This window comes from Anas platyrhynchos, chromosome 3, assembly GCF_047663525.1.
Source record: "Anas platyrhynchos isolate ZD024472 breed Pekin duck chromosome 3, IASCAAS_PekinDuck_T2T, whole genome shotgun sequence".
In the NCBI taxonomy this organism is placed as follows: domain Eukaryota; kingdom Metazoa; phylum Chordata; class Aves; order Anseriformes; family Anatidae; genus Anas; species Anas platyrhynchos.
Window position 1 is genome coordinate 100,162,843 of NC_092589.1, and position 144,179 is coordinate 100,307,021.

The window sequence follows — 144,179 nt, forward strand, 5'->3', positions numbered from 1 at the left end:
AATTATGATTTTGCCTTTATTCAGCTGAAATTTCAAAAGATATCTCTTAAATATTAGTCAGGTATAACAGTAGCTACTCGTCCTTGGTGATTTTTCATACAGACCTCAGAAAAATTTGTAGACACAGCATTCCATCTTGCTCTTAGTACACTTAAGTGGAGTATTCACCTTGAGGTAACATAGGATGCAATATTAGTGCTAAAATAAGGTAACAATATGAGCAGTACTTCAGGTAGTGTGTGCAACCACTGCAAGCATCTTGTCCCATCGTAGCTTTGGTTAGTTAGGTTAATAGGAAGTGAAGTCTCATGGGAACTCTTTAAGAGGCAGAAATCATCTGGGTCTTTTCATGAGCAACAAGTCAGAAAAACAAGTTGATATTTAAATAGCCAACCAATACAATTTTCACTTCTTTGGAGTGATTTACAATCATATTATCATATCCACTTACATTACACAGACTAAGACAATTTTATATTACTTTATAAGACAATAAAAAGAAGGTCCTGTGCTGACTTTACAACAATATTCATACAATTATCTAAAGATGCTGTAAATCCATAAAGTTACACAAGTGAGGTAAGATCTTTTGCCCCAATAACACTTTATTAAAATAATCTTTGTCTTTTTTTAATCTCTATTTTTCTTCTTACATTTATACTTACCTTCATTAATTATCTATACAATAATCATTTGCATATTTATATTTCATATGCACATTCATAATTATATTCAGTGCATATTCTATGCCATAACTATATTGCATCCTTGTTTATTTTTTCATTGTAACACTTTAAAAATGTGAGATACATTTATATTTATGCATTACCTGCTAGAAAAAAGCAATTTAGGGCACATCTTGATTTTTTTTTGCATCCTGAGTTATATGTAACATAACAACAAATAAGACAGAATGAAAGAACAAGGATATTTTTTTAATAATTCATTTTTTAATATTTTTTTTTTTAAAAAAAGATAGATTGTTTAGTAAGTAAAGGGCTGAGTGGTTCTGGGGATGAGAAGAAGTCTCCACCTATACTCAAGTGGACTGGCTGTTGTCAGAGAACTAGAGAACTACACATGCCAGGGTGACTACTGCAAATGCCTGGTGGTCTTTTCAGATCACTCTCCAGGATTTTGGAGTCAATGACGACACAGTTGAGAGCCTCTGGGTGAAGATTATGGGAAAAGCAAATAAAGTAGATACCATAGTGGAGTTCTACAATAGACCACCCAGCCAGGTCGATGCCACCCATAAATTATTCTATAAGAAACTAAGAGATACCTCTAGATCAAGTGTCTTTATCCTTATGGGTGATTTCAACTTTGCCAGACATGAGCAGGGAATACCACACAGCTGATACAAATATGTCCAGGAGATTCCTAAAACACCTCAGTGATAATGTCTTGTTACTGGTACTAAGGGAGCTGACTAGGAATAAGGTCCTCTGAGATTTGTTGCTTGCAAACCAAGAGGGTGTTGGGGATCACACCTGATTTTTGTACTGTTAAAGCAAACGCTAACTTATTTTCTCCCGTGACATCCCCATCACACCTCAGCAAGACCTTTTAGAAACACCCTCACACTTGTCCTCAGATGTTGCTCCTCAGATGCCTCGTGAGTGTTCTTCCAGGAACAAACCAGTGTCAGCAGTGCATTGTCAGTGTTAACAGCAGCTGCAGTGCTGAGAAGTAAAGTGCTGAGTGGTGTCCCCTTGTCTGCTTACCTGCTTTTCTCTTCCCCTCCGGGTAGCCTCAGAGCTTATTGGTTCAGACTGGATTTTGTCCTGTATTTATGGAGCGCACAGACCAGCTGAGTCTTGTGACTTGGTTCTTAGGCATAATCACTGTAACAATCACAAATGGTGTTAATAACAATAGAGTGTGCCAATGAATGACAGACAGCATGAGAGCCATCGAGTAGGGTCACATTTTTTGTACAGTCTTATAGTGCTGATGTTTACAGTAAATCCACGGCTATGTGAGCAGCATTGATTTCCTCTGGTACACCTGATGCCTGCTTCCAGTGGTTTGTTGTGTTGTCTTTTTTCAATTTAATACCGAAATAATACAAGAACTATATTAAATTGCTCTAATTTTGTCCATCTAGACCCAAACTTAGCAGAACCAACCCAAAGGATTTGCTTCAGCAGTGCCAAATAAGCACAATCAGAGATAACTGAATTACCAGTGAGGGATGAAGAAGAAAGGCTAAAATAGAGCTAAACTTGTGCCATCCCAGTACACTGAACAGAACACTTAAGTAGTCAAGAGAGTATGACTTTGGGTATGATTTAATGTACCATACAGAAAGTTGCCAGATGTCCTGTCCATAAGAATAAATCCTCAGAATCGGGTGTTTTTCCTGCTGCAAGGCAGAGCTATTTGTCTAGTGCTATTTGTAGCAGCAACAGCAACACCTGCCTGGGTTTGCTGGTGGAGCAGGTTTCTGTTTTACAGCCTCTCTTCAGCAACCACAAACCACGTGAGACTTTTTTGTTGCTTTTCTTTCTTACTTTAGATGTAATCTCTTTTCACTTTCCATTTTAAACAGAACTTCTTTATTCCATCTTTAGTGGAGACTTTTTTCCACTTGGGAGGATTTTTAATGTTTGCAAATAGTTTTCATTTCTGGAAGGAAAAAGTGCCACTTGACTAATGCCTTTCATGCTACAATCACTCCCTTTTGGGAGTTCAGGGAAACGGTAGATGTCACTAAGTGTGGATTATACCACTGTATCGCACAGTTTACTGTAACACAAAGTAAAGGCAGATGATCAAAAATACCACCCGCCATACCTACCTTTGAAAACCTTCTCCATAGGCCTGCTGTTTGTCAAAGGCAGCCTTTAAACCAAAATTCTTGGTATGACAAGGAGATCTCAGAAAATACACAGATGCAGTTCCACAGAGAATGTAATTAAGCTAGGATAGCATAGCATGCTTTTTAAAAAAATAAATAAATAAAGACATAAATAAAAGTGCTACCACAAAAGACCAGGGATTAGCTGTTGAATAAAGGAAATGTTGAGAACACACATGGAAAACATATGAATAATGAACATGCATGTTTAAACAAAGTCCTTAAAATGCCAAACAATGAAAGGCTTTAAAACTTTAATTGGCATTTTAAATAATTCAAATGTTCCTCCCCCTGTTTTATGTATTTATTTTTTTAGAGAATACAAGGAAACAACATTTGCACAGCCACACAAGTAACACGACCATGTTACATTCTCATAAACAGCAATGCAATTACCTATGCTGATAATATTTTAGAATGGTCTAACATAATTTTGGCCAAGATCAACAAGAAATATTCCAAATCATTTTCAGGAATGACTGACAGGCTGCTGGCAACAAACAGCTTGCATGCACTTAGAGTGTTTCAGAGAGAGCAGAAAGTACAGGCACGAGCTGCTCCATGCTGGGTGACTTCAGCGCCAAAGAGTGGTCCCAACATGTGTAATTCAGTGACGTGGAGACAGTGTAGAAAGCTTTATTGATCACATAATAAGACTAACAGTTAAAATTGACAAAGAGTACTTTGGTTACTGAGATGTTTCCTATATTGAGTTATATCTGAAGTGTTGTTTCAGAAATAAAAAAGGTGAAAAAAAATGCTGCATTATAATGGTGATGAGTATCAGCTGACCACAGCCTTGAAGAGAGTGTAAAACTCACCTGAACTGGCTTTGCATGGTAAAAACAGGCCATGTCTCACGTACACCACCCCATAATAGCTGGGGGGCTCTTATGGTTCAGGGCACCTCTGAGAAGAAAAAGAAAGATCAGTGTGTGAGGTGTGAACAGGCTGCAGTGGGAAAGTAATTTCATACAGGAAAAGAGAGATTGTCAGATGCACTTAACACCGGCTTAACTTTGTCCCCATAAAGCAGCAGGATTTTTCCCTCTCAGATGAGAAGCTGCTGGACCGAGCCCCATGTCACCTCCAGAAGGAGATGCAAACCACCTGGGAGGTCTGACAGCTCAGGAGCAAACCCAGTTGTCCCGCCACTTCAGCGCTCAAGCAGCTTGTTATGCTCCAACTCCCATAATTTTCAATATGCAATTATTTCACCACTGCTATGGAAGTTCTAATATATATGTGTATATATACATATGTATGTATATAATATTTTTGCAAACTGTAAGTTTCCATCTAGTAGGAATACATCGCATCTCCAGAGTGAGAATACAAATCTGGTATAAAACGCCTCGGTTTGTGTTTAAATCAGCCGTGGTATTTAGTGACATCTAGGGACTATTTTCGAGTAGTGCATTTTCTGGAAACCACGCATCTCCGTGTGTCTCCAACTAGCAATCCGAGGTTTGAACTCTCAACCATGGTTTTCAGCCGCGGTGGTAAACACTGAAGTCTGCAGATAGACATTTTCATATTTGCAGTGACTGAGAAATGTAATAGGTCATGGTCTGTGGACGTAAATAAATTCTGAGGCATTACTTTATATTTGAAATGAAACATTCTGAGTTACTGAGATAATGCAGTTTATGACTGGAATAGAAAAAAAAAAAATCTGTAACTGCTTACACCATTTTTCTCCCATGAAACTGCATGCTATGCAGCATTTGTGGTTTATTTTGTAAAAAGTGCCATGATAACATTAGGATATTATGACAAAAGATGCACTGAATTTATTTATTTATTTATTTATTCGGTTTAAAAATAAACCACCACTCATAAAACATTAGTTCTGTGGCTGACAAATTACCTTCTTCTAAAACTAACACAGTTAACAGAAGAATTTGGGGCTGCATGTGCATGCTGCTGCGCTAAGATTTCATGTTCAAATATTTGCTTATAGTGCATGCCTACAGATAACCACTATCCCAAATGCCTTACTTTTACATGGAAATTCTATTTACAGTTATTCCTGTAGTAATAATAATTGCTATTCTTCAATATGAATTAGATGTTAGAAACTAGGAAAACATTGCTATATAGCCACTGGTGGTACAATGTTGTAAGGATTAACGAGAATTCAATCTATATTAAGCCTATACAGTGCTTATTTAAAAAAAAAAAAAAAAAAAAAAAAAAGTTTTTTTCAGAGTAGCAATCTCTTTTTGTGGACATAATAAAGACCACTAACCCTTGGATTTAACCTCAGCACCACCAGTGATTTTGCTGTATGTCTATATTAAACATTTTTATCTAATGCTGCTCTTATTTACCTTGGTGTCAGTAAACCAGAGCCAGCCTAGTGCAGTGCGGAGCAGAACAAGACCTCCATCTGTTTTGGTCCAGCAGCTCTGCTGACTGCAAACGGCAAGTGGGCATGGACAGCCCCTGGGCACATGTCAGTAGTGGCACCTGATCTGACCCTTGCTTTTAATTTAATTCACCCTTCCTGCCACAACTCTTAGAAAGTATGCGTTGGCTGATCTGCTGTGACCTGGCACCACTGCTTTCCTGCCTTTGATACTTCTAGACATCAGGCATTTGGGATGCAGCTGCTTAACTTGAGGACCAAGTTTTCAATGGTGTGTTCTTCACAAGGTATGTTCAAGCTAAAACACTTATACCAAAATTTCCTCTTATCTTCCCCTCTACCCATCCACATGAGATTACAGAAATGAATGCAAAAACAAACAAAAAACAGAGAGACTTTGGTCAAACTCTGCACAAAAAATACTCTGGAGATTTAGTTCTTATAACAGGGTTCTTCCAAAATTAGGATTAATTTGTAAAGAAGTCAGCCGTGCTGTAAATGCAAATGTGCCTATGCTCAGAGGTAGGTCCTATCTCCTGTTGGGAAAGGAGGAAGATAAGGGGGGTTGTGCAATGAGCAAAAAAAGAAGCATAAGAAGTTACATCTGAGTATGAGAGGGCACTTTACTGTAAAGGTGACAGAGCAGTGGCACATGTTACCCAGAGAGGTTGTAGAGTCTCCTTCTGTGGAGATACTCAAAACCTTCCTGGATGCCATCCTGCAAAAGGTGCGGTAGGTGATCCTGCTTGGTAGGGAGGTTGGAGTAGGTGATCTTCACAGCCTTCCAACCTTGGCCATTCTGTGAATAAATAGCAGCATGATCTGTGATGACATGGTGGGACCTTGCACTGTCAGAGTAATTGTATTGCCAGCACCTACAATCCCAGTAATAATGCAAGAACCTGCTCCTGCTAGGAAGTTTACTATTTAAATAGAAAAAAGGATGAGAAGAGTCATGAAAAGACCTTTCAATCTAAGCAGTAGAGCCTGTCTAACCCTTTTCCCAAATTTAGTGATAAGTTTCAGAGCATTTCAGTGGTCCTCAGCTGTGGAATAGTCTTCTCCAGAACATGATTTGAATGTTTGGGGTGCAGCCTTTATTCTATTGAGGGAGCTCAGGTGAGGTGGGAAAAAAAAAAAAAAAAAAAAAAAAAAAAAAAAAGGCATGAATTTTGAATTTTGTCCTATGTTGCAGGTTTGGCAATTTCAAGAACTAGTTCTCCAGCCAGTTCATTTCTCAGGAAGATATCTGTGCTGGGGAGTGGTGGAGGGCAATGCTCTTACTTGTTTATTTGCTTTATTTTTAAACTCAGACATGTTTTCTGAATGTTGCCTGTAGCACTATGCTGCTGGGAGAGAACTGAGTGCCTTTCATTCCATGAGATTTCCAGGTCCACAGTTTCTCTGCTGGTCTCTGGAGAGCAGTTACTGCAAGTGCTTATAATATGAGAGCCATTTGTACTAAAAACATTTTGCTGATAGAATAACAGTGTTTCATTTTAAATTTCGTATCACACATCTTCATAGGGTTTCTCCACCTTTCAGTTGTCGCTTTCCTCAGCTGCTTGCCTAAGTAGCACTTATACCATGGGTCCAGGTCATTGTGCACACCTTCCTGAGCAGCTGCTGCTCCACCCACAGCCCCACTGAGAGTGGCTACATCATGCTTCTGCTCCACACAACTCTTGTCTTCTACCTTCATTGGTGAAGCAGCTTGTGCCTGATTGACCTTGGATGGAGATGGAGAGGGCATGAGGCTGCCTGCCCTGATCCATGTGCCCTTGTCTTGTTGTTTGGCAGACACTTGAGGTTCCAGCTCTTTTGCCTCCTACCATCTACTTTATACGGGCTTGTCTTAAGTTAATTGCTAACCTACTTACTTGCTTATGAATAGGATAAATTATGTTTCTCCCTGGAGAAATTAAGTGCACCCAGCCTGACGTTCCTTCAGAGAGAAACCTGTGCCCTGGCTCAACAGAAATAATTGCCTTTGCCCCTATGCAATGACAAAGAGATGAGCAATCTCTGTAGCCTGGCTGTGCAGTGACTTTCTTCTCTTCCTAATGGTAGGATTAGAGACTTTGTGCTCCCAAGCTCTGGAATAGTTTTCATCTCTCAGAGAATACAAATAATTGCTAAGAACAAACCATGCTATCACAGTTGTCATATATTTCTTGGTTGAGTAATCAGCAATAGCTTATATCTATTATCCAGGGTTTATAGTTTTGGCACCTTTGGGAAACATACATGAAGCACAATGAATATAAATCATGTTGTATTCTGACAGTATCTTAAGACTTATGGAGAAACCAAAGAGAAAACAGAATCATTTTATATGTGGAAAGGATAGGAAAATTATTGATTCAAAAATGCTGAGACTGGTCTCTGTCTGGGAAAATAATACGAACATAATTTTAACTTCAGATCTAGGGCATAATGCCAGTAGCCTGAAAAAAATAAAGTTTTTTTAAGTGGTTTCACTGAAATCAGTAATGGTGGTACAGAATATTTTTGATTTCCAAAGTCACAATTAGAGTAACAAAGAATGGTTTTGAAAATTGTGCCTGCAATTCATACTGTTCAGGGTATGTTAATAGTCATGACAAAGACTTTTCAATTTGTTTATCAAGGAAAAATGTTTGGTTTCAGATCAGAGAGAACAGCTAAAATACAGGGAAGCCTAATTACACCCATGGATCTATTTGACGCAGAGACCCCAGAGCTATAACAGCACTGCCAAATATTAGATTTTTAGTCTCTCTGGTACAGACTCTTTGTATTTCCTCCTAGGTCCTGTAATATGCTGCTAACCATTAAGGTAATTCCCAGAGCATGGAAGTGAGTGATCTAATTCCTTATACACTGTGTTCAACCCACTTGAGTCCTAGGTAAGGTCTTCAGCTTCAAATCAGATGGAAAATATCTTGTGGCAGAAGAAGCTGCTTCTGTTGCTCCAACACGAGGACAAGCCAGCTATCGCTCCTGCCCTTGGCTGCCCAATCAGCTAACAGCATTGGTCTCATGACATCTGTCTCAGATGGCAGCACAAATATGCATTTTTAAAGCAAAATATTATCTTTATAGTGTTGCTCTAGTAAGATGGCATCTAGAATACCAAGTTGGTGCTCTTTGATGAATTCAGATTTGACTCCAACTAAAAATGCAATCATAATAAAACCTGGATAATTTGAAATAAATTAAATCACTTTGGGTTGGATTCATGCTTAGTTTGAGCAAAAGCAGTTTTTAAAAATTATGCCAACATTTATACCTCTGAATTAATAATCACTTTAGGCTTGCCATAAACTTTCATCATCCCATATTTCAGAGGTCAGCTACTGAACCAAGTTTTGAATTATGCACATAGACATAATTCTTATATTCCAAAATAGTGACAATGTAATTAGAATTTAAATAAAGAAGCAAATTGAAGAGGGCTTGATTATGAAATTTTTAGAGAAAAAGTAAATCAGAACAAATGTCTTAACTAGGTAATTATAACAGAAACACATAAATAAAAATGACAAGTGCAAGCAAGGATACAACTAGAGAAAAAAAAAATCTGTATTTACAAGATCAAGTCCTGGGAAAAAGTTTCTCTAAAGGCTTTCATGCTACACGAAACAAGCAGTTTGGAAACACAGGACTTCATTTGAAAAGAGGTGATGACCAGTTTTTACATATAATGTAACACATGACCAGATCTTTGAAAATCAAATACAGAAGGTGCAAAATTTTTCATTGTTTATTACATCTTTCTTATAATTCAAGAGGTCTCTTCAACATGTACCACTAAAATGTACAGGCCTTTGTTGTGTGGTACTTTGCAAACCTCTATGCAAGTGAGACAAGCAAGCTTGGAATGACTACCCCTTCTTGGGGTCTGAATTAGAAACAGCAAATTTGAAGTTAAGATACTTAACAGACAGAAAACAAAAAGCTAAGAAAAAAAAAAAAAAAAAAAAAAAAAAAAAAAAAAAAACCAACTGCTCTGAGTTAATTATTTTAATGAATTACACAATTTGAGAGAAAGAAGTAAAGAGTTAGAGATTTTAGAAGAGAATAGGTAATAAGGTTGTTAGTCCCAGAAGAGTGAAATGAAAGAAAAAGTTTAACATAATTGGAAGAGAAAGCTTAGTAGGAGCAAGCTTTTCTATTGCCTATAACACAAGAGAGCAAACCCAAGTATTTCCAGATACAACCACTAACTTTTGTTCATTCTGCCTAACATAGGCACAGCAAAATGTGTTTCCATCTACATTTAGACTTTTTTAGCTTTTAGCATAGTTACACCAAACCATGGGAGCTTTCTGGCTTGCTTTGCAGCTTGAAGTGCAGTTATAGGACTTTCTCCACATGTATCATTTGTACTGTTGTCAACAGAAGCAGCACAACTGGGAAACTTGCTTTAAGAGGCTGCTGCACTGGTGGTCATTAAAGCTCAGAAAGATACTTTAGGGGTGGTCCAGTGAGGAAAAACTGGTTATTGCCCTGTGCTGACCTTCTGAATAATGTCTGTGTTGTTTAGATCAGAGTGGTGGCCTTGTCTACTAGATTTCTTCTATAATTTTTAAGTAGTTGAAGTCTTTATTTACCTATACCTTCACTAAGCAGACTTTTGAGTCTTTTCCACACCTTTAAGCTGTGTGTAATTTACTTTAGGCCATCAACTGAACTAAGAAGTTCAACTGATGTCTTGAGATGCTGTGAGGCTACCAGTGTGATCCCCTAGAGATGTCCATTTCCTTGTGTGGCCATGGAAGGGAAACAGATGCCTCACAAGTCCAAGCAAAGCTAAATGACTCTACCTTAGTGTTGAAGTTAGATGAGAAGAGAGCATAGGGGTTGGGTACTTTTTCCCTCTTCTACAACATGACTTTTTCTTCAAGACTCTTGATTAACTTTGTAGTTAGTAGCAGACAACATTTTCCTTCCACAGGGAATTGAAGTAATCAATTTAATGAGGCTGTGGCAGTCCAACAGATACACAACTATTTGTTTTTCTTTTACTACCTTTCTAAAACTTGGACTCCCAAACCCTTCTGGAAAGGAACAGAGAATGGGGAGGAAGAGTTGAAATTTAAGTGGAATGGGGTTTCTTAAGGCCTTTTATGTTCATTGTAATTTGAATCTCTCCAGATTAAATAAGAGTGCTAGTAAGGCTGCAATCTACCATTGAATGTGTCTGCATACCAATCTGCAAACTTGCAGCGTTCATTCAGGCTATGAATCAGATTGCGAAAGCTGGTGTTCACATAACTCAACATTCTCCAAGCCAAATGCCATCTGTGGCTGCTGCTGCCTGCCCCAGCTTGCTCTGCTGGAAGGGATATTCATAGCGCTGACCCCAGGAAGGACTCTGAGGGAAGACACTCCCTGTTACTGAGCAATAGCACTCAGAGAACTTTATAGCCTGAAATGCAGTGTTGATGCCTTAGACCCCTGAAAGGAGGGAATAATCGGGAATTTCTGGAATATTGGTCCATTACCTTCTTTCTCCATGTTCTGTATTTCTCCCCATTTGTGGAAATGGTATGAAAATGGAACAGCAGTAGCTTACCTTCTGGGATGGGGAGATTTAGGTCTCCTTGCCCAGTACTTCACACTCTGTGTGAAGCAGTGCCTACAGTACCCTCTGCACTCAGGAACCACTGGCAAAGGTTCACCAGGAATATGTGGGATTCAGGCATGTAATGCAATCTCTGATACATAGTCCTGATGTTTTGGTGCTTCTCTGTTTCTGCTGTTCCTGCCTACTCCTACATGTTATGAAGCTCTTTGCTCACACTCCTTCCTTCAGTGAGGGGACAGGATGCTGGAAGTCACAGTACAGCTAAATAACTGAACTATGCCTTAAACTGCAGCCACTTGAGTTGAAACTAGGTAAACAAACTATCCGAGTCTGCTAATATATCTTTTAAATGTTTGTTTATTTACTGCATTCCGGTGGCGTGGCTTACACGCTATCAAATCTAGTTTTGTCAAATGCAGGAAGAAAAGAAAAACCTTTTCGTTTGTGTTGAGAGTCTGGAAGCCAAGTTTCTGCCTGGAATGATCTGAGGGGCTGATTTACAGACATTCAGAAATGCAGGTTTGTACAGGAAAGGCAGAGTGTCTCAACACCGTTCATACAAGTGGGGATTGCTACGCTGCCTTAAAAAAAGCAGAGATATAAAAAACCTTCAGTCTTCTAGAGGATGTTAAGAATTAGTTTTTAGCCTGTTGTTTGGGAAGTAGTTCTTTTTCTTATGTGGAAAGGTGTGAGGGGGATCTCATTATTTTACTATGTATAAAGATTACGGAAAGCTATTTTCATAAAACTTGTGGTAGGGTTTATATATACTTACACTTGTAATTATTTTTCTCTCAAAAGAGCAGTCTTTGGGTAGTGATCTCATAATTTACATGGAGTACACGAACTTAAATTCAAAATTTGATTTTCCCTTCTTGAGATACTTCTACAATAAAGTGGTTTACCAGTCTTCAATGGAAAGACTGTATAGATATAAAATAGGGAGAGCTGATTTATGGATGTGAACATTATTGTGTATAAGACAGCTGACAGTGTTAATTAGCTTACCACTGTTCATCTGGAGCAATCAGATGATCCCAGAACAGTTAGAGAACTGGTTCATGGAGCTTGAAGTCTAGTAGAAACTTATAAATACATCCATCACACTGATTGTGGTAGCTTTTGACTAGAGAATAATAAACTTACTAACTATATTTAATGAAAGAAAAACACAAACCTGGCATCAACCAATTCATTTGTCAGTATTCATGATTTTAGAACCATTTTGAAGAAAAACACAAGTAAACATGTGGAAGAAGTGCAACGAGATTTACCAAATATGGATTATGCAAGGCTTATCTGGCCGCTTTTTTTGATAAGCTATTCCTGGGAAAGGGTGATGAACCAAAAGCAATCTATCTAGACTTGTCTAAAACACTTGATGTAACCTTTGATCATTTCCTACATGAGAGCTAAACTGAGATAGAGAAGATGAAGAAAATAGAAAGTGATGATCAGGAAGGAAATACCTAATAGGGAAAAAGTGATGTGTTGCTTTGAGCAGGTATCTATGGAGATAATTATTTTTTTTGTTGTTGTTTTTTTGGCAGATATTTTTTTTGACAGATAGTTGTCATAAGATGTCTGATTTAATATTTTTATTGGTGACCTTAGCACATAAAATGGGTATTTATGAACTTTGTTAAAAAGGCAGAACATTAAGAAACATAACAAGCAGAAAGAGGGTTCAAGATCTGGATGATCTTGAGACTTGAATTTATAGAAATAGGGTGGGAGTTAACAGCATAGAGTGGAAGTTGGAGCACAAGAAGACTATGAATTGGTTTCAGAAGTAATGTATTTTAAAGCTTAACCAGTAGAAGGTCCCTGGTGTTCTGACTATAAAGTAAAAAGTGACTTTAAAAAGTCCAAATGCACATTTTCTTTCTTGCCAAACTGTTCTTAGAAATGTGTTTTTGCTAAATAAACTTGGGTTTCATTGTATATTTACCTGCTATTCTGCTTTCCTTCTTTCAGTAGCATTTTTTTTTTCCTGTTTCTGAGCTTCTGGTTGTTTTGAAGCTATTCTCATGACAATGGGAAGGAAAATGAAAACCATAAAGAAATAAGAGTGAGAGCTTTTGTGTTTCAAGATAGCAGCAAAAATGAGTGCCTTTTTCTTTCCTTTTCCTTTTGGTCGGATTATGCAAAAGGCAGAAAAAAAGGATTTTTTTAAAAGGCAGACATTTGCTACAAAAGGTAGCTCTTATGCAGGATTTCAGACAGGTAGGGCCATGCCCTTTTACTGATGTCCAAAAAGCTCAACATCTACCAGTAACAGAGTTACTGAAGGATTAGAGTTTCAACAAGTGCTGCTGCATATATTCAGATCGCAGCTGGGATTAAGCAACAGCTTGTGTAGGGTAAGATCGGGAAGGGGAATGACCTTGTCACATTGTCCAGGTCTCAGGCAACACAGTTCCTGGACCTCACTTGTGGGAAAACTAGTCTTTTGGGGTATCCACAGACAGTGGGGAGGCTTGCACTAATCAACACAGGTGCAGGGGACAAGGTCTGAGTGGTTTATTGAAGAACATGCTCAGGAAGAGTCAAGGGAGGGTGTTTTCTTCTGGTGGGGATTCTTTTGAGGGCAGCCTGCCAAGCATTTCAACAGCTAATTATATCAGGAGTTTATTTTTTGAAGTGTTTATAAGTGATCCAAAAACAGGGAGGTTTGATTCTTCCACTTGACATGTGCCAAGTATAATTGGAATGATCACACACTGGTCAATCTGTGAACAAATTGGATTTGCAATTTTGGCAATCACACGGCTTTTGAAAGGCCCTCTGGAAATGGGGATGGTTTGTCTCATGTAATGCTGACAGTCTGTGCACACACACACACACAAAAAAAGAATAGAAAAACAAGCTCCTTCTTGCTAGACAAATAAGATCTAGGATGAAATCTTACGCTTTTGAAGTTCATGGCAAAATTCCCATTGGCCATGATTTCACCCCAAATCTTTCAGCAATGCTGAACACCTAGCAGTTCCTAGGAGATCTGCAGAAAAAAAAAATCTATGAAAAGTAACCTGATAAAGTTATCTCTCCTCCTAGCAAATATTTCCATAAACTCTGTGTATGATCAAGTTGAAAATGTTCTACCTGTAAAAAAAACTTAATTTATAAAAATTAATGTGAGGGTAGTCAGTACTTTCTTTAGGTTTATACCACAGTGGCAGGAAAATAAATAAATAAATAAATAAATAAATAAATAAATAAGTCTTAAGGGACTTAAAATAAAGGCTGATGACTTTCTTGGTCTTATCTTCAGTATTTTTTCCAGTTCAACATTCTTGTCCATCTGGTCCCTTAAATTTATCAAGATGTTATTCTGAAGAACCAGTACAAGTCCACTGTTTTTGGTAATTTATTTGCTTTTTGCTTGCAAACCTTATGCACTCTTCTGAATTGTTTTCATCCTTCTTGTATTCAAAATCTACGGTGCCTACCTTTTAAAAGCTAAAGGGAGAAATTGAAAACAGGCAGTGATTTCTTGTTCTAAATTTTGCCATTTTTCTGTTTCTCTTTTAATTATTTTGTGTGTGTGTATTTTTCCCATATTGCAATTAGAACTGAAAAAATATCAAGACTAGGAAAGAGTCTTTTTTTCTTTATAAAACTACTTTGCTTAGGCCCTGGTTCATCAAAGAAACTGAAGTACCCAATAAAATAAAATATTTGTTGAATTCCACTGTAACTTAAGCACACATTAAATATATTTCTAATGATAAATATTATATATCTATGCATCTTTCACCTATACAGAATGAGATTGTGTGTTTTCAGCTGACACTGTCAGTGTCTAGCAACCTTCACTCTACTATCAACCTTGCTTTTTTGACTCCAGTGTCAACAAGACACACTTCTTTAGTTACTTCTCCCTGTTTCAGATGCTAGGTGTTAGCACTCAGGACATAATCTTAAGATCAAGAGAGTTCACTGTCTTGTAAACCTCTCTCTTTGATACGTATTTACCTTTGTGATAAAAAGCAAAAACTTAACAATTAATTAATTGTCCTAAAACATTTCATGTTTTGAACATGGTATGTTCAAAAATAAAGAAATATTACAAACGTTTGTTCAAAGAGAATGAAAGGAATCCAAAACAAAACACCCTATTTTAAATTCAATGTATGAATACAAACATGAAGATGCAACATTCTTTTCTAATTCAAACTTTCAATGATGGCAAGTATTGTCAATTTAAAAGGGAATAAAAAAATCATTTCAAAACTGTTTATTAATCCAACTGGCTAACGAGAAGCTCCATCTATCAAAAGACAAGTTAGCTATTGCTCTGCTGGCTGCCACTGATCACAAAGTTTAGACTGTCTGAGAACAAGGCTCCCACTGAAATGAACTGAGCCATCAGAATTCTGCATTTTTGAATGGCAGCCAAACTATACTCAAAATATGTTTCTTTTATGAAGACTTTATCCCTTCTGCACATTATTTCATTTGTAAATTTTATTCCACATTGTAAAGACCAGATACTCAGCTAATGATGTGATAAAAAAAATTAAAAGCATATTAAAATGTCTGAAACTTACACCAACATCATCATTGTGACATCACATAAATTTACACACATGTATTTAAATATTTGTATCAATTTTCTGTATCTTAAGAATCATCTGAGATTGTGAGATAGTCTTTGTGTTTTTCCTTAAAACAAACAAACAAGCAAGCAAACAAAAAACTAATTATCTGGGTATGTTTCCTGTAATCATAGCTGTCCTGTGCTGCAGAAGTATCTAAGAAGAAAAGTGACAATAAATGTATCTTTCTGTCTCTTGCCTATGTGATGAATTTTGTATTGAGCTTAAAGCCCGTTTTTCTTTGATTGTGCAAGGAAGAAACCTGGTGTACCAAAAGCAAGGGGAAAAAAAATCCAAATCCAGGACAGCAAACATGAATAAATATTTTTTTTATTTAGTTCAGATGAAGTCTGGAAATCACACACATTAGGGATATATGTGTGAAGGTCAAAAGGAGAACTGATTCATTGAGATTTGTACAGCCCATTGCTTGCATGTTTGCTCACACCCGAATGCTGTCTATTTATTGTTCATCCTGATATCATAGCAGGCTCACTATAACCAGCAATTGAGGCAGCCACTAATAATCTGTGGGAGGGAAAGTTTTGCTATCAAAAATTACAAACAGACACATGTGAGCTGTCATTTTTCTTGACAGGGCTTCCAAGTTTTAACCATTTTGTCTTCATGGATTTCTGTGTAGTCCTTGCATGGAGGCAATGTTAATCTCTGTATTGTACCAAATTTAGTGTATATGCTTTTGGCTTTATGGGAAGGTGATGAGGAGTTTAATATCACTAGAACCAAAATGTTTAATATCACTAGAAACTCCATAAAACAGGCTTACAGTTTATCTTTCATTTATGGAAGGAAATAGACTTTTCAGTTCTTTTGTTGTTCTTCCTCCTAGATCTGAAAGACAACTCCCAAAATAAAATGAGTCTGACACAACAACTGCAAAACATTGGGACACATTTTTGGTGTAAATCTTCTGATACAATCTTTTTTTTTTTTTTTTTTTTTTTTTTTTTCCCCTCTCTATTCTACAGTTGCTTCCCAAGTTCAGCTCCTCATTTCCTCACAAGTCCCAGTGACGTTTGACAGTAATACAGCAGCTCCTTGGCAGCAGACCAGACTGAAGCAAACCAGTAAAACTGTGTTAGCTACTTAGATACTATTTATCTTCTCTGTTTGTCTGGAATTACAGGAACTTCTTCCAGTAGAGCCATATTCCTTACCCCTTTCCCATTGTCCCACACAGCTTTGGCTTTGCCTCCTCCTGCCTAATGTGCATGAGGAAACTAGCACTTTGGGAAGTAGCATCTTGTATGTCTTGCAAAAATATCTCAAGAAGCTTTTATCAGCTTCCCACACTGTACCAATGATATTGATTTAATTTAGAACATTTACATAATTAAGCAAACAAACATCAAAACAAACAAAGAAGCAAAGAAACAAACAACAAAAAAAAAAAAAACACCACACCACCAACAGCAGAAGATAAGTGGATGGTACAACCTATGCTCTTGAGCTAACAGAGTCCACCACTGTTCTTGCTGACATTGATGGTATCTTTTCATCTGTGATTTGCCTGGGGCTGTGACTGTTCTAACTCTATGGATGTTAACACATTAGCCAACAGCTCTGTAAATTAAATGCCCTTTACTTTACCCCAAACTCTTCAAATAAGTTCAGTGAGGCAGCTCATTTCTTAAAAGAAAAAATGTCCTTAGGCATTCAATATAAAGTTAATGAAAAGATTCCTAGTGATTTCAAGAGCAATTGTATCAAACCTTTTCAGTGTATGAACTATTCTAGTTTCCTTTTTTTTTTTTTTTTTTTTTCAGTATTCACTAAAAGACTTCTAAGGACCACAATGGAAAAGGAATAAAAGTGAGCTGAGTGAGCTGTTTTTTTGATGTTGCTGTTTTTTTTTTTGTTTTGTTTTGTTTTGTTTTATTTTTTTTTGTGAAGAGAACCTCCAGTCTAGATTTCACATTCATGTAATACTTGATTCATGTAATAATCTGCTTTCCACCGATATTTCAGGTTAGGTCTCTCTAAGCTCAAAGATAGGATGCTTTTGTGTAACAACAATAAGATTTTTTGCCTCCAGCAAACAGTCAGCACCCAAGCTTGCTGAAGTATAAGGTGTATTTGCGTGGTTTGGCCTTCTGTTGGCCTTGGACTCAGTAATCACTAAATTATGGTCATTTTTGGAGTCTCTAAGAAAGACCTATTTTTGTAGCTCCTGTTGTCTTTCACATAAGCCAGGTGATGGTGCCTTTCATAACAAAATCATCATGTACATGACACAATTTTACACAGCGCTCACTGCTGCTGTGGACGAGATCTATTGCCTTCACTACTATTCCCCTACCATGTTCCCACAGTTCCAATGCTTATTTTAAACTTATTTTTCCTTTCCCATGTTCTTACTTCTTTTTTATAACATTCATATAATTATGAAAATATAAAGGGGCCAAAGGGTTGCTTTGGGAGTGATGGACAGCTGGGGTTTACCCAAGATGGCAAGTCTTCTCTAGGATAGAATATCAATTATTCTGTGGGTGCATAGTAAGATAACAACTTCTGTAACTTTGAAATTAACTTCCTGTGAAACTTAGGTCTGCTCAGTTAGTGCAGCAGTAAGAGCAGTACTCCTGTACCACTTTTGGTAGATGTCCTTTAAGTTTTGAAGTTCAGTGTCAAAGTTACTTCCATAACCTGATTGCACAGAACAACTTAGAATAGACTCATTTGTTTCTACTTTTGTAAATGGCATGGAGACTACAAGGAGATCATCATGTTACTGCCCTGTGCCCTAAAGAAGTTACTAGCACAGAACCACCTGTAAAAGCATTGCACTTAAGTATTAAGTTGACCATTACTGCCAGGTTACTAACACAGTGAATGTAGAAGAGTGTCAACACAAGAGTGTTGTAGAAATAGATTTCTGTATTTTAAATATGCCTATATTCAATATCTTTCATGTATTAGTCCTTGAAGTGTTTGAAAAACAGCATGTTCCTAACATTGTTTTTGGAGAAGACAGAGTAACAAGGTTGGCTGAAACAAGGGATTGTATCTAACAAATGGCAGATTCATGAACTGGACACAAATTTCCAGACTTTTCTCTCTCCCTGATGCTTTGCCATTTTCTCAGTCTTGGCTTTCTGGTTCTTGATCACTTCTGTTTATGAAAAAGGTGTCATTAGAACTTGAAGAGATTACACTTAATCTCGTACCACTATCTTCAATGTGAATGCTGCATATAAAACCTGAATTCGGTAGATGAAAAGGACAGGTTGGTAATCTTTGAGAACAACTTACTTACCATTTGCCCACGGAAGATACAAGTTTAACAGGGTTTACATCTTTCTGTGTTGATCTTACCAAATCACTGTTCTTAAGGGACAATTCTTCTGTACCAATTCAGTCTTTGGCTTTCTTGCTGTGTACAGTAACCTGGAAGTTTGTTTCAGTTATGGGCATATACAGTGTTTTATAATTGAAAGCAATATTGTTTTGGTTCTATTTTGGATTTGTGGGGTAACATCAGTGAAGGAATTACACCCAGGCACTCAAATTAAAATCAGGCCTAAATCATATCTGCACCCTGTGTTATATTTGGCAATGTGCAAGTATTTTGAAAGTCATGGGAAATGAACAGATTGAAAAAATATGGATATTCCAAATGTTGATATCATTGCTGTAAACTTTTTCATTGCTCTGGTATTTGGAGTACTCTACACTGTTTAATTTGGGCTATTAACATTCCAAATGAAACTAGCAAGAACTCCACCATGAGTTTATCTTTCTTTGACTAATCTTAACATGCACCCAAGTCTCTGTGAAGAACCCCATGGCATGGTTATATTTCACAAGTACATTATCTACCTTGTCTTCTTTAGCCATTTTACTAACACTATCTAAGTGGCCCTCCCTGGAAGCACTTACCCATCTCCAGTGACTATATAGGGATGTTGGTCTTCTAATTTTTCCCTTTAGAATCAAAGCAAAATTAGATCTTACAGCAGACAAAACCAAATGATGCCAAGATGTCCAACAGCATCAAGTTAGAGCTTTGATCCTTTAGATATTATTCATGCAAGTAAATCATGCTTGTGGAGTGCAAGAGAAGAGAAGCTATGTTATTAAAGGTCACAGGACCTGAGTTTCACAATGTCTATGGCTTTCGATTCTCTCAGCCTTAGAATTCCCATGCTCAGCCCCTTCCCTCTTCTGTTGTATTTCAGCCAATTTCTAAGTACTATTCCCAGCACAACATAACCCTGAACTTCAAAGCAGGCTCTTTATTTTATTTTATAATTTATGTATTTATTTATTTATTACAGATTTAGTGAAAGAACAGTTATGAAAATAAACCTCAGCTAATAATATAATAATGATATAAATGGCAAGACTCGATATAATCCAATGAAAGAGGTTCAGTCCAGCATTACCTCCTCAACACTTATTACATATAGATGCACACACACACAGAGGCACTAATAAAAACTGCTACATAGAATATACCCTTAGCTTGTCCAGTCCTTCCACTTTATTACCTCCTTATGCAGTAAAGCCTTCTGGCACTAATTTAATAAAGTCAAATAATATTTATAATAAAGATACTGAGGAACGGAATTTGAAAGAAAATCTTATTTCTTAGCAATCACAGTTTCAGCTTATTTCAGTGTATTAACATGCAAGACAGATACATCAGCACAATAATGCATAGGAGATAGAATTTTCTTGACTATAAACAATTACTGGGCTTTTGAACTGTACTGAAATAATAATAATGCCAGGTGAACAAAAAAAAAAGTGAAAGGTCTATAATTATAAAGAGCATGTTTACAGATTTCATGACATACACATTCTGCTGCAGGGATTTCAATCCTTTTTTATACCACTATTTATGCTTCTTTGCTCTGAATGTCCATGAAATGCATAAACACAAATCTAAAAGCAATATGTAAGAGAATCACTGAATGAATAGGAAAACAGAGTTAATTCACAGATGGGAAGTTAAGCTATAAAATGTCGTTGAATTGGGAACAGTAGAAGCAGTCTCAGGGAGCTGGAACATTTGATATACACTTGAAGAATCGTAGAATCATAGAATGATTCATAGAATCATAGAATCACTGAATGGTTTGGGTTGGAAGGGACCTTAAAAATCACCTAGTTCCAACCCCCTGCCACTAGACCAGGTTGCTCAAAGCCCCATCCAACCTGGCCTTGAACACCTCCAGGGATGGGGCATCCACAGCTTCCCTGGGCAGCCTGTGCCAGTGCCTCACCACCCTCAGATTAAAGAAAAATTTATTTTCCCCCATTTTTACTGAAATTATCCTTCAACCTTTTTTTCACATTAAAAAAAAAAAAAAAAAAAAGTAACTCTAAACACATTCTATTTTAATTAGTTTTAAAAATGGGAAATTCTTGTGAAAGGGAGTGGTTAATGGAACATTTCAATCTGTTGAAAACGTTTGTAAAAACCAAAAATGACAGATCTTAATCAAAGAATCAGAAAAGAACACACACCAAGAAATGGGCATATTCCCCTTTCAGGACACAGAAAGTGAGACACTGGCCCCTAAACACTTCTTGGTATTTATGCAAGGATGAGCCCCTTGCTTCCATCATTTTATCTAATTAGGTCTGCCCATTGTATGCACATAGCTGTAAGTTTGGGATAGAGCTCAAATAAAAATGTGATGTAAGGAAAAAAATCTGTGGATGGTTAATATAAGTACTTGTAGTATGCTGAATTTATAATTGTATAGCCTTTAAACTGAAAACCACAAGCTGGAAAAACTAGATATGAATAAACATTAATTAATATATGCACCTTTCCCACATTAATAGGGGAATTTTATAGGCATTTCACTAACATATATTCACTTGTTTCACAAAGCATAGATACCATTGCAGTCCTCCAATGTCCACTGCAATGTGTGCAATACTTCCTTAAGGCCTTGTTGTTCTGGTACGAAGCCTTGCAATAGATTCTTCTCAGTTAAGTTTGGCCATTATTTGAGTGATACTTGGGAAGGTTTCATCTCACTTCACTAAAGGCTGTTTGTTTGTTTTTGTACCTACTCAAACTTGTATGGGATACCTACAGGTTCCTTGCCCTCGAAGTGTGTGTTGATGTGATCTGCTGAACTAAAGATCCATTTAAAATATATTGGCATTAGAACTGAAGTTAAATGTGACACAAAAAGAAAAATATGCAATAAATGTCACTGTACTGTCATAGGCATCTCTAATTTATTGATTTCATTTGGGCTTGGCCATTGAATTCCTTTCAGCAATAGAATGTACTGGGCTGTCCAAACAATTATTTTACACAGTTATACAAATTGGAAGATTCTGTAGCAAGAAAAAAACAGTGGCACTATATAAGATAACCTGCTATAGACAACTTAAGACAAAAGTACCAGTGCTCAATTTAAATAAGAAAATGCTGTTTCAGGATGCCAGCTATGTTACACAGGTATTTTTCCAAGACAGAAACACAAGGGTCAAAAGGACCATATAAAATATTTTGAGGAAAGAAAGGTGAAGTGGATATCTTGTGGTTGTTTGAGATGAAATGGGGAACATATTGAAAGAGAAGGGTGGGGAAGGAAAAAGAAAAGAGGTATGTAGGCAATCTGACAAGCAAAAAAAACCAATGCTACACAGAATTTGCAGAACATACAAATAAAGAATAAAGAGAGATGAATAAAGTTTTTTTGTTGTTGTTGTTTTTTGTTTTTTAAAACTTTTTCTGCATTTATCTCTAAATGAATAAGAGACTTTGAAGAAAGCTAATTGTGCATCACTGGTCATAGGTTCACAGATGAAGGGATATTTTTTGCAGTGTCAAATAGAGCTTAGTTAGATGTCTTTCCATCTGGAAACAAAGTGCAACCATGGGAGCAGTTTAAGATTAAAAGAACTGTGACGATATTCCCAGTGACAAAAGTATGAGAGAGCAGATTTACCCTGGAGCCCTGACAAATGTTTTCCACTATTTTCATTATTACATTAAAATGTATATCGGTTCCTTAGATTTTAAGGTTCAAGATCACACTCTAGAGGAAGAATTCCCGTTCTTCCTCAGTCAAAAGTTACTACGGAACATAATATCAATTCATGAGTCAACGCATCAGGAGGAATGAGCCACATTTTTCATGTTTTCAGTTGATAAGACTCTAATTGTCTTTCATTGCACTGTGTAAGCAAGCATAAATACAGGTTAAAAAGGATTACTTTCTCATGGAATGTCAAATCTATATTCAGTTCTTTAGGCATAAGGAAAATACCTGCATAGGAAGAACACGCCTTTGCAGTTTACTAGAGCATGAAGTTCTCTTGTTTTTGAGCACTGCACAGGACAGTTGCAGAAGGGAGATATACACACTTGACAATCCATTTCCAGGAGGAAATCTGAAAAAGCTCTTGAAGAGAACCTATAAATTTTATTTACTTTTGGGAAGTCAATTGGAAATCTTTAACAACTTCAGAAATAAACTTTGTTGTGTTCCACTGTTCAAAGCCATGTTTCCATGGAAGTCAATGTCAATGGTCCTGTATACTTCAGAGGATAAAAAACAAGATGTGACTGTTAATACAGAAGATAGCGCTATATAAACAATGTTGTTATTAGAGACAACACACCAGATTTGTAAAGATGTTTGAATTACTCAGCTGCCATTGAACTAAGCAGAGGCGGGCACTGTAATAATATTCCTTTGAAAAATCTGAATCAGATTAGAGGACTTAAAGCTGTTCTAAAAATCCCTATGATCAACTAATACTTTAGATCACTTAAACTGATACTGTTCATATTTTTAATTCAAAGAGTAGGCTCAAAAATATAGTGATTTTTTTTCATCCAAGGGTATAGGTTTCTTATTTATCATTACCTATTTTCATTCTTAAACTTTTGCTACCTGAAGTAGACTTCAAAAAATAAACACAGCAAGTCTATGTAATTTATGCATTTATTTAAATGTATCAGAATTTTAAGACTTACTCCTCTATTTCTATTAACCTTTACTTATCTCCTAGTCTACATTGTTCTGACATCTACTGTTTTTTCACAGCAGCTTAGAAAATACTTTTAGTAAAATCCAGAAAGGAACTCTTCATCTATCATGGAGGGGCATGACTTTAGTTAAAAACAACAGCCTAGGCTTTACTAGGGAAGAATGACTTTTTATCTTTGTGACAGAAATCCTAGTTGACAGCCCTGTTTATGCTGCAGAAAGTAATGACTGCTGACAGTCTCAAGGACCACCCAGTGGGTTATTTACATTTGAAACATTTGAAATCAACTCTGTTTAGATAATGCTTCAGTTTTGCATCTGGCTTGCCTGCACATGTTGCTAGTACACTGTATTAAAGTTAGTACATCTCATTGGAACTGTAATCAATAATGTCCAAGTTTCATACTGTCAGCCAGGATCTATTAATGTGAAACTGCTGAGTTTCATGTTAAACATTTTGTTCATTTGGATTTTAGAGCCCAATTGTTAACAGAAGACTCTTCATGTTTAAAAAACTGGCATTTTAAAAATGCAAGTGAATACCATTCTGGCTTTTTATTCTGACATCACCCTCAGGAGAGAAATATAAATATAGCTTTTTAATATTATAACATGTAAAAGAAAGATATTCCAGGCTACCTGAGTTCCTTAGGCTTAGTATGCACATTGTTGTTAGATATCTTCAAAACATTGTTAAATTCAGAGACCTAGACTAAGATGATCCATTTAACAACCTATGATTTGAACAGTTTTAAGATATAACTTCTTTTCATGATATTTTTTATTTCTTCAGTTCATGTAGTTCACTTTTCAGCTCACTATTTTCTATTTCTTAGGTTTACCAATGATATTTCTAAACTATCAGAAGACTAACCTGAAGGGTATTAATCTAAACAAAGGGTTTGGACACAATTCTCTGAATAGGGAAAGACATCAGTTAGTTATATATTTTTATCCAACACTTGTCTTAGTACCAAAAAAGGCAATGATGAACTAAGCAGATAGCTTATAACTGTCAAAAACAGCAACAAAGATTAATATCCCATATTAATTCATATTTCTGAAGTAGATATGAACTGATGTTGCTGTTAATTATATCTTTCCCTTTCTTAGATTTTCCATTCTTCATTCACAGTGGCAATGATCCACAGTTTCAGTTCACATTCCAGTTTGGAAGCTCTAGCTAATAGGATTTGAAATTGTATCTCCTTGCTTAATTTAGTAGGCCATGGAGAAAAAATCATACTTACTACTGAAATGTAAGACAAGAATTTTCATGGATGGAGATTATCCTGAAGACTTGTCAGCAAAATGACATAAGGATTACAGTTTTGAGGAACAAGTCAATCTGCTCTACTACAGACTCCAGAAAGCACTCTAGAAGACATTTCATGTAACCTACGTCTCTTGACTGACTGCTTTGAAAAACAAAAATCTAACTAGGAAAGTCTTCTAAACCTACAGGTACCTGAAAATAGTTGGTAAAAGTATATGTTCATTTTCCAAAATAAAAACGCTCTATGCATGATCTGTTGGTTTGTGCTGAATATCTTTCCTCTACACATTTCTTTGTAACATTTATCAGCAATGAGGCGATGAGCACTTCTCCACAGAAAGGGACCTCTTTGTATTGGTAGAAAAAGCCTTGTTGTAAAAGGAAAATTCTTGACATTATGACGGACTCTAAGTTAAGCTAAGGTAACATTACAAGCAAGGTAGCGTTACAAGCATTGCAATTACGATTACATTGCAATGAGAAGGCAAAACAAGGAAATTACTCTAGAATTCTACTTTTTATTTAGAAAATTATTCTGACACTCCCTAAAGAGCAATTGCAATTAGAAATCTCTATAAAGAGAGTCTGCCTCCCTTAGCTGTCATATTCATTACCATACTACTATACCTATCTATTTATCTATATATCTATATATCTATTTATCTATAAGTAAAGATGCCAAAAACCTGCAGAGGAATCTGCAAAGGTTAGGGCTGCTTCAGAGTTTCAGTTGTAATTGGTTTCAAACCTGTGAGAAGTATGGTATGGCTTTTCAAATGACAGAATTAACTAACCAGAAGAAGACAGAGATGGTAACATAAAAAATAATTAGCATGGACTGACGCAAAATAGGCATCCTATTTGAGCTAATGGAAAGCTAAATTAAGACATAGGCTTGAGGGTGTGATGGAGATGGAGAAAATATTGGTTGGATGGTTCTCAGAAGCATATAAATACATCAATAATCTCCATATTACACTGCAATTTGAGCAGCAGCTTGGCTCCCAGTAAAGCCAGTGGAGTAACATAGGTTTTCAGTAGATGTACCATCATTTAACGTTTAAAGACTAGTTCAAAGCTACCAAAAGAAACCCACTTATTTCAAATCAGCTGGAACAGGTTCAAGTATTTTCATAATTGCCACAAGGAAACAAGGGGTTAGCCTGAAAAGCATGAAATCAGATATGCCAAAGAAGTGATCCAAAACACATCAAATACAATTTAGGCTGTGAAATCTTAAAGCAGCTTGTCCTGGTTCACATTTGTAAGAATCTGATGGCTGACAAGAAACAAATTAGAAAAAGCAACTGGTGTTTTGAATTTCTGGCTTAGCTGTGGCCTTAATTTTGACATCAAGTATGAAAGAAGGAAATTGGGAACATGAAAGTACAAGAGACACACTAAAGGGCTGAGAGCAAGTAATAGCCTGAGACAGGTTTTAAAAGGTAATGGGCAGATCTAGTTTCCATAAAATAATGACTACCACGGAATGTATACCTCAGATTAAAGCCAGTATTTTAACAGACATCACAGCTGTTCATTGTGGCCCAAATTTCTGCATTTAGTAAAATCTTACAGAATGGCACCTAGTTATGTGATTTGATACTTAATCAAAAATGTCTCCCAAAGAGCTGGAACTGTCAATTTGTGAGAACAGCTTTGCATCCAGGTACTTTATATATTTCCCTCAATAGCATCATCTAAATTTATTGTGAGACATAAATTACATAATTAAATAAAAAATAGAGTCTGAAATTATTAAAAACCATTCAAGAAAATTATTTGACTAGCATTTGCATTTGGAAAATAAAATAAAAATGAATGGAAGCAGAAGTCACTTCAAATATTGTGAAAACAGCATATTCAGGAACTCAGAATTCTAATAACACTTGCGTTAATGCAATAGCGTTACTGATGTTTACAGAGAATCCACATGAAGTCTAGGCTTAATTGTCCTGGACATTGTCAAACATAAGTCCTCTAGTATTCAGCAAATCAGGTGTTAAAAGGCCATGAATAGCACAGGAATAGTACAAAACTGCAGAAGGATAAACAGGTGGAAAAGAAAAAGTGAGGAGAAACAACTCTTCAAAATTTTATAAAAAATTTTATAAACAGTAAGATTACAGAATCACAGAATCACAGAATTGTCTGGGTTGGAAGAGACCTCCAAGATCACATAGTCCAACCTCTAACCTAACATTAACCAGTCCTCCACTAAATCATATTACTAAGCTCTACATCTAAACGTCTTTAAAAGACCTCCAGGGATGGTGACTCAACCACTTGCCTGGGCAGCCCATTCCAATGCCTAACAACCCTTTCGGTAAAGCAGTTTTTCCTAATATCCAACCTAAAACTAAGATTATTTTAACTATGACTATGACCTTTGTGAATGGAACTAACTGTATTTGGTATTTGGTGTATATATTTATATATTTACAATTTTGGTATTGTATTGTGTTTGTTAATTTTATATATACTTAAATTGACCTTCACACATTAAAATTACAGACAATGTCCTCCTTTCATTCAACAATCAAACAATTGGTTCTTTGGGTATGTAAATCTTCCATGCGGTAGACAGTTATGTTTAGCACATCTAGGCACTTGCCTGGCATTCTTTCTATACCTTTCATATGGACTTTTATATAAAACTATTTCTCAATCAGAAAGCTAGAAACATGCATAAGCGTGCAAGGAGTCTTTTCCATAAGGTAAGATGGAAGGTGAATTTTGCCAGGTAAAAGATTCAAAAATCATTGAAGAGAAAAGCAAAGCCAGTACTAACTGTAAATCTGTATACAGGTAGATCACAAGACTCAGATTAGTGAGGCAGATGGCAGAATTCCTCTGAAGTCTGCATTTAGAGGAATTTTTATTTCTACTGTAAAAATTATTCCTAGGTAAAGAATTACAAGACAGATTGTATATACAGAAAAGCTCTCAGATATGAATTCAGTATTATAGTTAATATGCACTAGTTCATACACTCCTCACATTTAGGGAAGTATTCATCCTTTGGATGAAATGAACTGAAACCTTTTCCAAAGACTGCAGCTTGCTGTTTCTTTATATGTATTTTCTTACAGTAGTTGTGGCATGGGAAAAGACCAAGAAGTTTTCTTTGCAGTATTTCTAATTCAATTAAGGGCAAGAACCAATTAAAAACTTACAAATGGTTTCACATGAACTTTTAGACTGTAATGTTAGATAAATTTAGTTTCTTGAAACAACCAAAATTGATTTCAAAATGTTCTGAGCAAGTTTTCTTTTTTTTTTTTTTTTTTTTTTTTTGAAATAGATGCTAATAGGCAGGCTGTTGAGTCTATATCTAGCAAACACAGAAGAAAGGTCTACATTTCAAAAGTTTTTTGCATCCAAGTGCCTGCAATAAATCAATGTAAGAAGCTGTACTTCAGCTCCCTTTAGATCCGACAATACTTTTACAGATCTACTGCAGAGGCTACATATGTATGATCATTTTTTCTCCTCTTTATGATCTCATAGACATAAGCAGTTTATAGAATTGGTAGAAATGTATGCAGTATGTTTCTAAGACCTCTTCTAAGAGCTTGACACAATTTCTAAAAATCTGGTTTCAAAAGTTTTACAAGCACAATTAGAACTATTGCAGGAAATTATTGAGCTTTTAAAGGATAAACTGTTATTAATCAATGAGATGCCTGTGTTTTCCTGAAGAAGCTGGCAGCCCATGGCTTGGACACGTACACTCTCTGATGGGTTAAAAATTGTCTAGACGGCCCGACCAAGACAGTGGTGTTAAACAGAGTGAAATCCAGCTGGCAACTGGTCACCAGTGGTGTTCCCCAGGGGTTGGTGCTGGGGCCCATGCTCTTTAATATCTTTACTGATCACATGGATGAGGGAATTGAGTGCACCCTCAGTAAGTTTGCAGTCGACACCAAGTTGGGGGGAAAGTATAGATCTGCTGGAGGGTAGGAAGGCTCTGCAGAGGGACCTGGACAGGATGAGGTTCAACATGGCTAAGTGCTGGGTCCTGCACTTTGGCCACAACAACTCCATGCAGTGCTACAGGCTTGGGGCAGAGTAGCTGGAAAGCTGTGCAGAGGAAAAGGATCTGGGGGTGCTGATTGATGCTCGCCTGAACACCAGACAGCAGTGTGCCCAGGTGGCCAAGAAGGCCAACGGCATCCTGACTTGTGTCAGGAATAGTGTAGCCAACAGTACAAGGGAAGCGATCATCCCCCTGTATTCAGCTCTGGTGAGGCTGCACCTTGAGTACTGTGTTCAGCTTTGGGCTCCTCACTACAAGGAGGACATTGAGGCTCTGGAACACGTCCAGAGAAGGACTACAAAGCTGGTGAAGGGCCTGGAACACAAGTCTTGTGAGGAGCAGCTGAGAAAGCTGGGGTTGTTTAGTCTGGAGAAGAGGAGGCTCAGGCTACCTGAACGGAAGGTGTGGGGAGCTGGGGGTCGGCCTTTTCTCACAGATAACCAGTGACAGGACTAGAGGGAATGGCCTCAAGTTGTGCCAGGGGAGGTTCAGGTTGGAAATTAGGAGAATTTTTTTCTCAGAAATAGGAGTTAGGCATTGGATGGTGTTGCCCAGGGAGGTGGTGGAGTCACCATCCCTAGGAGTATTTAAGAGAAAGGTTGGACCTGGTGCTTAGGGACATGGTTTAGTGGATGACATTGGTGGTAGGGGGATGGTTGGACCAGATGATCTTGAAGGTCTTTTCCAACCTTAATGTTTCTATCATTTTATACTCAATCCTGAGGACCTCCCTCAGGATTCCTGATGGCAGGAATACCTACCATCTGACTCCCACTGCATTAAGGAAAATAGAATAGAAAATCACTAAGGAAGACATTCAATTGAACTGAACTGTTCCTTATCCAAAGTATTCACCCAGTGCACATGCACGTGTGTATATACATGTAGAGAAAAAGTGGAACAGAAGAGTTAATTAGGAAAGACATGTCTGAGATGTTTTTGTGGAACGTTTAATAAACTGGAATGTTTGGTCTGATGTGAAAACTGAGAGTGGGATTACGTATTTATATATTGCTGAAGAACTGGAGATTTCAACTACCGTGGAAATTTACACTCAGACCTAGCAAAAATATCTTTTGGTCAGAAAATAAAAGGGAAAAAAGAAAGGAGGAAAATGTCAGATCAAAAGTTTGCAGTTATACTTATTGCCTAAGTTAGTTTTTAATAGACAAGTTAAAATTTAATTACCAGTAAATTAACAGATTTTTGCAAATGGGTATTGTAAAGAGTAAGGTTTGAACATATTGTAATTATGTTTTTTGTCGTGCACTTGAAATTATTGCAAATGAACATAAATGGACAAAATCATGTAAGCTGTTGGAGATGTGTTAGGAATAAATGAATAAGGTTTACAAAACATATTTTTAAATTCATGAAAGCAAAAACACCATTTTAAATACTCAATTAAAGGGGATGCCTTAATTAAAATAGAAATGGAAGAAAAGATCTCTTGATAACAGTTACTTGCAGTTTCTGTCTTAACAGCAAGCTGATTAAAAGCCTGCAAGAATGAAAAAAAATAATAATAAAGAAGGAAACCATAAATGTATTTTTCAGTTTTCCCCCTGATTTGTCTTTGGATTGTATCAGGATGAAATGAGTACTTTGTTTTCTATGCTAATCTTAATGGCTTAAAGATAACATTTAAAATTATCCTGTCCCATTACTAATGGGACAAATACTTTTTGTCTTTACATCATTTATTGACAGACAGGTTGCTTAAATACTTTGAATACTGAACATTATGGATGCATGAAACAGTCAGATATTCTTATTTCACCATTACAAACACTGTATAAAACTTTGCAAATATTTTTTCGTTGAGTGTGTGTGGGGGAAGTGCAATAGATTCTCTTTGCAAAACTAACATACTTCAGAGTCTGCTAACGTAAATCTTGCTAAATACTGATATTAAAACAGGTGTCAAACCTTTTGAAATTTTATTTCCTGGAAAGGATGGATTTGAAGAAACTAGCTTTTTGTATGAATTGCAACCACATAAAAAAAAAAAAAAAAAGGAGAAAGAAAAGGGGTCTTAAGGCTAAAGCTGATGAAGAGATTGTATTCGCTAGGATCTTCCTGTGAGTTGAACTCTTGCTGGATAGACTCAGCATAGTCTTGTTACCACCAATATATGTTCTTCAGCATGCTTTTATTGGGTAAAATAAAATGAAATTAGCATGGAATTCGTATTGGACTGTAAAAGGTCTCAAGAGAAAAACTTGTATGCACACACTGAAAAAACCCAGAACAATGGAGAAGCCACATTATCTTAATGTGCCTAGGGCTCTGGAAGAGCCTTCCAGCAGTGATAGAGGGAGCTTGGGAACTAATTCAAAGTTAGGTTTGAAAATATGGGTAGGGTGAAATATTGCTTAGTGGAACTATGGAAACTATTAAAAGAGGAGCGATTGACTTCTCTTTGTCTTTCTCCAGTTGTGAGCAGTAAAACCTCACAAATGGATATAGATGGTAAGGCTTTCATAGTCTCAGATTTAATTCAAAAAAGTTGTTTAATCTTCTGAAGTATTATGAGAAACATCTTTGAGTACTCTGGAAACCAAGCAAACCCAAACTCATGCTGAGGGTGAGAAAATAACAGTGAGTTTTCATTCTTTTTGTCCTTCAAGCTGTGACATTTATGCAAGCATCTCAGTCTCTGAAAGGGTAAACCTTAGGCCACAGATAGAAGGAAGATGAATTCAAATGCTCCTAGCAGATAAATCATTTGATATTTTAATAAAGGCCACAGCAGGTGAAAACTTTCTTGAAAAGCTGCCAGAAATATTTGTACATGCATTAGTGAAAATACAGCAGCTAGGCAATTCAGAAGGAAGATTCTTTGTAGCACACCTGTAATACTGTCCCACCAGACTAGTGACCTAGTGACTAGCAATAATATCCAGGGAAAAACTCCTAAAGGTGCTGAGACACACGACCAAGAGTGACATGAAATCAGGCTGCCATACATAGAACGCAGACCTAAAATAAACATGGAAGGTATCTGTGTTATATATAGAGAAATTACTGTTGTATGATTAACTGCTTGAGCAATAAGAATCGTTGCTTTATAAGCTGAAGAGAACTAATTAAATAAGCAAGATGTTGAGTTGGACCTGCCCAACACCACAACAGAAGTATGTTGCCTGTAATCTCTGTACCTTTTATTAAGTATCTCCTTGAGAAAACCCCATGGTTCCACAACATTTTTTTCCTCTTCTAGTACAATATACTTACTGATTTGGGGCCACAGACATCTACCCTTCCAACCCCTCACTAAAAGACCAGATGCCAGGCACCTCATAAGTGGTCTACAAACACTTCTAATACTCTGTGGTAGAGGCACCATCTCCTCCACTGTTTTCTTTCTTCTGGATCTGGGTCAGGCTTTCTTTAGCAAAGGAACTCATACATGAGCCTTCTTTCATGGAAAACCTTTATTACCAAATACAGAGAAACCTCTGCATCCCTCTATATATCCCTTTCTTTAATATTTTTTTTGTAGACCTCCTGAAGAAAACCTGCTATATAGCTACCTGCCCTTTACAGATCTCTTAGTTTACAAAATTGCGCACGCTGCCTTTTCCCATAAAGCCTGTAACTAAAAACACTTTTGGAATTAAGTCTTAGTCCACTGACGTAGGTTGATCTGGCTTGTGTCAAAGGCATATAGAATCAGGCAGTGTAGTTTTGTACCGCTTCAAGAAGTCTTGTTTTTGAAAATTAATGTTATTTCTTGCATTAGATTAACCCACTGAATTTTCTTTCCTATATTATATTTAGAGGACGAAAGAATTTTTCCAGGTATGAGATAACAATTTCCATTTAAAATTTCCCTTTCACCTTGGATTTAGGATTAATCAGTACTATACTGCAGAGTCTACAGACTGTCATGAACAGTTAGATTAGACAACCCGCATTTTTCCCTAGGCTAAAGCAATCCAAGAAACTGAATTTACATAAACAATAAAAAGATTTTACTGTGCAAGTCCATAAATTCTGTCAGTTTCATGGGAGCAAGCACTTGAGATGAGTTAAGCAGCTTTAACAACCCTACACAAAGGCAAGTATACTGGCTGAAATAGCAGCCAGCATTCCGGAAATGACTAATGAAGTACTATAGCACAATTCTGCTAGTGGATGCTTCAGCTTGTACTGCATAACTGAAGTGCAGCAACAGGGTATAATAAATGCAAGAGCGATTCTTTGCAAGTATGGGGAATATCTAGTTTCTCGGTCTATGATATTATTAATTCTATTCAATCAGTCTGGATACTGGATGGCTCAGTGTTTCTTTGCTTAGTAAGCAATATATGCAGTCTGTGAAAATAGACAAACACAGAATTAGTTTTTTGGTTTACCTGAGATTGGTAGATGCTACAATAATCCTTCAGAAAATGTATACTAAGACTATACTACAGTTACACTTACATATCACTTTTCAGCTGGTTGGAAAACACCTTTTTACAAAAATACCGTAAAGCATACGGGTATTCAGTGGTGGTGTTTGTGTAAAGATGGATCATACACATTTACCTCATCTGTCAGGCAAAGTATAGGGAATACTTTCATTGTAATGTATTAAACACACTTAATTTTGGTCTTGCTTCTGTCTCGTTTTTGGTTTTGTTTGTTAAAAATGTGTGACTCAGTCTGAAAGAAGTCCAGAAATTTTTGTCAATGGTTGGAACTGAATGATTTTCTAATGATAAGTCTACTGCTATACTAGGCTTAGCCTTGCCCTTCAGGTGGAATGCCTTTAAGCTAAATAGCACCTGATAGATTGGTAGATCATAACAGCAGATCACTGCTGTCAGCTGCACTGATCTGTACTGGAGACCAGACCTAAAGTAGTTACTAAGAAAAACTGCAATGACTAAAGTGACTTTTAAAACCAAGTGAAGGTAATTTCTTCTGCCATACCTGAATAAATAACCGTGTGTTTAGTAAAAAACTCCAACTCAAATAGTTTGATGCAAATTTGACAGTATTTTTATTGAGACCATAAATCATAATTTAAAAGAAGCTAGTATTTTTCAGCATGTCTAGTTTTAAATTACTTCTAAGTTTTCCCTCATTTAAAAAATACATGTATATAGCATTACAGAATTGAAACTAGATGCAAAGTAGAGTACTTTTCATATAGCAACTTGACCCAAAAGTAAAATTTAATCATAAATTGACCATCACCTAATGGTTATTTAAGAAATGAGTTTAAGGGAAAGCTAAGGCCATTACATGCATTTGAATTTTGTGTTGAATTTGTCTTAAGAATCGCCTTTTGATAAATTCTGAGAAGTTAAAATATATTTTTTAGTCTAAATATATTTAGCGTCAACGTTTTATTCTATACAAATTTAGTCATTACTCAAGGCAACATAATTGGCTGGAAAGATGCCAGTTTTTTCTCCTGTTCTTCCTTCCCACCAATCAAACTGTGAATTTGTTTTGGTTGTGACCTTGATTTTCTCTCCTGCTTTGAAAGTCAGGTCACCTGGCTGTTGTCCTTCAAATGAATAAAGTGCTGTCACTTCTACGGAATTGCTTGAAGAGCTACCTGAAGTGAAAGAAATTAAAGAAAAATTACTAAATTGCACATACATTAAGTCCTTGAATAAAATATTCTTAAGTAACAGTAGAAAACAGTAACAAAGATATCAGACAAATTTATCTGAGTGTATCAACTGCAGATGAAAAAGCCCTTGCTTTCCACTACATTCTTAGTACAGGACATTTGGAATCTAGCCTACCAACATAACTGAGTTCATAAAGTAGCACTCTGTCCAAAATAAAGATCAGCAGTTTTCTTTGTATGATTCGTATTGTTCCATGAAGACAGTAGGAACAAAAGTGGTGTGCTGAGCTGAAGAAAGTGCCAGTACACTGAAAGGTTGCTCAACAGAACAACTTTTGGGTTTTGGATTTGGACTTTGTTCCCTGTGAGTTTCTTGACACAACATGTGAAACTTACAGCAGCAATTTTGCTTTATTATTTTTTTTTAATCAGTACTTGAGATATAAAATGCAAAATATTCATAGCACATTCCTTCTCTCTTCTCTTTCTTCTCACTGGGCTTATAGTGTCTAGGATTTCAGTGTATCTTGCATGTTGTTTCACTTTGATTTAGTAAACAGTTAAATCTCTTGCATGAACACATCCAAAAGTGAAAAAAAACACCTATGAGGTGCAATGGAAGACTAGTTAAGAGGAAATAATTAAGGCTTTTATGCAGCTAATTCAGATAATTCAGGATGTATTGGCTATATGGTCATGGTGGCTGCACATATGTTCAAACAAAGGTTGAAGGTTTCCAGCATTGACTGCATCTCCAAGTCATGTTTGCTGCCAGAATTCTGCTGCAAAAGCAGAAGCCAAGATCCTCTTGGCTTACATATTTCAAGTTCAGATCAAGAAAGGATGTAGAGAGAAGCACCACTACAACTTTTTTTGTCAGTTTGTCCTCAACAAATGATACCCACAGAATTTTTCTTTTAGTTGCTTTTATCAATTCAAATGACAGAAGAAAAACCTTTTTGTGCCCTCCCCAGCCCAAATACAAACTTCTCTCAACAAATAATGAACAGAGAGGACAATGACAATGACTAATACATGCATAAAAAGCATAGCTATTTTTTGCAATGTGTCAATATATATGTTCATTCCATTGACTAGTTTCTTTCCTGTCACGACAACAATTTGTAACAATCACTAAAGACTAATACAATTTTTTTTTGGCCATGGGCTAGGAGAATGTTGACTGAAACGAAGTCAAATGCTGTCTTTCTTCATCACACAATCTTTCTCTCTCTGTCTATATTCATAATTTGAAGTCACACATCACTATTTCTTTTGGTGTGAAAATGAAACCAGACAAGAATGCCTGTGTTTATTAGGTCCCTACCTCCACCAGTTACTTCTACCAAAAAAGGCAGCTTTTCTAAACATCCTTTTTACTTTCTCAGTCTAAACCCTTACAGACGAAGTATTCAGGAATTCATAATCTTACACCAAGAATTCAAGCATGATGGAGTCAGGATGATATGATGTGTTCACATGGAAAGTATGGTTTGAAACCAGATATTGTGATGGAGGAAATCATAGGGAAAAAACACAAGATGCTTTGACTTTTACTCCCTACCTGAAGAACACTGAGAAGATACTGGGGATCAGTATCTTCTCATGCCCTAGCACCTAAAGAGGTGCTAAAAATCATGATTCATTTGCATGTATAAAGGAAGATGAGTTGTGGTTTACCCTCATGCCACAATCAGGCAGCAGGTATGGCTATAAGTGCCAAGTTACAATGAAGGCCACAAATTCTTATATTACATATTAACTACAAGCGTTTCCCATTGTCTTAATGTCCAAATGGACAATTACTCAAGGAGAATTAGAGTCACTATTTATTTATTACTGCATAATGTTAATACACTTAGAAAAATAAGATAATGGATAGCATGAAAAAGAAAAAGACTGAAAGTGGCAATAAGGGAAGTTGACAGCAAGAGCCTCTTTTAATTACATTTAACAGAAGAACTGTCACCATCACTTGAGTCACCATCACTTCCAACATTGCTATGTTGGACTCATAGCAACGATGGAAGTAGTAGTAGTTACCTTCAGGAATAAACTTGAATTAAGACTATCATTCCTCTTATACAAACTATTGACTATATTGAGATTGGCTCAACAGAAGTATGAAGAAAAATGAAGGGAACCTAGACAGAAAGCACAAAAATATGGAACAAAAGAAGCGCGTGTGAAATGTGCTTTGATGTATAGGAGAGTATTTGATGCACCACAATCATATCTTCAGTTATTGCTTGCTCTATCATATGAACAGGATTGTTTTACACATTTTGCTTCCCACTTGTTGCTCCCTTGCATGTATATCTTTCCAAACATGCAGAAACCTCAAAGTGCTACAACTGATTATGAACGACAACTTCCAAATACTTGCCCCATCTGATACATGCTATCATTTAAAAGCATTTTAAATTATATTTTAAATTAATGAATTTTAAATTTAAGCATTACCATCAGGTGTTTTACAACATTTCCAACTTTATTTTCCACAGCAGCTATTTCCCTACTATAGTTTAATTTTATTTCTCACCAATATTCTAATCTCTGTGCATTAATTCTGTATCCTAGTGGTATAAACCACATAAAATACATATTTATTGCCTTCAGATTGCAGCATTCCATACCTTATATGGAGCATTCTAACAAAGAGGCATCTTGTGGCATCATGAAAACTGCCATATGTATTATAAGGAGGAGATGTTTCATGTTGTTGTTTCCTCATTTCAGTTTTACATAAACTCAGGTGGATATACCTTATACTGTATTATGATAGATGTGATATTATGCAGATGAGAAAGTGAAACTTTTTCAAATTGCACTGTAATAATTTTTTAGAACGTATTGTTAAAATTTAAATAGTTTTAAATGAAACTGTAGTAGGTACACATGAAGATTGCTGAATGCATGTATTGGAAGCACATCTGCAGCTCACACAAGATGGTGCTACAGTGCTACATACAGCATATGATACTGAAATCATCGAGATTTATGAGTAAGCATACTGGAATAAAAACAAATTACATTGTGGAACGTCCTTAATAATGGTATCTGAATACACAGAGCACAGTTCTACAAACACACTGGTCAAAACAGAAATATAGAAATTCTGGTCGGAGACCTACTATTGCAGGAACCAGCATTCATGTGTATTGTCCTAACATACACAGACATGGTACGTACAATATCATTTTCATTCATCTTTACATTCTATAATGACACAAACTTTTTGCTAAGGACTTCTGACCACTGGTGTGGATTAAGGACTTGAGACAGGAGGTTCACTCTAGTTTATACCTCATCATGTGTACTCTGCAGTACCAGCCCCATAGCAAATGAGAGAGAAAACTATCCTAAATTACAATACGCTTAGGGCAGAATGAAAGTGTTCTCAAGAAAATTGTTATAGGAAAGGTATACTTGCTACATTTACACTAATTAGTTAAAGAAGCCCTATAACTCAGCTGTCACCTCAGTCAAGTCAACTGATCAAGGGTACTGATGACTGAGATTGCAATCACATTATTGATTGTTCATCTATTATGCACATTTCCTTAAATCTCTGCTTTGAAAAATGGGCTGTGGGTCTGGTTTCTTTTGAAGTTGAAAGGCTGTAAAATTGTTTCCATTGCCATGCCACATACTGTATGAAAATACAATAGTCTAGCTAGGTTTATTTTTCCTTGACACTGAAGAGCCTGTCTACCTTACTCAAAGTTCTTGTACAACCTTTAAAACATATGTCTTAAGTTTTTGTCACTTACAAATCAATCTGAATGAGTAGTATGTTCAATGTATTGAATTCTATTTTCTCTATATTTTGTAAAGAAATAGGGAGAAGTGACTGGAACTGCCACACAAAATGGTAGAGTTAGATGAATCTCCAGCATTAGACATGACAGAAGTTGTATACTACTGACATAAAAGCTCCACCAAAAAGTATCAGCTTACAGAAAAGCTCCAACAGAATTCTCATTGGTTAAATGGAGACCTAGAAAACTAAGCAACCACATGAACCCTGTTTGTGCAGCAGAAGTAAGAGAAAATCAACAAACAGACAAAACGATGGAAAACAATTAGGGGATTGAGATGGATACAAACATCTATGCTCTGAAAAACAAATATATCAAGTATCACAAAGTTTTATTATCACTAGTATATAGTGTTAACAGGGACTGAAAGCCTCAGTTACTGCTCATGAGTTTAGGATGAGTGCTGTATCTAACAGTGAACAGACAGAAATTTTAGTTGTTTACCTGTCATAGGACACTGCACTTTTATTTGGAAAGGATTAGTATTGAGTTTAAAGTTCAAGAAGAAACGTAAAATAGGCTGAAGAACTAAGTTGCTTGGTCCTGCAACTGGTGCCAGCAACAGTGAAGAGTTTATAGGTTTTAATGGCCAACTTTAGCAAATGGTTTGGACAAAACCACCAGCAAAGATACAATTGTACGTATGAATACTATATGTGTGCATAGATTAAATACACTAAACTGTCTGAAGGATGTTAACACCAAACTACCGTGTTGAAAAGGAAGACTATCGTCAGTTCCCAACAGGACATGTTAAAGAGTATTCAACAGCATTTGCTCAATGGAACAGTAACAGATAATCCTCAAGAAGACTTTTGAAACTAAGTCACTTTAATAAGAAGTATAAAAGCAGCATGAAAACTTGCAGTTGTGGGGAGAGAGTCTGGACTGGAAACAGCAGTAGTCAAAACCCGACTTGATACCATTACAAGTTACCCTCCTGGAATTGCCTATGCCCATGCCAGGCAGAGCAACCTCCCCACCAGGCACTGTGACCAATCTGCACCTATCTACAGGAGTGACAACGTGGGGTGTAAGCAGTAAAGACATCTCTTCATGCACATGTGGCTTTGTGGTGGGGCTTTCTTGCCAGCTTATGGATCATTGGGTTGTGAGAGCACACAGAGCTGGAGTACCCACATCTCCAACAAGAGGTGTGTGCAAGTGGAACAACACGCACTGCCAGAACAGATGGTGTGTGTTTGTGTTTACAGCTTACACTGCCTGTGAGGCTGGATGTGCATGAATGGAAAACCGCACATTTGATACACATGCATGCCTGTAAGTGCCATTACAATTACACATAACATGAAGTGTATGCATGCCTATAAGTGCAATTAAAAATGTGGAGGATTAGTTATAAAGAGCACTCAGAAAGTTGAGGTGTTTATTAACATTTTGCAGTTACCTAATATTTTGGTTTACTTGCTGTAACACTGATATTGATCACATACTACCAGCACATTATCTGTAACTAGTGAATTAACAAACAACTTTGATCCTGGTTAGGTTTCAGCTAAGTGAACTAAGCAGTCTTTCTCTGTAACAATTCTTGCACAAGTGTCCACTCTCACAGTGAAGATTAGTGTTCAAACTATTCATGGCTATTGATGAGTTTTAATTAATAATTTTTATTAAAGATCTTAATTAACTGCTGATCTGGTAAGAGGACAAGTATGTACTGTGGTGATAATGCTAGGCTGAGAACAGGAATTCCAAATGCAATGCTAAAACCACTAGCAGCCCCACAAGAAGCTAGGATGGTTACTCTTTCTTCAGAAGTAAATCAGTTTACCCTAGGTCTGAGAGGGAGACTGAGCTACTGCTAACGTTAAGATTGGGATCAGAGTTCAGTAAAGTAAGGGGAAAAGAGAAAGATTAATTGGTGGACAAGCAATATCGAGAATGAGATGAGGCATTATATTTCTGGATTTAATGCACTTAACAATGAATAGAGATAGATCTGGATCGTTGCAAGACAAGCAAAGGATAGAGTAATACCAGCAAATGAATTACGGTTCGTTCTGAATTAAATACGAGTTACTACATTACAGGCAAAACTTTAAAGGTGGAATTAGAATTTGATTACAGGATCCAGTTAGCAACAGTTCCTATTTCCACATGTACCAATGAATGTGCACAGTTAACTAGATTATGGTTTATAAAAGCCCCAAAAAAATAATGATCAGCCAAATCCTAAAGTAAATGTAGAGTTTGATCAAGTGAAATTAAAACAATACATTTTGAACTTCTCTAGTCAAAAGCGTGCTGCTGCGTTGCCCTGCAAGGAGAAACAATGTGAAGGTGGTGGTAGGGGAGTTGGGTTTGTTTGTTTTAGCTTTTGAAACTGCAGCAAGAAAAACTTGATGTCATTAAAATAAGTACAATAACATACTGGAGACTCTTCAGTTCTTACTAGGCTAATACTGTTTTTGTGGAACTGCTAGTAAGTGGTACTTTGTTCCATTCTTATAATTGTGGTATGGGTGCCTGACAGACCTCAAGAAGCATTTGGACAATGCTCTCAGACATATGGCTTGATTTTTAGGTGGTCCTGTGCTGAGCTAGGAGTTGGACTTGAAGATCCTTGTAAGTTAATTCCAACTTGGGATATTCTTTGATTCATTGTTAATAGGGCTTTAAATACGTTCATTTCTTATAGTAATGACTGCTGCTGCTGCTCCTTCGTGTTTTGATAAAGCTATATTTTGAATAGAATTTGGGTAGGAACTTCAAGTATTGAAGGGATGCATTTTCTACTGGATCCAGCACATTGTTTTAGAATGTGGAACACAGGGTGTGTGCAAAGAAATATCCCATAGTAAATTCTGAGGATGTCAGGGTCACTGCTAATGACAAGAACACTTTTTGAATTAGGGTTAGAACTCAGGACAAACAACCACAGACCTAACATTTTTACTTAAGGAATGCAGCAGCGTTGGGCTATGATTAGGTTTGAATGTAGGCAGAGAAATGGCTTAAGCTTGAAGTAGTAGGCAAACCACTAAGTTCAATCTGTAAAATTCACAAGAACAGGATGAAAGCTGGATCTGACAGGGAGATCTTATGGTTCTGTTTGAACTACAAGACACACAACTTAAAAAAGAACTTAAGCAGTCAAAGAGACAGGGCAATACATTAACTTTCAAGTAAGAACCGAATCTAGGTGAGAGTAGAGGAATATTGAATTTGCAAAGGTCAGAGAAGGATGTTCCAACAACTGAATAGTAACTGGACAAAAAGCAGGGATTGAAAGAAAAGGCTGCATCTGAAACAGTATCCAGAGAACAATATGTTCTCTCACATTGCTTAGAAGGTGACAATTTCTAAAAAAAAAAATTCAACTTGAAAATCACACATGCTCTGTAGTGATCAGCAACAAGCAGTTTCATATCCTATTTCATCATTTTTAGCTTGAATTAATAATTAGTTAATGAAGGAGTAGCAGAATAAAGCAAAGAGAGATGGATCTTGAACAAAGGTAGTTACGAGGTGTTTGCAGAAAATTGTTTCTAGCAAATGAAAAAGGACAAAGGGTAGCTGGCTGGGAAATCCTAACCGAAAAATGAAGGGGTGATAAAGAGATGTTTGCAGTGACACACAAAAACTGTAGACATAAAGGCAGTTATAGACTTAGCCAAGCAATGGAATTTAGGGAGCATGAATGTTACAAGGAAAGTGTATGATCACCATTTATCAGGTTAAGGGAGGAGAGAATACAATATCTAATACATGATTACAAAGAGGTCACCAGAGACTTGGAACTACCAGTTATATTTACATCAGTGAATGGAGCTGTACCAAGGCCAAATGTCAGAGTATGACCCTGTTCATGTTATTGCACTGTCTTGAAACCAAGGTAGATTCATTCAGATCGCCTACTGGGGACAGCTGCTGGCACATGGAACTTCCAAAACTAGTACGGAATCATTTGACACCCACTGCCTTTCCCAGATCAAAATCATGCCAGGGACCTGCTGAAAATTCAGTAGAAAAAGTGATAAGTTTTCAGTACTCAAGTACATTTCCCTACAACATTTAATTTAGAAGCATAGCTGAAGCTTATGGTTTCAGCTGGATGCAAGAGATACTGCTTTAAAGAGGGTCAAATACAATACTAAGGAACTGCAAACAGAAACATAAAAGAAGATAACAATATGGTTAACTATAGGCTTTATTAGATGAAAGACAACCTTTATATAGATGAGGTCAGGAGCATGGAACTAAACGAAGCACATTCTCTGATACTTCGGTTAGTGTGTTGGCAGACATTAAACCAACTTTCTGGCCACTCTTTTTGCCCCCATTAGCCATTTGGAGAGGCTATTTCAGAGTCCTGCTCCCCCAGTGGCTAAGACAACTTTCTTAATGTTCAGCTTCAAGTAATTCACTACTAGTTTACATCTGCTTTTTTTGTTTGTTTATCAACATTAGCCTTTGGCTGAAACCTTCCTTTCTTGGCATTTACCTTCCTTATGCTTTTACAGTCGATCATTTTTCAAATCTTCAGGCTATTGCATTAGAAATAACTTAGTTACCTCGTATCAGTGACTTCTTGCTCCAGTCACCATACTTATTCTTCTCTGCACCTGTTCAATTTTCCCTAATTCTTCTTCAAAATGTAGAAACAGAATATTACCATTCCACGTAAGGTGAAATCCAAATGTAAACGTCATCACCCTAACTCCACAGAAAGATACCCATAGGTAACTGACTGTTACACCAGTAAGAGCAGAGCTCTTTATGCAGAAGAGTGACAGAACTTAATGAACCCAGAGTACATTCTGTGGAGACTATGGATTTATTTTCGAATGTGAAAGGATAAAAATAAAGTGAGATGAACCAGCACAGAGGACTGCCACAACAGATCTTTTGATGAGGAGATAAAGTCATGAATGAAGAAATCAGCAGACAAAAAAAAATGAAGGGGATGGACAGCAGAGAACACTGGAGAAACTGGAAGCCACAGAAAGCTGAGATAGAAGAATGAGAGAAGTATTAGTGACACAGCAGTGAACCAAGGCTGCAGAATAAATGATAAACAACACAAAGCTAATGGATCAAGACCTCTAAGATCATCTGGTCCAACTTTAATCCCATACTGACAAGTCCACTACTACACTATTTTATTAAATTCAACATCTACATGTTTCTTTAAAGACTTCCTTGGATGGTGACTCAACCACTTCCCTGGGCAGCCTGTTGCAAAGATATCTTTGCAATTAGGGCCTTTATTTCTTCCCTGACCTCAAGAAGAAATACCAGCACATGTATTAAATAGGGCAGCTATTTCAAAGAGTAAGGAAACAGGCCTAAAACTTACCTGATATTACATTAGAAGGCAGCATTAACCAGGTTTAAGTGAAAGCACTAAATTGTGTGCTAGATCAGCAATATGGACAGAGTAGTTGGACTGCCTGCTGTCTGATATAATGCTCTTTTCTCTGAAGAGTTATAAAGCTGAAAATGTCTCAGTGGTAAGGCACCTTTTTCAAGAATATGAGGAAAATCTGAGGCTTTGGTTATATATGATCAGGCATACTCAGAAATATCTACCTTTTACTAGATCTAAACTTACCATCTCTGTTGCCATTATATTTGAGTCCTGAACTATTATGTAAAACAGCACCTATAAAAATAATCTATGAACACAAAGTTATGCCCTGCAGTGATTTGAATTCTTAGGTGAATTGTGTCAGAGGTAGTCCAAGAAACAGTGTAAAGGGTGCACGTGTAACAAAGAGGTAAGGCTTTGCTGGATTTTGAGGGAACCGTTATTTATTCCTACATACCAGTTTCCTGCAAGCTGTTCAGTCCTCTAGTTTTATGTACCACATAACCTACCTCATTACTAAATTCTTAAAAATTCGAGATATGTGGACTAGCAGTGGTTTTGATCATAAAAAAATCTAGATGTTCTAAATGGCAATCTTAGAAAAGTTCAGTTGCCTCAAAGAACACATGTATGCCTCTAGATACGTCTCCCTAGAAACAAAACAATGGAAACTATTTAATTTATGTTATGACAACAATAAAAAATGCATAGAATACTTCTGAAAACACAGAAGATACTTTGGAATGTAAAAAAACAAAGTTATAGAAGTATGTAGTCTTATGTTTATTACTAACTATGAGCACACACAAAACAAAGTCCTTTGTTACAGCTAAATTTTCCACTCAAGAGTTTAAGAAAATCAAAATTATGAAAACTAGAACAGAAAACAATATTATTTTATGTAGTAGAGAATGTATGGTTCGCTTTTGATGTGACTATCATTTTGAGTATTCCCTCAAAAAAAAAAGTAATCTTGCATATACTCTATGACTCATTTAATAAAAAAAAAAAACAAACAAACAAAAAAAAACAACAACAACAAAAAAAACACTCACTTGGTTGCTAGAATGTAAACAAAAATGTATTTTCACAGTGAGGTTATAGAATACTGAAAAAGTACCGCCTCAAAAATACCTATTTATGATCATATGCAATAATAAAAACCTAATTGATACTGTTTCTTACTTCACATGACTTCTGGCAAAGCGGCATCTTGGAGATTAAGAACTTCTGAGGTTTAATTGACTGTATGTGTATACTTCATCATGTTTTATGGATGTAGAAGTTTAATAAAGATAATGGCCCATTCTTTGATGTTATTAAGTCCAAGGCTTTGCTATTCATAACAGCTATTGTTTAGGTAATACCAACTTTGGCCCAAACCCACGTAGTTGATGTTGGTTTCACAGATACGCTGCCCAAAATTTAAGTCAGCTTCCTGCATTATCTAGGTTACAACATCACAATGAGAAGAAATAAAATACCTTATAACATTAAAGCTCACTACTGGGCATTTATTGGGCAATGTCCATTTTCTGGTTTTATCACCACGCATAGTGAAAGATAGGCATCCTTAGAATCCCCAAATTCCTCTGTTTTTAAAGACAAGATGGAGTTGAAGTAAGGAATATGTGAAAAGGGGTAAAAGATACAAATTGTTGAGCAGAGAAGAAGAGGACCTTTAGGGCTGTAAACTAATGTCATGTCTTTCTTCTCACAAGACAAAATGAAACATCAGATGATGGTGGTGCAAGCAAGAGTAAAGCAAAAGCGTATTGTGCTATGTTACACACTAGAACTTTCTGAAGAAATTAACTTTTCAGGCCCTGTATGGCAATAAAGTATTCCAGGTGTTAATGCCTACTTACAAAAAAGCCTGTGTGAAACTCTCATTCACACAGAAAAACAGCAGCTCAACTGTATCATAGAATCATAGAATATCCTGAGTTGGAAGGGACCCTTAAGGATCATCAAGTCCAACTCTTGACACCGCACAGGTCTACCCAAAAGTTCCTAAATATCCTAAATACTAAGTTATGAAAGTAATTCTTTCAGTTCTTGAAACACACCAGAACACCGATCAGTTCCTTTTTCAACCTACTGCAATTCTTTTTCCACGTTCTTATATTCTTATACCACCTCTCTCAGCCTTTTAACATGAGAAGAAAGGGTTTTAAGCTGAGTCTCTAGAGCAGAGCAGACATATAGATACTTAAAAATTTCAGTTTAGTTGTTTCTGGAGAAATTCTGAACCATTTGTTTGGAAGATGGATCTGAGCTAAATGTTCCATGTCAGGAATCTTACAACTGAACTCTCAAATGTCTTACAGATATTAAACTGCTAATTTTCTTAAAAGCACTTTTTATTTATTTTTTAGATGTAGAGTCACCTCAAAAACCCTCAGCATGCACAAAACAAGAATCAGGTCTCACTGAACAGATGGTTGAGAAGGTCTAAGACATTTTATATCTACAGGTACTAAGCTGCTATAATCAGATATAAGCATAGGTCTTTCTGTGCAGATACTTGAAGTATGTCATATGCCACCATTGATCCAATTAATCCCTAATAATGCTCATCTGATCAAAGGTCAGGAGACATGATATTCAGCAAATCACTCTCAGAACAAATATTCCCTTGCCTTAGCTGTTCTTTTTACTTAAAGGAGACCATAGCTTGAGGTAACAAAAATACTTGTCTTTCTCTACTTTTTGATAAAAATCTTCTTGCACCCCAGAAGACCAACTGTACCCTGGGCTGCATCAACAGGGGCATGACCAACAGGTTGAGGGAGGTGATTGTCTCCCTCTACTCTGCCCTTGTGAGGCCCTCACTTTGGGTATCCAGGTCTGGTCCCCAGCACAAGAAGGATGTGGACCTGTTAGAGTGGGTCCATAGGAGAGCCATGAGGATCAGAGGGCTGGAGCACCTCTCCTGTGAAGAAAGGCTGAGAGTGCTGGGGATGTTCAGCCTGGAGAAGAGAAGGCTCTAGGGTGACCTCATTGCAGAGTTTCAGTACCTAAAGGGGGCTTACAAAAAGAGATGGAGGATTTTTTATTTTTTTATTTTTTATTTTTTACATGGGCAGACAGTATCAGAACAAAGGGAATGGTTTAAATATAAAAGAATGGAAATGTAGGTTATATGCTCAGAGGAAATTCTTCACGCAGAGGGTAGTAAGGCACTGGAACAGGTCGGCTAAAGAAGGTGGGGATTTTTTGTTTTAAGAGCAGCTGTATATTTAAGAGTATATTTAATGCAATTTCATGAAGTTTTTTCAAGGTAGCTTGGATAATATCAAGAAAGTTGTGTATCATTCCAGGAATTACACTCTCTAGTAAGTCTCAGTACTAAATGTACACCCCAGTCTTGGAAAAGCAAGTAAAACCAAGTGTTGAGTCCTCTTCTACTTTCATGGGACTTGTCTGAGCAAACCCTATTTTCTGAATTACTTGCAGAATTAGATACTGCATAGTAGTTCAAGTAGGTACGTCATCCAGATTTTCAGTGCTCTTTCTGGTTACAAAGCTTTCAGGTTGATTTTGGGAATAACCAATGTTCTACATTAACAAAGAAAATGGTGACTGGAAAAATTCATCCAGGTTTAATATTAGATGTTAAAGAGAGCACAAAGCAATGCTAGGCACAGATGTAGCCTGCAAGGTGTACTATCCACGGGTGCTACAGAGACTGAACAGATAGAAATTCAGCAACAGATGAAAAAAATAAATGGAGATTATATGTGTCTTTATGTGTATATGTACATATATAAATGTATTTATACATTTCACACAACAAAACAGAATGAGGCTCAAGTATTTTTGAATTTTTCCACATATGCTGGAAACAGACCACTTTAAGGAAGCTTTCATGCCAACAGCTTGCATCACACCTCACAGACAAAACCAATGGTTTTATTGGTAGTTGAAGCAGACCTGACTATATTTAAAGTTTAAGTTACTGTGCAAATTAAGCTCATTCAATAGGAACACATTTCACTGTTTTTGAGTTTTGAGTTCCATGAGGAACATGCTGGCTCATCATCTTCATCTGCTGATGGAACGCTTTCTATCTTTGTTTCAGCACACTCAGCTTTTGCATTAAAGAGTGCCTTTTTTGTCAAGCATCTGTGGATGTATTTGATATTTAGGATATAAAAAAAAACACCTCCTGCTTGTAAGAGTCAATTCCATAACTGTACTTTTGCTGATTACTTTTAAGATATTTTTTCTGCCTTTTCAAAAAACATTTAAATTTTCATTCAAACTGAAATGGTCAAATAAACTATATCAATGTCAAGGGTTTTATTATGCTCAAGATAACATTAATGCAAATAATGGTTTGGATGAAGTCATGCTGGAAAATATGAGATGCAATGCAAAGCATAGCATTCATATTCTGAAAAATGCAGTACAGTAAAGAGAACTGAACAATGTTTTATTCAGGTCAGCTTGACTGTTTAGGAATGATTTTCAGATCTTTTATTATGTTTACAAGATGTTCCACATTTCCACTACACATGCTGAGTTAACATCTCAACCTGAGTACAATGTCTCTTTATTTTGCTTCTTAAATCTCTACTGTCAGATTCAGAAGTTCTGCTACTGTGTTACTGAAACATGCACTGGTTTACCTAATAGCAAGTTTAGCCTTTACCTTACTCTGAAAAACAATTTACAGCCTGAAAACAAACAAAACCAACAGCAAGCCCAATTTCATTCTAGGTAATTTCCACACAGAATCTACACTAACATTTCGTAAATATTGACCAATTAATTTTTTTTTTTTTTCCAGCCTGGCATAGACAAAAACTTCTCTGGACTGTTTAGAAAAAAAGTTAATGAGAAAAAGAGATCTTATATGGAAACATAGAAAATAATATTATTGTACAAGGCATTGTTTGAAGTCCTGTTGACAATTCCCATCACCAATTTTCAAAACTGGATGAGGAACAGGATGACGAAGGATAGAAAGTTTGTTTCCAAGGGAGAAAAAAAAATAGCTTTAAAGAATAAAACTCAGATGAAAGAATCTGAGAATCTGAGATGAAAGAATCTATTAGCAAAGGAATAAAACAGAAAAGATATTTTAGCTAAAGAGCAGGAAAGCATGGGACAAAACTGATTTAATCTTTCCACAAATAAAGTTAGACGAAAAGCACAAAAAGATTTCAAGTCATTAGTAAAGAAAGATTCACAAACTGCTTTCCGCAGAGAAAGCCAGGGAATATCTGACTATTTTAATGTGAAGTCTACCACTTTCATAACAATATGCAGATACTTACAACGTTCAGAAACCCCTTGTTTAGTTTAGTTGGGTCAATAGGTTTAGGGGCTGCTGAAATCTATGCTAGGGCTTATTCTTGACCCAACAAGTATGTTCTCATTGCTATTATGTTACTCTACTACCATTCAGGTAAGAAGCTTCTTGAAATTATCTCTTTTTTTGTAAAAGTGAGAAGTATTTTTTTATATCATTCATAGAACAGTTATTTGCCATACTAAGTTAGTCTATATTGGTGTTTGATTTAATTTTGCAAGGCCTTCTGTTTCCTTTTCAGGAACTGAGTATTTTTCCCAAAACACCTTCTTTGTTCAATCTGACTGATCAACATGATGCAATGCTGAAAAAGCACAGCAAAGGTAGATGCAAGACCCCAGGTCCCTTGGATGGTCCTTCTAGGATAGCGAACATCACTTTTGGGGGAAATACTATTTTTGCCCTATTCACTTTGCTGCTTGTGGAAAAGTATGAAGTGCTTTTTTGAATCACAGGAAATCCTAATTAATTCCCAAAGAAATTATTCCCAGTATTTATTACCAGAGCCTTCCTTTAACACTAGTGTGAATTTTATGTTCAGTATCCTTCCAGGAAATACTATGTAGCATTTCCTCCCATGTCTTACTGGCCTCCCATCAGATGGGAACTGTGTGGTAGACAGGATGTTCTCAAAAACGCAGTCTTCAGACGTAGAAAAAATTTCTAGTTCTTGCCATCAAGATAGATTAAAAGCTTCATCCTATCCACCCAAGAACAACTATAAAATGATTTTCATCTCTTAGATGAGTATCAGCCTTTATCACAAGTCAATCAAGCACTGTGCAATATCCTACAGTCTGGATAGAAATCTTGTGTACCTATCACTTCCTGCAGGTACTTAAGTCCTACTTGGCTTCCATTAGTATTAATGGAGCAGAAATTCCCATAATCCCAATGGCTTTTTTTTTAAATAGATAAATAGATAGGAAAGCAATCTGAATTTGTCTTTGTCCTACTACTACAGCAGAACAAAAATACTATTTAATGCTTTGAAATAAATTTTTAAGCATATATTTCATAAATATGCTAAAACATCAAGCTGTGGGCTTTAAAAGGGCCTCAGACAAAGGCTTTAGCTGACACTAACATATATGTTCACATGAACAACTTCAAATTTTAACTACTGTGAATCAGAATTATCTTTATGCTGCTTAAAAAGAAGCATATACCACACTATCATAGTTAGAGCCTACAAATTGGCTCTAACTTCCTAATTTTTATTCCAAGCCATTAAAAAAAATCCAAGAAAAAAAAAAAAACAAACAAAAAAACCCCCACTGCACTTCACTTAGGTCATATTTAGCATTACACTTCTCCACCAACACATGCACATATCAGGAAGACCCCAATATCATCCTAACACATTTGACCTCAATTTCTCATGCCTCATGCTTTGTTGTATTTTGAGTTAGCTGATTATACGCAGCAAGTTATTTATTTCAGTATGACTAGAAGAATTCCTGCATGCTATGTTTTCCTCTCAGCTTGCCACAACATAAGCCATAAGCAGCTTGATTATCTGATTTATAACATTCACAAGAGTAATAGTATGATCCTAGAAAAGTGATTCAGAGATAAAAATAGTCTCAAAAATAATTTCCTGGGATTTCCTGGGTTTGGTTAGTATTAAGAAAGAGCTCATAAAAGCAAGAAAGTTAATACCGTGGGGACCACCAGATGGATGTTGTATTATTCCAGTAACTAAATACAAACATGTCAGAAGACTTGCTCTTAAAAAAAAAAAAAGAAAAAAAAAAGAAAAAAAAAGAGAGAAACAAAACAAAACCCACAAAAATATACCAAGTCCAGCTAAAACTCAAAAGAAAAAAAAAGTTACTTTAGGTACTTTACATGGGGTTAAGCATTCATGACATTGTCTATCAACTAACTTAGTAAACATGAAAAACCTTAGACTTCATATATCACACTCCATAATTCCATAATTTTTATTTTTTTTCAAAAACAAATATGTATTAGTCTAACCTTCCTATTCATTTTAGGGTCAGCAATCTATTACTGTTCCTCTTCATATAAAATAGAAGGAAGAGATTACACAGTCTGATGAGGGTTCTTGCTTCCAATGTGAAATAGTTCTACTTGATTCAACAGCAAATTTCTGGCTTTTTTGGAAAAGGAGTAATTCACGTACTGAAAAATGAGAAGCTTTTTCTTCCCCACTTCCAACTACACAGCACACATCCACAGTGCCTGAAGGAATATGGACATAATCCAATTTTATCCAAGTGCATTACTTTATTTTACCCACTTTTTTTTTTTTTTAATCATTATCTTTCATTCAAGTCTACTCCACATCAACATGAAGAGACAATGTGAAAACAACTTCATTAACCAGTTAACTTTCTTACCTAACAAGAAGCTAGAATTGTAACATCACAGAGATCATGGAAAAATATGGGAAGTTTGACTGAAAGAATTACTTCCTTTATCAGCACTTCATCAGGTGGAATATATTATTCTGTTTATCTCAAAGCTCTCATACACCCATTATTGAATAGATTTAAAGTATACAAGCTAATACATATGAAAATGACTCTGGGCAAACGTTTCTAAAATATAAGCCAGTCTCAGTGACAGAAATAAGTCACGTTCCCATGGACTATTTCATTTTCAGATCAAAAAAAAAAGGCAAAAAACCACAAAGGTGCCTCATCAAGAGAGGATTTAGGCCCACTTGCATTTCTTTTGTAGTGCAGTTGTCAGATGTTATTTACTTAATCAGTGGATTTCTAAATGTGGAACTGCATAGCTGATATAAATAGCTATATGCCAGATTTCCAGTTAAATTTGAGTTGTTCTAAGCTAATACTAGTTTTGTTAAATCTAAGAGAAGCTTATAGAAAAACAAACGAAAAAAAAAACAATGAATGCTTCAATACACACTTCGTAAAGCAAGCCTATTGTGAAGTTGCAAACACATTCACAGTGATGCCCTCTTTCAGAAGCTCTAAAAGCTTCATTGTTTCACTACACCATGTTAACCGAGCTCAGCAGTACATGTAGTTTGAGGTACTAGTGCAGAGAAATCTAGAATGGTGTCACAGTGCCACTATAGATTTCATCTTTTCTCTGAATTTGATCAGTATCACCCTACTAGGTAAAAGTACAAAAACGCCAAGATCGTAAGTCAGATGGAAACTGAACTGCAGAACATAAGCATAATAAATGAAACAGGAGGTGGTCACAAGTAAAAATGATGATATACTCAGAGAGCTGCAAAGCAGTTTAAGCTTTACATCTCTTGGACTCTTCGTCCATGTAATTTTGTTGGCTTAATTACCAAGTCTGTAACTGGTCACAGACAACCCCATAACATACAAACAAAACAAGGAAATATACAAACCCTAAAATTTTCTTGATAAAATATGCTTAAGGAGGCATAAAGTCTTTCTTAGAATTCTCACAGCAAGCAAATTTTCATAAATTTATTCAACCAGCTTTCATTCAGAGATTATTGAAAGACAATTGAGATTATTGAGATTATTTTATTTTTATTATTAAAATTATAGAGAATTGCATCAGACCTGATTCTTGGAGAACTGTAACCATGAAAAGCAGCATCTCAGTGATTTAGTAAACACAAACTGAGTTTGCCAGAACTTCATGGCACCACTTACTCAGAAAGGCTTGATATTGGCTCAACTGTATTAATGTGGATTAGCAATACATAAGAAGGTTTAAATAATAAATCAATTACAAGGAGTAGAGTTTTGTCTAAATTCAATAGGATTTGGGCTTCCAAAAACCAGTGATGTCTGTGAGCTCACATCTCTAAACTTGCTACTTGTAGCACTATTTAAAATTTGAGAGGAAAAAAAAAATACTTAGGAGAAAGAGCTCATCAGTCCGTTTAGAAATCAAAAGAAAGATCAAGGAAGATCAAGAGGTGATTTGATTGCAGAACAAGTGTCTCAAAGGGAACAAGAGGGAACAAAGTATCTGAAAAGCTGCAGACAAATTAATATGTGAAGGTACGAATTTTTTATGATGTTAAAAAAAAAATCACTCCAACTATCACTGAAGATTTTTTTTTTTAGCTTCTAAAACACTATGATAAATTTCTTGTCTGCCTCCACTTCTTCATCAGAAAGCTTGATATAACACTTCTTTCAGTATACAGGAATACAAACATATGCCTGATGGTGCACTAACAATCTGGTAATATTTTCAAAATGAAAAGTTTCTGCTGAAGAAAGCTAGTTACAATTCATATTCTGATTTCCTCAATTTTTTACTGTAATCAAGTTTGAGAGTGATGATTTTTACACACAATAGTGTTAAGGAGTCAGTATCTGCAGATAGATAATTCATTCAGTTCAAAAAATCCAAAGAGGGCACACATTTTCCTGAAGATAAAATTAAATTTTATAATATTTGATTCAAGTACTTATGAAAGCTAAGAAAGCCAATGCATCCAAGAGAAATCTGAAAACAAACAAAAAACCACCACCACAAAAATCAAACCTCAATCACTTAGAAAATACAAGCACAAGTTCTCAAGATTTTTTTTAAAGCAAGTCCTATGACTTCTTAAAAGCTGTAAACTACACCATTACTTTTTCCTAATTACAAAAAAAATAAAAATAAAAAAAAAGTATAGTGTTACAAGGAGAAGCAGTTGAGTTTAGGAATAGCATTTTGTCTTATAATATTGTATCCATAGACCCACTCTTGTTCATAAATGCTCCCGAAAGAGAACACATTACCTATCAGATGCAAAACTTCAAACTTCACTGAATCACAATACAGGCCAGTTGTTTTTTTTATTTATTATTATTTATTTTTGTTCCAGAATTGCAAAAAGTCTTTTCAAATTATTATTCTTTAAATAAAATTTTGATATTTCTAAATATCTGGAAAAAATTTAGAGCATTTCTGAACCTCATTTTCCAGCTAAGTGCATTAAGTTAAAGGGTTATTCGGTTACATGAAAACACTACTTGCATCTGAGTCAAGCATTGCATTATCAGTTTAGAAAAACATGTTTTTCATGTAACATTCTTCTTGCATTTGAAAAAGATTATATTACATTACCTACCTAGATAACTCAGGTCTACATAAAATATAATTAAAAATGTTTCATCTGCAAGTCTAGCTCTTCGTTCATTTAATGAGATGGATGAATGCTTCAACCTTTCTGTGACTTTTGTAACTGCTGGAAAACTAAAACCTCTGACCATATTGTCAACCTTAGCCCTCTTCCACCCACACCCCAAAACTGGAAAAACTCATCTCCTTTACTATTTACAATCCAGACAAGTTTGTTGCCCAGTATCAAAACTTACCCCTGCACTGGCCATTATACCCACCTACACCTAGGAAATGTAGCTAACGGATCACACGTTTCCAGATGATGGGCTCCACAGCTCAAGAGTTACATTGCAAATACTACAAGTAATATTCACTATTAGAGCTGAAACTGCTTTAAGCTTAACTGAGTCAGAATAAAATACCAAACAAGTAGTACCTTTTTGGTACAATGCAGAGATATCTTAAAAAACTTGAGGAGTACAACCATAGTGGAAATCTGTTTATTCCAGCATCATCAGATATGATCTCTGGAAGTAATTCTTAATTAAAGCAGGAATTAAAATGCCTTGCATAAGGGTCTGGACACAAGCTTGCTATATCATCTTACTTTTTCACTTCAATTGGATGGCAACATAAAACAGTTTTGCTAATTTGGTAGTATTTTTCAAGCTCACTGAATAAAGCAAAAAAAAAAAAACCTTTCGCTGCTCAGAAAAAAGAAAATAAGACTCATCTTTTGTTGGAACGTAAAGCCAAGGAATAAGATGCATATTTATGAAATATTTTCAGGAAAGCATATACAACCAAATCTCATTTTAACACATGGATAATAAAGGAATGTGCAGACGTTGGAAGATGTCTTCCAAAGTACTTTTAGGACTTCTCAGATTCACATTGTATTAATAAAACATGTGTAAGTTCAGTACTTACCCGCAGAGGCATAATTAGTTGGAAGTTCAGGATAAAGCCTGTTTGAACTCTTTTCAGCTGAAAGAAAATTAAGTAGCAAGTTATATGATATACCAACTTTTGTTGTTATATTTCATATGCTGTTTTTCTAACGTGTTCAATAGTTCCAAAATGACTGCAGTTATCTAAGGAGCAGCACAGGAGAAAGAAATAAGGGTCTTGCCTTCTATCCTTGCCCATAGAAATAAACCAAGTTAACAACAGAAGCTGCATACTGCCTTACATTCCATATGAGTATTTTGGCAGGTGAATTATTAGAGTCAAAAATTGTCTCTTCTACTCAGCTGTAAGAACTGTTCAAAGAAACAACAACCTAACACTAAGTTTCTGGAAACCAGAAGTTTCTAGAAGTAGAATTAGTAGTTTCTAGTAGAACTATCACTTTTTACTAAGAAATGTCATTGTACTAAGGGGCTTCTATATATCCAGTAAACACGTATGCTTTACTTGAATAATTACTTGTGTAACTAAACCTTCAGTAGTTTTATAGATCTGTCAGAGAAAAGATTTGTTAATATAAAACAAACAAAAATGCTTTACCATTTATTGCTCATGGCACTATCTCAACATGCTCTCAGTATTAGCTCAAGGGAGAACATATAAAAACATGTTCTCCTACAGACAGCTACTACTACAGTAATTGCAAAATTTTTGTTAGCCTTAATGCTCTACACTTATAAAGAGATTAATTAATCATTATCAAAATGTTTTCTAACCTGGTGGTGTTGGCCCAACAGCAGGTTTATGTGGTTCTGGTCCTGACGTTGGTCTAGCAGGTGGGTCATATACCTAAAACGTATACATTTTTAAAATAAATTGTATCAGACCTGGAAGTAGATTTTAACTTCATACTCTAGAGGTATGTCAAGTTACACTGAAAATGTAAGAACTCAAGAAGTACACTACAGAACTAGTGACATACACATGACTATAGAGCAATTCATGATGGGTTTAACAAAGACAAAACTAAAAGATTGCCCATCAGTAACATCAATCAAAAAATCATCCTCCATAATATTAAGAATTATATTATTTTAAATGTCATTTAACAGAAGCCAGAAAAAGTAGAAAAATTAAAAGAATAGCAAATCAAACCTGGTATGCTCAGTATTTAACTTGATTAGAAATAGGTTGAAAAAACTTTTCTAATCATCACCTCAAATTTGATTATACATTGTTCTGAAAACAAGGATATATAGTTTTTCTAGATGATGTAAAGCCAAACCAGCAACATACTTCTCTAGAACAGCCTAGCAGGGGAATACTGCAGAGTGTACTTCAGTGGGCGTTACACACAGGAAGGTGTCCCTGTCCATGGGGGGGGGGGGGGGGGGGGGAGGGGGTTGGAACTACATGATCTTTAAGACCCTTTCCAACCCAAACCATTCTGTGATGATTTTATGAAGTATCTGCTATGTGTTACATTTGTAAGCATCCAATAGAGATCTTAAGAATGCCACAAGAACACCAACATTACCACTACCACTGATCATAAACAGTTTAAGAGAAAAAAGCCTGTGAGAAAGAAATGCACAAACCCTTCCTTGTACCGTTACAGTTTTTCCTGGATTATTTTTTTGCTCTTCATTCTCGTACTCTTCAGTGAAGGACGCTAGAATCTCATAAAGATCTTCTGCTTGAGCAGGAGAAGGAACATCACCCAACAGGATAGCACTAGCACGTATATCCTGCCCATAAAACCTGATTTAAAAAAAAATAAATAAATAAAAAGAGATTCCAGTTTTTTGATCACTACTATATTTTAGTGTCTAGATAAGCCCACCTTATGCATTTCCCCTCCTCTCCTATTCTTAATAGAGTTTTCCTATTTAGAAGTGACATCACTAGCTTAGCAATACATTCTGAATGATAAATAGCTACTGCAAACTTGATTGCCTACCACCTTATTTCAAAATGTTCTTCACTGGTAATATTTCGTTCCTGGTCACGTAACATGTATCAAGGAAACCATTTAAAAGCCAATCATGCAGCAAACTGAAGAAATACATAACACTTCTAAAAAATGTTTTAACAGATTCCTTAATGATGCAGTAAAATTGTTTAATAATGCATTGGCACTGCAATTTTATGAACTGACATGCTGTCATTAAAATTAGTAATAGTCTTTGCTGGTATTAGCAACACCAAAGTTTTCATAAACACAGATTTACAATACAGCAGACATCTCACAGTTACTGTATTTTAGTTCTTGGAATTATTTGGTTGATATTTTAGGATCTGCAGCACAGTAAAACCATTTTGAATATTTCCACCCATTTGGAGGTGCCTTAAGTAGTTTAAATGTAATAGGCTATACAAAGGAAATCTGCAGCATTTCACAAACTGTTTTCTTAAATTCAGTGACAGTCTAAAACAGGGTTTATTTTTTTGTTTGTTTCAAATGACTTGAAATATTTCTCAATATACAGTAAATATCTCTATAACTACCTTTTTGAACCTAAAGTCTCTTTAAGCATTCACTATCTTTTTAATACCCATTGGGTAAACTGAAAACACCCTTACCTCTTCAGAAACGCTAAAATAAGCATGGAATGGAAAAAGAAAGTAAAGTTGTGAGAACAAACTGAATGCATCCCAGTTCATTGTGTCACTGTTTCTTCACTGAATCCTCTAACTTCAAAGAAAACTTACTTGCGATTGGTTTCTTTCCTTTCAATTAAACAACTTCCTTCCAGAGATACACCTGCAAATAGTCCTCGAGATTTGCAGTATGTATAGACAGCAGCAGAGCTTCTCAGTGAAACATCCCCTTCTAAGTTTCTAGAAGGAAAAAAAAAAAAAAAAGCTTGATAGTCTTCAGTATGGCTTCACAACATGAGCAGCCATAGCCTTTTTATCTTAATCCCACCAAAAGCCTGCAAGGGCTTCACTTTTCTCTGTTCTCACATTCTCTGCTGAATATGCTCAACTGGGTCAGAGGTAAAATCCACTTTCAGTTTTCATTTCGGACAGAACCCAGCACAAAGTAATTAATGTGGGCGATAAGGTTTCCTCCAAAGCACAGAATAATGTTGCCTCATGAGAATACTCTATGGCAGACCTCCTCTTGCATTCAGAAGTCTGAAAAATTACTAACCTTAACACAAGAATTTCAGAAAATTATTAAAATTTACCAAGCCGGCACAATAACAGATAAAAAGTTCATATTGGTTGCTTGTTTCAAATTGTCTTCCAATAACACAGATTCCACATTCTTAATAGACAAATTTGCTACTTCCTTATTTTTTTTCTTGGCCTTAAAGAAGCCCTTTTTGCAGCAATAGTCTCTCTGATTTTGGTCTTGTCTGTCATGGGGAAAGGGGACTGCATTTTTCCTTTTTCTTGTGGCCATTTATACATTTAAGGACATTATCACCTCTCAGTCTCTTCTTTAATCAGCTCTTTAGTCATTCTTCATAGACAGTGTTTAAAAAGCTGTGATTACATTTGTTGCAACATGTAACACTACTCAATATATCCCAATCTTCTTGATTTTATGGTGCCCAAACCAGCACAAAATATATCAAGTAAGGCTTTATCAGACCTCAACAGAAAGATAAGATTACGAAGTGTAATATATAAACTCGAAAAGGCTATTTTACAGCTGTTCCTTCAGGTCACTGATGAAGATTATCAAGCAGGAAAGGTCCCAGAATAGTCTCTTGAGGACTTCCATGAGAACCTGGCCTCTGGATATCATGTTAATCTTTTGACACTGCTCTTCAAGCCTGACGATCCAGTTTTTCACCTATTTATGAATCACTTCTGCCTGTACACCTAAACCACAATGTCCCAACATAGACGCAAGGATGCTGGAGCACAGCATGTTGAACACCTTGCAACACTAATGTCATGCACTGCCTTCCACTGATCCATATATCTATCTCATCAGTGGAACAGGTAGCATCTTATCCTATTTTGTCAGAAAAATATGACAAAATATCAGCAAAATCTTCATCGTAAAAACAGGCAAGAAAAGATACATGCTCCAAGAGAAGAAACTGAGGCAACTGGGCTTGACTAGACTGGAGAAGTCTTAGGTGGGGGGACCCATCAGCAGCTTTCAATTATCTATGAGGAGGCAATGAAGAATATGATGTCAAGTTCTTCAAGTGGTACATGGTGGAAAGACAAGACAATAGGCACATTGAAAAAAAATAAATACTTTGACTGTCTGTAAGGCAAAACTTTTAACCATGAGAATAGCTGAGCAGTGGAGTATGTTTCCCAGAGAGGCTAAGCAGAGGTTTTCAAGACCCAATTGAAATAAAGGCATGAGCAACCTGATCTGAAGCCATAACAAACCTTGCTTTGAGTAGGAAGTTGTACTAGAGATCTCCTAAGGTCCCTTCCAAATTAAATTATTCTGTGATTATATCATCTCATCCTTCAAAGTAAGCTGGCTTAATCACTTAAGCTTTAAAAGTAATTGCTTGGTGTAGTCCTATTTTTTTTTAAACTTATTGCCAGGCAGATCTGCAGTAGCAAAGCCCACAGGTCAATGAAAATAACAGTTCACTCAGGCACTGTAGTACTTGTGCTCTTTATTGAGCCTAGAATCATAGAGAATGGTTCAGGTTGGAAGGGACCTTAAAGGTCATCTAATTCCAAACCCCTGCCATGGGCAGGGACACGTCCCACTAGACCAGGTTGCTCAAACCCCATCCAGCCTGGCCTTGGAACACATCCAGGGATGGGGCATCCACAGCTTCTCTGGGCAACCTGTGCCACTGCCTCACCACCCTCTGAGTGAAGAATTTCCTCCTACCATCTAATCTAAGTCTTCCCTTTTAGTTTAAAAACTTTTACTCCTCGTCCTGTCACTGCACTCCTTGACAAAGAGTCCCTCCCCAGGTTTCCTGTAGGCCCCCTCTAGGTACTGGAAGGCTGCTATAAGGTTTCCATTGAGTCTTCTCCAGGCTAGACAATCCTAGCTCCCTCAGCCTGTCTTCATAGGAGAGGTGCTCCAGCTCTCTGATCCTCCTCATGGCTCTCCTCTGGGCTCCCTCTAATAGGCCTATGTCTTTCTGGTGCTGGGGTCCCCAGAGCTGAACGCCGTACTCCAGGTGGGGTCTCATGACAGCAGAGTACAAGGGGAGAATCACCCCCCTTGACCTGCTGGCCATGCTGCTTTTGATACAGCCTAGGTTGGCTTTCTGGGCTGCAAGCACACATTGCCAACTCATGTTTAGCTCTTCACACCAACCAACACCCCTAAGTCCTTTACCTCAGAGCTGTTCTCAATCCATTCTCTGCCCAGCCTGTATTTGTGCTTTGGATTGCCTCAACACAGGTGCAGGACCTTGCAGTTGGCCTTGTTGAACCTCATGAGGTAGGCACAAGATGGATGGCATCCCTTCCCTCTGACATGTTGACCACACCACACAGCTCAGCGTTAACAGCAAACTTGCTGAGGGTGCACTCAATCCCACTGTCCATTTTGCTGACAAAGATGTTAAACAGGGCTGGTCCCAATACTGACTCCTGAGGAACACCACTCATTACTTATTTCCACTTGGACATTGAGCTGTTGACTGCAACTCTGAGTGCAATCATCTGGCCAACTCCTCATTCATCAACTTGTCCATCCTTCAAATCTGTGTCTCACCAAATTAGAGGATATCACGTAGCAATATCAGATGCTTTGCACAAGTCCAGTTAGATGATGTCAGTTGCTCCTCCTCTATCCACCAATGTTGTGATGCCATCATAGAAGGCCACCAGATTTGTCAGGCAAGATCTGCCCTTAGTGAAGCCATATTGGCTGTCATCAATCACATCCTCATTTTCCACGTGCCTTAGTATGGTTTCCAGGAGGATCTGCTCTGTGATCTTGCCAGGCACAGAGGTGAGACTGACTGGCCTGTAGTTCTTTGGATCTGTCTTCCCATCCCCCCCCACCCCCATTATAAATGGGGGTTATGTTTCCCCTCTTCCAGTCAGTGGGAATTTCATCATATTTGAGAAGTTGTGACAGTTGGGTGACCAGGTCTCCTGTTTCTTTTTTGAGAGGGCCCACAATTTTCCCTGTTCTTCTTTTTATCTCTGATGTACCTACAAAAGCCTTTCTTGTAGCCCTTGATGTCCCTTTGCCAAATTTAATTCTAAAAGGGCTTTGCCTTTCCTAGCCTGATTCTTGGCTGCTCAGATAGCCTGGGAAGAACACAGAGAGATTATCTGTCCTCGCTTACCCCCTCGGCAGGCCTCTATTTTTCTGCTTGAGTTCGGCCAGCATCTCCTTGTTCATCCATGCAGATCTCCTGGTGTTTTCACCTGACTTCCTCTTCATTGGGATGCATTTCTCCTGCACTTGGAGGAGGTGATCCCTGAATATTAACCAGCTTTCTTGTGCCCCTCTTCCCTCCATGGTGTTGTCCCATGGAACTCTACCAAGCAGGTTCCTGAAGAGGCCAAAGCAAGCTTGCTGTGCTCCCTCCCTGCTGCCCTCAGGATCCTAAACTGCACCATTTCATGGTCACTGCAGTGGAAGGCTGCCCTTGAGCTTTACATTCCCCACCAGTCCCTCCTTGTTAGTGAGAATGAGGTCCACCATAACATCTCTCCTTATTGGCTCCTCTATCACTTGGAGAAGTGTGTTATCATCAATGCACTCCAGGAAGCTATGCCCTTGTCTATGCCCTGCCGTGCTCTCCCTCCAACAGATATCAGATTGGTTGAAGAGGACCAGGGCTTGTGAATGTGAAGATGCTTCTATCTGTCTATAGAGGGCCTCATCTTCTTGGTCTTCCTGGCCAAGTGGCTTGTAGTAGAATCCCACTACAGTGTCACCTGTCCTCCCTGTAATCTTGACCCATATGATCTCTATCAATTCTTCATCCATCCCCAGGCAGAGCTCTGTGCACTCCAGCTGTTCATCGATATAGAGGGCAACATCCCCTCCTCATCTCCCCTGCCTGTCCTTCCTAAAGAGCCTGTATCCTTCTATTCCAACACTCCAGTCATAGGAGCCATCCCACCACATCTCTGTAATGCCAGTGAGGTCATAGCCCTGCAGGCATGCATATAACTAACTTGTCTGGTTTATTCTCCATGCTACATGCATTAGAATAGAGACATTTGAGTTGGGACCCTGATGAAGCTGCCTCATGGCTGGAGTTCCTTTGTGCTGATCTTCATGCACTCTCCAGCTAACCTACGACCCTTCTCCAGGCTTTGTGCATCTATCACTGATACTGACATCAAACTGGGAGGAGCAGGATGGATTGAGATTCCCCTCCCCCAGCAACTCTCCAGCTTGGCGAGCCTATGACCGATAGGTGAGAGAGACCAACGCTCTTCCCTTTCTCTGACAGACCCCATCAGCCCCCAGCAGACCAGGTTTCTCAAGCAAGTCCCATGGTCTAAGTAGCCAAACCCCTATAAGTGGCACCATTCCTGTAACCATTTGTTATTTGCCAGATTCAGTTGGCCTTTTCAATCTCCTTCACTTTGACCGGGATGACTGAGGAGCCTATCCAAGCAGTGTCTTGCAAAAATGAGAGTAAATTTCAGAACATGTTCCTTCTGTGAATAAATACCTTTATCAAGAAAGGGAAAGAAAAAAAAAGAAACAAGGAACTAAAAAGTCATAACACTATAATTATGCTACCAAAACAATATGGCCCAGTCAACATACAGGTTGCCCAGCTTGTTTTTTTAAGATATCAGAGAAAGCCATGCAAATATTTATACAGCCTTTAAAAATATTTTCCATATTTAAAGCTAACCCATATTATGAAGGGATTTTACTCACCTCCCCAGAGGTCCAATTGCCACAGTAAAATTTCCTCCGAGTGTAAGGTTCCCTCCCTTGGCAAAAGCTTCTACTGCTCTCTCATGGTTCAATATTATTACTAAGTCTGAAACCTACAAAAACATCAAAAAAAGTACCATGCTTTTTAAGAAGTTTGAACTCCATGGGAGAAGAATCTTCTTTTTTGTGGGAAAGCAGGTGGTAGCATTACAGACATTTCCTTCCCCAAATTAAAAACTAGCTCCAAATTTATCAAAGTCTTATTTCAAGTTAGAATCTCCCATCCTATCAGATAATTACTTCCATTCTTGCAAATGCTTCTTTTGAAACAGTTTTCATAACCAATTTGATCACTTTTCTGCAAGAATGGATACTAAAATTTACATTTTAGTTTTTGAAAACTAAAAATCCTTTCACTTAGTTTTTTTACTTAACTGTATTTTCTTGACACAAAATCAGGAGTTTTATAAACATAACTATAGACACACATATATATAAATCAATATTTGATTTTTTTTTTTTTAAGTCTTGAATTTATGAGGCATAGACAGCCTCTTCAAGAACTATTGAAACACATAATTGGAGAGAGAAAGTATTTTTGAAAGATAAAGCTCAGTAAATACACTACATGCATTAAAAAAACACGACAGATATGGGTGAATTCAACATTAAACCCGGGACTCCAGCAGTGCCAGCTTTTTTCAGAGTTCAGCAAAGTAGATTATACTTTTGCAGCTTGCTTTTTTCAACAGATGTCCTGTGTACCCAAGGACTACTGTGCCTGATCTTCCATCAGATGGATGTGACTGAAAGTCAGGTACAGAACAAACTTTCAACTTACCCCAAATTCCAAACAGTGACAGCAGGGAATACAAGAGGAAATACCAGATTATTTGCAAAACAATTCTGGCCCGCGAGTATTACGCAGTGCAGGAGGCCTATGTTATTAGCCCCTTGATAACCTCCACCCCATCCCAAACAAAAGACATCTGACATGAGTAGTTTCTGAATCATCCAGGGATGGAGACAGAATGTCACTCAGGATGCTGCTACCTCCTTTTACCCATACAGATAATGAATCCACAGCTAAAGCTAAATGAATCCACAGTGATAAAACCCTCAAGGAAAGCACGAATTTTAAAATTGGTGTTTAATTTGAGGTACCGAATTTTTTCATTTGGAAAAACTTTATGCAAATATTATGACTTATGAAAACTGTGATTTCCTTCTTAATGTTTAAAACCATCCTTAAGCACAAATACAACTATGTTAATTATGATCTCTCCTACAGGAATAGGATTCAACCAGTTTCTACAATGTATAAGTTCTTAAACTGCTAAAACAGTGCTGAAATTGGAGTCTGGACTCCTAAGCCACTCAGGTATTTCTGAATAGCATCTCTCCTCTAGAAGAAAATAAATTCATGTTATAATAATGCTAGTAAGAAAACCTTATTTTGTAAGCTGGGTGACTAAAATTTCAAATGAGATTGCTCAGAAAAAATGTCCTCTTGGAAATAGCTTGTGTATTTAAATTATTTTAGTAAATATCAGTAGTAAATGGTTATATTATCTAAAAGACCAGATGGAGATGATTAAAGCAAAATTTTCATTGATTTATCAAAGCATCTAAAGAGTCTGTTTCATTGTCATAAAATGAGAATGTACAAAAAACCCTGGGGCTCATCAAACTCAATGTTTTGTAATGTATTCAGATCCTGCAGTCATGAAAACCAAAGAAAAACCCTTGCAAAAATTAGTAATTTTGTATTCATAGTGTTCTTCAAAAAGTACACGGTAATAATACCCAAGATCATGCAGTGAACAATGAGGATCTAACAAAATATCGAACAGTTGCTCATTATGTGAGTACCAGGTGACCAGTTGTCAGAAGAGGGGTAACTGGGGATGCATGAAGCATACTGGGGGCTCCTGTGTACCATCCAGATCAACTTTACATGGATTCTTCTGAAGAGCAGAATGCCCATAGCAAGAGATCTTGCTGGCAGAATACTGTCATATTTGATTTCATTTGGGAATCAGTGAACAGAGGCTAAATAGAAAGAAAATAGAAGGATAGGACCAGAGGGCAGGGTGAGAAAGAGGAGGACAGATGGCAAAAATGTTTAAGAAGCTGTGAGGAAGAATAGGTACAAAGAGGCAGAGGGCAGCCAGGGCACAGATCAACAGGATTCCTCTGAACACACTGAACATCTCTCCTTTAAGTGCTTCTGCTGGCTGGAAACTGACTTTTTTTCTGTAGCATTTCTTTAGAGGAGGCACCATCAGTTTTGGTGCTCCCAAACTGAAGGGTGATACCAAGAATCACAAGCTTGAGTAGGGAACACAAAGTATGGTGGCATTAGCTAGGCTCCGTTTTACATCACCTTCAGTTCCTTTCAGCATTTATTGCTAGATGGAGTCCTTGTGGTCTTTAACAAAGTACTTGACACACTTAAATATAGTATACTTTTAATTAATTCCATTTGGCTTATAATGGAATGCTGACTTGAATTTTCCCATTAGGGAAAAATTCAGTCTTCTATAAGTGAGAAATCAAGGAAATAAGGGAAAAGCTACTATGTATTTATTTATTTTTAATTTCTTCATGCAATGAGATTGATAGGATCAACCTCCCATATTTAGTTTGGCTTGTATAAATCAATCTTAGAATTGCATCCCCCACCCTCCTTCACAGAAAACTAGATTTCACTCTCTCACCAACATTTAGATCTTTATCAATGCATTTAATTGCTTGGAAAAAAAAAAAAAAAAAAGAAAATCAACAATAAACACACTAATAAATACTTCAAATGCAAAGTAATACCTCAATTCCAATTTCAAATCCACCACCAAGGCCAGCAATTCCTATTGCAGAAGGAGCAGACCAGGCTGTTAAGAAAAAAAGTACAGAAGTTTTACTACATATTACAAGAAATACTTATATGGTTATTGCAGTTCAAAAATGCTAGCAAGTTCTCCACTTGAAATTATATTCATACATAGTAGAATGCAATCACACAACCATAAGGGTTTATTCCACTGGTAGGAATGGAAGAAATAGAAATCCTCATTTAAACAAGTCTCTATGTTACAAATTTATCATACAGTTGTTCATTACTGGACATAATTCATTTTTAAAATTGATTTTATACTATGCTTTTACATTTCATACTTTGATACAAAGATACTGAGAGCATTTACATCTGGCCAAAAACAGGTATAGAACTCTGAAAAAAAGCTTTCCAACCAGATGATGTCAGCTACTAGCTTGTTTTATGTTACAAAAAGAAATAATGAAGAAAAAAATATGTATATATATATTTAGAGAGAGAGAAGTTAGAAAAAGTTCTTCCATTTGTACTTAATGGGAGAATTAAAATAATGACTTACAACCATTAGGAAGACGAGCTAATACAATTCCACTTCCACCTCGAGCAGTCACCAAAAATCCAGCTTTGATAACAGACAGAACTGCAAGGCCTTTGGCTTTAGCTATCACATGGGCTGAAAAAGGAAAATAATTTATTAAAAATCTTGTAATCAAAGTTCAAAGAATGGGAAAAAGGAAACTTTACTTTTAACAGTTCTGATCACAGAACAGTCAAATAGTAAAAGCAAGAACTCAAAGAAAACTGCAAGAAAACTGAACTAACAATGATGACACCTCCACTCCTCAGTCAACCACTAAGTTAGCACTGTGCAGATCTCTGCACTGCCACAACTGCTTCAGCTATCCTGGTTAGCTCACGCTGAATTAGCTCACTTATTGCCATGAACACTGTCTGGGAACACCCTTGTCAAGATAACGAGGCAGTGAATAGTTGACAACCAGTGTCTCTACAGATTTTTGGAGGAATGAGGTCTGAATTTAAATCAGTGATACACAGCAGCCTAATCAGCTTATATCATTAGACAGTGTTTGTGTCAAATACAATGTCATCATCCTGCAAGCCTTATTACAGGCCTCCTGGAACATAGTAGTTATAAATTCAAAGCCACAACTAGCAACACCTGGTGAAGGAAGGCACTAGAAGAAACAGAATAACCACGGCAGAAATAAAGAGGACAGCAACAAATAATGGTGCTTAATCGGTATCAAAGGAGAAATGCACCCTGTTCTTTCCTGCAACTTCCTTTCATCTAGGTAATTCTGATAAACACAGATATTCAAAAACTACTGCTACTGTTCAAGGTTCTCCTTATGAACAGACATTCACAGGGTGATCACCAGACACTCCACCCCAGAAAGAAGCCTTCCTCTGTGGATACCCTATGGCTATAAACATGCAAAATATTTTTCTCAATAAGCAATATCTGCCTAGAACCCAGCAAATTGAACCCCTTTACTTTCCAAAACTTTCTGCAGAAGTTTTAATGGCCCAGTTCTTCATTCCTTCACAAGTTAAAGTCAGTGGAAACAGAGGACATTGGTAAAAAGAGATCGATTTCAACACAGGTGAGAATTAGAGGCTTTAGTTGAATTAAAACGTGTTTCTTTACTCACGAGGTATGATTTTATCAGGTCCATTTCTGGAAGTTATTTCTGTAAATTCTCGTAATATTTTAGCTGCTTTTTTAGCTTCTGACTTCAAGTTGGAAGGTATAGGATTATTCACTGTAAAACATGAATGAAAGAAGCATATCTATGATCAGTTCAGGATAACAAAATAAATCAGCGTAACTCTATGGGAAAAGTGACTACTAAGCAGAATCAATTAATATTATGCAACATTATAAATATCATTTTATGTATGAATAGTAACATTTCACCTGTAAAACTGCAAAGAGAGGCCTTAAAGCAGATTAAAATATATATATGAGTCAGTCTTGACTGTTACATTTACTAAAAACCCTCAAAACTCTCACTTAAAATCTTGTATTCTTGTCTGGAAATAACACCCACCAATTGCAAGTTTATCAGCAACAAATTGTCCCAGTAGTAAGCACATAAATTGTCAGATCAAAGGTCCACATAGCATCAGGCTCTGTCTCTGAAAAGAGCTAGTCACAGTATTCCAGTAAGAGTCCCACTGTTTCTCAGTTTGAAAAAGCATGGAAAAGACTTCATGCATAGAGAAGTAACTTGCAGTCAAAAGTGGCCTAGTTTTTGTAATTAGTGTTCCCTGAACATTCATTTACCTCCTCATTCTGGGCAATGTTCCCACCTAAAGCCATGAAAGTGAAGGCTAAATATATTTTGAGAGGAAGTCAATGAAGCTCGAGGAGCAAGTCAGCTCAGACTAAGTGAAGCACCTAGGGCAAGCTAGCAGAGTTTCTCTCCTGACTCTTCTGACCAGAACTGGAGTTACACATCTACTTTTCAGTGAAGTATATCCTCTACTATGTTCTGCAGTCAAGAAAGGACACTCCCAGAGCAAGAGAGATTTTGACAGCTGAGACTCTGAACTACCCTATGAAAGCTTGTAGCAATGCTTGGCTTTGGTAAAAACACAACACTGGAGAGTTTGAAGTGACAGAAGTCATCACAAGGTTGTGCAAAAGTATTGATCTCTGAGAAAATAAGGAAAGATGCATGGAATGCAAGAGCACATTGGGCTGTTATAACCAATAGAAGACGTGAACTCCACCTCCCGATCCCTTCTGTTTGTGTTCAGAAAGTTCAGATGATGGCCAGGTCTCCAAGTGTGGAGACTGGAGAAGGTAAAGCACTAAGAGCTCATGACTTTCAGAAAAGCTGTTGGCACATGCAGTTTTCCCAGGCTGTTACTGCCCTAAAATTGAAAGCTGGCTTGCAGGAGTTCAGAAGGTGTCTCTTCCTTGGTTCACCTGGCTGGAGACTGGCTGCATGGACCCCAGCAAGAGAGGACAGTGCAGCTCAAGCGAAATATTAAAGGCTAATTGCTTTTGGTAGATGAACAAACTAGATTAGAGCAAATGTCTCCATTACTTCTGTTGCTTGTACTTAACATCATATTTTCAAGGTCAGAGGGAAAACATTACCAGCATGTTGTAAGAACGAAACAATATTTTCGATTTTGTATGTAGAAAGCATACAAAATGTCGATCATGACAAACATCTTGCAACACCAGTCTTCCCAAGAAGGCATGAGTAACACTTTCAGCTTGCTATAACTTACACTTCATAAGTAACATTGCAACACAGTGCATGCCATTGCATAATCAGGTGAATGCTTCAGTATGCAGGCTTTCACTTACTGTGTTTTGCGAGTCGAGAGGTCTTGATTTTGGAAAGGGTTACTCATGCAATCTTCCCCAGATACAAACTTCATGGTACGGTTCAGTAAGATTAAAAGAAAAATGAATTAAATGGAAGACATGACTTACTTTAACTCTGGTAAATGGGACAGTTGCATGCCTGGCCATGCCAAACTCCTAACAAAGTCATCAAGACTTTATGAAAATAACAGGTGTGCACACTGACAATTGGAGGTGAAAAACATTACCGAGCAAAACCAAGCATTAGCTTCTAGATTACAGAGAAATAAAATATACCTCTGTGCTTCTTTACTATTCTTTATCTTCACATGCATTTCCTCCTCTCTCCACCTTGCTTCTCTTTGGCCAACCTCAGATTTTGGAGGAACATCTCCAATCTGATGGTTCTTAGTTTCAAACGGGTCAAAAAAGGCTCTTACTTCAAGCACATCAGTAGAGAAACCTCTCTTCAATCCCCTCCCCAGGTCTGTCTACTGACAATAAAGTTTTCAGATCTGTAAGTCTGCAAACAAGAGATACGTTAAAAAAACAAAAAAAAAAAACAAAAAAAAAAAACACCTTTTCCACACACATTTTCGGATTCAGAACTGCTTCAGAAAGACCTTATGGCTACCAGAAAAAGCATGTGTGTGTTTATATGCACACAAGTGTTACTGCTTAATTGAAGACAATTTAAAGCTGATCTTCATGAGCCAGCAAAAGCAATACTGCTACCACCTCACTGTCTCTTCAACTCCGAATAAAGAATCAGTTTCAAAATCTTATTGTGGTCACATCTGTGGGGCAGGAGGGGGGATATCAAAGCAACTACTTCCAATCTTTACACTGAACATTTCACAAGATCCCTAGGCGGTCTCCGTCATTTTCTGACCTGGGTTATTTTTATCCTGGTGTTTTATCTAGGATCACACTGGAGTAGTGCAGATAAACATTTTACTTCCAGATGCAAGATTTGGACTGAAAAATATTGCCTGAGCAAACTGAAAATTGTGGATTTCTGCTCCTGTTTCTCTAAAGGGGTATTTTTTGTGTGAAATATTGTAGGGTTCCTCTATTGCCAGGGAATAGAGAAGATGGAAAGAGATTCCTCAGCCAGCCATACACAGGCTTAATTCCCATCCTCAAAAATCACCAGAACCACCACTGTTTCCTTACTTCCATAACATTATGCAGATACTAAGGAACTGGCAGGATGCCTACAGGGGGTCTCAAGGAAACAACGAAAAAATGTTTGCTTTTTAAGCAACAAAACACAACCAACCAATCCACAAACTCACACCCTGACCTTAATTATGGATAATATCATGCTTGATGAAGCCTGGCTGGACTCCCATTTTTATAAGATTGCTTGCACCAGGCTGCAATGCCATAGTCAAAGAAATCTGATCTTTTATCGCTGAAGGAAGGAGAACTGGCTTTCCTTCTCAGGCTCTGCCACAGACAAGATTTTATTGGCAGAATTCAAGATTAAATAAGGAAACTGACAATAATAATCAACAAATAGAGCATTTCATGGCTAGATATATAGCGTGGATAAGTCTTCACTGTCAGATTATAAATGTATCAGTTTCATGAAAATTTGTCCAAAGCCAAAGAACATTAAGCATTTGCCATTAAAAAAGTGGAAAAACAGTCGCACAAGTATGTAAAGGACAATCCAAAGCTAGTTATTTACTAGTTTATAAAAAGTACATGGAAGCTTTTGCACTACAAAATATTTGTGCTTGCCCCAAAATACAATGAAATGACTAGAATCTATATGGAAGGTTAAGGAAAAAAAAAAAATCAAGATTTTTGCTCCTATTTTAATTGCTGTCAATATTTAATTTAATAAATAGTCAAAGCCATAACAGGGATTTCTGTGATGTGAAAAATAGTTAAAATTTCTGTTCACATACCAATCTGTCCTTCTCAAGGTTACATTATGATTTGAACAGTAAAAATCTTCTCTTAAAACCTACGTAAACATCATCGTAATTTGTTGAACTATGGAAGTTATAGAAATATCTGCTCTTTAATACAAATACTGTATGAAATATTTAGGAGCAAGCAGAAGCTCCACGTTCGGTTTATCCCTCCAGTAACGTAAGGAATAATCCTGTACCACTGTCTTCACTATTAGCTTTTAAGTATGCATATGTAATTGTCTGTTTGGTATTCAACCGGTGCTCAGGAAAGAGGTAACGAGAAGCAATGAGGCAATAATGTCTATCAGGAGGATACACTGAGTGACGGATTTGGAATGCCGTGACCAGCAAATACTCAACTGGGAGCAAGCTTCATTTACACTGCTGCTTGTTGTTGAAGGGAGAAGATATTGAGCATATGTGAATCAGCAACACAAAGCCCCATGGGGGAATATCACACCAAAATTGATTAACTGCTTAATTTGTAAGCTGATGAGGCAAGTGCGTCAGCCTCTAATTTACATTCTGACTAACAGTAATAATGTGTTGGCTGAACATTTGGTGAAATTATCTGAGCAAGGTGTAATAAAGAATAAATAAAGCCTTTTTACTTAAAAGCTAGAACTAATTCTGTTATAATCAAAATTCTGCTGAATATGAACAGATGAAATAAAGCTGGGTGGCACTGTAAGAACCTGAACATCAAGAAGTAGTTTCAAAGGAGACTGACGATAAGTATAGACAAAACCTACATGCAGACTTCATACCAAAGTCATCCATGTATGTATGAGCTTTGAAGTATTATGGCAGAAGTAATTTTTAGTTTTTCGTTACTAGAACAATTAAAAATAATGGCACAAGTCTCATGCAGTAATTTCGTCTTTACTTTCACTTCACTGGACAGTTCAGAAACAGCACAAGAATAAATTAAAATACAGCTGATTTGCAAAATGCCCATGGTTAGAGCAATAGCATCAGCCCCAAAAAGCAAGTATGAACAAAGAATGATTAAGAGTATTCATAAACATGACAACAAGTCAAGAAAGGTTTAAGGCAGACATTGTAGGGGAAGGAGAAACCTGAAAAGCAAGACAGAGCAGTGTTGGAGAAGAGCCTAAACAAGACATTTCAACTCAGCATTACAATTAGGGAGATGAATGTCATTTTGGTTTCACTAACATGTAATATTGTGGTACTGTGGTAGCTAACTCCAGCCTTGGGATTCATCTGGTAACAAAGCAACATGCAAGACATGCACTGCAAGCATTTTGTCTAACCCAAGAAGAAGTGAGGTGGATTTAGAGCAGTGGCCAAGAAGCACATATTAATGGGCAGACTACTAAATGGATCTCTGTCAGTCTCCCTCCGCTTACTGCTTTCAGTACTGAAAGCCAATGGCTCACAGCAAAGAAGCCCAGATCAAGAGTCAAGAAAAGATCTGCAGAGTCCAAGGAGGTGGTGGTAGAAGCTGAAAAACAACCTGGATCAAAAGGATGAAATAAAATAAAGCAACAGCTACCACCTTTAGTTGGGACCCACCAGGCTCCAGCAGTCAGAGCCTGAGCTCCATGCTCCTGGTTTTGGAGCCAACAGCAAGAGGCAGAGGTTGTCTCCTTGCGAGAATCCAAGGCACATGAAAGAGGAACGCTTCAGAACTTGCATCATCCTGCCGGGAGGCACTACCGGTGTGGCAGAAGGAATCTGAGAAAGTGACTGAGGGAATGAGAAAGTAGCAGCCACTGACAGCGAGGTTCATGCTAATTGTGTATGTTGTATAATTCTGTCAGAGGCATTTAGAGAACAGTAAGGGAGACAGAAGACGACAGAAGACATCATGTAAGGTGATGGAAACAAAGCTGAAAGGTAGAAAACAGGCCCCCTGCACAGCAAAGCCTATTTACTAATCCTATAGTAAAGGATACTTTACTAAAGCACCAGTACATTGGCAGGAACTACACAGACTTGCAGAGCCGCCCTAAGACTGGAAAGCCAATGTGTGCCTTTGCAACCCTAAGGTGTTTTGTACTATGTGTTTAATACTTTCCTTTCCCCCTTGATACGAAAGAAGACATTAGCCAATGACCTCTCCGAAAGCAAGGCAAGATGTATTGGAAATGCAGTAATTGCATACAAGAACATGTCCAACAATAAGCTTAGCCTCTGCACAGGCTAGCTGAATAAACTGGTATGAAACGTGGTAAAAGTATTTATATGCTAGTTATGTTAATATCATCATGGCCAAAAGAATACAAGTTTGTTGGTCAGAGATACTGGTGCTGACAATCTGCCTTTTCAGGCTTGGCTATCAGTTACGCGTGCACTCCTAGAGCACAGGAGCTTTTTTTTTTTTTCTCCCTATAAAATCTCCACTTTGTTCATGCTAAAAAAGCATGCACACAAAAATCACACCCATGGTTTCACTGTGTGTGTATTTTTTTTTTTATTACTTTTCTCCAAGAGGAAAGGACTTCACTAATCCAAACATAAAATGTACCACTTCGTATGTTATCAGTCATCAATTCAACTTCAAACTATTTCCTTGAGAAGAGTCAAGAAATATGAAAACAAGCAAAAAGAAAAAACAACAGTCAAACCCAAACACCTATAATACACAGCCACCCACATTATCAAAAGCTTTTGACGAGTTTAGTTACCAGCAGTTTTGGTACCAAAGTCAGTTTGGAGCATCCCTAATCCCCTCTCATCTCATAGGAGGATGAACCAGATCTGTGATGTGAGACAGATTATATATGGTTATTATCATAGTGACATAGCTGAACAAGAGGCTTTAAAGAAAAATGTGTTTACTTCGTATATGCAAGATGCTTCAATGAGGCAATGCCTCCTTATTTGTCAGGAATTGTGACACATGAATAGTCACTGAGTGATACATGAAATACCTGAGGCACAGGTGAATCAGGTGATTTGTTTTGAAAAGCACTTAAGATATCTCTTCAACCCCGTGGGAGGTACAGCAGAAGAACGCCCATAGCTAGAAATCTTCAGAAATCCCCATAACATTTAGCAATGGCAAGAATGCAAAAATCCTAAATTCAGAGTTTTACAACTGAGCTGTAGGCTTGGCACTACGCTTGGATAAATGAAAAGGGTATGGGGAAGAAATCAAAATACACAGAACCATCTGGTTTGGAAGAGACCTTCAAGATCACCAAGTCCAACCTCTGACCTAACACTAACAAGTCCTCTACTAAACCATATCCGTACGCTCTACATCTAAATGTCTTTTGAAGACCTCCACGGATGGTGACTCCACCACTTCCCTGGGCAGCCCATTCCAATGCCTCACAACCCTCTCAGTAAAGAAGTTCTTCCTAATATCCAACCTAAACCAACAAACTAAATGTATTATTCTCTCACAAGGAATACAGCTGTCGCTACATTTGAATAAGCTGTTACCAGTAAATATAATCAATACAAAAGCTTTGTGAGCTGCCAGGTAGTATTCAGAGTAGTACTAAAAGTGAATAAGCAGAAAAACGATGACTGGTTACATTAGACTTAAGTTTTTACTTCTGAGATGCACAATGGTCACAAAAAAAAAAAAAAGTACCATTTTAAAAAGAAAATAAAGATTTAAATATTTCAAATATTTGATTAAGGCAAGCAGTTAAAAATATAAGAGGGAAAATGAAGGCAAAAAAAATCACAAGTCAGTATGCCAAATGTCTTCACTACTAGGTCTATTACAAGGATGATTTCTCACCTCAGGAGAACAGAACTACTAGAGGAGTGTGTGTTTTATAATGTGGTTTTAACAGGCTAAATGCTTAGACATGAAATATGAGACAATGTCACCTAAACAGGTAAGTCATTGAAACATTAAGAAAATGCACGGCACCTACATAGTATAGAGTTTATGCAGATTCTCTTCTATAACTCATCTGGATCCACAGTCGTATATCTCAATATTATCATTCAGGATTGATGTTAGGCTAATAAATAATCTGCCAATACCTGTTCCAACTCAAGTTGGTACACAAGACACCCTTCTTAGAGTGACTGAACACATAATATTTGCTCAAACTTAGCACCAACAAAGAAATATCAATCTAGCCACTAAAGCTAGACACTGTTACGAGCATTGCAACACCAAGTCAAGCCTTTAATGTGAGAATTTCCACAAGGATCAGGTGTTGAGAAAGACCAGAAGAAGAACTGTGTTCCACCTAAAGCGTTAAAAATAACATGAATTTAGTTGTCAGCAATACATAAGTAAAATAATTCTACCACCATCAAATGAGGGTGAAGCAGACCAGGACATGATAAGCAGCAGCTTTCAGATGACAAAGAAATGATTGGCATTCGATTTGTACAAAGACAGTCAGAAAACAGCACTGGGATGCTCTACAACAAGCACCAAAGACAGCTACCTTGAAGGCTGCCTGAGGCTGAAAAGAGAACTCTTCCAAGAATTTGTAATACAAGAATTGCAGGCTTTTGTGCAAAACACGCCACCATGCCTAACCACCAAGCCACCCAAGCCTTAGGAAACTGTCTAGCTGAAGCCCTGTTGGCAAGTCTTCACATACACTGATTGTAATATGTTTGATGTGTAAACAGTCAGTACCAAAGGGGTTGGGGTGCTGCCCACCAAGCAAAACAAGTAGCACGACCAAAGCTAAACCAGAGCTAGGAATTCAGTTCTGCCCGTCTCTCATGTTAAATACAAGACTCGGTATGCCATGTTAAATTTTGATTGGGATTTTCCCCTTACCCCCATCCCTGAATCCCAGCTTTGGTTGGCTAACTCTATTTTAATCACAAAGAATAAGCTTCCAGGCAATCCAAGGAGAAAAGCAAGTATACAACAAAGCTTTAACTAAAACAAAGCTGTGCTTTTGAGAACAAAACCCTTAAACCCATCCTGTTCTTCTCACCGGGGACAGAAGCACAGAGAGAACAAAAATGTGGCCGACTGCAACTCCCATGTGCCCAATAGTCCCATATGCTACAGTAGTAACCTATGAGAAAAATATGTATTTGGGCACCTTAACAAAATACAGACTCCTGCTACTTCTTGTGGAAGGCGCTTTTATCAGAAAAACTATGGGCATCATTCTGTCCCTCATTTCCTCTTCCCATACATATCCCTAGGCACACAGATCAATAACAAGTTATTAATTCCCACAATAAATATGAATAGTTTCTACAATAATCACACAAGAAGCAAGGAATAAAGAATGGCTTTAAAAAGCAAACAAAACAACATGACAAGTGCTTGGCATGTATTACTAAAGCATTCAAAGAGCCCTGGCTTAGCTAAGCTCCTGCACTGTCTTGCTTACAGTAGTGTTTCTATCCAGCTGAGTGACAGAGCTTATGCTTCATAGTGCCCTGGCACGACAGGCTCTTTGAAAACAATGTACAGGATGTGTTAAAAAGCTAAGTATAGACAGATTATGTCAGAGATAGTAACTCCTAGCAGTGAGGAACATCAATACAAGCCAAAGAACAACAGGGAACTTCGTTCCAGCTCACTTCAAAGGTCTGAAGTTAGCATTAACTGGACCAGGTGGAGACCGTGACTGTCCTGCTGGTGAGGGCTGGGAATGCAGAGCCACGCTTCAGAGCTAGGCACACCTACGTGGTACACACTCGGTGTGTGTTCATTCAGTGGGTTTTACATGAAGCCCAGAATTGTTTTTGGAATAACTCAGTTGGAAAGGACCCACAGAGATCATTTAGTCTCAAGTGCTCACTTCTATGTACTGTCCCACATTTCCCCAATCCACAAACACACAGAAAGGTAGGCGGGAGGTATCTCTTTTCCAATTTTGACACCTCCAGACACCTCACTCAATGGAAAGCATGGATAAAGGCTTCAGACAACTGAAACTGAAGAATTACGTGGCTGGCTCTCCTCACCCTGCTCCCCTCAATGAGAACGCACCTGAGGCCATACCACAGCCCCTGTGGCCTCAGGGTCCCTCAGAGGAATAACAGAATCATTAAGGTTGGAAAACACCTCCAAGATCATCAGGTCCAACCATCCTCCTGCCACCAATGTCACCCACTAAGCCATGTCCCTAAGCACCACGTCCAACCTTTCCTTGAACATCCCCAGGGACAGTGACTCCACCACTTCCCTGGACAACCCATCCCAATGCCTGACTGCTCTTTCTGAGCAGAAATGTCTCCTCATTTCCAGCCTGAACCTCCCCTGGTGCAACTTGCAGCCGTTCCCTCTAGTCCTATCACTGGTTGTCCGTGAGAAGAGGCCAACGCCCAGCTCCCCACACCTTCCTTTCAGGTAGCTGTAGAGAGCACTAAGGTCTCCCCTGAGCTTCCTCTCCTCCAGACTAAACAACCCCAATTCCCTCAGCAGCTCCTCACAGGACTGGAGGCTTTCCAGCCGTGCCTTTGTGCTCCACCACCAGCCCAGCAGGAACAACACCGCACCAGGCGCTTCCCGAACCCCTCTACCGAGGAGGCTACAGGGCGAATCCACCTCCTCCGGGGCTGTCAGACCAACCCCAGTGTCAGCAGCCCCCTGACACCGGGACCCCCCGGGATACTCACTCCTGCCCGCCCGGGACACCTCAGCCTCAGCCCCAGCCCCGCCGCTCTCCTCAGCGCCGCTGCCGGGGCGGCCCCGCGGAGCCGCTCACCTGCCCCAGGTGAGGCGGGCGGGGCCGGGGCGGCCGCCCACCGCCCGCCTGCCGCCGCCAGCGGGCGGGCCGTGCCCTCCCGCCTCCCCCAGCGCGTGTTGTTTTGTTTCCACAGTTTGACTTTTTTTTATTATTTTTTTCCCTCTGTTTTCTCTCAAATCAGGCAAAAAACGAAGCCGGCTGTAGTCGTAAAGCGAGGCGGCGCGATAGCAAGCGAGGCCCCCCCCCCCCCGCCTCCTTCCTCCTCCCGAGCGGAGAAGATGGCGTCGGGGGAGGCGAAGTCCGTGCTGTTCGTGTGCCTGGGTGAGCGGGGCGGGCGGCGGGGGTCGGCGATCTGGGATCGGGTGCAGGGATCGGGAACAGGGATCAGGGACAGGGATCGGGGGTAAGGGCGGCTGGAGGAGGCGATAGGGTCGGCGCGAGGCCGGGGAGACACGGTGCGGCCTGAGGTACGGGGAGCTTGGTGGGGGCGGACATGGGGCTGTGCAATTCTGGCCGTCGTGGGAAGGAGTGAAAATAATAAAGTCTTCTTTTTTTTGTTGTTGTTGTTGTTTTGAAGAGCTGCCTAAATGGAGAGGCAGGCAGCAGGTTAAAAGAAAATTAAAGCGTGTGGCGTGTGTTTAGTTCTGAAGCTCATTTCGTGAGAAGTCATGGAAACAACCGTGGAGGGATCAGAAAGGGTTTGGAGGCTTTCCAGAAGCTCAGGACAGTCGGTTCCTAACCAGCACAGCAATCTTCTGCTTCCTCACAACCACAAATCGCCAACCCGACCGCGGGGATTACGTGGCCATGCACCTTCCTGGGTACATACTTCCCCAAAACATCTGCTCCCTCCCAGAGATAACAGGCTCGAGGGTTCGCAGCTCTGATCTAGTAGGGCTTTTAATACTGTCTGCCACCTAGCTTTTATAGTCTGACTTATATGCTCGAATTTCATCCCTGTGAATCCTTGGCATTTTGCCAGGTTCATTACAAAACTTTTAGCTAATATTTTTTATTTATTTATTTATTTATTTTTGCTAAGTGCTTTTTTGCTGTTGTAACAGGAGAAATCGGGATTAGTCAAACAGCAAAACAAGTTTAGTTTAGTAAAATATGTTTTGATATTTACCTTACTGTAAAAGCAAGCTGTAGTAGTAACTTCGGGAAAAACATCCTTTAGATAAGGAATTATCAGTTGGTGTATGTTTGGGAGCCAGTGGCCTACACAAATATGTCTGTATAAATATCTCTGTATAAAAACATCATGTTAACATGCATCTTTCTCTCCCAGCAGTATGTTCTAAGGGCAGTGGTAATCTTTATAAAACAATTCCTATGTATGGACAGGTCTATAAGGCCATGATGGTGATTTGCACTGTAACACGTTGAGACCATCCAGTTGGGACTCTGAGCAGCCACCATTGACAGAAGATAATTTAGGTGTAGAGTGATCTATGATCCTACATTTGAGGAAAGGATGAACAAATCAAAAAGGGCTGATGTTTACAAGATGAAATTTTGAAAAATAAATGTTGCAAATATCTCTGAAATTTCTGTGTTACAGGGTTATAAAAAATACAACCTAATGGTATGTGGCATGTAACATACAAGCTAATAGACACAAAAGGCTCTTTTTTGTGGTCAAATAGGTATTTCAGTTAAGGCAACTTGTGTCTTCTTCCTCCAAAACGTTTGCTTAATATTTTTAATTTGTCTTGAAAAGCAATGATCATGTCTTAATAGTTGTTCCCCCCCCCAACTTTTGATTAGAATAACCTATAGTTATTGCTGAAAAGACTGTTGAGTAGATGTCTTGAACTGACTTTACCTGTAATATTCCTTGCTAATTAATGAAGTATTAATTCACATGTTCTCCCACATTCAGCAAGAGCAAATCCCCAAAAGTACAAGCCTTCATGAAAAATTATATTTTCTTTCTACATTATTTTGAAAGAAACCTGTTATTAAAATATCCATTTACTCTATTCTTTGTTTGTAATGAGATAAACAGATATTACACAACAAAATATAATCTAGCTAATGTGCATAATTACATTAATGATAAGAGTTCCTCATCACTAAGAAATAGATGGAGGATCCAGCAGCATATTTAATTACAGAATATGAAAAGGCACCTGGAAATATATATTTTTTTTTCATTTAAAGCAAAGAATTAATATTGGAGGTGGACCAGAAAGCAATTTTCTCTTTTTACACTTACGTAGCTCATCTAATTAATGATTGAGCTCTAGAAATGAACTTAATATGATGCCATGTTATATAAGTTATCCTCTTTGTGACTTGTCCACTATAACATAACAAGCTGTATGGGTATCTTAGACCAGAAGTTGGTGTCCATGCATGGAGGAGTAGTTGCTAGACAAATGGTTTAGCAAAGTGATTTGGGGAGTGTCCAAAAGTTGACAAAAAAGAAGTTGGTGTTTGTTGTATGAATGAGCATTCATTGAGTATGAATGCTGCCATCAGAAATTGCGTAACATCTTTTCTAAAATGACAGTGAATTTATTGGGTATGAGGAAACGACACTTCTCACAAAAAGATTTGAGTTTCCTGATTCAGTTGTCACAATCCAATACATACTTTTAAATATAGCCAATGAGAAAGCAGTAGCTTTGGAAAGACATCAAAGAGGTCCTAAATAGCTTCTTTCATGAGGGTTCTCAGTGAGGTGACAAAAAGAACTAATACAGTTTTTGGATGAAGAAGAGAATGTTAGAGAGAAGTAAGGAAACTACCTTACTTCTGTGGTAAGATAGCTGTTTGAATGCAGTGTCTTGTTTAATCTGTTTCAGAATGATACAGGAGAACTGGAGAGTTGAAAGCATGGTCATAAAAGCCATCTTAGAATAGGAAAATAAGATTATGGTGTATGCCTAAAAATAGGAGTCAGATTGTTGCGGGTGGGTGCTTATGCATCGAGAACTTATTTTTACTGAGGAGCTTTTAGCTTGCTGTGAAAAGAAAGCATAACAATCCAGTAGTGTCTGCAGACAGGCTTGACTGCAGAGAAGATACAGTGACATGACTGGGAACCATGATGAAGTTCAGGCAGGGATTTGAGTACGTAATGGCACAGAGTAGGGAAGTTTTGAACACTTGCTGCTGGGGGAGGCCTGATGGTAAGTTATTGGACAATGCAAATTACATTAGGAAGTAGTATGATAATGACTTAGATGAATTGACTACACATGGAGTTGAAAGTGGGTTTTTTAATGTGGGAGGATGAAAGCTAGTAAAACTTCTTCCTTTGTTATTCCATCTGCTGTTTGTAACAGAAGAGAAGAGCATCTGTTCACATTTGGGGAAGACAAAGAATGTGAAAGAGTTAGAGAGCTGAATAAGGAACAAGGACGATACAAAACAGATTGAGAGAGTGGATGATAAGATTGGTAGTTTTGTAGAGATGACCAACAGGCCTGAGCTTGAAATGCAGTCAAGTTGTCTTTCCTGATGGGAGAAGTGACGTTTCTGTTTCTGTACAGGAATAGACCAAAGATTAAATCATGGACTGGAAGAACTCAAAAACTGAGCTAGTTGGGTAATAGGCAGTGGAAGTCTTGTCCTTGGGAAATGAGTGAGAAAGCATGGCTTTGTAAAAGCAGGCAACAGTTCCAGTACCGATTCTGTAATTGAAGTTTGTCTTTCACCCTTGAATCATTCTATTTGATGTTTATAGGATTTATTTCAATGGGAAGGCTCTTTCTGGGTACCTTGGGTACTATCTGAAGAGATGGAAATCTAAAAAATGAAGGGAGGAGATAGAGATTCAGAGAACTTCAATACCATTACCTTATACATTAAAAAAAAAAAAAAAAAAAAGGCATGATTAGATCAGTTAGGAGACTGCTCAGTGAAGGAAAAAGGAATACCAGAGGAGGAGAGGAGAAGACTGATAAAATCAATGCTAAGGAAGCAGTTGATAACATTTAAGGAAAATACGTTTTGAGTCCAAGGAGAAAGGTAATCCTCCTTTGAATCTGTGTGAATTTTTTCCTTTTGTTCTACAATTATGACAGTAAAACCTTAGCTTAGGAAATATGGTGTGTGTGCAAAAAACCTCCGTGAAGACTGAAGAGACAGCAGTGGGTTGCAAAACTGAATATAAATGGATAGAAGTTATCCTGTGGGAAAGGGGCAATGACTATGAGAAGTAAGAGTTGCAGTTTGCATGTGTCACAGTAACGTTAAAGATGGGATGAGCTGTAATGTCACAAGGAGTATCACAGATAAAAATAATTTGTTAGGATGAAAATAGTACTGCAGAATATAAGGAGAAGAGAGCTGGTAAGTCAGTTCTGGGATTCTGTCCATAGTCCCCGTGAATACACTTGAATGGTGACAGTGATTCTACAGCAGTGTTAATTAATACCTCTGGTAATACCTGGAAAGTGTTGTCATGGAAGACATAAATTTTTAAATTACAAATTAAGTTACAAATATTTAATAAATTACGTGACTGCAGTTCCTAGGCATTGCTAGAAGTATGGTAGTTATATATTTAATCAATGTTTGTGTTGCCATTCGTGATGATATCTGATGTGGTATGATCAAAGATATTCAGACATTTATTTTAAGTTGTGAGCACATTATAGAAGAGTGAAAATGATTTGGAACAAGTCAGATAAAGGAGAAGGTTAAACAGAAAAATTTGTGAAGGTTTTATTTTAAAAGTATCATTTTGAAATTCTGTAATTACTGAAATATTAAGCATAGTAATGAAATTTACTGATCATGGACAGTTACATGGTAAAATTCATACAAAGGAAAAATAACATACAGGAAGAAATGAGTGTTCTCAACAGCTGGTGTAATGGAAGCAGAATGTAATAGTTTGGAAGCAACGGAGCAAAAGAGGGAATGGGCAGATTAGAAGTGGGGACTATGACCACAAATTTGATACTCGTGAAGGAAGCAGATGTGATCACAGAAGTTGTCTTAGGTTGTTTTCAAAAGGACAAAGTAAATATTTGGGGACTTTTTATTTATTTATTTATTTATTTATTTAGTGAACCAAATTGATTGAAAAAGAAAAAAAGAATCCTGGAATATCATTGGTTTTATTTGCCAGTGTTTGGGAATTCAAAATTATTGAATTTATTTGTTTAAATTTGGCTTAACAGGAGCAATTAGATAAGGGTAAATTAATTTCAAAAGGAGGCCAGGAGCTCGGTTTGTTTAGATTAGCACAACTGTGCTTGACAAGAGCTCTGTATCTGTTGAAGGGAAGGAAAGTTTTTAAGCTACAGAGTGATGTTAACCAAGATCAAATGAGCATTGACTTCCAAGTATAAATATTAAGTGGGGATTGGAAAGGTTCTGGCTACTGCAGGAAATGAGTTTCTGGAGCAGCCTTTTAAGATAGATGATGCTTTTAAAAGAGAGCCTAATGTGTTTATAAGAGATGTGGTGCCGTATATGCCTGCAGTATCAGAGGATTGGACTCGCTGACTACAAAGGTTCTTTTCTGTCTTAAGCTGGATGTTGCCATGTTCCATTCCTCGTAAAATTATAATTTAATGCTTAATTCATTCAATTAAATTAAGTGGTTTTTATTTTTTTAACCTACCACGTTCTTTATCATTTTTATAATAAATATTAATCTCTGTTCTCACTTTATAAATGCAAACAAATTTTAACTGTTTTATTTTTCTTTCAAGACCAGTTTAGTTTCCTTGCTTGGAATAAGCTAGTTCAAGTAAAGGAAATAGTATGTTTTCCCCTGGAAAAAAATTTGCCATCAAAATTAATTTAATTAATTCATTCATTTTGGTGTACTCTAAAACTTTGTAGTTTTACTTCTCACCTACTTTTTTTAATAGTTGGCATGACTGACAACAAGTTATTTAATTATGACCTGCGGGTCAAAGCAGCTTCTTCCTCTTTAGTAGTGAAATATCCACCTTGATATTTTGCTGAGTGCTTGATCTGTAAGTCTCTTGGTGTCAGCAGTTTAGTTCCATTTGTGGGCATTTCATTTTTTTATTTTTTTTTTTTTTTTTACTGTTTGAAATTTGGAAGGAATTTAATCAGGAGCAGAACTGATCTTTGAACTGATTTTTTAAGGTATAGAATTGAGTGCTACCATTTGTGGTATTTCACACTTAACTGCTCCAAAGTCAGCTATGTGTGAAGTCACGTGGACTATCATGTTCTTTGATGGAAAGTGGAAGTTTGTATGATTTATTGTGGATGTGGATAATGTATCAACTATAAATATGCATCTAGTTTCTCATATGAAAGGATGAAAAGATAGGAAGTTCAAGTGAAGTTGAATAGGTTTATTTATTTATTTGTTGAGATGTTTTTCTTTTTTTAAAGACTGTTTTTGCACGCAGGTTCGGGAAGTGTACCTTAAGTGGTTAACCCAGCTACATACAGCTTCAACAGTAGAGCAGAAGTACTTTGGACCTATTATTTCTTTTTTTTAAGTATTTTTATTAGTAGTATAATTATTATTTTATTATTGGGCACTACTTCATTGTTGAAATAGTTTCTGAAAATAAGGTCAGATCAACTGGCTGGTAACTGGTTGCCACTGGAAGGCAAGACTGAGTTTCTATTTCTGAAATTAGTACAGGCACCTTAGGCTGACTGACAGTACTTCCAACTTTGCCATGTTACATTTCATTACTAATCCTCTGTATTTTGGACGAAAAAGAAAGAAAAAAAATCTTTTCCTGAAGTTTGTTGATAGCTTGTTTAATTGATTTCTCTTTTGGGGGTGAGGAGTTGGGGGTGGAATTAATATTTGGAAGCTGCTCTTGTTGAGGATTCAGTTTGACCTGAAGTGACTTCACATCAGTGGTCAGGAGGATTTCTACTATGCGTTCAGCCGTTTCAGTAATTTGGTTCCATCCTGGTGGTGGTTGTATTTTGGAATTGTCCAAAAGGTTTCTGTTAACAGGTGGGTAGTAATGTAAATATTTGAGGCAAATATTTATAGATTCTCCAGTAATGCATTAGTTGAAATTTGCCAATATGGAAGAACTTTGCTGTCATTTAAATTTTGTAATTTTGCCTGCCTTTTGTCTTCTGTGATCACAGAACCTCTGTGAAGGAGGAGAAAAGAGAAATGTGCTTACACAATACTCCTCCTATTTATTTTAACAAGTTGTATGTTTTCATATAATAATACCTGTTTCAAGAGACTAATGGATATTATGTTTCCACTCTTGCAGAATCTGAGTTACAATAACATCAGCAATCCACATTCTACCCAAGTAAATAAAAATCTTTCATCTGATCTGTGCTGACAAATCCACACAGTTACTGATTTTTTTTTTTGTTTTTAATCATCTTAAATTTTACTTTAATTTCCTGTTTCTATAGGAAACATTTGTCGATCTCCAATAGCTGAAGCAGTTTTTAGAAAACTTGTAACTGATGAAAAAGTTGAAAATAAGGTAAGCTGTTTATTCCTGTTCTTGCCTTTGAAATAACAGTCTTGTAGCCAGTTAGTACAAATATAAGCAGTGTGAAAGGAAACATAAAAATGTAAATTTGTTTTTCTGTAGTGGAGGATAGACAGTGCAGCAACATCTGCCTATGAAATAGGAAACCCTCCTGACTATCGAGGACAGACTTGCATGAAGAAGCATGGCATTACCATGAATCATATTGCCAGGCAGGTACTGTACTTTAATTTTCTTTAAATGTGTATATGTATTTGTTTTGTTCTTACAGTGGATGACAGACAGTGCTGCCGTTTCAGACTGGAACGTGGGGCGCTCCCCAGATGCAAGGGCTTTAAGCTGTCTAAGAAATCATGGCATTGAGACAGCACATAAAGCACGGCAGGTAGAAGAGAGTATATTTTCTTTCTTGTTCATACCCATGCTTTCTTTAGTGCTAACCATTACATCACAGAAGTCATTTGACCAGTGCATGGTTAAGCATCAGATCATAAATACTATGTGCAGTTTCTTAAAGGACTCCCATGTGGCCTAACCCTTGCAGCTGAGGTTAGTGAATTTCTTGTTAAGTTTCATTGGAACTATAACTAAGAAGTATTGGAGCAGCTTTTCTGTTAAAGAAAAATCCTACATTTGGGCGTTTAGTATGATCAGCATTTTTATGAAACATTTTTGAATAGTATTAAAAAGTGGACTTAGTGCACTTAGAAGCATCTGTGATGCTTCTTTCAGCAAGAAATTGCATTTTAGCAGATCCAAAAAGAAGCAGAATGCCTGTTTACCCATCATAAAAAGATTCTGTTCTTGCGTGAATATCTTTATACTAAGGCACTCAAACACAGGATAAATAGTACAGTTGGTGGTGACTTCAGAGGAAAACATACCCTTGAAACATTCTTAAATCAGAGATAATTTTTTTCCTTAGTGAAATCCTCTGTTTTACCAAAGCTCATCCCAGTTTTCATTAACAAAAAGTTTAGTTCTGCGTGGCACTCCAGAGGGATGGAAAATAAATGCGCCTGCATCTATTTAAATCATTCAGACACTCAAATAAATGCACATAACTTACTTGAGTTAACTGTTCTCTGGATACAAGATATTCCTTTAGGACTTCACCTTTACTTAGCTCGACTTTATGTGACTACTTCATCTACTGACAAAACGATCAAGTAGTCTTGTTATTGTCTTTCATTTCTGATCCCTTCTGAATTTTACCAGACCTTCCTGAGGTCATATTTACTTTCTTCATTTTAAAGGAGTGCATGGTTAGTTCTTCAACTTTTTAAAATAAATTCCCTCATTAGTCAATTGCTCTCTGCTGACCATTGCTGATGCTAATCTCTTTTATGTAATAATGCAAACAGGACTGAGCATAATACCATTCCAGATTTTTAATGTTTTGCTATTAGAATAATTAGTAGGAAAGGCCTGATGTTATGATCTTTTCCTGGTTCTGGAGTTGTTATTTATTAGTGCTTACAAACAGGGTTGTTTATCATTATGCAAGCGAAATGGTACTCAAACTAATCACTCAGTGTTTCAGTCACAGTAGTGCAACATGTTTGTATTCTTAAAAGATGAGACTTGGAAACTTGAGAACTGTCCTTGGGTATTACTAGAGCAGTTTGCGGGCAGTTAAGGCACAGCAAAGCATCCAAAAACATCTGATCCTCTTGCCTTGAAAGAACTCTGAGGAGAGGGAATGAAAACACCTTAATGAAGTTATTTGTTTATATGTCTGGCAAATGAAAAGATTTCTGAAGTAGAAGAGAAATGTTAAATACGCAAGGAAGGAAAATTAAAAAGAATGAGACAATAAATAGAAAGAATAACAGGATGAAAATTTGTGTAAAAACATCCCAGCACAACCAGCTTCTTTTATTAAAAAGCAAAAATACAATAACTGAGTCCCTGAACTGCAAGTAACTGTTCATTTTGCACTGATGTTAACTATGTAACTCCAGTATTTTTTTCAAACTTCTGTCAAATAGTTTGTGCTGATACTCCAAAATGGGTAGAGCTGACCTGGTCTTGTAGTACCTCCAGAAAGAGAGGGACTCAACAGCGTAAAGTATGGCTTTGCAGAATGGTCAGGTTAGTACAAGCAGAAGTGTATTTGTTTTGCTTGTAGACACAAACTCAAGGATAGAATTTTGTGTATGATTATGCTGCTTCAGAACAGATTGAGAAAGATTTAACCTAGGAGCTGTAGAAATAGAAAAGAGGGATTTTTCTTCTCTTGTCTCCAAATACTGTCGTAAGATGACTACCTCATACAGTTATCCTCTTCATTCCTGTGGGAAACTTACCCAGTGAAAAGCACTTTCCTTCATGTAATTTTGTGCATAATTATCATAATTATGGATTGTATCTCTTCTTTTAATCCAATAGCTACCAAAAGAACGATTTATATAAGATAGAATGTTAAACTGGTTACATCCTACATAGGTGATGTTCATCATAGTGATTGTTCGATCAAACTTTAAATAAAAAATGCAGTATAGATATATATATATGTATACATAAAATGTTAACATTTTAGTTGATGGTACATTGCTGTCTGTTTATACACCCATTGAAATTCTCTAAGCTCGTAGTCTTCGTGCACAAAAGAGATATGAATTAATCAGTTTCGCTTCCATTCATGCTGAGGTCAAAATTGATTTCAGTATGACTCATATCGAGCATTTGCCTTAATTGTGAGACTGAGATTAGAGGAAGGTTGTATTAAACATTGTTTCACAGTTGGATAAATTTGAAGACTACTGCATCTCTCTCTTTTTTTTTTCTTTTTTTTTTTTAAGGCAGAGAAAAGGAGATTACCCTTCTGAAAATAAAGGCAAATGCTTAACAGACAAATTGGAATGATCATGTATTTCTCCATTGATGGTCTTTAATAATGGTTGTATGTATTTTTTTTGGATACTACACACTTTTTCTGTGTAGTTGACTGCTTGAGTTTGCCACAACTTCTCAAAAACGTACATTCATTTTTACTGCCTGTTCAGGTCCTTCCCCACAAATACCAATTTTCTGTAGTTTTGAGGAATATCTTCAGTTCATCAGTATTTACTGAATTGTGCTTTTTGTATCTCATATCTATGGAAGAGCACAAGCTAACCAGTAATAATCCTGTTATTAGGGCAGCATTTGGATTTGTGTTAGTGCTGATTCATAGGGTAGTAACTGTCACATTCTCAAAGTATACGAAGATTGGGAAGTGTGGCAGGTGTGTTTTACCTTTGATCTTTTGCTTTTTGTAATTTTTGTCTGTGTCTGCACTACAAATAAATCTATGCCAACTTAATTTTCACAGGGGCAGTGTTTAGCTGTGTAGAGCAACCAGAAGAAGCTTGTAGAGATTCTGTTAGAGTTGCCAGGAAAACAGAGCTATTTCTACTGTAAAAATATTTTCGTAGGTCAAAGGCACAGCATGAATACAGCAAATATTTTTACTGTGGTAATAAACAAGTCTGCATTAGTTTTCACTATTAACCCTTTCTTTTCAAATGCTCCTCCCTTTTGCCCCCCCATCCAGTTCTCTTGGTGTGAAATGTTTCATTTAAGGCTTAGTCTAGTGATAATTTCTGAAAGTCTTTTCTTATGCCCTATTATGCAGTAGCACTTAATTTGCTGTTTACACACAAATAAACACTTTGCAATTTTTTCAAATATGTAAATATTTTTATAAATTAGTAGCTTATAGGATAATATGTCTGTTCTCTTGCTTATTCATTTTTCTAGCCCATTTTTCCCAGACACCTGCCAGAAAAGCTTGTACTGAAGAAACCTTCAAAGTTTTTTCATTACAATACTACACCTAGGAATATGCGTGAAATGCAGTCTTTAATGTGAACTCATAGATTTGATTCCATTTATTTTTCCTGATTATCAAAATAATAAAATAACTAACTAAAATAGTAAAATAGCTAATTCACTTTTGCGTGTGAAAACTTGTAAAAAGGGATAAATAATCATGGCGGATTTAAAATACCTTCAACTATTGTACAAGTTGATGAAGGATGTGCAGTTTCACTCCTCATGTGTCTTTTTTAATAAATCAGAACTGCGAAACTTGAAAATACTTTTTCCTCTTTTTTATAATCATAGTTTGTAGGCTAAAACATATGTTTTTAATTCTAGATTACCAAAGATGATTTCCAGAGCTTTGATTATATACTTTGCATGGATGAAAGCAATCTAAGGTAATGTATGAATAAATGGAACAAATTAATTTGGATTGCTTGTAGTGCTAGCTCACAAGTCACTTTGAAGATGTCATGTTTTACTATTTAGCTTGTCTTGTTTTGGGGGGTATTGTGATGATAGTGCAGTAGAGGGATTCTTCATTTCTTATGTTTAATGAGCTAAAATTCAGTGTTTAATTAGTGTTATACATGCCAGTCAAGATTAAGGAAAAGGAAGTTTAGTATGCTTTGTGTTACACAAGTGTAGCTGATGCCTGTGTAGTTAAGAACAAGGACACTGTCTTTTGATCCAAGTGATCTGGTTTTCTGATTACATAGGATCTAAAAGACACCAAAAACCTGCAAGGGATTAAATGCGTGTGCCTCCCTTCCCCCCGCTCTTTTTATATAGCAATATAAAATAGCAAGAAATAGCAAGCTCAGTAATAATTTAAGTCGTTAGCTGGGGGAAATCTTGTTGTTTGCTGCTGTTTCCCATGGTTTTAATTAAGTGCATCTTTGAGATGAGTTAAGCTTAAGAAAGATTAGGTGAAGTAGATGCCTAGATAATTTAGATGTCATTAGCAAAATTTCTACTTAACTACATACGTATTTATGATTAGGATTAAGGGAGAGAGTTTTAATAATCGCAAGTCTAAGTGTTTTTAAAGACTATAACCTGTAAACCTAATAAAACAAAGAAAGAAAACCCTATTAGTAACACGTAAAGACTTTAAGAACCAAAACCTTTCTTCTGAAGGAAGTATCATTTGTTGAATTTTCCAGAATGTTTTGAGTGACCTCTGTTATGCCCTTTATTCATAGATGCCGTGCACTAAAACTTGGCTTGATTGCAGTGCATCAGGCGAAGAGGTGACTGCTTACTGTAGTTTCATTCACATTCTTAAATTGTTAATACCAAAGTAAGTTTTCATTTATATATGAGCTGTAAAGCAGACAAAACATAACAACTATGACAGAATTAGGGGTTTCGCTACTGCCACATTTCTAAGTTTCATCTTAAATGTGAACCTAATTCAGCCATTGTCCCGGGAATACATGTTTGTAGCTGGTTCCAGGTGCTGATGGAGTGAGTGTCTGTCATATCAGAAAAGGGAGATAAGGAACATCTCTTTTTCTGTAGTACCAGAGCCATTTGGCCCCCTCCTGTTCATGAGGTGGTATGCCAAAAGACTTGAAGCAAATGACTGTAATTGGGTGGATGTAGAAGATGACGGTCTTCAAACATCCTTCTTGTCCTCTAAAAATACAAATGTTGTCAACATGCACAGGGCTGCCTTTCTTTTCATTTCTTTCTTTTTTTTTTTTTTTAATAAATCTATAAATTCAAGCAATAACTTCTTTCTTGATAGAGTCCTGACTTTTATTTATAGAAAAGCAGTATTGTAGTCTCACTTCTGTTTTGTCTATCTAAAAGCTATGAAATTAATTTCTTCATTAATTAGAATTAATAAATCAGAAATTAGGTTCTTGAAACTGATTATGCTTATGACTAAGTATGTTTTTTTTTTTTCCTATGAACTATAAAAAGTACTGTCAGTTGTAGTGTACTTTGCATTCTATTAAAGGGAATGTTATACTTGATATATGCATCTCATCCATAGGACTGTATGAAATTTAGAAATACAGTCTGTGCTTTCAGAAGCCCTGCTTAGTACTTAACTATTAGAAAGAATATTCTGCAGAGAATTATTTCTTATTACCAATTGCAAACCACTTTAAACTTTTTCAACACTGAGTAAGTAAAATGATGATTCGGTATAGAGATATATAGATAAGTTAAAAGAACTTAACATGTTCCAGCTGTTTGTCAGAATCATGGTACTTAGCATCTTTTAATCTGAAGGTGATGAGAGGTGCATTTTAACTGCATTTGGGGTGATGGATGGCTGTTTGTAAGTATATGGGGAAAAGACTGGTTCAAAAAAAATATGCTCTGTTAATGGGAGGCAATGTAAAAGATGTGATGATTGCTAAAATGTTAAAATATGTCAAAGGGAAGACATCTAATGAATTTACTGTTCTCTGCTAACTCACTGTAGAAGGACTTCACAGGAGTTAGAGGCAGCATCAAAAGACCTTGCAACATACCAATTAAGAAAATTTTTAACCCATGAAGGAAGCTTCCTCAATTTTGAAAAAAATATGTAGATAATCTTCATTATTGTTATTCAATGTGAGCTAAAGGTGGACATTGAAAATACTAAATGAATTATTTGAGGAAGAAGGTGATAAACTTACTGCTAAAAGCTTCTGTTAAGCCTTAAGTGCCTGTTTTCTTATACTCTGAACTAAATTTACGTATGTCCTTGATACTCAATTAAAAAAAAAAAAAAAGGAGCAGCATAGAAAGTCAACAGCATTAACTGAGTTCAGAAGGATATTATTTTCCTGTGTTCTCTAGAAACATTAATATCTAATACCAACAAATTCTGAAGAGAAATTGATAACATTTACTTTTTTTTTTTTTTTTTCTCCAGAGATCTGAAAAGGAAAAGCAACCAGGTTAAAGACTGCAAGGCCAAAATTGAACTACTTGGGACATATGATCCACAGAAACAACTTATTATTGAAGATCCATACTATGTAAGAAATTCTCTGGTTAGCTTGATTAAAAATCCTTGCTAGATCCCACAGTTTTCTTATAATGTTTAATCTGATAATATGCAAAGCCAAATGTTTTTTGTTTTTTAAAGAATTAACAAACCAATATAAACTACTGAAATATGAAAGGAAACCATCTTTATTCTTATAGAAATTATTTAAGTTCATAATGCTCCTGTGTTTTGAATATTAAGTGAAGCTCTCCATGGTCAGTGTCCTTGCAAAGATAACATAATTAGGAAAAACAGAGACAAAGATATGGGGGGGTGGTCAAAGATGTTGAATAATATTAGCCAAGAGCAATCAATTAGGTTAGTATCCTTCAGTTTAGGACAGAGAAGTGGAGAAAGATGTAGTGGGGTTCTCTAAAACTGGTATTAATGGAAGAAGGTACTAGTAAGGAATTGCTATTCGTTACACAAGAAGTAGAGAACATCAAATGGGTTTGTAGGAGACATGTTCAAAACAAAAAGAGGTATTTGTTTCCACATGGTGCTTTGTTTAACTGTGAAACTCAACATGACAGGATACTGTGAATGTAAAGAAGAAAAAAAATAAGTCTTATAAGGGCTTCAAAATTGAATGGGGGAAAAAAAAAAAACATGAAGGAAAGAGCATCCAGGGCTCCTGAGTACAAAGAGAGTTCAGCTATGGAAATTCCTGAAACACTGGTAGCTCAAATTAGGGAGGAAACATGCTACAACTATTACCATGTATTTGTACTGTTCTTGTTCCCTAATGCAAGTTATTTGCCATTACTGACAACAGAAAACCAGCTTGCAAAATGTTTTTGTTTGAGATGGTATTAGTATACTTACATTCTTTTTCCTCTTTTTTTTTTTTTTTCTAGGGGAATGAAAAGGACTTTGAAACTGTTTACGAGCAGTGTGTTAGATGCTGTAAAGCATTTTTGGAGAAGCCTCATTAATGCTTCATCATTTTGTTTCTAGAATAAAATAATTAGCTTCTCCTGAAATATGTAAGGTTTACTTGATTGATGTATTTAAATTGTAAAATTATGCCTCCTCTGTAGGTTGAAAACTTTTTCAGTTTAATTTTTTATTGTAGTTTTTCTGTCATCTAATTAGAAAAACATAGAGAAGTTTTAAAGTTGGATTAGATGATCAACCATTTTCTCACACATTAATGTAACAAAGTACTTGTTCAGAATAAATTTATCTGTAAACCCTTCCAGTGCTTTCTCAGAAGCACTGTAAAAAGTAATGTCTTGCTTCTTTATGTGCTATACAAACTAAAATTAGGTCTTCTTATTGTGCCATTAGTTAATTTAAACGAACAGGAAACTGTGAAATGATAGTTGATGTGTGTTAACTTAGGCATGTTATCCTAGTATCCCTAGACAACTTTTAGAATGAAGCTGTTTCACCTGGAGCCTGGTGGACAAAAAGGGACTGCCTGCCACAAGACAGGCATGGTTTTGACTGTTGATAGACTCTTAGCATTATTTCAGAGCTCAAGCAAGTAAAACCTTTTGTCAGGATTCTGTGAAAATGGGCTGTTATATAGTTTTAAATGCTCAGTTATCAAAGAAGTAATCATTTTGTGCTAATAGATTGTACTAGTTAAGATGTAATCAGTTCAAAAATAGTCACTGAAGTTAATAGGACTTCTCTGGTTCATCTTCCTATCTTCTTGTGGCCAACTCCTGGTACACTGATGTAAGTACATACAACGTTAACATTTACTTTAGGACAAAACATGTCAGCTTAAAAGATGAAACATCAAGTGTACATTTTGTATCTCATAGTAGTAAAATACTCAAATCCCTGCTATTTTCCCAGTTTCTGTATGAGTGACAGACCATATTTTCAGATTTACCCGGGAGAATGGATGGCTTGTCAAAAGCGTTGTTCAACCTGAAGACAGACCACTTGTATGTAATATAATATGCAATATGAAGCTGTATGAAAGCCAGTAAATAGAAAGTTCTGCTCTTGGACAAAAACGGAATGCATTGTAAAAATCCATGCCTGTTTGTCTGAACATCACATTCAATCTCTGCCTAAGGCAGAAACATAACTGAGAAATGTAATATAACTGATATTCTTTTTATTCAGAATAATGCTAATACTAGTATGAATTAGCATTACCACATGCTCTATAAACTCTATCTGTAAAATTTACTTTGTTATTTATTTAGTTGTGTTGTGGTTATTCTTACATCTGCCATCCAAACTAATAGAATAGCCTCTAGACTTGTCACCTCCTTTCCTTCTGGGAGAGGGATTTGCATAGAGGACTGTGTTACTCTTGGGGAGGGAGGGATCCTGGTGTCACTGTGCATATACTGCAGCCTTCAAAGTGGGGATTGCATTTCCTGGGACTCATTCTGTAAAACAGCTGGGAAGTATTTGTGTTAATGAGGTTTCAGTTTTGTGGTAAGCTTTCAGTTGGACACAAAACGTAAGAACCTGCTTACAAAAAGCGAAGTGGTAGATAGAACACTTGAGTACAGAGACCAGGATCTTGTGTATTACTGGGTTAACAATGGTTGTGATTTTTGGTGAACAAGTTAGGAATTTGCAAGTTAAGAGCTGTTTCACTGCAGGGACAAAAAATAATATACATAAAATGTTTTTCAATTTCTTTTATTAATGCTTTAATAAAATAAATGAGGGAAAATGAGCGGTTAGGGACAAACCACCTCAAATGTGGTTTATGCACTAGCCTCAGAAGTGGAAGTATTTAGGCATAATCTAATGTTATTCTTGCCAGAAAGATCATTTAAAATATTCTAGTGAAAGTAAACTAACTCAGATGATTGAGAACATAATGGCTTGTGCTCACTCATGGCTGACCTGAAGTAGAACCTGTAGTTTCCTATGTATTGAAGTAAAGATTTAAGTCTTAACTCTGTATCTTTGGGCTGCTGGGATAACAGAAAGGAGATAAAAGGGTATGGTTGTTTACCTTTACTAGGCTTAGGAAAATTCCTCTAAAGTGATACTAAGTCAAAATTATTTGTGTTAAATTCACTTCGGATTGTAAAGTATCAGGTTTGACCCAAGTTATGTTTTCAGCAAGTAATCTATCGGCTAAATAATTCACCAGCTCCACTGGGAGGATAAAAGCTGATTTATTTATTTATTTTATCTGTGCTGGGTTTCTTTTGGAGGAAGAGGAGGAGAGCAACATGATATTGCACAGAAATTTGTAGAATATGAGAATACAGAGCAGGAATTGCCTTCAAGAAGGCCAGCTGCATAGTACCATTCCATGCTTCCAAGAGAAACAGTGAACGTGTGGTACATATTTTTGTATTAATCCTACAGATGACTAAGCCCCTGGATTGTTTCAGTTAAGCCTACACCCAGAATAAATAAGTAAAATTTGCTATACTGAATGCATCTTTTGTCAAACCTGCTGACTTCTGCTAAATCTAGGAGGAAAAAAAAACAAACAAAACAAACAAACAAAAAAAACCAACATCTTCCATGGAATTAAGTTGTTTATATTCATTTATTAAGCCATTAAATGAATTACTGTTTTCCCTTTACAATACATTTTTTCTAGAAAATTCCAACTGAACCAGATTTCAGGTGTCCTACTGCAAACTGAAATAATCATACTAATTTAAATTCCCTTATTAAGTAGTATGTTCTGATCTGATGTCAGTCAGTGGAGCTACAGAAAGGCACAGAGTTCCACTGACATGTTTACTGCAAGTGAGCTGCTAAATGAATCCTGTAGCAGTACGTTCTTTACTCCATGTTTTCAGCATACACATATTCCAGTGAGAAATGAAACTTTGGCATTTAGTGATGACTATAATCAAATTAGAACTACATACTTCTCCCTTAGTAAATACAGCCATGTTCTAAAACGGAGTCTTGTACTTCTCCGCCAATGTTTTATCTTTTTTTCTTCTAAAGAGCTAGATGCTGAAGGCTCATAAGTGTGAATTTCAAGAAGTCTGCTAACTTCGTGGGGAGGGAACAGGGTATTCAGTGTTGTGATTACATTTTGAAGATTTAATTGGGGATAAAATTGAAGCTAAATGCTTCAATTTATTAAGATAAAACTTTCTGAGGTGTATTTACAAATTGTGCTTAATGGTTTTCTTCCTGTTTGAGACATTTTATTTTGACAATTGGACTTAATATCAGATCGGTGGAAGAAAGGGAGATGTTAACAAGGTTTCTTGAGTGAGCGTTCACTGACTCCTCAGAAGTTAAAACTAAAATACTGGGCTCATTCATTATAATCATTTCTTTGCAGTATTGTGAATAGATTGCAGATTTATTGATTGATTTATTTTGAAACAACCATTTGTCAAAAAAAAAAAAAGATTCAAATTTAGAATTCTGTCTGGAATTGGAGCAGCCTTGTGGGCCAGGCATTTCATGAGACTGGAACACACAGATATGGCCATCCTACCAAGTCCGTAGAGTATGTCCAAATTACAGGACTTCGCCAAGGTGGGTGTACCTTTCTTATGCTAGCAAACTCTCATTGGAAAGATGCTTCTATGGATAAATGACAGTAACTACCTGAAAATTCCGTCTGTTTTTCAAATTCTGGGTTCAGTGAACAGAAAGCAAACTGAAGACATCTTAATACCAAACACTTTATTACTTATGCCTGTTATTTACAGTATTTACATATTGCACGTTAGCTGGAATGTTTTATACATTTATTATATAAAGTAAATTAATGGCAGCTTGTGTTTTGTGTACAAAATCCATGCTCCACTGTCCCCAAAAATATGTCTACTTTGAATTACATTTCTGTTTGTCATGCAATTTGTACTCCTAGGGTACAATGTGACCCCAATGCAAGTCTGTTTTAACCAAACTTTTAAAAAATTGCATAAGCATGAAGGATATCAAGTGACCACAACTACTGTGGAGCAGTTCTTTAGTAGTTCTAGATATACAAACAAACATTCCTTAAAATTGTAGAATTAAGCAATAGAACATCAATTTTCATGGTGAAATATTTGTGTTTACATAATTTTTGGCAGCATTACACATCAGTTGTAGTGTTTTTTAAGTATTGAGCATTATGTACTACTGGCAGTTATGCTACTGTAAAGAGAATGTCAATCTGCCAACTGTTGACAACCTACAAAATGCATGTTAAAAGAATTATGGGAAGTAGTCTGTCAATCTGCAAAAATAAATCTCTTGTTCACAATGGAATATGTTATAAAGGTAGTAAGTTCTATTTCCCTGTTGGTTTCCAAGGCACTTCTCTTGGTTCTTGGTTTTTCTTTTCATGGTAATAATATCTGGTGGATTAAAAGAAAGAAGAAAATTGCCTTTCATCATTTTTATACTCACATACAAGTGTTTAAGAATATATTTAGCACACTGAAAATAGTAAGTAAATAAAAATGTCAAATTTAGTGATGACTTCATAAAGATCTAATAGTGCATGTAGCTGTACTAAATTACTGTTTTGTTCCTCAAGGATGAAGCTTTGGAAGTCATTCTTGTTTTTGTGTTGGTTCATTTTAGGTAGACCGAAGAGATTTGGATACTACAGTTCTGCTTACTCAAAATGTGCTTGTAGGTAAGTTTAGCCTGTACCTGCGAGTGTAACAGTGAGGTCAAAAAGTGAATAAACATCAAGTATGGTATTAACAGATTGTAAATTTCTGTCTTAGTGTCTTGATATCAGGAAGCTGTTGGTACAATGTCCAGTAATATAAATCTGTTAAGATAAGATTTGAAAGACCTGTCCCTTGTCCCTGGGACCTGCAAACAGTGAGGCCACACAACCTGAGTAGAAGCTGGATCAAACTGAGAAGAAGCAGATCAATTTGCTGGCAGTTCTAGTAACTCTCCCTGAGCAGGTTCTTGGAATTAAAATAAAGCCACTTCTGTAACACTGGTATGGAAGTCACTGATACAAAATGACAGGTTTCTACCCTGCTTATGTACATATATTGTCTAGTCTAGAAGGGTTCATTCACAAATCAAGCAGTGAAAGTTACTGCAACGCTTTTCCCCACACTTTTAAGCCAGCTGAGAAAATGTAATAGAACCATCTCTTTGTGTACATATCTAGAAATTTCCCCTCTTTCCAGTAACTTCCGAGTATGTTGACATTATCCACAGCTGCATTTTCTATACAGGTGACCATCCAATGCTGCACGTGGTGTCTAACCAGCTTTGTGTGTTTCTGAGACAACCTTTTAATGTCTTTATTGAATGAAAAAATGCAGAATAAATGTTCCTCGTAAATGTCAGAAATCCATGTGTAAGATGGAAAACAGCAGTGGATTAAAGTACTTCTTATGTCATTTTTAATAGTTAAAACTTTCATCCCGTTTATCTGAACATATGTATCTCTCTGCCATGATCCTGTGAATTCTCTGCTATTTTGAGTTTCTCTATATTTTCTACTGCTTAAGTATAATTTGTAATAGAATCATTTGAATGCAAAGTCAGACTTGACATAACCCATTGGAAATCAAGCTATCGATGCATACAGAAGTACTTGTTAGTATTATTTAAACATATATTTAATTTTGCAATGTTTTAAAAACTGTTAGGAAATGTAATAATGTTACAGACAAGCTTAATATAATTTAGCTTTGGAGATAGCACACTTTTTTATGTCCTTGCTTTAGAGGGGAAACTGATAAAAATTTTCAGTCTTACATTTTCGTCTATCTTAGTTTCTGTATGTGTACCCATACTGTGCTTTATTTAAGCTGAAAAGTGATATTTAAAAGCTAATACGCTTTTAGTCTGATTACAGTGTGGTACAACTGACAATTTAAAAATAGAGAATTTAATAAATAGTTTGTTCATTACTAATAGTAATGGGAATATGCAGTTTACTGAGGCTGGAAAAAATGGCAGTGGTTGAACTTGCATAGTATGCTTACTTGTTGCCTCATCCATACCTGCTTTTGTATGGCTATCTGATCAAACGGCTATCTGATCAAACGCCGTTGGTCCTAGATTCTCAGTGCTCAGGTAGTTTGCAGTTCTCTAAATCCCTGACATTTGCAGTACCCATGAAAAGACCCTAGGTTTTGATCATGAATTGATCTATTGTACTATTATTATTATTTTATTTAATTTTGTATAGTCTGTGTTATGCATTGGTCTAGGAAAATTGAAATTTAGCTGAAGGATGGCGGGTAGTATTCTTAATGGAGATCCTGAATGCTACTTGACTGCAATATCTACTGGGAACGTAGACAGTCATACAATTTCTTTTTCTTTAATTCAATTATTTGTTTTCCTTTGTTAATACAAGGGAGAAAAAAAAAAAAAAAAAGAAAAAGAAATAAAAACACCCCACCCACCCACCCCCCTTAAAAAAAACACAACAAGCAGTAATGTTAGCTGAAACCATCTGAATGATACAGTTGTTCCAGTTTTAAAAAGCACAAATGAAAGATACTGCAAAGGCATATTACAGCTTTCCAAATTTGGTTCCAGTCATTATCTGTGCATGATGATAAATTCAAAGAAAAAGCTATCCAAGAGAGGAAGTTAGTGTTTTAAATATCAATGTAAACTTTAAAAAACACTGCGCTAGTAGGATTCTGTAGCAGAATTTCCATATGCTAACATCAGAAATTCCTTTTTGTTTCCCAGCAGTGAAAGCCCAGCCCAGGTGGACATCTGCTCCAATGTGAACATCAGATCTCAGAGATCCATACAGGGAAGATAAAGCTGATAATGTTAGATCTGGTACTAGCCACAGAGGTTCCCCTAGTAGATAAAACTCAGAACTGTCTATTACAAAGCTGAATTACACCACACTAGTAACCATCTACGCTGGCTATTTAATTCAGAGCAGTGATTCTGATAAAGTCTTAACTGAGTTAACTTGGGGACTATTTTGTGTGACCAAGCTGACATGATTGAATATGTTGTGAGAACTTGTATACGACGGGTCAATGTATGCTTTCTAGAAAAAAAAGGATCTGCTTTCACTTGGTTACATGCAAAACCCACATCTTAATCCCATGTTTGCTTCTTTTAAGAAATGAAAGTGTCTGACATTTCTTGAGTGCACTCGGTCTTAGTCTGAATGAGAAACTAAGAGAAAGCAATTAAAGGCTCTACAGTTAGAAAACATTTGAAGTAAAACTTAAGAGTCCAAACAATATATTGGTTTAAAGATTGTTTGAAATAGTTAGTATAGAATGTGGATTATGGGAATGGGATGTCTTGTGTGGTATTTCAGTTTTCTCCATTTATATTTAAAATTTCCAAATTTATATTGTCCTTTCAGATTTCTTAATGTACATTACTGGTATGGTTAACACATCTTAAAAAGTTTATACAGATTTTTCAAATTAAACTTAAGTTATCAGTATGCTTTAGCTTATTAGGAATTTTATAGAGAATCTTTGACCTTCATATATATATGTATTTATTCTTGTCCTGTTATGGCCTTATTAAACAAGAAGCATTGATTCTATTGTTCTTCTATTTTAAATATTGCTAGTTATGTGTGTTTTTTTCCTTTGGGGAAGAAATAACGTAGATTTTTCATGTACTTTTTGTATTAAAGCTCCCTTCCTCACCTAGTCTGAGACTCCCTACTACTTGCACTAATCATGTATTTACTAGTTCAACATTGTATCACTAGTTTTATCTTCATTTGAAATAACTGCAGAAACTCAAAAAAAAAAAAGTTTACATAAAGATAAATACAAGTATTTATTTATATACATAAAGATAAATACTTGTATAGTTAGATCCTTATTGTACCAGGAAGTTTTAAGAATATATTGTGAGATCACTACTGGTCTGTAGCAAACCTACTGATGGAAAAGGGAGGGTCCCAACAGTAGCACCTGTGGTTTTCAAATAAAAATTGTAAAATCTGACTGAAGCCAACATGATTGTGACAAGTGGTGCCAGGGAGGCTAGATTTCCAGCTGAATCACTGTTTGTCACAACAACTATAAAAGATATTCAGTGGGAACTTTAGGTGAATACTCAGAAATCTTGTTCCTGACATTCATTAACCTTCATTTTGGACAATGGGTGTTGGGTGTACCTGCATGGGGTGGGGCAAAGAAAACAAGAAGTATAGGAGCTGTTAGGGAAGCTGGAGAAAAATGAGTCTGAAGGAGAGAACAAATAATATGGAAGATAGACTGGGATAGTTGTGTTGAACAGAGGAAGGAAAAGTGTTGCAGAATAAAACTAGTCAGAGCTGGCACTAGTGGCAAGCTGGAAAGGTGGCCTGGGTTGTCTGTTAGAGAAAGGGACTACTGAATGCTGTGGTAATATAGACATGCTATTCTGGATTGACTGATGCTGTCTGAACATGTAAAATTGCCCCTGCACTGCTCAAATGTCTGGGGGAAGCAAATTTGAAATTACACTCTAAAAAGGAGACAGACAAGGGATCCTAGTTACACGTACAAAAAAATAGAAAAATGAATGCCTCACAAGACACATTGTAATTAACACACCTACCCCTCTACACCTGGCTTAAGTATGCACTGTGATAATAGATGCCCAATTCCTGCTTTCATATCCTATTTTCTTGTTTGATATTAGGACCAAGTTTAAAAATTGTGTTTTAAACTGATAGTCCAAAACTCATTGTCAGAACAAATCAAAAATAAATCTACCCTTTTTTGTTCTTTTACTTCTTTTCCTCCCACATTAATCTCTAATCATAGGCAGATGTCCATGGATCTTAAAAATGTGCCAAACTACCAGTTGCCAAAATATCAAACAGCAATTATTCTTCTTATAGCCCAGCCCAATGATAAGCCTTCAACAAAGTTGAGCAAAATAGAAAGTCTAATTCTGTTGGAACAAAAAGGTAGGCATTAACAACTAAGAATGTCTTCTACTAGCTTATGATACAGGATTTTTTGTATTGACTTAGATCACTGATAGATCCAATATACCACCATAGTTGGCGACAACAAATTTTGGGGTATAAAAATGAGTGGGACTCCATATCTGAATGCAAGATTAAAAACTAACAAGAACAATGAAATCTTCTTACATTTTTGAAATAAAAAGATACACTATTTTTGCTGAACCCTATCTGTGGATATATTTTGAAGAAAACATGGTAAATCTCTAACCTAAATTTTTATTCCTTATCATTCTTGGCATATGGTCTCCAGTTAGTAGTGTATTTAGCTTCAGCATAAATTCAAGGGTTTTGTTAAATAAAAGCAATGCATATTCATGGTTCCATTATTTTTAAATATTTAACATACTTCATAGGCAGTAAGACTATTAAAATAAGTAAGGAAAAAGCACAAGTATGGTGTTTTTCTTTCCTCGATGAATAATCCCTGGGTGATATCTTACTTAAGATTTTATCTTGACAGCATTTCTATATAACTCTCAGTAGAAGTTGGGAGAGAGTAGAACAACAACATGAAATGTGTCGTACTTTTAAAACATTTTTTAAATGTATTTGTCATTACGGTTAATATAAACTGTCAAATACTGCTTGTGAATTCAGGATTTTGGGGGAAATCACTAGAAAGTATTCACTTTTGTAGTACATGTATCACAATAAATTTTTGTTCTCTACTATTCCAGAATTAGTCTAAGCTTTAGAATTGATATAAACTGGTAGCTTTATAGCAGAAACCAGAAATGTTTACCTATTGCCAGGCTATTAAAAAAAAAAAAAAAAAAAAAAAAAAAAAAAAAACATAACAAAACAAAAACCTTATACTGGAGAGCCATCTTAAGCAAGAAATGGTTTTGAAATTTTGTTTTACCATGCACAGCTGGTACTATGCTCAAAACTTTAAAATCCATTGAAAAGACCTTGGACAATGATAATTATCTGCTCTGGGGAGAAAGAAAAATGGACTGATAACTGGAAAAAAAAATCAAAAACCTACATTTTTCTACTGCTGTCCATGCAATGATGAAAACAAAGTCTGCATTGTACTTCTCTGTGTGAGGATGTCTTACCCACACAAAATTGATCTGATCCACTGGAAAAGGTTTGGGTAGGAAAGATGCTTAATTTTATGGGGACTTTAGTGGGGATCTCAAGGCATATGTGGTGTAGGAGGAAAGGCTATTCTTTTAGTAAATGGTGCTTACGAGTGCAGATACTGTTAATGGTTTGTACCTTTGGCTTGTGGAGACCTTCAGACATGCCAGTTAGTTGAGCTAAGGAGTTCTTTGGCAAAATAAGATGGATTTTTTTTTTTAATAGACTACTAGCTTGTGATGAGAACTACTTTAGTCACTGTTCCTTCATATTTACAAGTTTGTGCTTTTGTGATAAGGTACAATGATAGATAAAATTTTTGAAGGAAAGAGAGAAAAGATCTCCCAACTCTGGTGTATTAGTATTGGTAATACACTACTCACCTACCTTTCACAGGTGAATATCATTATCAAATCATTATCAAATTCATTCCTTGCTTTCTTTGAATTGAAAGGTTAAATCCTGGAATTCCTCTTAATTAGATCAGAGGATTTACTTATTTACTAGCTTTTGTTTGTCTTACTGCAGTTGTTTCCATGATTCCATCTCTGAACACAAGGTGTATGAATAAAAGATTCCTCTGGATGGTTGCGTATTTCAATTGATGACATCAAGTAATGTAACAGTCAATGGACCTTAGAAACTTTTTGACTTCAAGCTGGGCTAGTCTAGGTCTATTTTAGGAAGTCTTGGCAGAAAATACTTAAAAGTACGTTGAGGAGTTTAGTATAAAGTCAGAATCCTGAATGGTATCTAATGATTTAATACATGATCTCTGCCCTGGCTGTTAGAAAAGTCTTTTGTAACATCTAGTTGGAGTCCTATCGTTGTAATTTAAACAAAGTAAATCTTATTTATCCACAGTGGATAAAGAGAATGGCTTGTGGCCACCTTTTATGAAGTAAAGTAGCTTGGTTGTGTTTTCCCATACTCATCTGTCCTTTAGACTAAATAATCCTAATTCCTTTCAGTTCTTGTAAATTGTGTTTTCTTTAGTCATCCATTTTGCTGTTCTTCAGAGCAACCAAGAAACACCCATATGGCTTCAAGTGTGGGGTCCTCAATTAAATGCTGTATTCTAAATGAGGCCCTACCAGCAACAGTGGTTATTTCACGTTTTATAAACAATGTTTCTATTTATAAATTCCAGTTTGTCTTTTTTTCAAGTGTGACATAGTGGATCACAAACTAAACATGAGTCTACCATAATTCCTGCACTTTCTACAGAACTACCTATCTAGCATTTCACAGCTTGCCGTATATTTCTGCATATATATTACTCCTACATGGCTTCATAATTCTGCTTTCCCCTTATGTTTTATCCTGTTTTTAGACTATTCAGCTACATTTTCAAGATTATTTTAAATTTCAGTGATGTACTCCCTCATGGTTGCCTCTCCTACACCATAAATGTACTGACTTCTACCATGCAAATTAATGAAAGTATTGACCAATACCATACCCATAATGTAGCTGTGTGACTATGCTCAATACAAGTTTTCAGTTTGGCACTGAAGCACTAATAACTTCAATATTTGCCAACCATTTTTGCATGTGTTTTGATCACATATCACTAGCTTGCTTGTGAGAATGCCATGCAAAACAGTTTCCATGCTTTAAAAAGTCAAATAAGATGCTTAAACCTTAATGCTTCCCCCCCCCCCCCCCCAAAAAAAATGTGTATCTTGTCACAGAGTTAAAATACCTTTGATAGCACTTGTTACTGAAATGTCCATATGGGTTATTACTTATGGCTTACTCCTTTGCTTACTCCTTTGTCAGAGGTTCACATTTCTGTCTCAGGTAAAGGCTGAGGACAGAATTTAAATTATTTTTTTTGTATTCTTACAAGTAGTTTTCTAGAAATACAGATAGTTTGGAAATACTTTTTTTTTTGTTTGTTTATGCTGAGATTCCCAAAGTACTTCTAGGAATTAGAGGTACATCTAAGCAAAAAGGGAGGGAATAACCCACAGACATAGACATAGTGTACACAATGAAAATCCCTAGAAATCTGGACAGCTTAAAGTTAGTTTGTCAATGCTACTAATACATTTTAAGTACCCTAAAAGCACCTGCAACCTATCTGCATGTATAAAGCTGTCATGTGTGTAGCTACGTGTATATTAACTTATACTGAAATGTACACCAGAGATCTACAGCTGCACACATAAAAGGGCTGCCACTACCAATATAAACAATTGTATACTGAGTCAACTATTGAAAAAAATAAGCTACAGCTGTTGTCTTTTGTTCTATAACAACAAATTCACTAGCTGGTAACTGTATAATTCTATGTATAATTCTAATTCACAGCTGATGCACATGGACTTTTATATAATGACTTCCAGTAGGGGGTAGCCTTTATTTATTGCCACTACTTGCCAGATTAAGCCAGTTACTCCAAATACTATGAAAGAGGAATATCTTAGCCAAAAAACTATTTTTATTATGAGTTTTCATGTATGAAACAAAAGCCATAGCTTTGCTATGCAGTAGAATGTCATTGTTACTGTCAAAAAGCTTACCTTATCCTTCCATGCACATTGGGCTTACTGCCAACCGAGTAAGAAGCCTGGCACATCTTTTGTAGTCTGTTAGGAAAAAAAAAAACAACAGCATAAATATAAACATTAGTGAAGCAAAAAACTTTTGCTTTTAAAAATCAAAATTGATAACGGCATGCAAATTATTGTCACGATTAAGTTTAATGAACACCTTAGTTTGCAACGATATAGAAGTCAGTTCCTTTGACTTAGAAAAGTAGTGTGTAAAAAGTCCATAATGAGAGCCATGTCGAAAGGCGCACAAAATTGTCTAAAGGCACATATAATTGTATGCATGGTATTTCTGCATGCATAATATCTATAAATAAATAGCATGAATGTGCTTACAGGTATTCCAAGTGTATGTATGTATAAACATTTACCCATCTGTGTATGTGCTTATATGTCGGGGTCTAAATATGTGAGTGTAGTATTTCCATGCTAGAGGATGAATAAGTAATGCTCATCCATCTTGGAATTCCAGCCATCAGTGAGCAAGTGTCAACTTATTGGGGAGCTGCAATATTTTACGTTAACTTTTCTTCCTGGAAAAATTGTAAAACTAGACAAATAAGGTCTCTGATAGAAACATACTGTATACATTGTGTTATATCAGTGTAGAGTAACATCACCTGTATTTGTTGGTGTTTTTTTCTATATTCATAGGAACGTTGCCCATTGGCAGCCACATATTATAAATTCATTCATAACTGTATCAAGTTCCATCTTGAAACTGGTAATTTATTTTTTTTTTCATGGTAGATCTATTGTTGGTAGTTCTTGTTTTAGGTACCTTATTTATTTATTTATTTATTTAGATGCATTAATAATAAGGAGCTGTGTAATGATGAATAGAACCAATGCAAATCTGCAAAATTAATCAAATTGGTTTTTTGACTCCCCCCTCCCCCTTTTTTTTTAACATGGCCAATGGAAAGCAAATTATGTGAAAGTTGGTCACATACAGACAGGAGACTAAAGTAGCTCTTAGGTGTCTGTGCTACTAAGAAGATATGCCAACAAAATACGTTTATACTTGTTCCCACCTTGTGGCAGCATCACAGATGCTTTTAATTTCTTTATTGTCTTGCCTTTGAATGACATAAAATGTCAGTAGAATGAACAGTAGTTTAGAACATAATTTAGAGCATATAATAAGTAAGTTTAAACTGAAATCAGGATATTATCAAAAAGTAACATTATATTGTGCATGTAGAATTAAAGGAGGTTTTTTATTTCATGTTAGTAGAAGAAAGTTACTTTAAGAAGATGCTACTCAGTCCAGTCCAGTGACTGATGTTTATTTTCTTAGGCATTATTTCTAAGAAACATCTTATGTTTCCTAGAGATGCCATGTTAACAGTCTTTAACTCACAGCATAGGTATGCTATAATTTCCATTTGTACAAATTATCCTCCATTATCCAGGCATTATGCTGGTGGGTGTGTCACCTGTCAGAAGGACAAGGACTTAGAGGCCAACTAGGTTTTAGCTTCACAGCTTGAAGCACTTGGTTAGTGCTGAGTCAAATGATGTTTTTGATGTGATTCTTATGAAAAAGGTAATATGTCCATTTGCTTATTTAAGGCACCCTTCTTATTAAGAGCTCCATCACCATCCATGTAAACTGAGCGTGATCTGGTTAGCCATTATCCAAAAGTCTTTATCTCCAAGGTAGTCCTAATATGACGATTTAATGAATATGAAGAAAGTCTGCAGGTCTTACCAAATATGCCTTTAAAATATATTTGGCTGAAATATTTATTAATACTTGAAACTTGGAATCAGGAACTCCTGTTTCTATTCCCAGCTCTGCTACTGACCCAACTGGTTGACCTCAGAAAAGTAAAATAAAGTGTGCTTCCATTCTGAAAAGCTGCACTAAAATAGCATCTTCTTACTCAACAGGTCCACCTTGGTATGAGTCTGGAATCATATCTCCTGAGTGATAAATGTCGATTTCAGATTAAAATATATATATATATATATATATTTGCTGCCATATTATGAGATAACATAATATGAATTTTGTTACTTGTGTCCCTCAGCTGGTTGTTTGTTTTCATTAAGCCTCAGAAACATTACATTTTTTTGTGATTTACTAAAGAGAAAGATTGCAAAGGTTCACTTTCAGCATGACTGGTAGATTGGTAGCTGAACTTTCAAAATGTGTAATGCCTTCAAGATATGTTACAGAATCACAGAATGGCTGAGGTAGGAAGGGACCTTTGGAGGCATCTGGTCCAACCCCTACTCAAGCAGGGCCACCCAGGACTATGTCCAGGAGTCTTATGGAGATCTCCAAGGAGGGAGACTCCACAGCCACTCTGGACAACCTGTGCCAGCTATTATATGTTTTCCATAAATAATGAACAGGAAATAGCCCCAGCTGAATTTCTGATCCTATTTTGAATTTGCAGCACTATAAGTTAGGTATGATAGGTTTGGGAAAGGAGTCACATGCTTCTATGAAAAACACCTTTGACTTCCAACAAACAAGGCACATGCATAAATAACTAAGTAACCAGTGTTTACAGTCATTCTACGCAGTCTCTTTGCAGTGAAAATGTTTCCATTTCCCCCACTGTAATGCTAAGGCAGTTTTAGCAAACAGGCTGCAGAGCACTACAGATTCTGCACTGCAAGAAGTATACTCTAACGTTGTATCACAGCAGGTATCCCACAGAACTACTCTACTTCAGAGTTTTCTGTTCTTTTATGAAGGTTAGCCTTTGGTTTTGGCACTTACATGCTGGGATGGTGCAGTCCCTTGTATTGTGATAAAGCCGATGAAAGTGTTTACTACATTTTGGGCTAAAGTAGAGTGGACCTGAAATACAAGGGAAAAATAAGAGTCAGTGCAGCTTACAGGAAAAAATACAGTTTATGGTATGTACGCGACATAATGGATACCAAGACAAAGTTAAGACGTACCTGTTAAGTGCTTTAAAAACTTGTCTTTCATCCTCAGATCTCTGGGAACTATTTCTGTTGGACAGAAAAAAAGCATAGTCACTCTGCTGTAGGAACTGTGCTTGCCAAGCACAGCATGAGAAAAATGAATAAATTCTGACCAGCAAACATCACTGCTACCTCCTGACAGATGCAGAGTGCTCAGAACTCATTTGCATACAATAGGCCAAATTGCAAGCTCTTGTTTTACATATGAAGCCACTGTAAAATGCACCATGAAACACACTGTGAGGATGAAACAAGTAGTGTCTCTTAGGTGTGCAGTTATAAATGATGTTGTCTGATAACTAGGAATCAGATTTTAGCTCTCTATAAATTATATTGTCACGTTTACCTAGATTTAAATTCTTTACAACATTTCAGTTTATAGTTGCTTGGAAAAGGCTCCTCCCACTGCTGGTAAAGATCCAAAGATACATTCAAGTTTGGTTTTGTGCCTTCTAATTCTCTTACGCAACCATATCCATTCTTTTGTCAGAGGTATGTTTGTACAAGCACTGTCCTGCTATAATCATGAGACTGGATTGATCTACTTACAGGAATATTTTTTTTTCCCCTCTGGCAGTAAATAAAATTCACAGGAAATGATCCCAAGCAAATTGCTCTCTTCTGGCTCCCTATATTTGTGGTTTACCACCTCGCGTTTTGTGTTCAGCAGATGGCAAAATGAAACTGGTTTACTGAAATCCATTTTAGCCCTAACCCTTCCTTGTGTCTTCCTGATTTACAGCTATCTTTGATTGCTTTCCGTTACGAACTCTATGCTGATAGCCTAGTGCTGATTGTGTGTGATACACTACATGGTGCTTTATTTATTTGACCATAAATGCCTGAGCAGCCTTTTTCATTCCCCTGGCACCTCTTATCAGATATAAAGCAGAGAACATTTCCATCCAGATCTGATTCACTTTTGAGGTTAGACACTTCTCGAAAGTCATTCTTCATTTACTTCTAACTTTAGTCGGTGTAAGTAAAATTGACCTTATCGTATTTGACCTAATTATGTCACGAAGAGCATTAAAAACACACATGCTTCACTCAGAAATTTCCCAGGGGACAGGCTCACTGGGAAAGTGATGCCAAAAGTGAGAGGAAGAACTTTAAGCAGTAGTTCCTTTTCAGAGTTTCTGGGAATAACTCCATTATAAGAATAAAATGTAAAATCCTGCTTAGGAGTCAATGACACCAGTACCAACTATTCTGCTCTGAAGTGGTTTTATGTTTACATAGATAACTGATGAATACAAGCCAGATGTTTTGCACCAGTGTGCTGATGTTGGATGGCCAAGAACCATGCCAATGTTTCTTGCTGAGATTTAGAGTTGTGCGGATTAGAGTTCACTGCTTCATCTGGCCTCTTTAACTTTTCAACATTTACAAAACAAAATGTTCTCACTGTGCTGAGCTTAAATGGAACAAAATTGTCTTCCTCTGTATATTCATTAATCGTCTAGATGGGGAAGTAACATTTTCATGACAATCATCAACAAATGCAAATCATGAGGATATTTGAATATGAATGACTGAAGTAAAGGTACAACGGAACTTTATGAGATCAATAAAGGCAAAATAAATAGCATGCTAGGAAAATGAAAGCCAGATTGGAAGAAGGTGAGTGCATCTGCTGGAAATTATTCAGAAAGTGCCTTTCAGTAGGAGGGGTAAGAGGAGTGGCAGCAGCGCTGCAGGGGCTTGGGAGTGACAGCAAACACTAAATGAGACATGGCAGCAGGAGAAGTGAAGTCAACTTTCAGCAGGATGCACAGAGGCACATCATGAAACTGAGCTGTAGCTATCCATCACTGCGTGGCTTGGTATGACTGCTCTGAACATCCAGCCCCGAGCATCTTACAAACACATGGGGGCTTTCACTGGAGGTTACAGATGAGTAGAATGATGACTGAAGGAGTGACTCGGAGCATGCATAGCTTGTGTGGTGACAGAGTAGTGCTCTATATCAGTTCCCTAGTATTTTTCAAAGGTGCTACCCTCCAGAATACAAAAGGCAGCACTAATAAGCAGGGTGAAAAGTTTAATGAAGCTGAGCTCTAGGACAGACTTCTCGATATCTCTAAGAGCATGGGCATAGTAGAGTCCTGCAGGGGAATTACCACTAGGGTCATTTCCAAGAAACACTTAAAACTAGGCACATTTTAAAAAATGGTAAACTTCCAGGAGAAAGAGCATTTTCATCCCTTATTTCTTTGATCTCAGCCCATTTCACTGCTTTCCCTTGTTAATAGATTTTGTTCAAAGCCAACACACAGGAAGTCAGACTTTCAGCTGAGTACATCATCCAGACAGTAAGAGGCTCTGAGATGCGAATGGAGTTTTTCTATTCCAAATTTGCCGCCTGCGTCAGTTTTTGATACCAGAGAGAGTCTGCAGGTATTTTGGGTGGTTGATCCTCGATACAAAATTAGTAACCTGATGTGATGTCTGATTCCCCAAGGCACCCTACAGAAGGAGAAAGCTCTCCTTAGTCAGGGGCTGTGACTTACCAACTCTCTGCTCATCCTGGTACCCTCCGTAGTCTGCCACTTCCCTTCGGTCTAAGTTATAGTCGTGTTTGGAGAAGTACTGCACCCCACTGTCCTTCTCCAGGTGGTACCTCTTCAGTTCCTGAATGATCTCCATGATAAGATTTAAGAGGCTTTGCCTGTCCTTCAGATCCGCGGAGTCGCTCTTCTCTTTGCAATATCCCGCCGAGAGCATTAAGAGCACCAGCCCCAGCAGCCCAGGAGACCTCAGTCCGCTCATCGCAGCCTGACCCGAAGGGCGAGCGAGCAGATGAAGAGGAACGATCCGCTGCCGGCGGGGGAGGCTTCCTAATCCGCTGCAAGAGAAAAACGGGGGTGGGTTGCAGGTGGGGAGGCACACGGGGGGTGAAATGGGAAACACGGAGGGGGGGCCGGGACACCGAGCCCGCTCTGCTTGGTGTCTGCTGGGGCAGAGCAGCCCCGCCGAGCCGGGACAAACCGAGCGGTGCCCAACTTTCCCCGAAGTTTTCCACCCTGGCCGGGCGCACCCCGCAGGCACAAGGGCTGCCCCACGCGTGGCGCCCCTCTCTGTCCCGTGCCAACTTTCCCGGCCGGGCCAGCGCTCCGGGACGGGGAGAAGGAGCAGGAGGAGGAGGAGAAGGAGGAGGAGGAGGGAGGCGGCCGGCCCCTTGCTGGCCGGGTTACCTGGCTCTCCGTGCCTCAAGGCGAGCTGTCTTCCCCGCGGGGGCCGCTCTCCCCGGGCAGCAGCAGCAGCAGGGACAGCAGCAGTAGGAGCAGCAGCAGTAGGAGCAGTAGGAGCAGCAGGAGCAGTAGGAGCAGCAGCAGCAGCAGAACAGTCCGAGTTGTCGGCGGCCGGCCCGCCCGCCCCCCTCCCGTCCCTTCGCCACCTACTCCATCGCCGGCGCAGCCGCTTATATAGGCTATAGGATGGACATGAGACGGCAGATAGTATCGACTTGGAAGTGGGTGGAAAACAATAAAAGTCCACTTGGCAACCTCGGGAGCGTCGCTGCTGCACAGCCCCCCCCCACCCCCCCTCCCCTTTCTCTCCCCCCCCCTCCCCGGTCCCCCCCGTCCCTCCCCCGGGCAGGGCTCGGTCGCTCCTCTCCTCGCTCCGACGTAAGGAGCCGGTCCCAAGTGTGTGTGTGTGTGTGAGCGGGAGGAGGGCAGACGGGGAAAGGGGAGGGTGTGTGTGGGGGGGTGGGGGGGGAGCGCAGGGCCCCAGCCTTTAATTAGAAACGCGCTGAGGAGGCGCTGAAATATTCATGGCCCTGGCGCGGCTCCCTCCGGGCGGGTCCCCGGCCCCGGTTTACCGGGAACCTGAGGCTCGGGCGGCGGCGGGGAAGGGGCGGTGTTGGGGCGGGGAAGGGGCCGGGGGCCGGCTGCTTTCTGCCGCCGCCGAGCGGGAAGGGCGGCGGAGCGGTGGCCGCGGGAGGGTCCGGGCGGTGCGGCGTCGCCTCTTCTGGGCAGGGGCAGCCCCCGGCGGCTTCCCGGGGCTGCCGGCGCTGCCTGGAAGCGCTCCCCGGAGAGCCGGGTGGGCTGACGAGGAGGAGGAGGAGGAGGAGGAGGGAGGAAGGCAGCTCCCGGTAGGAGCCGGAGCCGTCCCGCCGTGCCACCGCCGCTCCCCGCTCGCTCCTTCTCCCCCCCGTTAAGCCCCCTCGGAAGGGGGGCTGCCGGTGAAACGCGATCCGGCTGAACTCCTTCTATTTGCTCTGATTGTGTGTATAAACCTCTCCCTTGGCAGCCGGGGGAGGAAAATAAAGGCAAATATAAAGTTGGACGGCGCGGAGGCAGCGCTTTCCAAGACGGGGTCGGGGCGGGAGCGGGGCCGCCCTGAGGGACCGGGCGCTGAGGGGCCCGGAACGGCGGGGCGGGGAGGGGAGGGGAGGGGAGGAGAGGGGGGAGCCCCCCGGCTCCCCCCCAGCGCCGTGTCCCGGCCGTGGCCGCCGTCCGCGGCGTGCTTAAGACACCCAGAGGCAAGACCGAGCAAGAGCGGCTCGGAAAGGAGTCCAGGAGCCTGCCCTCGGCTGGGCGCTGCGCTGCCTCGGCGCTCGGCAGAGCGGTTCGGCGCTTGGCATTGGCTTGGCGTGGCGTGGTTGTGTTTGCACGCCGAGTCACGCCAAATATTGACTCTGGTTGTGCGCTGGGGTCACCCGGTGGAGGATGGCGAGGGGGAAAGCTGGGCAGGCAGCGCGCAGGCAGGTGTTGTGCTGTTGTGTTTCAAGGAGTCCTTCGTCTCCTTCGTCGGGAAAAGGAAGGTTTGGAGTCAGCTCGATGCCCTCAGCACGAGAAGGATGTGGGGCTGTCAGAGCAGTCCGAAAGAGGGCCATGAAGGTAATCAAGGGGCTGGAGCGCCTCTCCTGTGAAGAATGGCTGAGGGAGCTGGGGATGTTCAGCCTGGAGAAGAGAAGGCTCCGGGGAGACCTCATTGTGGCCTTTCAGTACTTAAAGGGGGCTTATAAAAAGGATGGAGGGTGACTCTTTGCTCAGTCAGGTAATGACAGTACAAGGGGGAATAGTTTTAAACTAAAAGAGGGGAGATTTAGATTAAAGGTTAGGAGGAAATCCTTCACTCAGAGGGTGGTGAGGCACTGGCAGTGGTTGCCCAGAGAAGTTGTCAATGCCGCAACTCTGGAGGTGTCCAAGGACAGGTTGGACAAGTCCCTGGGCAACTTGATCTAGTGGGTGGCATCCCTGCACATGGCAGAGGGGTTGGAACTAAATGATCCTAAAGGTCTGTTCAAATCCAAGCCATGCTGTGATTCTATGAAAGATTCTCCCCTGGCTTAAAACTACACTTTCTGTGGGATTTTTGGTCACGGTACCATAAGTAAGAAGTATCTTGCATTTCAAGTATGCACCAAGCAGCTTTGCACCATTCAGCTCACAAGACCACATCATTCCTCGTATTTTAGACGTACCAAGGCATGTCCGTCATGTCTGGCATGGAGACCAGCTGCCATGGAACAACTTGTGAGTCGCTGAATGATAAGGTGTACGTAGCTTTCTTCCTCCTGAAAAGCCTGGACATATCAAAAACTGTGCATCAATCCATTTTATGAGGTAACTTCCACATGAATCTCAGAAAGGGATGTCTAGCATGGGCCAGAAACACGCCGAGGACAAATTAACATCATAGACAACCTCATTCCAGTTCTCAGGAATATATATATATATATTTTTTTTAATTAATTTATACAGACTCAAAGCACGATGGAAATATTAACTGAGATAGGAAGTAGATATGTAAACAGTATGCTGTCTTTTTATGCATACAGAAACTGAGGTAAGGGTCTGTTTTGATTTGCTTACACTGAGTAATACAAATATGTGTAATAGTTCCCATGATTTCAGTGCAGTAAAGCAAAATTTGCACTGATCGATTTGCAATGATAATTGAATATTCCACCAGGTTTCATTTTGTTAAGTACATTTCTCAATCTAAGCTGACTACCTAAACGTTAAGCACTTAAATGCTGCCAAGCTCCTGTTCCGCATACATATTGCCAAAACTGATCCTCAAGTGTTCCACCCACCTTCAGTCTGACTCCTAAGGCTTCTGGAGTGAGTAGGTGCACTGTTTGCCATTAAAGATCTTGGATTTCCTCCCTGAATACCCGGAAGCATGACTCCTATCAACACTTATCAGCCATTCTAACTAAGCATTCTAACACACTAAGCATTCTTCCAGGATTTATAAGATGTAAGCTCTAATCCCTTCAGACAGAGATGAAAGTTGAACACACCTTCCCAGCCAGGACAAAAACTGGCTTGCTTTCCATGAAAGAAAGTTGAGAGGGAGATATGAAACCCAAGTCTCAAAAAGCAACCTGAACCAGAGAGAGCAGATAATCGACATAGTGCTATTCAACCAGTATTTTGACATGTCGTGGGGGGATAGATTTCATTTAAAAACACCTGATGCGTTTTTTTTTTTTTTGTTTTTTTTTTTAATTATTCTTACATGATGTAAAGATAGTTGTATACTCTGCAATCAAAATCTATAAATGTTATTTACTGGTAAATTTACTGGTAAATAACAATGTTATTTAATGTTCTGTCTTTAAAATACACGTTGTGATCCTCACAATAAGGACCCTGTGAAGTAAGCATACACAAATTAAAAGATCACATGCTGTATTTGGTGGATAGATCTAACCAGTACAATGTTCCCACACTCCCTTGGTTGGTTACAAAACAGAGGCACTACATTTGGAATTTGGAGCAAAAGCCAAGCAGAATTTTAGCTTTGTTAAATAACACACATTAGTCACTGTTTCTACCATGTCTACTCTATTGTGGCATGCTGACAGAGTACAGAAAAGATATCTTGACTTTTTTTACTTACATGGTGTACGTGAAAACAAGAAAATGTACCCTTCAGTTCTGTCATCTAAAACTGGTGAAATTTTCATGCTAAGAGCTTTACGGTTTCAAGCATGCTCTTGTTTTGGCTGATTATAACAGACATAAAGGTTCCTATCTATATTTAATAAAAGCAAGTGCAACATTTTCTGAAGTGATTGCAGAGCAAAGCTGATTGTCTACATCAGGCTCATAACCAATACAGCGTATGCTTAGAAGAAAATTCTGATGGACATTCATATGACTAGACTATGAAAATGTTCCTTTTTCTACTTTTTATTGACCTCAGAACCTCAAAACAGATTTTGAAATACATTTTTTTTTCCCTTAAACATCATAACTACTTACAATAATCTTAAAATTTGAAGTTACACTGTTGGGTTAAAGCAGACTTCTCACTCCTCATGAAAGAAAAGCAGTGTTTAATCTTCAGATTGTACGTCTATCTTGCTACAGATAAATACATGACAATTTTTATTGAGTTAATTGAGTAGATATCTGCTGGTTGACATGGCAACTGGACTTCCAAAATATTCACCACATGCTTTATAAAAATGAGGATTTGATAGTCACAGATACTAGTTATAATTTAAGCTGCTTATCCCATATAAAAGTTAATAATTCCTTATTGAGGAAACTTTATCCTACCTGATGATTAAAGAATAATTACACAGGCAGGTAGCAAGCTGATTTTCTTTCTGGCCAGTGTCACTGTGTTATTTTTCTGTCAGTACGGTATGCAAGTAAGCATTATTTTGGAATCTACATGTATGATAGCTAGTTTTAAAATCTATGCAAAAATATACATTGCATCCAACAGATGATACTTTCCAAAATCTCTTCTCCAAGCTGTGAAAATGTATGATATGTTTTCAATATAATGTATTGTAATTCAGATAAAATAATATTTATCTTCCTGGCTCGGTCATCTCTGTGAGCCTCCAACTCTCAGAAGCAATACCCAATGACAGCTGCTGGGGAAAGTAAAGATGAGGCATTAAGAATTCCTATAGCACTAAAATCAACCAGAGAACTTGAACAAAAACTTCAACAGATGTTAAGGACATTAAAGCCAATTGAGTATTTAAGGGCTTTCCCCAACTTCCTACCTGATGCAAATGCCAACAAGATTAAAATCCCATCAACCGTCAATGCAACAAAAACTGAAGAACTTTGATATAGTTCCTAAATGTTTTATTGATATTACAAACAGGGCCAGCCTGATATTTGGTAAGAAAATTTAAAAATACCACCAACAGATTTCTGGCTATATCTTTTCTCTGTGTGTAAATTCAAGGCTAAAAATGTCTCTGTGTTGGCCAACAGTCATTAAACAGTTGCAAAATTATCTTAAAGAGTTTTACAATTTTGCTTCAGTGCAAATCCTACTGAACCATCAGGAGGAATTCAAGCCTTATGAGAATAGTCTCACCTTTCTTAGCCACCTTTCGTTGAGTGCAAAGTTTCCCCTGAAATCTCAAAGTCCAGAGACCACCACTCTGAATTACGTATGTAGTTTTTCAGAGATACTTTAGTTTGCAGAGTAAGGATAAATGCCTCAGAGAAGAAAGCCAACCTTCTCTTGACTATTGACTATGGGGGGAATGGGACACTAACATACACCAGAAACCTAACTTTTAAACAGTTAAGAGAGGGCAGGAGGTTAATTGCATTAAAAACAAGCAAACAAACAAAACCATATATTTTAGGCCATAGGCAGTTCTATAGCTACTGTGCAGCAGTAAGCCTACTTTATGTGTGTTGATTGCTGACTTAAATCTGTTCACTTAGAGTTATATAGCTGCAGCTGCAAGAAACTGCTTTTCCATATCAAATCAAGAGTACGAGTAAAAGCCCTAGATGATGTCTCAGCGATAGAATGCATTACATTTGCTGGCCTGCTCTGATCTCTGTGCAAAAGGAAAGAGGATGGTTTCTGTGTACATAAGAAAGTAGTTTTAGAGGCAGAGTAGCTGCTGCCTTCATTCCCAACAGTAGATCTTAACTTGAAAAGACAAGTGAATCACATGTGTTTTGTAGAGCCATTGGTGATAAATGATAACATATTTTGGTAGTACAGCCTAAATTTGAGAATGTTATCTCAATGTGTGTTTGCACCATTTCTGAAAAGATTTACGCTGAAAAACAAAGCCATCTTAGGCAATGAGAAGGTATTTCACTCATTATCAGCATCTAAATGTTATGCACAAACAACTAGAACTTTTAAAAGCTGTGGTACTTTTTTCCTCCCGTTTTCCTCTTTTGGATCATCAGTAGGCAAATGTGCTACTCACTTTCTGAGCTGCCTCTGTGACTGGTGGTTCACATGTAGAGCATACCTATCAACAAAATCATGGTCTAGAGGCTGCTTGTCTAGAGGCAAGCATACTCTTTAAGACCACAGTCCTACAAAATAATCAGTGGTTCTGTCCTTCCAGAAACCATCATTGCATTCCCCATAGGAATGCACACTGGTTGCACATACATAGGAAAGCACACTGCAGCCTGTTTGTGACCAGCTTCATAATGAAAAAAAGCTGCCTTCCAGGTAAAGTCCTAAAGTTTACTCAGCAGCAGCACAGAAACATAAAGAATGATCTTGATCTAAGATTTTGACTCCTAGCCTTTCTGCACACGTTAGGTACCGAATCACTTCAAGTCCACTTGAAATTGCCCACTAGCCCATGTGTTAGTATTGTCTCCTCTTGCGTGGAGGACTGCTGTCCTTTGAAGGAAAGAAAACATCTCGAGTCAGCCAAACTGCAGGAAATCCAGGACCTGGCATATACAGGCTACATTTGTAGGAGTAAATACTGTGTGCTCAAGACCATTGTTAAAGACAGTGCCAGCTGGCACAGGATAGGCCACAACCCATCCTTCTTATTCCCTGTGAGAAGACAGCCTTATGCAAACTACTCATTACTTCCTGGACTGCCTAGCTTCCCAACATTACCACAGAATCTGGAATAGGGAGAGTTGTCACAACCACGTGTCAGGCACCACTATAGCAATCCAGCAGCATACACAGCTGGACTGCAGTGCCAAGAGCCCTCCCTGACAGTGTTCAGCTTTGTCTTCTGGTGTAGGCACAGTCTGTGAGTTCTGCCTGTATTGCAAGGATGGATGCAAGCAGCTTCAAACCAGTCGTCCCTTTCAGGTCTCCTACCAGCTGGAAGAAATTACAAGAGTTTTTTTGCATCATGGCTTAAACTGGAGTAAAGCAAACATCAGAATCTGGGAGCTCATAAGCAGCTTCAAAAAGAATTCTGTATGGTCAGGCAGCTGTACACAGCCCCCACTGGAGGCAGTAAAGAATCAGTGTAAATAAGGATGAAACACAGTGACATCAGTTTAGTTGCAAAACAGGATCTAAAAATATCTTCCCCCCCCCCCCCCTTTTTTTTCTCTCCACCTTCCGTACATTGTCTGCTTGAGCATGAGATCTTTTAGATTGTGTATGGCAATGGACCAAAATAGCCAATATCTTTAGTTGTGGCCTGGGGGGAAACAAAAATTAAAAAAAATAATATTGTATGACCTTGCAAAGATGGTCTTTTTCCTAAGGCAGAAAATGAGCTTGCCTCACATTACATTATTTTCAGCAAGCTGTACTGTATTTACTCAACATTTTACTACTGCAGTTGCTCTCGTCAGCCTCTTTTCTCATCTGATTTCCCTCCAAAATTTTCTTGTCTATTTTTTTTTAATGAAGAAATTTGCACACATGACAGAATAGTACTGTTTTGGGACCATTTGAAATGTTCTATAGATTTGAATTTGTATTATTGTTATTATAATAATTTTTGTTATTATAATAGTTTTCTACATTTTAATCTTATTCTAAGCTAAAAGACCAGGTTTGTACAAATTTGTCTCACAGAACAATTTGGCAGTAATGCAAAATGGTTCAGAAGCTTAAAATTTACTTGGATTTGACATTCATTACAAAATGAAGCCAATCTTCAATTTGCATGTGTTGTTTTAGTTGTTGGTGTTAACACTCACAGTGTTAAACTTTCATATTCCAAAAATCGCAATATACAGGTCTTTTCTACCATCTTCACTCCAATTTGTTTTTGGTTTTGCATTGCAGCTAGGTGAAGAAAATAGTAAAAAAAAATATAAACTACACACATATAACTATGATTATGTTGTTGAATTTGTACCTATTCACTATCACCAAAAATCTAACTGATAATTCACTATTTATGTTATTCATTTAGGTTTTACATGGAGTTCAGCCTGGATAATGAAAGCATTCATTTTCACCTTTTCCAGTTGGCACTGTCACCTGGGGAAGTCTTTATGCATTTTTATAATGATGTAGAGGAAAAAAATACCACAAGGGAAAAGCTTTTGTCTTAAAAAGTTTATTTCCAATTAAAGTACTCAACTGAGAGATTGTTTCTCTTGTATGCAATTTTTATTTTTTATTTTTTTTTATTTTTTTTTTTTTTCTGGTATACCAAAGAATTTGCCTCTGTAGTGAAAGAAATGCAGGTGGACTTTTATTGCTGTCATCAGGTACTGAACATAGATATGTTTACACCCATCTTCTTATATTTGTTCTACAGTGCAAATTTAGTGGAACTACCACTTTGATAGTTTCTGTTCCGTCAGCAGATGAAGTCAGATGTTTCTAATAGGGGCTGTCATAGAATGAGAATGTTCTTTGATTAGTTTTGACCAATGCAGATGTGATCTTTGCAATTATTCCTTGTGAGGAAAAAAAAAAAAAAGGGGGGGGGGGAATTTTAGAGTAAAAAAAATAATTAATAATTATTGTAATTTCAGACGGAGCTATTTGTTTCCTTTTCTTTGTTGTTTTCTGGTTGTTAGAGGAGCAAGAGGACAGTATTCAAAGGTTTTGACTGTAAGCAGTTGTGATTAGGCACTAGATGGATCTTCCATTTTCTGGAAAAGTTTTCAAAAAAAGTTTTCTGGAAAACATGTCAAAACATCTTTCCTTTGATTTGAAGACAGCCTCATAAAAAAATATTGATGGTGGAAAGTAAATAATAAAGATAATAAGGAAATCACAGCGTATGCTATGATTTTTTCCATAATTAAATGAGGCACCCATCTAATTCTTTAATGGGAGCACTCTTGGGAGTTCCCCAGAACAATGACTAGTACAAGGAACATCTGGAACAGAATGTCTTATGAATCAAGACTTGAAAGGTTTTCCAGCATCTTTAAAGCTTGAATCTAACTAGATTTTCCAAAGTTTTTATGTTCTTGGCTCGATGATGTCCTGCAACTACTGACTATGCCAAGAAACTTGATTTTGACGTTGACTGTTAAGTCTCTGAAATCCTCAATTGATTGACTGAAGCAATCTGTTTGGTGGGACCTACTAGGGAGATGTGTTTGTGATTTATCAGCGGTTGATAAAAAGCAAAATATTTCTGCAGAAGTTTGCTTTTAGGTGAGCAGTTGACTGGGACACAAACAAACATCAGAAAGAGTTCTGGTTTGTATGTTCATGGCAAAAATAAGCATTTTAATTTCATTCTTCTTAGTATGTATTCAAGGTGAGAAGGCAACAGCAGAATAGTTATCTGCCAGCAGTGTACCCTGTGAGAATGTCAAGAGGATCTGGTAGTTTTCTACAGGATACTTCAGAAAAGAAACAATATTCCAGTATTGATCATATGTGTGCCCGGTGCAAATGGATGCTCTGATTAGTTGTTCTAGGTAATGTGGAAAACAGTACAATTTTATTGACATGAAAGGGAAACTGCATGACTCTTTCTTATCATACCCAAAAGGAATACGTACGGAAGATCAAACTCAAGTGATTTTTGACTCAGTGGAACCACGTAAACCTTGAAGGTCCTACTTCTCTCAGTTGATGAAATATCCATGTACTTAATCAAAGAGTCCTACTGAAGCCAGTCCCAATGAACTATTCAGACATCAGTGGATTATTCACAGATTACTGGAAGATAGCAGAGAGAAATTACTGTGCTTACTTGCCCATTTTAATAGATTTTCATGTTTTTCAAGGCAAGAACCCCTGATGACCTATCTTGTTCCAATTTAGATTAAAATGTTTCTTTTGACACTTTCTACAGCCCTTAAAATATTTTTATGTTCTTTTATGTGTTTCTTCCATTTTTTTTCACAACATCTTCTTGTGATAGGAAAAATCAAGAGTTCATAGCATGCCAGTATCACCACTGCTGTCTTTGGATTTACAGTTTCATATATCTCGTTTGCAAACTCCAGTGCAAATTCATCCTATCATTTTGCTACAGGTTACCACTGAGTTCTTATACTAGTAACACATATTTAACTCCTTAACAATATGATATCTGTGTGGTTACTTTTGTCAAGAAAATCTACTGTGTAGAAGTCCATCTCGTCTTGTTCAACAAAGCCTATTTTTAATAAAATCTTTTTTGAATGACATTAAGTAGAATCCCATCTTTTAATTGTTTATTTTAATTCTATTAATTTACGGAATTAGGCTAATCAATTAGCATCCATATCACTCAATTTCCTCATCATGAATGGTGACAAGGAAAAAAAAGGTATTTTCAATCTCCTATGGTTTCATTGTCACTGTAATAAATAAAATAAAATAAAATAAAATCGGGAGGCCAGATATTTCCTCAGCAAGCAATTAAGTGTTACTGGAAACATCTTATGAGCCTGTAAGATATTTATCTGTTTTTGATGTTGTCTAATATCTTTCTCAGTTACTAGTGAAGTAAGATCTTTATCTTTCCTTTATTCCTATGTGATCCATGTATCTTATCCGGCTTCCTTCTAAAGACAGAACAAAAGTATTAATTGAATAAATGTTCCTTTTCTACATTATTAATAATTTAACAATTCATATCTAGTTAAAAGGCCCGTTTCATTGCTATGATTCATTTCTTTTGCAGTGCATTAGAATTCCTCACCCTTATCTGTGCCACGAATGGATTTTTTTCCTATTGTTATCCGTTTTCCTATATTTCAGGTGATTTTAGCTGCCTATCATTTTGTGTTAACACAGGTTTTGTAAAGAAAAGTCATGCCTAACATGTTGTGTTGGTTTTTTTTTTGTTTTTTTTTTTGAAGATTCTACATGTGCTAGGGAAATCTAGCTGATTTTGTCAACAAACTTTCTCAAAATGCTCCTACATTAATAATAATAATAATAATAATAATAATAATAATAATAATAATAATAATAATAATAATAATAATAATAATAATAATAATAATAATCCAATAAGAACCAAAGCCTTTGCATAGGTAAATAATCTCCTACAATGCAGAAAAGAGAGATTCAACTAAGGAGTTGATTTTCACAGTGCAAGAAGACTTTAAGTAGAGCTTTTCAGGGATTGGAGCTATGATTGGTATTTTCTAGATGAGATTTTCGTAATTTCCTGATTTCACAGATGAGACATTCATTGGAAACTGTGACAGCGTTTACTGATACCAAGCTAATCAGGAAAGTCATACTATGAAAAATCAGAAAAGAACACTATGAGACTAAATGAGTGGTGACTATAATGGAAGATGAAACTTAGTATTGATACATCCAAGTAAATTGTATGGGAAATCTAAATTTTACACAGAGAGTAGATTGAGCTCTGAGCTGATTACTATTCTTATGGAATGACATCCTGGAATCACATAGTTCTGTTAAAAATGTCATCTCAGTGCTCAAAATCAGATAATACTAAGAACTATTAAAAAACGAGCAAACAAAAAAACAAACACAACAGAGAACAAAATGAAAACTGCTTCTTTATTTTCCATGGAGGGTGGTGATCTGCAGCTGTGTTGCATCCTCCTTCCTCATTGCAGAAAGATAGACTAGAACTGAAGAAGGTTCAGAAAATTTAACAGAGGTGACTTGAAATAACTTCTGTACAGGGAACAGCTAAATATATTAAGACTGTTCAACAAGGAAATTATATGCTAAAGGGGTACATTATGTTCTAAAGGGGTACATGATAGAGGTCTATGAAATCATGAGATTACTCAATGACATTAGTTATAAATGACAATGACATTAGTTATAAAGTGTGACAGAGATGAGACTATTGACTGTGGTATATCTGATGCCATGATTATCTTTTGTGGACGTTGAAGCATTTTAATGTCCTTACTGAAGGACAGTAGGCTGACCTGGGGCTTATCTCTTGCATGGTCTACAACAACTTTAATGGGGAATAATATTGTAAGGGTAACTAACTCCCATGTGAAATGAACTGAGAGGCTAATCTGCTTTATAAGGTGCCTCTTTCCTTTTACTGTGCATTAAATCAGTTCTTAATCATAGGATTTTGTTGTGAAAACATTTGATATGTGTTCCCCAGCCTTGCTGTCAGGATCCTGAGAACACCAATGCCTGTGCAATCTTTCTTTCTTTCTGACATGTTTGACCACCTGTGGTGAAGACCAGATACAGTGAAGCCATGTAAACTGGGATCGCTGCTGTGAAGAGAGTTGTGTGAGATTGCTGTGAGAAGCTATGATGGAGACCTCAGGAATTCAGCTCAGGAGCTGAATTTCAGTTCAGGCCCTTGCCCCTGGTCCTTTTCTGAGCATAGGTTTGCCCATGTCTGGCTGTGTGCTTGTCTGTGTATCATGCTGACTTGATCTTGCTTGACCTCAGACCTACCTTATCACATTGAACTTATCCAGTGATCACTGAACTATTGGTTGATTCTAGTTACTGTCAGTAGATTTTTTCTGCTCTTGGGTACTGTGGGACTGTCTGTCCTTTCAGTCAAGTTACTGCTCCATCTGCTTTCCTCCCAGCTTTCCTCCTCCTGCAGAGCAGCCCACTTTTTCTGCTCCTTGATAATGTCTTGCAATAACACTCTACCAAGTCCCAGAAGTTGCCATCTGTCAAAATAAAAGTCTTTAATAACAAAATAAATGACAGTATAGTATATATAATAATAGAAAATAATAAATATATAATAAATAAATAAATAAAAATAAAATAATAATAAATAAAATAATAATAAATAAAATAATAATAAATAAGACAATGCAAAGGACTTTTTTTGCTGTTGTTGTTGTAAGTATGTTAATCCTATACCATCCATATTGAATAAATAATTCATGGAAGGCAGTTGTGACGGCTCTGAGGAATTGTTAAGCTCAAGAAACATACTTACTATTCAACTTTTCACTCTTCTTTTACAATCTAAGCCTGAATCCAGCACTGGTTCTTCTTCATTCAAAATACAACAGCCTACTTCTGGTTAACTTCTGTAAAGATCTTCACCTAGATCTTTGTTCCTTCTTTCATCTAGCAGAAGATTTAGGTTTTGGAAATTGTACTGTGTAGAAATCAAATGTTAAACTTCTTAACAGGGACCTGTAACAGAAACATAGTTCACCCTGTTGAAATGTTATAAGAATGTAACAGTTAAGTGTTCTTGAGTCCTTGCTGTTATACTTTATTATTTTAACCATAATGATAAGCAAAAGCAAGCAAACAATATTTAGCACAAAACTTTGTCTCACTACTTCTTCCTAATACTTTTCCTATTCAGTGGACCTTGTAAGATCTACAAATAAAGTGAGCTTTTCAAACTGCCTGTGTTGAACACTCACATTCAGCCCAAACCCATCTTTACTATACGGAAGGGTACTTGCAGTGGCTAGAGAAACAGCTATTAATCATTTACTCTATCAAATCCAGCAATCTTCTCATACTGAATTTATGTCTGTTATGCTGGCAGGTGGAACCTTTACTAAAACTGCAAGCTTATCATTTTCAATAAGTCAGTGATCTTGAGAATTCAATATATGGGAATTTCAAACTGGAAGTAACTTCATTGAACATATCCACCTCTGTCAGTTCAAGTTTTGCTTTTAAAAGTTTTTTTCAAGTTTTGCTGTCAGTTCAAGTCTTGTAGAACTCAGTAAAAGTTAAATTTTTACCGTGTCTTACATTGTCACCTCACACCTTTTTCAAAATCCTAGGCACTTAGCTATGGCCAGGATATTTCATTCCTCCCTAAATCCTTAGGTTGGATATTAGTGCCCACCAGTTTCATAGCATTATAAAGTGAGACCGGGTAGCTAATAATACAGTATTGGAATAAAGGCTCATGTTATTGGAATAAAAGCTGGTGCAAACAGGAGTGGGGGAGTCATGGTTTCTTCTGTGGCAGTTATGACTAATACATGCAAATTGAGAGCAAAGATTAGGAACAGTGATGCACTTAATGCTGGCAGAATAGACACTGAAGAATTTGATTTTGCAGGCATACTGCAAGTCACGCTGAGCTAAGATGAGGGTTGAAACCACCAGGACAAACACTTTGTTCTTGTTTCTGGTTAAAAGTAGATATATATTTTGATTTCAGGGTAAGGTTCAGGAGAAAGAAGATACAGGTATTCCAGACCCAGCTTTCATCCAATTTCTGCATGTCCAGCAATAACCTTAAGAAATAAATCACTCCTATTAAACTTAACCTCAAAATTGGAGGAGAGGGACTGGACAGAGTTGAAAACAATACAAAATACAGCTATGACACCAATTTTTCATCATCTCTTCTCCCCAACATTACTACCAATACAGATTTTACCTTCAGATTTATTAACAGCCTACAAATAACCCAGGACTCAACTGTAAGGTACTAGACCTTGCCAGGTCCAGCTCAAATCCCAGTTTGCCAGGTAGCATACCTTGACAATATAATGCAGTAAATTCTCATTTTGGCTTAACCCCAACCTTTTCCTGTATCTTAACTGCATACTAGCATCCTGAAATAGCCACAGAACTATCTGCTAGATGATGCTCATTAGAGACTTCTTCCTATGGATGAGATTATTGTTACCAGAATAAAAAAAAAAAAAAAAAAAGAATCAGGATTATGATAACAGATTATGATAACAGATACTATAGAGTGGGATAATGGCTTTATCTTTCCTGCCAGATCTGTAGAACTAAAATTATAGCTGTTTTTCATCTGAATGAGAAGTTAAGGTTAGTTCTGCAAGGAGAGGGATCTTAGTTCTATGAAAAGGTGGAGCCTGAGCTAATTTTATCATATATATACCAATATTAAGAACAGCAGGGACTGAAGTCTTTTAGCATGTATTTTGCAGAGGCAATGAGATTGAATGTTGTTAGGAAAAAGAAATACTTCTTTTGAGTCTTTAGGTATGATGGTTGCATTTTAGGAGTTACTGTTCTAATGAGGATTAGGAATAGAAATAAATTAAAGGTAAGAGAAACAGATGAAGAAATTGAGTTTGTTGCTAGGCCAATAAGAAACCAAGAGGCTCTGCTGAGGAATTTATGGACCCCTAAAGCAAAGCTGAGGGAAAGATTTGAAATTTGAAAAAAACTTAATTCCCACACCATTTGCCTGGGTAAATGGTTTTATATTTTATTTGAAAACACTTCACATAAATCTAGGATGGACGCCGTAATGATTGTAAGGCAGCATAACAGTTAATAAGTGACTGACAAAAGTTAATTGCTGCATCCTGTATGGACTAAAACAAATCCTGTCATTTAGAGGAAAACTGTGTTTAATACTAGAGAAGGACTGATGTCTTAGTTAGAGAATGGTACAGAAGATGCCAAAAATCTGTTTATAGTGGATCTGAAAATATAAATATCACAGGGCTAGGGTAGGACTTTAGCAATAAAAGTGAGTGGGTTTTCAGTAAATTTGAGGCAGGTTTAAGTTACAGATCCTTACTTATAGCAACTTTTATACCTGTGTTATAGATCAGGAACTATAACTCAGGACCTCTAGAAGTGATCAGAGATCTCTGATTAGACCTCTAGATCCAAGACGTCTGATCACAATATAGTTCTGCATCTTCTGCATCAAGATGATGGATAGTTTTGGAAAGTCTAGTATCTAATATTGATGTGATTGCTGGTAAAAGTAGGTTATATATTTCAATTATTATTGTTTGTTTGTTTCTTTCTTTTTACAAAGAGCCCACATCTCTAGTAGTTCCTGATCTTCATCTTCAAATAGAAATAACATATTAACCAAACTTTAATACGAGACTTGTTGGCTATGTGCTTCTGTATTCATTCTAACCTGTTTGACTGTGCTAATCATAACGTCTCAGGCCTTCAAATCATACATAAGGAAGTAAAAATTCAGTTTCTGCTTTCCAAAGATAAGCTGCCACCCAAATCTTTTTTGTCTTCTACAGTTATGGACCATGCCATGCATGAAGCAGGGGATATTTTTTATGTACATCCTTATATTATATACACATCTTTATTACAAAATACATGAATCTGTTTTTCATAACAATATGAGGATTGTCATAAAATGTTTCACGGTCCAAAATAAACTTTGCCAAAATTTCTCACATAGATTAAACAATAGACTTTGCATGACCGATTCACCATATCAGCAGGGTTGCTCTCCACCTTCAGAATTAAAAAATCAATACTCCAATCTTAATTCAAACCATATTATGTTTTCCATATCAGAGATATGTTTCTGGCTTTTCGCAGATGCTTCATTGCATTTTCTATTCATGAGTGAGTTCTTAAATGACATAACATATCCAGGAGATTTTCTAACCCAGAACCTATGCTTACTAAAAAATGCTCAATGTTCTTTTACTTTATCATAATACAATATTACACAGACCTTGGGATTCATGGTCAAAATCAAGTGGTTTTTTTTTGTTTTTTTTTTTTTGTTTTTTGTTTTTGTTTTTTTTTTTTCCTATAGAAACAGTCCAAATTTTTACTTGAAAAAATGTCAACATAAAACATTTTCTCTCACCTTATATGGTAAAGTATATATGTATATTTTGTTTTATGCTAAAGTATCAAATTTTAAAGTACTTCCTTCATTTCCCTATACTGTGTAATTAAAAACTGTTTTGGATTTATTATCTGTCTGTTTGGAAAACAAAAAAATCACAAAATTAATGTTTGCATAATTGAGACCTAGAGCTTTAGATTCTGAGATGTTAATTTGTGTTACCAATGTATCTTACACTTAAAATGAAGATATTCTACTGACAATTTCAGCATCAATAAACAAGTAAAACATAGGTACTACAAATATACATTGATTTTGTACTTAATAATAATAATTGAGTGTATCATTGCATGCTCTGCTCACAACTGAATAAATTTAGGAAAAACATAGATGATCATTTAATAAACATAAAGAAGTTAAACTGAGATAACACAGGAAACCTTAATTTAGATATTTCCCAGTTTTCAATGTAGAATCAAGTTTTTATCCATAAGGGTGAAGATCTGTCCCCTTCTTTTTATATGACCCAGGAAGATGTGGGTACAATTCTAATGCTTGCCTTAGCCCTCCTAAGACACAAAGGTGCTTTATTTCTTTTTGCCTCTGACCATGATAAGGTTTAGTTATAGTTGGGGGTCTTTTCAACTGTTACTGATGTACAAAAAACCTCTTTTTATTTGAGATCACTTAGTAAAACTTATAGCCCTGTTAAGCTTAATAAATAAACTTTTTTCCTAGCAAAGCCTTAACCTCAAAAATTCTTCTTTAGAAACAAAAGCATAGAAATGCATCTTATGAATATTTATCCTACATTTATTTCAACAAATACTTGTTTTTCTTCAATTGTATTCAAATGAGATGAAGTTATGAACACTACTGCAGTTTAAATGTAAAAAGCTCTCTATTAAGAACAGTATTATCATAGTCTTGCCTTATAAAATAACTGTATTATCTCTACCAACTGCCCTATCTCTATATAGCCAATGTCTTTCCCAACATTGACCCTATCAACTAGTTTGTATTTTAATCAGTTTTGCAGCTGGTAGCATGGCAACAAAACTTTTCTTTTTTTTTTTGTATACAAATTTTTTCACATCTTTGTATTTCTTCATTTAGGAAAGGCAGAATTTAACTCCCTAAATGTTAAATTAACAAGCAGTCTTCCTTTCCCTAAAGCTTGCCCATTTGGCACATGCTTACTCCATACAGATGAAGTATGGAGAACTCTGATCACAAATCTTTTACTTCTGTTTCACCATGTGGCTGAGGTTGGTGGTGAGCCATTACAAAGTCCCTTGTCTAAACAAAGCCTTTGCAAGTGTGTACAATTTTGTGCCATGCTCTGCCAAGCCTGATCCAATCCTTCTTCCCCTCTTTATAGCAGTGCATAGCTACAGCCCCCGTCTCAATACCAGAGAACCTGAATTGTATACCATATGCAGCCCAGGGAGTGATCATGAACTCCATTGGAAAAAAAATAAAAATATGTGTATATATTCACATGTATGAGAATATTATTTTACAGGTTGCTTTGGCTGGTGTTAACCAGGCATTTTGCATCTCTTGAGAAGCTGTGCTGAGAAAGAACAACTCTAGGTGAACTACCTGCATCAGTCTAAGATGTGTCTGTGTGTGGATGCGGGTCCCCTTCAGACTGAAGAACAAAGTGAGGTCTACCCATGCTTCACAGAGGGTGTTTGAGTGTGTACACACATTTGTGCACTAATTAGGAAAAGATGGAATGATTGCATTCTTAGTATTTCACTGAAAGTAAACCATTTTATGATTCTGTGATTCTACGATTTTATGAAAGAAGACATGAAATCTCTAGCTCTTTGACAGCATGGACATGTTCAAAGACATGCTTTTCTTCTAATAATTTTTCTAACAGTTGCTTTGAGTTGGCCTCTTCCGTGTTATTTATTTCGGGTCCTATTCTGAGGTGCCCAGCATCCCAACTACTATTGAGAGACCAGATCTGAGTTTAAGTTTTAGAGGCCTAGAAGTTAGTTGCAAAGTGTAACTTTAATAGGATCTAACCTAACTATGACAATAAAAATAAATACATAATAAATAAATAATAATAAAAAGGTGTGCAAGAACCAACTGAAACTTGTACTTTCACTTACTGTACTTTCTACTTACTGTATTTAATAGAGTTACCTGTCACAAAGGGAAGCTTACTAACTGGTGTATTTACTTCCTTTAATGTTTACTGTCTTCTGAAAGATTTTTTTTTTCAGGTTTGTTTCCCTTATTCATGTGTAAATTTTTACTGAAGTTCCATCATAAAAAAGAGATAAATGTGGCGAATATCTGCATCCCTTATATGTTCATATTTAAAGATGTCTGACTAGGCAGTACTTAAACCCTACAGGCGTTTTCTTCCTAATAGAAGACATCTGTTGAATGTGTTACAGGGATCAGGACTCCATAAGGCTAACAGGAGTTTTTCTTTATTTAGAATGAAAAAAGTATGGCAGAAGCCCCTTGGCAATTCAAAATGCAAGAATATATCTGGACTGTTTCTCCAAATCCCTCACAGTATGTGAACTAATTTTGCAATTAGTAATGGTTTTTAGCTGAATTTTTTTTTTTTTTTTTAATAAACTGTTTTATTTGTCTCTAGACTTTTTAACAGGAACAAAAGGACAAAATACAGATGTGTGAACCATAAATTATTTAACAACTCAGGATTTTTTTGTCTGCAATTTGGTTATCTATCTATGCTTCCAAAATATTCCATAAAATTACCTCTGCTATTTCAGGTTACAGGTAGAAATAGTAGTATAACCTTATATTGCCAGATGACTCCTCTCTTGACAGAACTCTTTTCCCCATCTCACATCATTTGCTTAATTTTGGGTCATAACATGTGGGAAATCATCTCTGAATTGTTATTTAAATAAAACAAGGATTAATTAAGTTAGAGGCATCAAAGAAGCTAACGGAAAATCCTGCCCTTTGACTTGTGTTTCAAGGACCAAAGGAAAGTGATGAGAACTCTCTAATGCTGCCTTTCCTTCTCCATCTGGTGTGCTCTAGTGGCACACCACAGGGGACTGGTGTCTACTGTATTCTTTGTGAGCTGTTGAAGCTAAAATGTTCTGGAAAATAATGTTTGAAAGCAAATTTAATCATAAAAAGGTCATAAGTCTGTTATATTAAGGGCTCAGAGAAATAGCTAAACTACAGTGACTTTGTATATAATCTATTCTTTTATACCTAAAGGGAATTCATTTGACCAAGCTTAGCTCTCATGCAAAAAGTTTGTCAAAGCTTGTCAAAAGTTCTAGGCTCCTCAGTACAAGAGACATATGAGAGACAGTCCAACAAATGATCACAAAGACCATTAGGGTACTGGAGCATTTTTCCTATGAGTAAAAGCAGAGAGAGCTGGGACTCTGCAGCCTGGAGAAGAGAAGGATCAGGGAATCTTCATCAGTGTATATAAGTACCTGAAGGGAAGGTGCAGAGAAGATGGAGCTAGGCTCTTTTCAGTGGTGCCCAGTGACAGGACAAGAGGCAATGTGCACAGGAATTTCCTTCTGAACATCAGGCAGCACTTCTATGCTGTGCAGGTGATGGAGCATTGGCACAGATTTCCCAGAGAGGTTGTGGACTCTCCTCCTTGAGATCCTCAAAAGCCACCTGGATATGGTCATGGGGAACCTGCTCTGTGTGGCTTTTCTTGAGCAGAGGCATTGGACCAGATAGCCTCCAAAGGTTCTTTCTGACCTCAGCCATTCTGTGATTCTGTGGTTTTGTGATTCTGAATCAATTTCTGATAAAAAAAAAGGATTTTGTTACTGGCTTTAGAGACACTAGTGCTTTCAGAAAACTCAGCATGGTTGGAGAAGGGGAGGGCTGCATTACAGCCATTTACAGGGCTACATTATCATGATGTAGCTTCATCAGAACTATTACAATTAATGTCACTACGTTCTAGTTAAAGATAAACTGTTGTGACTGAGTAGACCTACTCAGCTTTGGAATATGTCAGGCTGCAAATATGGATGACAACAAGTTTTGACCTCTTACTATGTTGGAAAGAGTTTTTCCATACTGGTTTGTAAGTGCCTGCTTAAGTATTTAAATTAAAGCATTTAAATTTATATTCACAATTACCTTTATTTATTTATTGTTTTAACAATTCACTATACAATTCTCCGAGCCTTTACTGAATATTCATTGAATTTGGATTATTTTGGCTTTATATTGCCCATAAAGATAAATAACTATTACTGCCATATTTCCAACTAGAATATAATAGTATTTGAATAATTAATTTTCATTTATTATTATTATTATTAAGTGAGATAGAGTAATCAGTGGGAAAGTTTACTTGTCAAAGGCTAAAATAACTTCAGTTATGAAATAAAAGTATTTATAGAGAAATTGCAATGTAACATAAAAGGTAAAGCACAAATTTAAAAACTTCTGCCATGTTTGAACTCTCCAGAGTTTTCCTTCGGGCTATGTTTTGGAAATTGAAGGCATGATGGAAGTAATAGCAATCATATCTATGTGTACAATATTGGATTAAAGTGTGTAATCCAAAACTGCAAGTATCAAAAATAAATAAATAAATAAAATAAAAAAGAAAAAAAAAGTTAAGAAAAAGTAAAAAAACAAAAGTTAAAAAAAAAAAAAGAGTGGAAGTCCAGGAGCTACATAAAACATGAACTTCATTAAAGAAGAGCTGCCTCAAAATACAGACCTAATCTGTGAAAAAACTATTTTTCTGCAGATGTGATCTCTATCTTAAAGAATGAACTTTGTCAGAGGTGTGCTCTTTTAGACAAATCTGACTGTGTAAATGTGATAGGGTTGTTTCGTTTAAGGATTCTAGTTTAAGTCTAAAGAAAGACTCTTGTGGTTTAAAACTTCTTTCATCAGATATAGTCCTTGTAAGTTTGAAAGGATGCTCTCTAAGGACATCTGTTCTTTTCCATCCTCTGTCTGTTTTCTGTCCTACTTAACAGCACTCATACAACTCATTCTTTGCAATAGCTACAGAGAAGTAATTCAGAAAAACAGAGAACAAAAGAATCTAGATCAGACTCTAAGAGTTTGCAACTGTTCAGTTTAGCACCACTTCATCACTTGGGTCTCTTTAAAGCAACAGCATCATAGCCTAGACAATGTTATAAAGTATTTCTGAATCATCAGATTGAGTGTTTTCTTTTAATGGGTGGTTTAGAGGCCAAGTTATAATAGATTTGAAAAGAAGATGTGCTGAACTTCATAGAATCATAGAATCACAGAATGGTTTGAGTTGGAAGGGACCTTAAAGATCATCTAGTTCCAATTCCCCTGCCATGGGTGGGGACACCTTTTACTAGACCAGGTTGCTTAAAGTCCCATCTAACCTGGCCTTCTACCAGGAAAAATTTTTAAGAAACACAGGTTTAAGTCATATCCTTAATGTAATGCATGCTAAAGCTTAACTCTAGGATGAACTTTTTGTTCTTCCTACCCATTTCCACTACAATAATATTCTGAGCTAACTGCTGAAGCTTCCTATACAGTTTTTCTATTATACCTCCAAAAACCAGAAGACAAGAAAGAGAATAGAATCTCATGTAGTGCTAAAATGTCTCTTCCACCTATGTAAGTAGAGGCAAATAATGGAACTGAATCAGAATTAAGATTCATTAATTTGTCTTTCTCAAGACTGCTACCTGAACGATGGCTTCTGAGTTAAAGTTTTACGCACTTTCTCTGGCTTAACACTTTGCTAAGATCCTACATTCACCATTTACAGTGCTGTTATTGTCTCCATGATACCCTAGACAAGATTAATCAAATTTTAGATGACATGATTTGCCCATAGCAAATTTGAATGATACCATTCTTTATTTTTCAATAGTGTGATACAAAAAAAACCTTGTGCCAAATGGAGGTAAAAGTATAAGCCTCTGCAGCAGATCAGAGGAAATTACCTTGTTCTGCATCCATGTCCTTTAATAATCTCTGTTGCCAATACCAGCAGTAAAAACAGCTGTTTAGCCATGGGATCCATCCCACTCTTCCTTGTGCTCTTCTCCACATCATCAGGGTTAAAGAGAAAAAACCCTGGGCCCCAATGTTCTTGATCATTGCCCCAAGAGCCTTGTAGTAAAGCTTGATACTCTCCAGGCCTTCCTACTTTCCTAGTCCAAATTCTTTGTGACCATAATGATCACCATATAATTGGAGGAATTGGAGGTAATTGTCTGAGGGCTGGACAAGCCTTGACAGTCTTTTGACAACATGATCTGAGAGCCCATCAAACAGCAAGTAGTGTGGTTAAAAAATCATGTGTTTTTTTTTTTTTTTTTTTTTTTTTAGAGCCCCACTTCTCTGGGCACCAGTGAGTTGTAGGTACACTCTATCCATAGTCACAGAAAACCATTAGGATGTTTAAAAGAAATGCAACCCCTGAATGCATACTTACAGCTGCGCCTAGCAGCAAAGCTGGTGGTGCCTGTGAAAGTATATTTAAGAAAGGGTAAAACACTGCACAGGCAGAGGAGAAGGGAAAAACAAGAGATTGAGATTCCTGTGGGAATGACCTCATGCTGGAGTAAGTAAAGTTGAAGGAGCTGTTAGGAACTGATCGTAATCCCCATTCCCCTGCACTATTTGAGGCTGGGGGTAGGAGGTAGAGAAGTTCAGAATTAAGTAGTGAAATTGAACCTGTGAAAAGGGGGAAAGTGGAGGAAGGTATTTTAGTCTTTGTCTTTGTTTCTTATCATCCTACTCTATTTTAAATTGTCAACAAATAAAACTTTTCCCCAGATCAAGTCTGCATTGCCTATAATGGTAATTGATAAGTAACTCCCTGTTCTTATCTTGATCCATGAAAATTTCCATCCTGTTTTCTCATGCCATTCTGTTGAGGAGAGGAGTGAGAGAGCAGCTGGGTGGGCATCTAGCAGCGAAGGTCAATCCAGCTTCTTGTCTTGAAGATGAATTCAACCCTATTTTTTTTTCAAGATGCAGATGGAAATAAAATTTCCCACATAGCAGACACAGAAGGGGAACACAAGAGACATTGGACCATTTTACAAACAAGGAAATAAATGGACAATTGCACTAAATGCAACAGATACAGTGGGATTCTGGCTGCACCAGTGAGAGTTTTCCTTTAGTAGGAATTGCATTTCTGGTAAGTTGTTAAGAAATCAAGGGACTACTTGGAACTAAAATAGTGTTCTTAAATTCCACATGCATCTTTATTGATTTTCAGTAGGATACATCAGACTCCACTTGTTTAAATTTCAAATTCATTTTCATCTGTGAAATCTATCATATTCCATCTAAAGCTAAAATATGAAATTTAATCAATCAATAAATGTTAGAGCAAAAAAAGGATGCTAGAATCAATCCATTCTGATATTAAATGTAATAGAGGCAGGATGTAAATTTCATCCAGTCATTCTTGTGTTAAATTAAGATTTCTTGATCATGTCATGCTCAGAAATGCAATGTATGATTTCACCTACTCAAAAATTTAAGAGATTGTTCCAATTGCTTACTGTTTGTATAATATACTGTAAAATATACAATTTATTGGAAAAATGTTTTAGAGTATCCAGACAAACAAATATGAAATATTTGTGTATCAACAATACTTCATGTTATAATAATATTCTGAATGTTTTTGTATTTTCTCAAGTGTTCTTTCTTTTTGTACTAGGAAATTATTTGAGGGTTCACAAAGTTAATAACTGCCATGGCATTTTGATATTTTTTTTGACAGAAAGTATTATCTAGTGTTCCAGGCTTTTCTCATGGGAGGAGGCACATGGCAATTTGCAATTCCTCCAAGATACATATAATCTATATTATCCAAAACATCTATCTTGGAAAACGACAACACAATGGATAAAGCCTTACCAAATATAGACATATGAGACTATTTGCCTTAAACCTAATGTAAATTCTTTTTAATTATTATTATTTTTTTTTTCTTTTGCACATGAGTAACATGTACTATGCATGTCTGTATAAAGCACCTTAATCCAATACACAACTGATTTGCTCATGTCTTTATATGTCTCAGTTCTATCTTCCTTATTTTCTCTCTCCTTACCTGATAATCACAATCTAAATGAGCTTTCTGGCCTACTACCTAGACTAGCAGACAGTTCTGATGTCACACTGAAAACCCAACATCTAGTTTACCTAAGATACTATCTATGCTAGTAGCTAATAGTGGGTGCTTAGGAAATAGCATTAAAAGTGAAAAGGTACAGACCAATATTTCGTAAGTATTCCATCTCAGGACTGTGTGCAACAGAAACTTCATTATTTATCCACACTGTTATATGTAATACTGCTAGGCAGACCTTTCTTCCAAAAAAAATATGTCTAACTACTTTTTGAACCCATTCTCTTTTTTGCCACCCAGAATTTGCTGTGGAAATGTATTAGCATTGTGAGAAAATAATTTTATTTTAGACTTTAAAGTGATCATCTGTGGTTGATATTCAAGCTACTTTTAAGTATTCATTGGTGGTTTTCCACTTGAGGGGTGGGAATGAAATGCTTAAAAGCCTATAGGCATGGTTCTGACAGACAGGAAAGAAGTTTCAGCAAATATATATCAACCTCAGCCATTATAACCCCTCTAATTCCTCTTATGGATTTATCCTTAAGAGGAATTATTAGGGAGCCAATAGAAACTCACCCATTTAAATCCCTCTGGATTTTTAAAGAGTTTAATGAGCATTTTCATTTCCCATCCTGAGACACTGTGTGGTATCTCTTTGCATTCCTCCATCATGGCCCTTCACCCTTATCATAAATAAATGGATGAAAAAATATCTTCTGTCTTTTTAGCTTCTAAGGGTATTGTTCAACTCATCTCATTAATATTTGTACAGTGGCTGATCAGGGCTACTACAGAAACTTGAAGTACTAATCCAAAGCTCCCTGAAGCTAATGAAAAGCTTTCCATTGACTCCATTGGGCGCCACACGGCTCTCAGATTCCAGAAGGGCAAGGACCTGACAGGCTTCCTACGAACAGCTTCTTTTATATGTGTATCATAGGCTTTTGTAACAAGGCTAGATTTATCCTGCCTGACATCTGCTCTCAGATGCTACCATTGAAGATATCTCACAGGTGTAAATAATGACACTGTAAAGGCTGCTTAGCTGACAATGATACAGAAAATATAAAACCATGCAGAAACAGTGCAAAAACCCAGTATGTAGCTTGGTTAATGTATCATTTTATTATAGAAGTCAGACAGTGAAGGGCACAATATCTTTCCAATCTGTTCAATTGTATTAACTTTCAGATAAAATGTTATAAACACAGAATCTGTGATCACTGTTACAACATATCTCATATTGTAGTATATGCATTTAAATGTTATAGCTGATGCCAGGACTGTAAATTTACATTGATGTTTATCTGGGAGGAAAGAAAAAAACAAAACAAAACAAAACAAAAACTCAAAATGAACTTCATAATCCTATAATGCCAGTAAATGAGGAAGTGGCAGGGTAAAAGGCATAAGGAACAAGAGTTTCCCATTAATTTTCTTACTTGTCCTGTCTTGACTAACTGAACCATATGCTGGGGTTGGCTGTCTTGTGCTCCACAATAGGAAAATTCTACACTTGTAACCCTAGCTCAGAGTCCAACACAGAACACACGATGCTGGTGTTTGTCCTTCAAGAAGACTGAAAGTAAGGAAGAGAAAAGAGTCATCAGTGTGTTACATTGATGTAACACAAGAGTGCCTGACACAAGAGTGCCCAAGCTAAGGATTTGTTGTGGGTTAGCCCTAGAAGACAGCTAAGCACAACATGTCTGTTCACTCCATCCCTCTCAGCAGGATGGGGAAGAGAACTGGAAGGATAAAAGTGAGAAAACTTGTGGGCTGGGATCACAGAATTGCAGAATAGTTGAGATTGGAAGGGACCTCTGAAGGCATCTGGTCCAACACCTGCTCAAGCAGAGACACCTGGATCCACTTGCCCAGGACCATGTCCAGGTAGCCTTTGAATAACTCCAGGGAGGGAAACTCCTCAGCCTCCCTGGGAAACCTGTGCCAGTGCTCCATTACCTACACAGATAAAGGCAGTTTAGAGGTAAACACAACTTAACAGGTAAAGCAAAAGATACATGTGAGATCAAAGCAAAATAATTAATTCATTCACTGTTTCCCTTCAGTAGGCAAATTAGCCATTTCCAGGAAAGCAAGGTTCCATCATGTCTAATGGTTACTTGGGAAGACAAATGCCCAAATGCCTTTTTTTTTTTTTCTTTTTTTCTTTTTTTTCTTTTTCTTTCCCCCAATTGCTTTTACTTCTGAGCATGCTGACCTCATGTGGTAGAATATCTTTGTGACCAGTTTGGTTCCATTGGTCCTGGCTGCACCCCCTCCTGGCTTGTTGCTTTAACCTCCAAATTACTTGGAGGAAGAGAGTGTCTTGACACTCTGCAAGCAATAGTCAAAACACTGGTGTATTATCAACAATGTCTCAGCCATAAATGCAAAGTACAGCACCAGATGGGCTCCTGTGAAAAAAGTTAACCTCATCTTAGCCTTACCCACTACAGATTTGTTCATTAAATGTCACTGACAGGACAATATCAAAAACTTACATAATAAGAGATGACAAGGATATGTGCGCACATTTCTGTTGCCCAATGATTTTGTCCTTCTGCTTGGAGGAGGGAGTCTTAATAACTTCCTTTTTTGCCTACAATGATACAAGCTTGAAACCTGGAACATTTTTTATTTTTCTTTTGATCTTTGTTGACAAACAAATCAAAAAAAAAGGAGCCCAAAGCTGTTTAGAACTGCAGATGGAGAGAAACCTCCCCAGGGAAAAAGTGTTCTGCCAGCATCTGCTAGCAAGTGAAGGTAGCTGGCGGGGTAAGCTAATCCTCATTGGTAATAAGTTATGTAAGAATCTGAGGCACTATAATCATTCCAATACATTTTGGTGCTTGAGTTTTAATTAAGAACTGAAAATGTATGGTGAGAGACATTTGTTCAATGTACCTGGGTGAACAATCACATAACCATGCAGCAACCGTGGCATGATCAAATTTAAAAAGAGTGAAATTGAGAAAATGGAAGGAAACGCCAATTTCCTTTTCCTGTCATGCTAAGAACTTTGTCTAGACCCCCAGGTTCTGTAAGACATGAAACCAGATGAGTTTGCTGCAAAAGGTGGACAGAGAAGGTAAGTGTAACAGCAGAGAGGTAGTGATGATGTACATCATAACTGAGGTAAGAGATCAGCTTTTCCAGGCTCTGTCATGGACTACAAAACAGATCTGGGGAATAATGTAACAGAGATATATAGTGATTAGTTATTCTGCCCATTCAAACACAGCAGAGCTTTATCATAATTATTATTATTATTATTAAAATAAATCTCTAGGAATTATAATCTCAAATAGTCAAAGGACATATACATAATTGCAATAGTGCAAATAGCAGATATCTGGGGTTTCAATGTCAGGGGGCATCTAGTGCCTGGATACTGAGATCCATTGCTGATGGCAGTGTGCTATACAATACATAAAGGGCAGGGAATGAGATTGGGAAAAGTTATTTTAACAGTACTAGAAGAGAGATCAGCTTGGTTTGAGAACAGAAGTAAAGCCAATTTCAGGAGGTATAAAATAATTTAATGATTTCAGAAACAGTGTGATTTGTGCTTGATCTAGAGTGATTTTTATCTACTTAACAGGTAGTACTAGGGAAAAAAATGACAAATGAACACCAGATGATTTGGATTTTGTTTACACCGTAAGTTTTCCTCCCCGTGTGCCTTTCAATTTTAAAATCATGTTGCTCTTAAATCATAAATGACTAATTCACAAATAAACAAACTCATAGACTTACAATGAAATATATTTCCTGAACTCTTTTTTTTTTCTTTAATCAGTAATTTTCTTAATTAATTAAATATCTTGTTTTTGCCAATGTTGATATTCAAACTTTTATTTATTTACTTATTTAACTACAAAGCATTTTTTATTTGATCTCAGCATTCCTTTATGATCTGCAAAATTAGACAATTAAAAATGATGCCACGAAGACCACATGATCAAAGCTATTCAGTTAACAGACTATTTCATTAAAATTAAGCACCTAAAATTCATTCAAAGAACTCAACCATAGTTACTTATCAAAATCCTGACCTTCACTCTTTGCAAAAGTTAGCCAGTAATTTATGTTTTTCCATGTCATGAAATTAAAAAGACTATTATTTGCCCAAGGTAAAATTTCCTATCACAACAAAAATATATTATAATTACATTAAACAATTTTGTACGTTGTTGTAAATGACAACATCTGAACCAAGCATTGAAAGGTTTCTCTCTAGAAAAGGAGATATTAAAGAAAAAATGTTCTGGCATTATGTTAGCATTCTGTAATTTTCTGGGACCTAGTAATATGTACAAAAATATTCCATTTATTTCTAGAGTTCACAGGAGTTCTAAAATCCTAGCTATAGTAGCTTTTCCAGTATGATAGCTGCTAAAGCAATCGTATGAATACCATTGAGGAGATATTTCACAGAATGACTGAGCCACAGGACAGCTGAGGTTGACAGGACCTCTGGAGGCATCTGGTACAACACCCTGCTTAAGCAGGGCCACCCAGACCAAGTTTTCCAGGTGGCTTTTGAAGATCTCCGAGGAGGAGACTCCACAGCACCTCTGGATATCCTGTGCCAGTGCTCAGTCACCTGCACAGCACATGTCACCTGCTGCTACCTTATGTTCAGATGGAACTTCTTTTGTTCCGGTTCATGCCCATTGCCTCTTGTCCTGTCACTAAGCATCACTGAAAATATCAGCAATTTTTATTTTTTTTCCCCCAAATTTTTCGCCAACACTAAATTAAAGCTTCAAAGCTTCCATGAAAAATGTCAGGGTAGAAATTTTACTTTGTCAAAATTGCAGTTTTGCAGAGGTGATTATGATTCAAACTCAGACTCTAAGAATTTTCTCAGTATTAACCTTAAAAAAAAAACGCAGAAGAGCACAGTTGTATTAAAATCTTCAAACCACCTCTGTACCTGTGATTAGGTGTTAAAAGTGAATTGTAGTTCTAGTCGATATTTAGAACTTAACTTCTTCATGGTTACTTGATGTAGAATGCTATCTCAGAAAAAAAAAATAAATTTATGTAACATAGTCTTATGTTACATACTTGAAACACAACAAGAACTAAGCTGTAACAGATCACTTTATCTGGAAGAAAAAGTATATGAGGTCGTCTTCAGACAACTGAAGGAAGCTTCACATTCACAGGCACTGTACCTCATGAGGGTCTTTAATCACCCCAATATATGTTGCAAGAGCAACACAGCAGAAGCAACACAGATTTCTGGAGTGCACTAGTGACAACATCCTTCCAGAAGAGACTGAAGAGTCCAAAAGGAGAGGTCCAATCTACTGGACCTGATTCTTACAAACTAATAAGAATTGTTGGGGAATTTGAAGCTCAGCGACAATGACCATGAGATGGCGGAGATTAGGTTCCTGAAAGGAGGGAAAAAGGAAAAAATCAGGACTCACAGTGCAGGAGTCCAAGACAGCAGGCTTTGGCCTGCTCAGGCTTCTCCCTGGAAGAATACCATAGAACATGGTCTTGGAGATCCGGTTGACTTTTGATTGTCTTCTCCTCCAAGCCCAAGAATGGTCAGTAATGGCAAATGGGAAGAGAAGCAAAGGTGGCCAGAGGCCTGCATGGATGCAAAAGAAACTCCCCAGTAAACTCAAACATAAAAGAGAGGCATGAAGGAAGTGGGAGCAGGGACAGAACACGAGACAGAATACAGTAACATCACTGAAGCATGCAAGAATGGGTTTAGAAAAACTAATCTGGAGTTGAATTTGGTAGGAGACCTGAAGGGCAACAAGGGCTTCTAAGGGTATATCGGAAGCAAAACAAAGGCTAGGGAAGGTATGGGCCACTGATGAATGGGGCAGGGCCCTCCTGGCAAAGGACATGGTTGATGAGCCAAGGTACACAATGATTTTTTTCTGATTGGTTTTCAATGGTATGACTGATCTTCAGCATTTTCAGGCCCTCAGGCCAAGGAGAAGACCCACCTGTGAGGGATCAGGTTAAGAAACATCTGAAAAATTGGAAAAGTACAATTTCACAGGACGTGACAGGATGTGGCATGCATGCTGGTGTTCTTGTGAAGCCACCTTCAATTATCGTTAAAAGGATGTGGTGACTGGAACTGAAGAAAAGCAAAGGTCACCCCCATCTTCAGAAGGGCAAGAGGGAGGATCTGCAGGACAGTCAGCCTCACTTCAGTACCTCAGAAGGGGATGCAGAAAACCCTCCTGGAAACATTTCCAAACATATGAAGACAGAAGGGTGATTGGGATATTCATCATGGATTTGCAAAGGAGAAATAGTATCTGTTCAAATTCATAACCTTCCACATTGATATCTACTGGCTCAGTAAATAAGGGCAGGACAATGTCTCTTGTTTATCTTAAGGTATTAAATGTGAATGGTATGTCCTGCTGACAGACAATCACCATTCTTGAGACAATGATTCTGTGGAGACAATGATTCTCTAGCCAAATCTCAATCTATCAAACTGATGATATACATAACGATTTTATAGGTTTATGAGGTTCATGCATAATGTTAATGTACATTACTGCATAAGAAGGTCAGCTACTGTTCATAAATCTTTATAGATTACTACTGAAATCTGAGCAGTAACTACAGAATTAATTATGTAATGCTGCCCACATTTTTCTGTTTTCACATATAGGAGCTGGTGTGGATGTGTTGGAGGTGTATACAGTCGCTTTTGCCAGTATGCCTGGTTTTACTGGTGATGTTTATTTTATTATGTTATATTAATTAACAGATATCATTGTATTCATTTATCTTAGTCAGATGACTTGTGGACAAAACTTTCAACATACCTCTTTCAAGTAGAACTTCTACAAGAAAAACATTTATTACAATTTCTTAGTTCTGTTCATAAGTAAGCATCCCCTAATATATAATATAATCAATATAATTAATGTTTACTTCATGGTATTTTGAAAACCTTTTCATTAAAAGCAAACGAACATCTCCCTACTTATGCACACATGCCAGCTATGTTGCATGAGTTTCTGCACAGTCCAGACAAGTGTAGTGTTTTAATTTAGAACAGATCTTTTCCTGCCTCCCTAATTTGGCACCTGATTCCAGAGAATGCTTCTGATGCATGGTACTGATATTTAGACAGCAAGATGTATCAACAGCAAGAGCCCTGTTGACTCCTTATTAAAGGATATTATTTTTTTTTTTGAGAATGATGGACAGTCTCTGTATCCATATAAAGGGAAAGATACACATGTGGGGATAACACTCTGGGGGACAGAGTGTTAGGTATACCTCCTGATAAGATAGCTTGACATCAAAATGGTTGGACTAAGGTTGGAATGAAACTAGATACTGTCAGGTTGTCTGGACCCAGAGACACTGGTCTGTATATAGCCGTGGCCTTTGAAGCCGTAATGCCAGTAAGCAGCCTGGGGATGCACTAATAGGAATGATTTTTGATATTCACAGAGTTGTTCAGATACATTTTGAAAGATGATGGGACAAGCTGGGAATATGAGCCTCTTTGGTGAGTCATATCTTAGAATCATAAACCGCAGAATAACAGAATGGCTTGGGTTGGCAGGGACCTTAAATATCACTTTGTTCCAACCACCTCCTGCCATAGGCAGGGATGCCATCCCCTATACCCAGGGTCTGATCATCTTTGTGACCCTCCTCTGGACATACTCTAAAACATCTTTCTTGTGCTGGAGGCCCCAGACCTGAATGCAGCACTACAAGTGGGGCATAACAAGGGCGACCATCACCTCCCTGGACCTGCTGGCCACGCCTCTATTGATGCAGCCCAGGATACAGTTGGCCTTCTGAGCTGCAAGCACACACCGCTGGCTTCTGTCAAGCTTTTCATCCACCAGAAAAGCTCTGGCATGTGGTGTTTGCTTGGTCATCCTTTGACTACCCCTGCTGTTACTGTTGTGTTTTCACCTGTCTCACATTCCATCGGCTACTGCCATATCTCAGGAGTCCCTTTAGCTTCTACATATCCAACAGAATGATGACTGAATCTGTAGTTCCAAAACAGTCTGGTCATATGCTCGTTCTTTCCCCTTTCTCTCCTATATGCTTAGCTCATTCTCTCACAAGGCCAGGACAATCTGGCACTGGAAGTTGAAATATTTCAGTTCTATGAAGGTTAATATTGTGGGCTAGTTGAAACGACTGGCAGAAAGAAGTACAACACAGTCCATGTGGAAGTTTTCTTGGGAAATTTAAAACGTTTGTTTCTTGTTTTCTTAATTGGGGGGTTTCTGAAGTGAAAGACCTGAATAGTAAACAGAAGTTTAGAACAATTATTAAAACTATTGCCTACTTCTTAGATCAAGGACTGAAAATAGAGCTTTCAGGGATTTGAGAGTGAATGATAATTGTAGCTAAAACACTGAAAAACCTATATAAGTGAATAGGCAAGGCCAATACACTGCAGTAGTGTGATCATTTGTAGCAGGGTAAAGATACTTAGCTGGGTCTGTTCTCCCAGAGTGCCCTTATTCAGATTCTTTGTGATGTTACAGAAGAGAAAGTTCCTAACTAGCA

At 37.2% G+C, this 144,179-nt stretch overlaps 3 protein-coding genes and 1 long non-coding RNA gene across 7 annotated transcripts; 2 read left to right on the forward strand and 2 right to left on the reverse strand.

Moving 5' to 3' along the window:
• Positions 1-10,084: 10,084 nt before the first annotated feature.
• LOC110351469 (uncharacterized) lies at positions 10,085-20,709 on the forward strand. The gene is made up of 3 exons (XR_002398958.4): positions 10,085-11,117; positions 16,258-16,329; positions 17,195-20,709. It is a non-coding gene; the product is annotated as an uncharacterized lncRNA (long non-coding RNA).
• Positions 20,710-33,679: 12,970 nt separating this feature from the next.
• On the reverse strand, positions 33,680-77,326 carry SH3YL1 (SH3 and SYLF domain containing 1). Of its 2 annotated transcripts, none has more exons than XM_027455152.3 (10): positions 77,180-77,326; positions 67,039-67,149; positions 65,925-66,038; positions 65,359-65,423; positions 62,533-62,645; positions 57,432-57,560; positions 56,318-56,480; positions 55,496-55,568; positions 54,741-54,797; positions 33,680-34,267 (listed from the first exon to the last, which is right to left on the reverse strand). In XM_027455152.3, coding segments are annotated over exons 1-10 (1,026 nt in total). In that variant the 5' UTR covers positions 77,181-77,326; the 3' UTR covers positions 33,680-34,067. The 2 variants fall into 2 exon arrangements, with proteins under 2 accessions (XP_027310953.1, XP_027310954.1); XM_027455153.3 differs by having other exon boundaries at positions 56,330-56,480; positions 77,180-77,325.
• A 48-nt stretch (positions 77,327-77,374) lies between these two features.
• On the forward strand, positions 77,375-93,639 carry ACP1 (acid phosphatase 1). Of its 2 annotated transcripts, none has more exons than XM_027455155.3 (6): positions 77,375-77,571; positions 84,601-84,674; positions 84,955-85,068; positions 88,827-88,888; positions 91,372-91,477; positions 92,346-93,639. In XM_027455155.3, the coding sequence occupies exons 1-6, from the start codon at positions 77,529-77,531 to the stop codon at positions 92,421-92,423; spliced, it is 477 nt and encodes a 158-aa protein (XP_027310956.1). In that variant the 5' UTR covers positions 77,375-77,528; the 3' UTR covers positions 92,424-93,639. The 2 variants fall into 2 exon arrangements, with proteins under 2 accessions (XP_027310956.1, XP_027310955.1); XM_027455154.3 differs by lacking the exon at positions 84,955-85,068 and adding an exon at positions 84,786-84,899 and having other exon boundaries at positions 77,381-77,571.
• A 2,430-nt stretch (positions 93,640-96,069) lies between these two features.
• Positions 96,070-111,481, reverse strand: ALKAL2 (ALK and LTK ligand 2). Of its 2 annotated transcripts, none has more exons than XM_027455156.3 (6): positions 111,126-111,481; positions 110,442-110,776; positions 107,902-107,955; positions 107,717-107,797; positions 104,950-105,015; positions 96,070-96,746 (listed from the first exon to the last, which is right to left on the reverse strand). In XM_027455156.3, exons 2-5 carry the CDS (start codon positions 110,698-110,700, stop codon positions 104,951-104,953), a joined length of 459 nt encoding a protein of 152 aa, XP_027310957.1. In that variant the 5' UTR covers positions 110,701-110,776; positions 111,126-111,481; the 3' UTR covers positions 96,070-96,746; position 104,950. The 2 variants fall into 2 exon arrangements, with proteins under 2 accessions (XP_027310957.1, XP_038032565.2); XM_038176637.2 differs by having other exon boundaries at positions 111,333-111,477.
• Positions 111,482-144,179: the final 32,698 nt, after the last annotated feature.

Bases quoted from the DNA above. Each gene is read 5' to 3' on its own strand.
- SH3YL1 (XM_027455152.3), bottom strand. The intron at 66,039-67,038 runs GTGAGTAAAGAA...TTCCTTTTTCAG, and splicing joins ACCTGATAAAATCATACCTC to CCCATGTGATAGCTAAAGCC. The intron at 54,798-55,495 runs GTTAGAAAACAT...ATTTTCTTTCAG, and splicing joins TGTTGGGCCAACACCACCAG to CTGAAAAGAGTTCAAACAGG.
- ACP1 (XM_027455155.3), top strand. From the start codon at position 77,529: ATGGCGTCGGGGGAGGCGAAGTCCGTGCTGTTCGTGTGCCTGG. The intron at 77,572-84,600 runs GTGAGCGGGGCG...CTGTTTCTATAG, and splicing joins CGTGCTGTTCGTGTGCCTGG to GAAACATTTGTCGATCTCCA. The intron at 85,069-88,826 runs GTAGAAGAGAGT...TTTTAATTCTAG, and splicing joins CAGCACATAAAGCACGGCAG to ATTACCAAAGATGATTTCCA.
- ALKAL2 (XM_038176637.2), bottom strand. The intron at 107,956-110,441 runs GTAAGTCACAGC...TCTGTCCAACAG, and splicing joins CCAGGATGAGCAGAGAGTTG to AAATAGTTCCCAGAGATCTG. The intron at 107,798-107,901 runs GTACGTCTTAAC...CTTGTATTTCAG, and splicing joins GTTTTTAAAGCACTTAACAG to GTCCACTCTACTTTAGCCCA.